We start from the raw sequence: 144,179 nt of genomic DNA, 5'->3' as shown, positions 1-144,179 counted from the left end.
CTAGTTGCTGTAAGTCTTTGACTATCTTCTAGAGTACTTATAAAGTTGCCTCTGACCATTTTTAACAAGCTTTTTCAATTTTTATGGGGAATAAGGGCCCCTAGAGTCCCCTACTCCACCTTTTTCAGTGATGCCACACATATTTTACTTTTTTAGAAAATGCCAAATTGTTTTTCAAAATTGATGTATCACTTAATATTTCTACTAACGGTGTTGAGAGTTTCAGTGTCTCCACATACTTCTTTGTCAATACTTGGTATGGTCAGTCTTTTTAAATTTTAGTCATTTATCATGATTTTGCCCCCATTCATCTAGTTGGTGAAGATGAGATTCCTACATAGTGTGTGATGACTGAAAACTCAATATCTGACACTGAATAGACAAGATTAATAGCAGTTTATTAGTCACATATACAACCCAGGTGAAGGGGATAATGTATATCCTGCAGGGCCACATAAGAGTTGCACTCAGGAGAAGAATGAAACAACAGGGTCTAGGAGAGGCAAGCTTTACAGTGACAAGAGGGTTAAGTGAACATTAGTTCCTGTGGGAGGAAGTGATTAGTTTATTTGAATAATTTTGTGAGCCAATAGGGAAATGAAAAGCATTAGGTTGAAGACCAGGTGGGATGTAGCTGTTCCCCTGATAGGAAACCATCTGGTTGGGAATCCTTCCATTCTGGCTGGCAGCATAACTGGCAGGGGAACTCTTGGTCTTTGGGGCCCTGTGGGGCTCAAAGATGTCAAGGAAGCACGTGGAATTCTGGGCCTTACAACATACCATGCTAACAGGGAATAGTGGCATCTCTTATTGGTTTTAACTTACATTTTCCTTATGACCAAAGTTACTGAGCATTTGTTTCTTTGCTTTTTTGCCATGTGTGTATTTTAGTGTGATATCTGATTAAATGGATCAACTTGGGGGAAATTGACATCTTAAAATTATTGAATCTTCCTATCAATGAACAAGGTATATCTTTCCATTTATTAAAATGTCACTCAGCAATGTATTGTTGTTTATAGTGTACATGTGCTATGCTTTCCCCAGTGCATTTATCAGGGTTACTGCTAATGTTAACCTTGATCATTTGGTTAAGGTGGTCTCTGCCAGCCTTCTCCATTAGAAAGCTACTACTTTCTCCTTTGTAATTAATAGGAATCTTATGGAGGAATATTTTGAGATTATGAATTTTTAGTATTCATTAATGGCTCTTACCTGCAATGCTTGTCATAGTTGTACTTTCCAAGTAGTGATTTTCTTTTTCCAACATTCTTTCTACATTATGAATTAGAATTCTATTATAAAATATTTTCTTTCTCCTCCACTTAATAATCTATTTAAATATGTATATCAATAAGGGTCCATGGCTACTTATTTTATCATACAGTTTAAAATCCATTATTTATTTTGTTGCTCAAATGTTCCCACATTTGGCCATTCTGGTTGACTCCTTCACCAGAGGACCATCTTTTGATTTATTGATTTCCTCTGCTGTGTATGTAATTTGCCATTTTATTGGTTTCTGCAGTCAGCAATGACCTCCTTTCCTTCTAATTTAAATTGTTCTTTTTTCTATTTTTTTTTCATATAATCCTTTAATTCCTTGAATTTCTTGTGGTAGCTGTCTAAAAACCAATTCCAGCATCTTTGTCATCTCTGGGACTTTCCATTATTTTTTATGTCTAATAATAATATGCTAGGCATTATTATGCAACATTATTGTGGGACGAGATTATGTGGTTTCATTTAAAAGTGCTGTGTTTTGTTTTCTTTTATGGTTATCTTATCTAAATATTTTACATTCAGTAACTTTCTAGTTTGGCTGTTTGGAACTGCAGTTTCTTCTAAAACTGACTTCAGGAATTTCAATTCAGCTCAGTCTCTAGGTAGCTTTTCTCTGCTTTGCCTCATAAGGTCTTATCTAAGCACTTCAATCTAACACTTGACCAAAGACTAAAGGGAACCACTATGCAGATTTCTAAGTGTCTTCTTTACACTATTCCGTCCTATATGTGATTGTGCTTCACAAATTCTAGCTGTTGCAGCACTCTAAACTGTAATCTCCATTTCTTCTACTCAATAAGACGAATGCATGATATTTCAAACATTTTGTTGTTTGAAAAGTGCCCCTAGGCAGAGAGCTGGAATGAAACCACATGTGTTTCTCTTCTCTTAAAATAATTTCTTTGTAGTATTTCTGAATATATTTTCCACAGTGTTATTGTTGTCTAAGACAGAAGGGTAAATCCAATACTTATTTCTCTGTCATGAAAGAATCTAAAAATCCTTATTCTTCTTTTTCCCATTAAATATAAATGAGTAATCAAGGATTATCATTTATATGAGAAAAGCTTTTTACATTAAGTCCAGAGAACAAAACTAATAAGTAAGCAAGTCAACAAATAACTTAAAAGAGTCAGAAAACATGCATGGAAAGGCATGGAAACCTAGTATTAATATCCCCAGAGAGACACCGAATCCTTGATCCAAGAACAGAATTTTATATTTTAAAATAATGTGAAACCATTCAGAAAAAATTGCTTTTAGACAATGGAAATATGATTCCAGAATACAAAGTTTAACAAAGAGATGGAAAATATGAGGGAAACAAATATTTAAAATTTATGACCCTTCCCAAGAAGTCTAACATGAAGAATAGAGTTTTCAGAGAGGATAAAGAATGCAAAAAAAAGACAGATATAATAACACAACAACAATCATTCTATAAGTAGCCCAGAAAAAAAAGCCTCTAGAACATCCAGAATGAAAAGAATATGCTCCTCATGATGAATGCTCTGCACAATAGAGGAAAATACACTAGCACCAAAGGGCATGAATATAAAACTTTAGCACACCAAAAAAAGCATGTATTTTAAAAGCTCCAGATAGAAAGGAAAAACAACAACAACAACAACAAAGAAACCAACAAAAAACAGGCTTCCTTAAAAATCATCAATGAGGGGCTGGGGTTGTAGCTCAGCAGTAGAGTGCTTGCCTAGCACATGAGAGGCACTGGGTTCCATCCTCGGCACCACATTAAAAATAAAATAAAAAATTGTGTCCACCTATAACTAAAAAAATTTTGAAAAAATAAATTAATAATAATAATAAAATAAACAAAGGTTTAAAAATCGTCAATGATAATGCTTCATATGTATCAATAGTATCTCTGGAAGAAAACAGACATCTTTAGAATAAGGGGAAAATATGCTTCCAACTTAGATATCTATATTCAAGAAAGCCACTAGCCACATATAAAGGTAGATTAAAGACATTTGAAGACACACAAGTTATCAAAATAATTATCTCATGCTTTTGACTTCTAGAAACTATTATAGAATGTGCTTGTAATATAAGGAAGAGACTCAGAAAAGAGACTCAGAATGCTTGGGGTTCAGGAAAAAGAGACCCTGACTTAGGAGAGAGGCAGAGGAGATCCCTGAAGTGATGGTGAAGGGAGGTCCGTGGGTGAAAGCCATATATCACAAGGGCTGCCCTTCCAGACTGGAACATATCAGGAACCTCTGGGAGAAGAGTTCATCGAGAAGCCACAAAGACATCTAATGTGTTTTTACACAATCCAAAGTACATTTATCTAATGGGGAAGGTTTGAGGATAAAATTAGTGATAAGTACTTACAGAAATAGATGATAGTCATTACCTCTAGTGCTAACAAAAAGCTGTTCTAGGAAAGGAAAAGTAATTATGGTACCACATGGTTCAGCTGTGAATAGCATTGACATAGTCACTCTGATATTATTCTTGAATAGCAATCTAACTAAAATGACAATAAAAGTGGAGAGATGAGGGATTAAAAGTGGATGTGGGGGAAAAAAAGTAGATGTGGGGGTTGGGGATGGAGGGGGAAGTAAAAAGCTATATTTTCATCTTACATTGTGGAAACACAACAAATGAATCTTAAAAGAAAACAGTCAAGACATAGCAATATAAGCATGCTGTTTAAAGACATGAAAGTTCATTCCAAAAGAATTGAATAGGAAATGAAGGGACTGCTGTTCTTGATATGATTCTTGCAGTTTCTTAAGTCTTTTCATTGTATGAATGCACAGCTTAATGAACAGTATTAAAATTAAAATGAGGAATACTGGGAAGAGCACTTCTAGGCAGAAAATTTAGGGTTTCTTTATGTTTATTTATTTTATTTTATTTTTGGTGCTGGGATTGAACTCAGGGCTTCATGCATGGTAGGCAAGTGCTCTACCATTGAGCTACATTCTCAGCCCTTTTTAAAAACTAGCATTTCCTTCAAAGAGTAGATTCCTGGAAGTGGAAGCATTGGGCCAATGGTAGACCCTTTTTAAAGTTTTTGCCACATTTGCATGCTTTTCTCTAAAAGGTTGCATCAACTCCATTCTATGAGCAATCTACTCTGATTTGGAGTTTCAAAGCACTTCTTGAATTTTGCACTGAGCTCTAGGAGACACTTAGCACTGAGCATCTCTGCTCCAAAGGCTGGGATGATTAAGGCAGAGGAATATTGCTTCCTGGGGTGCGCAGGCCAGATAGAGGAGGCAGAGCTCTGGTTAGTGTGCATATCGAAGACATGCTTCTGGCTGAGCCTTTTCTAATCTCTAAGAATGGGCTGAAACCAAGAAAGTCTCTTCCAGCTCTTCCATCCCCTGCCCTCCCCCCACCAAAAAAAAATTTAAGATAGCAAAACATTAGTAATATATAAAAGATTAAAAAAGTAAGCAATTCAAAAGCTAATTTGAATTAACTGTAGGACACATATGAAGGGCCGGGAAGAGACGGCCTTAAGGACAACTGGAATCAGTGATGGGAAAGCCAGCACTCCTCCCTTTGCTCTCCATTTCTTTCCAAATATGTGTTGGCTTCATTCACTTAGACACAAGTTACTCCTTGGGTGGAAAATGACAGCCTCAGCTTCAGGACCAAAGAGCAAGTGGCTTCTCTTCATAAGAACTTAAAAGAGCACCCAGTACCTGACTTGAGTGGAAGTCCTTCCACCCCTAAAAATCAATCCCTGTGACCAGGGGTGGACGCTAGTTAAGCCAGCAGGTATCGAGGACCTATTTCTCTGCCTGGTGGGTGCTGGCTCATAAGGATGTAGCTGAGCATAGTCCTATTTCAGAGCCTCTAAATTTGTAATTGGTCTTCCCTCTGGAAGTTTTTTTTTTTTTTTTTTTTTTTTTTTTTTTTTTTTACCTCAAATAGCTGCATTGCCTTCCCCTCTTGCTTCCTCCACATATCTGTTCAAATATCCCCTTCCTGAGACCCTCTGTGGCCTCCTTATAAAAGTTAGGCCCTTCACTGTTCACTAAGTCAGCCTTTTGTTTCTCCCTGGCAGTGACCACCATCTGGCTATCAAATTTTTTCTTGTGTTAAAAGATAAACTTAGGCACATCAAAATGGTAATGCGTTTATCTGAGCATTTAGCAATTCACAAATCAAGCATCTCCGGACCATAATGGTTTAGTACTGAGGTGGTTTGAGGGGAAAACTTTGGAAAGAGTTGGCAGAAAAAAAGAGAAATTATTTGAATGTGTTAAAGTGGGAAATCCCTAGTTAGAGATTAGCTTGCCATTTCTAATTGGTAAAGTCTGTAGTTAGGAGTTGTTTGACTCTATCTGATTGATAGAGTCCCTAGTTAGAGATTAGTTGGCAGTTTCCTGATTAGTCAAGGTTAAGCTTTATTTTCATGGGCTATCATTGTTCACTCTGAGTAGATTTACTATTTGATTACATGGGAAGCCAAAGCACTAGAGTTTCTCAGCTCAAATAGCCTCCCAATTAATAAGATGTTAACAAATCCTCCACTAGAACATAAGTTCCATGAAACCAGAGCATTTGTCTGGGTTAGTCACTACTGTTTCCGGAGTGTGCCTATATGGATGCCTAGTGCCTTGTACGTGGTTGGTAAACATTCAGATCATGTGACTGAGCAATGGGTAGAAGTGAATGTAGTTGAGGCAGTGATTAGGGATGGAGGCAAGCCACTTGTCTGGAGTCCTCAAAGCCCAAGCTTAGCCACAGCTATAGCATCTGGGCAGAGCACAGACCAGGCCATGGCGATTGTCCACAGAGCTCTTTGGCTCCTCAGGCTTCCTGGTGTGGAGACCCTGGTCACTATCACTAGAGGGCTGCAGATCCCATCCCAGGAGCCATCTTTTCCCAGAAGCCCAATCATGAACAACAGTTTTGATGAGGGGTACTCAATCTTGAGGCCCAGGAAAGGAATGTGGTTGGTAAAGTAATGGTCCCCAGATTTACTGAGGACCTGATCCCTGGACCTTAATAAAAATAAATACTGCTTTTGTGGCATAAAGGTACTTTGCAGACATGATTAAATTAAGGATCTTGAGATAGGGAGATTATCCTGGATCATCTAAGTAAATCCTAAATGCAATCACAAGTGTCCTTTAAGAAGGGGACAGAGGGAGATTATACAGAAGAGAAGGAGGTGATGTGACCACAGAAGTAAACATTGCAATGATGTGGCCATAAACCAGGGAATACCAACAGCCACAGGAACTAGAAGAGGCCAGGAATAGCTTCTCCCCTAGAGTCTCCAGAAGGGATCAGTCCTGCTGACACCTTAAGTCTAGCCTTTTGAAACTGACTTGGGACTTCTACCTCCATAACAGTAAGAGAATAAATTCATGTTGTTCTAAGTCACCAAGTTTGTAGTCATTTTTTCCATCACTCTGGGGAATTTCCTACTGGAAGCTATAAGCTAATGTCCTGGCTACTCTGTCAGCTAGTGGAAGGGTCTATGAGACACCTGGGGAGGAGTTATCTGGGAATTGATCCCAATGCCAACAGCTTCACAAACCTTCCTTCTCTCCTCCAGTTTGAAGCAATGTTTGTTAAGAGTTGTTGTCAGTTATCTGATAAGCTGGCACCACTCAAATAAACTTCAGAGCAGGTGCCTGCATGTTGGTAGAGATGGTTGCCAGGGGCACCTGCAGCCCAATTCCCTTGAGGGTCCCCTTTATATCCTATCCTGGCCTGATAAATTAATGATAAGCTTAGTCAAGCTTTAGAAGTGAGCTAGAAGTCACAAGCCTATGCTAAGCATCCTGTCCAACTCAAGATCCCACAACCAGGTATCTCCACAACCAGGCTCATGATATTTCACATTTCAAGGTCTCCACACTTGTCCCTAGACTGGGTCTCCCTTGAGTCAGAGATTTATTCCTTTCTGTAGCAGAAGGAGTGGAAATTGACTCTCATCATTACCAGCTCCCGCACAGGTCTGATGTATTAGTTCATTTTGTGTTGTTGTGACAGAATATCTGAGGCTTGGTACTTGATAAAGAAAAGAGGTTTATTTAGCTCATAGTTTTGGAGGTTAGGAAAAAAGTCCAAGATCAGATGGCCTTATCTGTTTGGATTCTGGTGACAGTCCACCTGGCTATGTTACAGTATGGCAGAGAAGCAGAAAGGGAAATAACTGCATGAAGAAGGGACCAATCATATGGGATGACCTTAGTTTATAACTACATACTCTCACAAGAACTAACTTACTCTGAGAGCCCAGCATTTACCTGTTCCAAGACAGTGTCCAGGTGACCTAATTACCTTCTACTAGACTCCTTCTCTTGGGTTACATTACCTCTCAACACTGCCACAGTAGGAGCCAAATTTCCAGCACGTAAACCTTTGGGGAGCACACTCAAACCATATCCAGATCGTAGCTTCGGGGCAGACAAGGCCTTGGAGCCTGTGGGCAAGAATACTTGCTGGCTGGTATGAAGACAAGGACTGCCTCCTCTTACCATTGAGAGCCCTGAAGGGTAAGGACAGGGCTGGGTCTGATCCAAATCCTGTACTCTATCTCCCAGATATGGGGGGTGAGTCTGCATGTTTGTCGTGTGGACAGTTCCAGCTTCATTCAGGATTACATCAGTGCCTTATTCCCAGTCTCTTTGTCCATCCTGACCCTTACTCCACTGCAGCCTCCTCTCCTTCCCACTACTGGCAACAAATCTGGGCATTAGCGGAGAGGAAGAAGCCTGGGTGTCTTTATTCTGTGAAGAATCCCTGGACCTCCCCTACCTCTTCTCCTTAGAGCCTCTGGTCCCGACCACAACTTCCTTCATATTTTTGGTTCGGTTTCCTGACTCTCCCTGCTCTTTTGCCCTTGCACATGTATCTCCAAGGCCACACTTGTGTCCACTTGGCCTCTGCATTTAGCTTCCTGTATGGATTCCCATGATTGTGCTCCATCAGGACATAATGATCTGGCCTCAAACTATTGGGCTTGAGCCCCACTGGACTCTTCCTGCCAGGGGTAGAAACCCAGTGAAAACTAAATCTAAGATGAAGGACCTGCATTGCTTGGGTTAGCTAAAATGACATGAGGTATTTAGATTCCAGGGTTGCCAGTCAGGAGGCTGTCCCTGTCCCTAGACCTGTGTCTCTCTGCTACTCTATTTGTCCCTGGGCTCTGCCATGCTCTGTGCTTGATTCACTCTTGGGCAAGTCCCAGCATTTTTGACTCCCTTGTGCCTGGCTTAATAAACCTACAGAAAATACCCCTTACAAAAGTAGCTGACTGGTGTCATTTCATGTTGGGTTGAACCCCTGCCCACCTCAGAAGCAATAACTCTGGCAGGGAATAGAGTTCTTTGAAGCCTTGGCCCTGTGCCTGGTCTAGGGTACTGGGAGGGGTGATCTTACAGCGGAACTCTATCCACTAAGAGTGGAGCAGGAAAGATCCCTCAGGGAAACCCACCTTAAGAGAGAGAGCAGAGGGCTGAAGATGTGGCTCAAGTGGTAGCACGCTCGCTTAGCATGTGTGAGGCACTGGGTTCGATTCTCAGCACCACATAAAAATAAAATAAAGATATTGTGTCCACCTAAAACTAAAAATAAATATTTTTTAAAAATAAATAAATAATTTTTTAAAAAGAGAGAGCTGATGCACGGTGGTGGATGCTTGGAAAGCAGAAAGATCAAATGCTTCATCAAAAGATGCCCAAATCTGCCATATCTCCTGCAGGTCTCCCCAGGCACACCCCACATTTCTACTGTCAACAACAGGATGTCCACATCTGGTAGTGGTGCTGTGCCTGGCCACTGAGCATGCTATTTGTCTCTAGTCTGTTTGCCCAGTTTGTCAGTGCCTTGGTTCTGTTCTGAGCTGATGTGAGGATGGGACTGAGCCAGCTGGGTCCTTCCATGGAGCCCTCCTCACCTTCCTCAGTGAGAAGAGGCAATGGGACAGCAGCAGAGTAGGGCAGGACTGCCATTAAAACCCTGGAGAATTAAGCACAGATGATCCTCAGCCTATGATAAGTTTATGTCCTAATAAACCCATTGTAAGTTGAGCATGCTTTGGATGCACCTATCCTACAGAACATCTTAGCTTAGTAACACCGTCTATGGTAGATTATCAGTTGTGTTCCCTCATGATTAGGGGGTTGACAGGAGCTATGGCTCGCTGCCACTGCCCAGTATCATGAGAGACTTATACTGCATATGGTTAGCCTGGGAAAAGATCCAAATTCAAAACTTCAAGTTCAAAACTATAGTTTCTACTGAATGTGCATTGTTTCACATCATCATAAAGTCGAAAAATTCTAAGTGAGCCATTGTGAGTGAAGGACCCTCCATAGTAAACTCTGACTTCGGTTTTCTCATACCTCCTGTGCCAGGGTGATGATAGCTATTGGAAGATGCTTGCATGCTAACAGGCCCTATTCAAATATGTGCTGGTCCATGGATCTCCTGGGCAATTCCCTGTAAGTGGCACTGAGCTTGGAAGACATGCCTTGGACCAAGGTCCTCTGATGAGCAGCTCCAGGCTAGATTCCTCCCTGTAGACCAGATGTCCACCTGTTAATTTTTAACAGGCTATGCCCTGGTACATGAAAGGCTTCCAGCAGAGGGTGCCCTGGAGCCTGAAGCTGAGGGGAGGGAGAGAGACTAGGGCTCCCAGCCTAGGAACAAGAGGCACCCGCTGAGCACAACAGTGCCCTCCATAGTCTTCTCAAACCCACTCTCTGGACAACACTTAAGAACCCTATGTTTGAGTACAGGCCTGGTCAAGGACCCCACTTGCAGAGTCCTCTCAGGAGGGGACAGCATTTGTAGCAACTTCTGTGGTAGATCAATATACCCCATTCAAGCTTTTAAATTCTGAATTTCAGGCCTAATTGACTCCCCAGGGAGCAATACTAGAGTGTATCTCTACTGGTTCCCAAACCCTTTCCTTAGCCATACACAAACCAGTGTGGTTGCTCTCATCTTCATCCCATCCAGAAAGCAGGAGGTTTCTGGGAAGATGCTCAGAGCTCAATGTGGTTCACCTTCTGTGTGTATAGGGTACAAGAGAGGTGATCACAGCAACCCCCAAGCACTGGACACTTGGCCAGACAAAAAGAGCAGATCCTACTCCCCACAAAGCACTGAATCCATGAATGAAGTTTGCATAAAGCTCCATGTTATTCATTCCTGGGGGATGGGATCACTGGGGAGGCTCCCCAGAGGAGGACTGAGGCTGAAGGGCAGTGGAAGGTGTGTGTGGGTGAGGCTCTGGTGGTGTTGGGGAGAGGGTGAGGCAACTTAGGCTGGGGCCAGTGATGAGTTTAGAATTCCCAAGGGCTTTCCAGAAGCCAGAGGGCCAGGGTGGAGTGGGTTGTCACTCCTGGCTTGTCCTCCAGCACCGGTCACTGCTGGGAAGCCCTGGGTGGGTGCTCATGGACAGCTGGTACACTCCACTTTGGCCGAGAGCTGAGGTGGGCTGGGAGAACTAGTAGGAGGGAGGAGAGGTATCCTAGGCCCGGGTGAGGCCTTGCCCTGTGTTGCACTCAAGATAAGAATCGAAGGAGCTGAGGGGAGATGGTGACTAAGGCAGCCACCCTGCCAGCTGTGGTGCAAGAAGAAAGGCATGCCTTGGTTCAAGTTCAGGTTGGAGGGGACTGTTTTTTGGTCACAGGTCAGCCTCAGCAGGTCCTCCCTTCCCTACTGGTCCACATGGTCTGAAGAGGAGAAGGGAGGGAAAACATTTCATATGGTAAGAGAAGAACGTTCCTCACCCCATTTTAAAGACAAGGAAATTGAGGTTCAGAGCATGACTACAGTATCAGAAGGGCCAGACCGGAGGGAACAGACGGGAAGTGACCCAGGATTGCTGCCCACTGACTTCGGACTTGATGAAGAAAGGGGTGGATGCGTCCATGTTGGGAGAGTCAGGAAGATCATGAGAGTTGGAGCAGTGAAGCTGCTACAATTTGTGTTTCCCAAAGTTCATGTGTAATCCCCAAGGCGACAGCGTTAAAAGGTGGGATCTGTGATAGGTGGTTAGGTCATGAAGGCTCTGCCCTCCTGAATGGATAATGTCATTATCATGGGAATAGATTTCATCATTTTGAGAATAGATTTGTTATGAAAATGAGTTTGGAACCTAGTGTGATGGTGCTGTAATCCCTGTGATTCTAGAAGCTGAGGCAAGAGGATCACTAGTTCAAGGCCACCCTGGGCAACTTAGTGATACTGTGTCTCAAAATAAAAAAAAATCAAAAGGGCTGGGGATGTAGCTCAGTGGTGGAGCAACCCTGTGTTTAATCCCAAGTACTAAAAAAAAAAAAGAGTTTGGCTTCCTTTTCCTTTTGCTTCTCTCTCCCCTCCACCCACCCCTTCCTCATCTTCTCTCTTTCCCATGCAGGCATAGGATCACTTGCTCTTCTCCCTTCAACTGTGGGATGAAATAGCCAGAAGCAAAAAGGCCCCACCATCTTGGACTTTCCAGCCTACAGAACTGTGACTCAAATACATTTCTGTTCATTATAAATTACTCACTCTGTGGTGTTCTACTATAGCAGCACAAAATGGGATAGAAGTTGAGTTGAGCTTAGACCAGGGTGGGACATAATATGAGCCACACTCTGGACTGAAGCAGAGCGCTGGAGTCAGGAACAAGGCATCAAAGCCATGGTCAGGGTATCCAGGAATACCTGGACTCTGCTTAGAGAACTTGGTTGTTTCCTGGTGCCATCCTCATTCCTCTGATATTTGAGGTCCTGTGTTCACATCCCCAACACTCTGCAGTCACACCCACAGCCCCCTTTAGCCAGGTCAGTCTCTTTCATCTCCTATAAGCACACTTCAGTCTCATCTTTCACTTTTATCCCTGCCTAAAATAGTCTAGACTTACACAAAGCCTGACCCTCCTTCTAGCTTTATCTCAGGAAGGCCCTTTAGGAAGCTCTTCCTGACCACTCCAACCAGAGGGACCTGGAATGTCTCTGGATCCTGGAACATGTTGACCAGTCACTCAACACTGGCATGAATACAAGGATATGGCACCAGCCATCCTGGAGAAAATATCATCTACTGTCTTCACTGCATGGAATTGACAGTGATGGGGGAGAGAAAGACAATAACCAGGGAGATGAACAAGTACACCATTGAGAAGTTTCCTTCCATTGAAGGAAATATGGTCCTTATGATGTCCTGGGAGATTGGTTCCAGGACCTACCATGGGGACCAAAATCCAAGGATGCTCAAGTCCCTTCTACAAAATGGTATAGTATTTGTATATAACTTACACACAATTCCCTATATACCTCAAATTATCTCTAGATGACTTATAATACTTAACACAATGTAAATGCTATGTAAACAGCTGTTATTCTATATTGTTTAGGGAATAATGACAAGGAAAAAATGTGTACATGTTCAGTGTAGCCACAAATTTTTTTGAAATATTTTTGATCTGTGGTTGGTTGAATTTTGATGTAGAACCTGCAGATATGGAGGGCCCACTGTACTCAGTGTACTGAGAAAGAGCAAACTTCTGGGTTTGGGGGCTGGGAAGGAGCCTACCACGGAGGTATGAGGACACACAGGAAATCCCAAGAATGAAAAGAGCCGACCTGGCTGGAATGCAAAAGGAAGGCTGGGGAGGCTGTTGCCAGGAAGAGGGGGAGTGGGCCAGGAGGTATGGGAGAAGTTGCTGGAATAGACATCTCATGGGCTAAAGACATGGTGACAGGTTTGGGCTTTATTCTAAGAGCAATAAGAAGCCACAGCTAGAGTCTTACATAGAAGCATATAGTAACATATTTACACTGGGGGATGTTACCTCTAACTGCTGTGAGCAGACTGAATTAGAGAGATTAATAATGGATTCTGAAGCCATGACGTTTGTTTGATTCAAGATAATGTTCCTGGATCAGAGTGGTGCAAGTGGAATGAGAATAGATGTATTTGGAGAGCAGAATCCAGAAGACTTGGAGGATAAAGAAGGGGAATGCCCAGGATTCTGACAGAAGCAACCAGGTACTGTGTGTAGTCCACTGAGGGGGGAAACTTAGCAGCAGACTTAGGTGCAATGGGGAGGAGACCATGAGTTCCTTGAAGACTCCCATTATTGCCATCTGCTATAAGCCAAGAGGTGATGCAGTCAAGAGGTGACCCACACTGAGCCTGCACTAAGTCATTTGGACTTTGAACCTCTAAAACTTCAAGATAGATAGCTTCCCAAATTTCCTATTTCTAGTATTTTGTTATAGTGACAGAAAGCTGACAAATGCACAGGAGAATATATGGCATCTGTCTGTCTGTGCCAGACTTATTTCACTTAACATAATGTGTCCCAGGTTCATCCATATTGATGCAATGATGAGATTTCAGGCATTTCTAATAAGTTTCCAGGTGCTGTTGCTTTTACTGGTTGGCCCTTAAAGCATAGTTAAAGACTGAGACTTTTCTAGAACCTTCCCACTATCCCCTCCACCTCCATAATCCTGAATCCTTTCCTTCCCTCCTACAAACCTGAGTTCAGGTGCCATTATCTCTAAACTGGATTATTTCAACCATATCCTTGACACATCTTCCTTTGGTTAATATTTCTGACAGGTGTTCCCAAGAGAATCAAATGTTCTATGATGGATATCACTTATCCAGTGGCCTTTCAACTTGGGGGTGTGGTGACTCCAGGCCTCCACCCTATGGCCAAAGGCAGCTCTTTTAAGGTCAAATTGCTCCTCACCCACAGATGGTGTACATGGGACTAAAGGATGCATACAGAGGTGGTGCTCTGGAAAGACAGCCAAGATCAAGACCAGAAAATGTACTCTAACAGAGGCCAACAATGGGCCTGAGGGCCCTGGGCCAAATTGAGGAAAGGCTAATGGCAGGGCCCTGCCATTCCAAAGAAGGAAAAGGGAGGGAAGCCCATAATCCTTTACTTGGTGCTATTAAATGGTTCTCAGATTTTTATAGGGTGGGCTAAAATCACTTGTTAAAGCACATATGCCCTACTGTACAAAATGGTAACTATAATGAAAAATAGCACATTGTACATTTCAAAATTGCTAATGGAGTAGATTTTAAATGTTTTCAGCCCCAAAAATTATAATTATGTGAGGTGATAGATCTATTAGTCTGATTTAATCATTTTGCATTATAAATCAAAGTATCACATCATATGCCATAAATAAATGCAATTATAACTCGACAATTTAAAAATGCACATGCTGTAGGGCCAACACCAAGAATTCTGATTCTGTATCCTTGGGGAAGCCATAATTTTAAAATAAAACAAAACAAACAAATAAAAATGATTCAGGAGCTGCAGATGCTCAATGTTTGAGTGCCGCTGCTCTTCCTCATTGGTGCCAATGGCTCCACCTAGTGGCCTTTTGCAGGAGTTACACCACCTTTCTAAAGGGAAATTAACTAGTACTTTTCCCGTGGTCACTTGCACATGGAATCTCTTCTAATTCTCCCAACAGCTTTGCAGAAGAGAGGCCACTGATGGGGAAAATGAGACTCAAAGAGTGAGGGGTGATCTTTCTAAAATCACACCTGAGAAGCAGAGGAGAATCTCAATCCAAGCCCTGTTTTCTGTGTCAATGGTTTATAAATCTCTGGTAGTCAAAATCATCCAGGAAGCCTTTTTGAGTTGGAGATGAGGCCTTCAAAATCACTCACATATATATGGCTCCTTACCCTCATAAGCAAGGGTGTATTAAAAGGCAGGAAGATATTTGCCACCCAGATCAGGGACTGGCCCTGTATTTGAAGTGGGCTCTGGAGGCCCTTCCCTACTGGGTTGTTGAAAGTGGGGGATGGAGTGTTTCACAGAAGGAACTGGGGCCATGGGGGACACTTGGGGCTCGCGAAATTTCTACTTACCAACCATATTCATGAGCATTTAACAATTAAGATGTGTGTTCACCTGGGAGATACACACACACACACACACACACACACACACAGAGTTTTTTTATACAGTTGACCCTCTAGGAATTTGTGGGTCTCACATCCATGGATTTAATCAACTGTGTATCAAAAATATTGGGTAAAAAAATTGCCTGAACATGTATAGACTTTTTTCTTGTCATTACTCCCTAAACTACATGTATGAAAACTATTTACATGGCATTTATATCATTTTAGGTATTATAAGTAATCCAGAGAGATTTTAAAGCATACAGGAGGATGTATACAGGATATACCAATACCATGCTATTTAGAAAAGGAACTGAGGATCCTCAGGTTTTAGTGTCCAACTAGAGTATCCCCCAGGAATACAGAGGGATGAAGGTACACACACACACACACACACACGCATGCATGGAGAAGAGAGAAGCGGAAACACCAGCAATTCAACTTTTGCAGCTGGAAAACAGAAGATACTTGAGTGGTAACAGACTTAGCTACACACACTTGTTCTCTAGTTGAGGGATGTTTTCCCAAGACCTTGAGAGGATGAGAGAAAAGGCATGTTGGTCCTCTGATTCCCTAACACATTATAAAGGGGGACATCAGGGGCTGGGATTGTGACTCAGTGGTAGAATGCTTGCTTAGCACAAGTGAGGCACTGGGTTTGATCCTCAGAACCACATTAAAATTAATTAAGGAATAAATTAATAGATATTATGTCCATCTACAACTAAAAAAAAGTTTTTAAAAAAGCAGGGGACATCAGCAGTTAAAAGTTTCCACAAAGGAGTAGGGAACAGGTGAACTGGGCTATGACAGTACCCTCAGACGTCCTCAAAATCCCAATGAAGAGGGAGTTTAGGCAGCCTACCCAGCTGCTTAGCAAGGCCCAACAGTCTCAAGCTAGGAGAAGGGTATCTGCCATCTGCAATCCCAGGGACAAAGTCAGCCCCATGCTAAGTGTGTGCCTGACTGAGTGTCAGTCAGGCAGTCCTACCTTCAATATTATGACTGTTTCTTCCATATAAATGTGAACGGAAGGATAAAAGCCAACTGACGCTTGCGGAAAAACAGTTTCCTGAAAGTGAAAGATCAAGAAAAAGACACTTAAACTATGATTCTCATGGACACAGGTCAATTCTGTAAAGAGAAAAGAAATTGCAAAGGAAAACTCTAATTAGAATCCTCAGAAAGATTACAGGTGAGGTTGCATATTTTATCATCAACTAAAAGATGTCTGCAACTTGCTTTTTTCTCTCAATACTGTTTTTGAGCTTTAGTCATCATAAATAAATCAAGTAGTTAATCTGTTCCACTTTCTCTGCGTGCATGTTATACAGTGTATTGAATGACAGTTGATTCTGGGTTCTCATTTTTGCTTTATTTATATTACAAATGATGCTCAACAGCCCTGTGATCTTGGGAAATTACTTTTTAACTTCATGGGGCTTCTGTGTATAGACACCTATTCTGTTTGTACATACTTACTTGTAAAATGAGGGTGACAGGAGAGCTTACCATATAGGTTTGAAATGAGGATTAAATGAATTCATAAAAGTAAACCCTTAAACAAGTGTGATGCTTCTCAACTAGGAATAATTTTTGTACGCTGAGAATAACTGGAAATGCCTGGAGACATTTTTGGTTGAAAAAACTGGTGGGGATGCTACTGGCATTTGACAGCTAGCGGCCAGGGATATTGCTAAACATCCCATAATGCACAGGGCAGCCCCCTCATAACAAAGACTTACCCAGTCCAAAACAGCAACAGTGCCAAGGGTGTATTGTCGGGTGCAAAATAAGTAGTCAATAAATATAAGTCCTTTTTTTAGAGCTGCAGTGAAATTTATTTTCCTTATTGTCTACATACAAGTCTAAGGGTCTTTAACAGAAATCATTACTCCTTTCAAATAAATAATCATGAAGCATTTACCAAAATTGTTTTACTCAGCCATAAAGAAATCTAAGTAAATTCTAAAACATAGGATTTGTTATCAAGCTGGGTTTTTTGTTTGTTTGTTTGGTTTGGTTTGGTTTGTCTTTTGGTATGGGAATTGAACCCAGGAGTGCTTTACTAGTGAGCTATATCCTCAGTCCTTTTTATTCCAGGCTGACCTTGAATTTGTGATCCTCCCATTTCAGTCCCTCAGGTTGCTGGGATTACAAGCATGCATCACAATGAGTACTGTCTTGTCTTTTTTTTTTTTTTTTTGGGGGGGGGGGTTACCGGAATTGAATTCAGGTGTACTTGACCAATAAGCCACATCCTCAGCCTCCCTTTTTTTTTTTTTTTTTTGTATTTTATTTAGAGACAGGGTCTCACTAAGTTGCTTAGTGCCTTGCCATTGCTGAAGCTGGCTTTGAACTCATGATCCTCCTGCCTCAGCCTCCTTAGTCACTGGATCACAGGCATTCGCCACCATGCCCACCCACCATGCCCGGCCTAAGAACTGTCTTATCATGAGGTAATAACTGAGAAAATAACTACAAAAAGGAGCTTCACCCTGTTTCACCTTTACCCTCCTGATGCTTTCCTAGAATTCTAAGACCATTCAGAATTTTTAAATTTCAGAAATATATGTTAAAGAAGAAACACAACATGAAATATTAATTCATAATATAATATTGATGAGAATATTTTTTTTTGATGAGAATATTATACCTTAAAAATTATTGAATACAAAATACAGACAAAAGAAAATGCAGGAAAAGGAGTCTCGTGGAATTTCATAAAATAATGGAAATTGAAAACAAAGGAAATAAGCATTCACTTCTACAAATAAAATAAACCAGACTTTAAATATTAAGAGAGTAGGAGGAGAAAATTAATGAAGATAAAAAATAAGTTAATGAAATACAAACCAACTGCAACCTTACCAAATGACTATTTTCTAAAATGCCAATAAAAATAAATAATAAAATGGATAAAACTCTGATTCAAAGTCTCACTTTAAGGAAAGGGAAAAGCTAGAAATAGAAATTAACAATATGAGGAATGACAAAAAGATATATATAGACCATTAAAAATTATAAGAAAGGTCTGGGGGTATAACTTAATGGGAGAGCATGTGCTTAGCATGTGCATGGTCCTGAGTTTAATCCCCAGCACCAAACAAAAAAATTAGAAGAAAAATATCTGCTTAAGATGGAGAATTGAGGGGCTGGGGTTATGGTTCAGCAGAAGAGTGCTTTCCTAGAATGTGTGAGGTCCTAGGTTTGATCCTCAGTACCACATATAAGTAAATAAATTAAATAAAGATATTGTGTCCAACCACAACTAAAAAATAAATTTTTTAAAAAGATGGAGAATTGATTACTGATATCGAGAAGATGGCGGTGGGAAGTGAGTAAGCCGCTCCGTGCTCTGCGCCGCCGCACCTGCAGCGTATGTTGCCACGTCTTAAAAGATGAAGTAAAGATCATTAAAGGAGATCTGTCGACAAAGACTCAGCACCGTGTCAAGAAAGGGGCCCTAGGTGGAGTGAATCCTCCACGACTCCAGCCAAGGCGGAGTGAGTCCATCACGACTTCAGCGCGAGCAGTAAGGCTGCAGCCCCCAAGCTGCCCGGCTCCCTCGGCCCCTTCTCCTTCTCCTCTCCGCCTTTCCACTTTGCTTCTCCCCCGCCGTCTCTCCTCCCACGCTCAGTCCCTAAATCTAGATCTCAATTTCTTTCCCCCACCCCGCCCGCTCTCCCGCGTGTCCAGTACCCGGCCCGCACGGGCCTGAGGCACTGCCTCCCCTCCCCCAGCCTGCACCCCCTCCCCGGGGGTCCCGAAGGCCACAGCTGGGCCGCCGCCGCCGCCGCCGCCACCGCCACTGCTGCCGATTCCCGCGGAGCACCATAGAGCAGACTCTTCACCGCGCGAGTGAGCTGCCAAGTTAAATGGAACAGCTGATGAGTGACAATTAAAAATCTAAGTGATCCAACATGGCGGCAGACGTGGAGAGATCAAGTCTCTAACCCCTTCAGCTGCGCGAGCATAGGGAGAAGTAAACTGTCAAAATACTGTTCGCTCAGGACCACTAGCCACTGTTGAGCTGAAGGGGATCCCGGGCGAACAGTCTGCCCCACTCAGAACACACTGAGCCCGGATTGGGCTGCATTCTAGTTCTGGTTCGCCTGCTTCTCGTGACTCAGCACTAATGATCCCGCTGAAACAACTAGTCGGCCCACCTGAACTCACAGAGGTAAAAGCCAACTGAGCACGATAGTCAGACCCAGGGTATCCCTCTGCTGACAACAGAGGTCCCTTGCACCAGCTACCAGGGGAGTTGCTACCTGAGGGCAAACAAATTCGTTGGAGGTCCTCAGCCCCAAGCCCTACAAACTTAGGGTCTGAGGGAGAAAAACAGAAAGGGTGTGCCCAGGCATCCATGGAAACAGGGATCCCAGGAGCAACAGACCCGGCGTGTAGCCAGTACTGTGGTGAGCGTCACAGGTGAGCGGGGCCTAGCTTGAGGAACCACAAGAGAAGGCCCTAGGCACTCAGGATTGGAGACCCGCACAGTCTGGGAAGAAGAGCTGAGGCACAGTGATTGGTTCCCACCCAGCAAGAAAAGAAGCCTGGCCCAGTTCCCACCTACTGGAAGAGAAGTTAATTGAGCTCTATGACTGCATTTATTATTATTATTTTTTTTAATGATTATTATTGGTATTTTTTTTTAATTTTATTTTCACTTTTTGTTGTTGATGTTGTTGTTGTTCTTCAACTTTCTTATTAATGGTTTCAATTTTTTAATTCTTTTTATTCTATTATTATTACTATTATTTTTTAAACTTTAATTTCCATTTGTTTATTATCATTATAATTTTTTTTGGTTTTAAATTTTTATTTTTTCGTTTTTTCTTTCTTTCTTTTCACTTTTTTTCTTTTGTCTTTTCATTTCTTTTCAATTTTCTTATTCCTCCTTTCTTGAATTCTACCTGCCTACACTCACTCTCTTTAGTGACTTCTTCCCTTCCCTTCTAATACCTCTCCTCCCAAGCATCAAATAAATTTATAAGAGTAAACAGTAACTCAGCAGTCAAACAGAACAAGAAGTATCATGAGCATAAAAAAGCAAGGAAGAAAAGGAGTAAAAACAATGAAGGACAGCCTAAATATTCAGGAGGACCTGGAGTCATCAGAAAAATGGCCATATAAATAACTCAAGGAACACCTTAGACAGATGGAAAGGAACCTTAAAGATCACATTGAAAATGAATTACATAAACAGATAAAAGAAGAAGTTAAGCATCTTTATCAGGAGATAGAGATTATAAAAAAAAAATCAAACAATAATTCTAGAAATGAAGGAAATGATAAACCAAATTAAAAACTCAATCAAGAGTATCACTAACAGAGTGGAGCAAGTAGAAGCCGGAACGTCAGATAATGAAGACAAAATATATCATCTTGAAAAGAGTCTAGCCAACTCAGATAGGCTGGTAAAAAATCACGAGAAAAACATCCAAGAGATTTGGGATAACTTAAAAAAACCAAACTTACGAGTCATTGGGATAGAGGCAGGCATAGAGATTCATGCCAAGGGAATGAGTAACTTGCTGAATGAAATAATTACAGAAAACTTTCCAGAAATAAAAAAGGAAACAGATATACAAATTGTAGATGCATACAGGACACCGAGCACACAAAATCACAGTAGACAAACGCCAAGACACATTGTTATGAAGATATCCAATATACAGAACAAAGAGAAAATATTAAAAGCTACAAGAGAAAAGAGGCAGATTACATTTAGGGGTAAACCAATAAGGTTAACAATGGATTTTTTATCACAGACGCTGAAAGCAAGAAGATCCTGGAACAACGTATTTCAAACACTGAAAGACAATGGATGCCAACCAAGAATTCTGTATCCAGCAAAATTAAGCTTCAGATATGACAACGAAATAAAAATCTTTCATGATAAACAAAAGCTAAAAGAATTTGTAGCCAGAAAACCAGCATTGCAAAGCGTCTTGAGCAAAACTCTACACGAGGAAGAAATGAAAAACAATAACCAAAACCATCAGCGGGAAGTGCCTCGGTAAAGACAGAGGATGGGGGGGAAAGCTAATCATGGAGAAACAAACTAAATTAGAAAAAAAAAGAGATAAATAATCAAACATGGCAGGAAGTACAAACCATATATCAATAGTAACTCTAAACGTAATGGCTTAAACTCTCCAATAAAGCGACATAGGCTGGTAACATGGATTAGAAAAACAAATCCAACAATATGCTGCCTCCAGGAGACACATCTGATTGGAAAAGACATACACAGGCTCAAGGTAAAAGGTTGGGAAAAAATATACCATGCACAGGGTCCTCGTAAGCAAGCAGGGGTGGCCATCCTCATATCGAATAAAATCGACTTCAAGACTAAGTTAATCAAAAGGGATAAGGAAGGACATTATATACTGTTAAAAGGAACCATTCACCAACAAGACATAACAATTATCAATATTTATGCACCAAATAATGGTGCTGCGACATTCATAAAACAAATTCTCCTCAAGTTCAAGAATCAAATAGACCACAACACAATAATTATGGGTGACTTCAACACACCTCTCTCACCATTGGATAGATCCTCCAAACAAAAGTTGAATAAAGAAACTATAGAACTCAATACCACAATCAATAACCTAGACTTAACTGACATATATAGAATATATCAACCATCATCAAGTGGATATACTTTTTTCTCAGCAGCACATGGATCCTTCTCAAAAATAGACCATATATTATGCCATAGGGCAACCCTCAGTAAATATAAAGGGGTGGAGATAATACCATGCACTTTATCAGATCATAATGGAATGAAACTGGAAATCAATGATAAAAGAAGGAAGGAAAAATCCTACATCACATGGACAATGAACAATACGTTACTGAATGATCAATGGGTTACAGAAGACATAAAGGAGGAAATCAAAAAATTCTTAGAGATAAATGAAAACACAGACACAACATATCGGAATCTATGGGACACAATGAAAGCAGTTTTAAGAGGGAAATTCATCGCCTGGAGGTCATTCCTCAAAAAAAGGAAAAACCAACAAATAAATGAGCTCACACTTCATCTCAAAGCCCTAGAAAAGGAAGAGCAAAACAACAGCAAATGTAGCAGAAGGCAAGAATTAATTAAAATCAGAGCAGAAATCAATGAAATTGAAACAAAAGAAACTATTGAAAAAATTAACAAAACAAAAAGTTGGTTCTTTGAAAAAATAAATAAGATCTACAGACCCCTAGCCATACTAACGAAGAGAAGAGAGAGAACTCAAATTACTAACATACGGGATGAAAAAGGCAATATTACAACAGACGCTTCAGAAATACAGAAGACAATTAGAAATTATTTTGAAAACCTATATTCCAATAAAATAGAAGATAGTGAAGACATCGATAAATTCCTTAAGTGATATGATTTGCCCAGACTGAGTCAGGAGGATACTCACAACTTAAACAGACCAATATCAATAGATGAAATAGAAGAAGCAATCAAAAGACTTCCAACCAAGAAAAGCCCAGGACCGGATGGGTATACAGCGGAGTTTTACAAAACCTTTAAAGAAGAATTAATACCAATACTTTTCAAGTTATTTCAGGAAATAGAAAAAGAGGGAGCTCTGCCAAATTCATTCTATGAGGCCAACATCACCCTGATTCCGAAACCAGACAAAGACACCTCAAAGAAAGAAAATTACAGACCAATATCTCTGATGAACCTAGATGCAAAAATCCTCAATAAAATTCTGGCGAATCGGATACAAAGGCACATCAAAAAAATTGTGCACCATGATCAAGTAGGATTCATCCCTGGGATGCAAGGATGGTTCAATATATGGAAATCAATAAATGTTATTCACCACATCAATAGACTTAAAGATAAGAACCATATGATCATCTCGATAGATGCAGAAAAAGCATTTGACAAAGTACAGCATCCCTTTATGTTCAAAACATTAGAAAAACTAGGGATAACAGGAACTTACCTCGACATTGTAAAAGCTATCTATGCTAAGCCTCAGGCTAGCATCATTCTGAATGGAGAAAAATTGAAGGCATTCCCTCTAAAATCTGGAACAAGACAGGGATGCCCCCTATCACCACTTCTACTCAATATAGTTCTCGAAACACTGGCCAGAGCAATTAGACAGACGAAAGAAATTAAAGGCATAAAAATAGGAAAAGAAGAACTTAAATTATCACTATTTGAGGATGACATGATTCTATACCTAGAAGACCCAAAAGGGTCTACAAAAAAACTACTAGAACTAATAAATGAATTCAGCAAAGTGGCAGGATATAAAATCAACACACATAAATCAAAGGCATTTCTGTATATCAGCAACAAAACTTCTGAAACGGAAATGAGGAAAAACACTCCATTCACAATATCCTCAAAGAAAATAAGATACTTGGGAATCAACCTAACAAAAGAGGTGAAAGACCTTTACAATGAAAACTACAGAACCCTAAAGAGAGAAATAGAAGACGATCTTAGAAGATGGAAAAATATACCTTGTTCATGGATAGGCAGAACTAACATCATCAAAATGGCGATATTACCAAAAGTTCTCTATAGGTTTAATGCAATGCCAATCAAAATCCCAATGGCATTTCTTGTAGAAATAGATAAAGCAATCATGAAATTCATTTGGAAAAATAAAAGACCCAGAATAGCAAAAACAATTCTAAGCAGGAAGTGTGAATCAGGTGGTATAGCGATACCAGATTTCAAACTATATTACAGAGCAATAGTAATAAAAACAGCATGGTACTGGTACCAGAACAGGCGGGTAGACCAATGGTACAGAATAGAGGACACAGAGACTAATCCACAAAGCTACAACTATCTTATATTTGATAAAGGAGCTAAAAACATGCAATGGAGAAAGGAGAGCATCTTCAACAAATGGTGTTGGGAAAACTGGAAATCCATATGCAACAAAATGAAACTGAATCCCCTCCTCTCGCCATGCACAAAAGTCAACTCAAAGTGGATCAAGGAGCTAGATATCAAATCAGAGACTCTTCGTCTGATAGAAGAAAAAGTAGGCTCTGATCTACAGATTGTGGGGTCGGGCTCAAAATTCCTTAATAGGACACCCATAGCACAAGAGTTAATAACAAGAATCAACAAATGGGACTTTCTTAAACTGAAAAGTTTTTTCTCAGCAAGAGAAACAATAAGAGAGGTAAATAGGGAGCCTACATCCTGGGAACAAATTTTTACTCCTCACACTTCAGATAGAGCCCTAATATCCAGAGTATACAAAGAACTCAAAAAATTAGACAATAAGAAAACAAATAACCCAATCAACAAATGGGCCAAGGACATGAACAAACACTTCACAGAGGAGGACATACAATCAATCAACAAGTACATGAAAAAATGCTCACCATCTCTAGCAGTCAAGGAAATGCAAATCAAAACCACCCTAAGATACCACCTCACCCCAGTAAGATTGGCAGCCATGATGAAGTCAAACAACGAGTGCTGGCGAGGATGTGGGGAAAAGGGTACTCTTGTACACTGCTGGTGGGACTGCAAATTGGTGCGGCCAATTTGGAAAGCAGTATGGAGATTCCTGGGAAAGCTGGGAATGGAACCACCATTTGACCCAGCTATTGCCCTTCTCGGACTATTTCCTGAAGACCTTAAAAAAGAGCATACTACAGGGATATTGCCACATCGATGTTCATAGCAGCACAATTCACAATTGCTAGACTGTGGAATCAACCCAGATGCCCTTCAATAGATGAAAGGATAAAAAAATGTGGCATTTATACACCATGGAGTATTACGCAGCACTAAAAAATGACAAAATCACGGAATTTGCAGGGAAATGGATGGCACTAGAGCAGATTATGCTTAGTGAAGCTAGCCAATCCCTAAAAAACAAATACCAAATGTCTTCTTTGATATAATGAGAGCAACTAAGAACAGATCAGGGAGGAAGAGCAGGAAGAAAAGATTAACATTAAACAGAGACATGAGGTGGGAGGAAAAGGGAGAAAAAAAGGGAAATCACATGGAAATGGAGGGAGACCCTCATTGTTATACAAAATTACATATAAGAGGTTATGAGGGGAATGGGATAACAAACATGGAGGGAAATGAAATTACAGTAGATGGGGTAGAGAGAGAAGATGGGAGGGGAGGGGAGGGGGGATAGTAGAGGATAGGAAAGGTAGCAGAATACAACAGTCACTAATATGGCAGTATGTAAAAATGTGATGTGTAACCGATGTGATTCTGCAATCTGTATTTGGGGTAAAAATGGGAGTTCATAACCCACTTGATTCTAATGTATGAAATATGATATGTCAAGAGCTTTGTAATGTTGTGAACAACCAATAAAAAAAAAAGATGGAGAATTGACTATACCCATCTAATTTCAATAATTCCCTGAAACCTATGAAAACTGTGGTAAAAGAATGAAGAAAGGCAGTAAACAACAAAATGAGAAGAAAAGAGAACAGGATACAATAACAAAAATTTGGAAGCTGAAAAACAGGTACTTGAGTCAGAGCTGACTTAGACTCCCAACATTTAAACTAATCCAGGCGGGAGGAAAACTGAGAAACAGGATTAAAGCCTCAAAATATGGGCCCTGCACTATAAGCTGGGACATCCAATCCAGCAGCATCGATACAGCAATGAAGTTCTGGGTCACCCCAGCTAGTATTCCACAGCCAGAGCCCTGACTCTGGTACTATCCACCTTCAGCAGCAGCAAAGCCTTAGAGTATCCCAGACCCTGCTCTATAATCAGGGCACTGGTGGACCTGCATTGGCAGCATAAGCAGAGTTCTGTGTATCTCTGCCCTCCACACAGTGACATAAGGAGACCCCAGGTTCTGTCCCTTCTTCCCCAAAAGGACAGCTAGCAACACCCCAAGCAAACTTGAGAGTGAGGCCTGCTACCATAGAAGGCACAAGAAGAAACAGTGAAAACCCCAATAGCACTAGAAGAACAAGGCAGACCAGAATAGGATTGCAAGACCAAAATATCATCAGAACTCAAGCTCACAAATGTAGACAGAACCTACATGCTAACCTGGATAACTGCCCGCTAAAATAGAAGATTTAAATAGGATTAAGGATCCCTTGCATAATAACCAAAATTTGAAGGGTGCAATGGAAAAATCACTCATCATGTCCAGAACCAGGAAAACCACATTTTGAATAAAGGAAAACAATCAAATGACACCAGTACTAAGATGAGTCAAATGTTGGACAAGGATTTGAAAGAAGCCATCACAAAAAATGCTTTAATGACTGATTACAAATCTTCTTGAAATAAGTGAAAAACTAAAAATCTCAGAAAATAAAAAAGAACCAAATGAAAATTACAGAACTGAAAAAAAAAAACCATACGAATCACAATTTAAAAGCTCTCTGGACAGACTCAAGAGAGGAGGGCCATGACAGAATAGAATTTGTGAACTTGAAGGCAGATTGATAGAATTTATTCAATCTGAACAACAGAGAAAAAATAGATTGAAACAATAATGAACAGACTCAGGGACCTAGGGTAATTCATTAGTTGTTCCTTGTCTGCTGTTTTACTTTCCACAGCTTCGGTTATACAGTCAACTGCAGCCTGAAAATATGAAATGGAAAATTCTAGAAATAAACAATCCATAGATTTTTAAATTGAACACTGTTCTAAGTAGCATGGTGAAGTCTCATACCATCCTGTTCTGTTCCACCCAGTCAAGAAACATTCCTTTGTCTAGTGTATCCATGCTGAACATGCTACCTGCCTGTTAGTCACTTAGTAGCCATCTCAATTAGCAGTGGTATTGCAGTGGTGGTAGTGGTATTACAGTGCTTCTGTTTAAGTAACTCTTATTTTACTTAATAATGGCCCCAAATGCAAACACTTTTTATAGCATATTATTATAACTGTCCTATATTATTAGTTATTATTTTATTTATCTCTTACTGTGCCTACTTTATAAATTAAACTTTACCATGCATATATTTGTGTAGGAAAAGTTTGGTGCTATCTGCAATTTTAGCATTTACTGGATAGTAATTCTTTTCTATCCAGTAGTTTCCTCTTATCCTCAGGAATTACTATCATTAGAGTTTCTGAAGGAGAGGACAAGAATGTGAATCCAAAAAGGTATTCAAAGAATCAATAGCTGAAAACTCCCCAAACTTGGCAAACGACATAAACCTAGAGATTCAATAATTAGAGAGAAACTCAAGTCCTTGAGAAAGTCCAAAGAAGTTCATACTAAGACACATAATAATTAAACTTCTTAAAAACAATAGAGAAACCTTTAAAATAGCTAAAGAGAAAGGAGGCATTATCTATTAAGAAATATATTTGTTCATTATCTATTAACAAATAGATAACAGCAGATTTCTCACCTGAAACCATGGGGCAGGAAGAAGTGGTACAACATATTTTTCAAGTTGCTGAAAAATATATCAACTCTAAGGCTCTATGATCTAGTAAAATTGTCCTTGGGGATGAATGGGAAAAGAACAATATCTTAAGGTGAAGGAAAACTAAGTGAATTTGTTGCAGCAGATCTACCTTTAAAGAAAGGATAAGGGAGACTCTCCAGAAACAAAGAAAATGATAACTGAAGAAAGTGGGGGGCCTTTCTCTGAAAGGAAAGAACAATGAATGGGTGAATAGAATTAAACATAATAGACCATCCTTCACCTCACGGGTTTTATTTATTTTTTAAAATATTTTTTTTAGTTGTAGATGGACACAATACCTTTATTTATTTTTATGTGGTGCTGGGGATTGAACTCGGTGCCTCACACATGCTAGGCAGGCACTCTACCACTGTGCTACGGCCCCAGCCCCTCATGGGTTTTATTAATCACATTTTATGGTTGAAGTAAAAGTAGCACTGCCTCACATGATGCTCAATGTATGTAGAACAATGACTTAAGAAAACTATAATTTTAAAGTGGGTAGGGGCTTAGGGTGTAGTTCAGGGTAGAGTATTTACTTAGCATACACTAGGCTCTGAGTTCTATCTCCAGTGTTGCAAAATAAATATAAATAAAGTGGGGCAGGTAAAAAGACCAAAATGGTAAAATGACACTAGTAGGTTGTGATGTTACTTATATATATGGTAATACCTAGAACTACTTCTCAGAAAAAAAAAAGATACACTACTGCAACTTTATAAAAATAACAAGTAGAGCTGAAAAATATCCCAGCAACCAGGAAGAAGGCAAGAAAAAAAATAAGAAAAATCAGAGGCACACTAAACAGAGGGAACAAGAAGAAAACAAAACATAAAATGGCAGACTTGCTCTAACAAATCAACAGTTGCTTTAAATGTAAATAGTCTGAATGCACCAATCAAAAGAGACTAGAACAGTGAATAAGAAATCATAGCCCAATTATGTTTTCTACAAGGAACTGACATCAAACATAATGACATAGATAACTGAAAGTAAAAGGATGGAAAAATAAAGGATCTCCAAGTCAAGATAGTTTCACTGAAGCATATCACCAAATATAAAATCTGTTTCTCAAAATTGAAGAGGGACACTTCCCAACTCATTTTATGGGCTTATTTTACTCTGATACCAAAACCAGACATAATAAAAATGAAAACTACAATGGACAAAAATACTCAAGAAAATTTTAAGAGAATCAAATTAAAAAATGCTTTTTAAAAACGTACCAAGTGGAATTTATTCCAGGTATGAAAGGCGAAAAGTCAAAATCTGGGTGTGAGGGTACACACCAATTATTCTAGCAACTTGGGAGGCTGAGGCAGGAGGATCACGAGTTTGAGGACATCCTCAGCAACTTAGTGAGATCCTGACTCAAAATATCATTTAAAAAAAATGACTCTGAATGTAGCTCAGTAATAAAGCACCCCTGAGTTCAATCCCCAGTTTCCTCCACCCCTGAAAAAAATAATTGAAAAAAGAAGTCATATAATTGTATCAATTTAAGGCAGGAAAAAGATTTGACTAGATGCAGCAGCCACTTATGATAAAACATTTATGATAAAATTCTTAGCACAACTAGAAAAAAGGGTAACTTCCCCAACCTTATAAAAAACATACAAAAACCTTTAGCTAGCAATGTACTTCGTGGTGAAGACCAAATGCTTTCCTCTGAGATTGGTGACAAGATAAGGTTGTCTACTCTTTCCACTTTCATTCAACACAGTACTGAAAGTTCTAACAACTGCAAGAAAGCAAGAAAAATCAAATGAAAGCAGAGATCCCAAAGGAAAATATAAACTTTAAAATATCTTGTGATCTTCACCTCAATAAAAAGAAAATAAAGAAAAAAAGAATTGGAGAGAAAAATTCTTCCTAACAATTGTGAAGGATATGAAAATATCTGGCTATAGTTTCCACTGGTGATAGTTAGAGATACTGCTCATCCTACTGGAATCTGTTACCTCTATAGTCCCCTCTCTGTTGCTAATAATAGTATCACAGACTGATTAAGTCATAAAGAAAAGAGGTTTATTTCAGCTTATGGTTCTGGTCCAAGTTTGAGGGGTTGCATCTAGTAATGGCTATCTTGCTGGCAGAGTATCAAGATGGCCAGGGCATCATATGGTTTTATAGTTTGGATCTGGAATGTCCCCCAAAGGCTCATATATTGAAGGTTTGGGCCTCTGTCTATGGAGTTATTGGGAGGTAGTGGAATCTTTAGGAGGTGAGGCGTAGTGAGAGGAAGTTAGGTCATTAGTGCATACCTTTCAAAGGGGTATTGGAACTCCAGCACCTTTCTATCTGTCTCTCTGTTTCCCAGCTACAATGAGTTGAACAACTTCATTTACCATACATTTCCACCATGATATACTACTGCCTTGCTGCAAACACAAAGAATACAGCCAAGTGACCATGAACTGAAACCTTGAAACTGTCAACCCAAATAAACTTTTCCTTCTTACAATTTGATTATTTCAGCTATTTTGTTACAGTAATAGAAAGCTGACTTATACACAGAGCAAGTGATGAGGGATAGGGAGTATGCAAGAGATCTAGCCAAACTGGCTGTTATATAGCAGAACTATGCTAAGATAACCCATTAACCATTTAATCTATTAATCACATGAATGGATTTATGCATCTACTAGGGTAGAGTCCTAATCATCTCTTAAAGGTCCTACCTGTTCCCACCTCTTATCATAATGGGGATTAAATTTCATTAAGAGTTTTGGAGGGGAAAAACCATATTCAAACCATAGCATCATCTATTACTAAAAATGGCAGGAAATGCTAAATTTCTTCCCATCCTGCCTGGTTCACAGAACCATTTCCTGAATCCCATTCATATAGCTCTTGGTACATGAACTGCAGAATAAGAAGGCCTACCATAGGACCATAAGTTGGAAGGGACCTAGGTCCCTGAATCACTATAATGAGGAAAATTACCTGGTGACTAGGAACACTTCAATGGAGTGTTATCAAGAATAAATCATCAGTGTTTTAAGCCACAGAATTTTCAGAGGCACTGTTCTGATATCTCATTTAATCTTCAGATGACCCTGTAAGTATCATGACCTCCAGTTTACAAATGAGGAAACCAAGCCACCATGAAGTTCAGCAACTTGAGGGGATGCAGATGATGGGAGTGGAACCAGGATCTGAATGTTTACTTCATCTGTTCATTGGAGTGCCTAGCTTTACATTGAGCTAATGAATTCCCATTCCTGCTTAAATTACTTGCAATTAGGTATCTATTCTAGAAACTGAATGAGTTCTAATAAAATTCAGACTGTGGCCCATCAATAAGGTTATGCATGAGGAAACCTGAATGTCTGTCACCTGGTCCCCTGGATAGATGAAGTCCCTATGGCCCCTACCAAATTCTCTGTATTTCTTCAGATTTTTGCTTTTAGCTCCTCTTAGGTCCCCCGTAGAGACCCCTCAGAGATTCTGGACCAATCCACTGCCCAAGGAGGCAGAGGAGTAGCCCATAGGGCCATCAGTTTACTGTAGAGGAATATTGTGAGTGTCTTCAGAGTGAACATCATTCCTTAGCTGGCTTACTATGGCTTCCCAGAGGGCCTGGAAAATTAGGCTGACAAGGTCAGTTTTTAGAGAAACTTAACAGGCCTCATGTTAAATTCACCTGCCATGAACATAATCACCTTTTGCTAAACTCTTTTAGGCCAGTATCTGTAATAAACATCTTTCAATATCCCTCCCTAGTTCAGCCTCCAACACCTCAACATTCCATAATAAGTAGTAATAATAAGTAAGGTAGCTCAAAATGTTTTTCACCCAAGGGAGTATCAGTGATTAATCTGCTTGTAGGCACTGGCATCTTGCAATATCTGAGAGGGAGGAACTGCCAGGCTTTCATTAGAACTCACAATGCCAAAACAGAGTTCCACCCATTGCCTTGAACGTCAGAGCTGACGTCAGCTGCTCAGACCAAATGCCTGAAGGACATCCTTTACTCTCCGTCTCTCACTCCACACATCCAAACCATCAGAAAACCATGGAAGGGTACAATAAATATAAAGCAGTGTCCAAAACTGTCTGGAGTTGTTTGGTTCTTTTATGTTTTTTCCCCAGATTGGACAATTGGACCCATTTGTTTAAATTTAGAGCTTCTGAAACGGTGTCTGTTGGTTGAAGAAAAACACTTGGGCATATTATTTGAAATATTACTAACATACTGTTTAAAAACAAAGTTGTTCTGTTTCTAGATGTTTCAGGCACACTTATTAAGCCTTAAGTCAAACAACATGTTATAGCCATGCCTAATTGGACTTCTAGTCCTGAGAGTAAGTATACTTACCTAGTATGGGTGATTGAGCCTCAGATGTTTTGTTTTGTTATTTGAGTCCAAAGCATTGTGATCAATTCAAATGGGGAGTGTGGCTGGGGTGGGGATAGGAATAAATACTTTCTTCGTGCCTTTTGCTTTTTTTAAAATTTTTTAAAACCATGGCTACAATTGTTTTTTTTTAAACAATGGAAAATGAATGTTAATCTTTTAAAAAGTGTCATATACTTAGAAACAGACTTGCTGCCTTTTCCCCTTTCCATCAATTCTCTAAGGTGAATCTTCAGGGAGCATATCTGAGCTCTGAATGTAAGCCGTCTCTCTTCCACATACTAGGGCATTGAGGTGACTTCTCCTAACTTCACATAATGGCAGTGAAACCAGGACAAGACAGTTACCTGGAAAAGCAGCTGGCAGGAAGCCTGTTCATGTGCAGGTAGAGTCTTGATAGAATGGACCTCAGGCCTGTGCCTCTTCCTGCCTTTCTGCTTCTGTTCTGCTTTCTTACAAAAACATCTCCAATTTTTCTCTGCCTCTCCCTAACCCTTTGCATATATGCTTTGGGTGAAGTTGAAGACTATTGAACTCCAGGAGGGGGCATTCAACTTCTTCCTGGCCACGGTATGACAGTCTTCTGAATGTGTTCGGTTCATCGTTGGAAATGAAAGTCAGGCCCAGGATATTTGTTCAGCTGTCGAGGGGGAGCTCTGGGCTTGAACCTAATAGAAGCAGACATCCATTTTGATTCAATATGGCACCTGATGTTAAAGTCACTATGGAGGTAGGAAGATCTGAGTGGCTTTAGCCCCTAGATTAAGCTACACCTAAAGCTAGTAGTATGCTTTTTCTGATCTTTCAAAGCTATTTGAGCCAACTAATTCCTTTTCTTTTTTCTTAAGAAAAAAGAAAAGGAATTAGATGATTGGATTTCCAATCATCTTAAGACTAATATAGTAGACCCAGAGACAAAGAGTAATATGAAAAAGATAAGATTAGGACCTGAAAATTTGTCAATTATACTAGGCCCCATCTGAGGAAAACTGCAGCTTGGAGGCCTTGAGTCCCCAAAAAGAAAAGTAGATAGCTAGAATGTGTCATGTCCTTGGCACTGCACAGGGGTGAATCTTTTAGTTCTAAAGAGATGTCAGACTATTAAAACTAAATAGTGTGTATATTTGAGGTTCATCAGGAAATCTCTATTTTGGCTTGGCCTTGTTTGTGCTCTTCTACTGGAAAAAGATTCATGGATCTTCTACCATAAGCATCTGGTCTCACAGCAGTTCAGTTGTCTTGCAAATCAACCTGGGACCTGCTACATTTGGCAGTCTCTTGTGAATTTTCATTGTTATAGTCAATCTGCTTAACAATGCCTGTTTCAGGGAACCCTGGCATTTTGTGGAGGTAGTCTACTTATGTGGCTTCAAATAACTCCATCATTCCATGTATGTACATGCAGCTCCTCCCTGGCTTATATCCTCTCCTCTTGAATTTAGATTAGACTTGTGATTGTTTTCATGGACAGAATACAGGGGAAGTGACATTCTTCATAAGGCCTGGCAACTTCTACTTCCTTCCTCTTGGAACCCTGGGTTGCCATGTGAAAAAGGACAGCCAGAAAAGTGAGAGAATGAGGTACTACACAGAGATGCCTGGTTGGGGAACACTGAGGTGCCAGACATCCAACATTGAGCCCCCCTGAGGCACAGGCATGAGAAAGCACAAGTGAGACCAATATAACTGTCCAGCTGAGCATGTGAATCATGAGATATAATCAAATTATTGCTTTATGCTGCCAAGATTTTGTTATGCAACTAGACTTCCCCTCCTCCATACACACTATGCCAATCACAAAAAAAGCAACTCCTTCTGGACACATGAATTACAAAAAGGCCCCTCTTTCTCTACACTAGAGCACAGGTGGCCAGAGCACAGGAGGAGAGAACCAGCTGGATATCTGTTCCACTGGCCCCTCAGGCTGGTACTTTATGTATAGCTACACAACTCCAGTAGTCTGGGGGCTAGAGGTTGTGTAGAAGGATGTCTAAGTAATTAGTCAGCCTGCACTTGTTCCCATTAATCCCTTACCTGTGCTGAACTTTTGCATTGCTTTGCCCTTGACCCGTGTCTTGTGGAACTAGAGGCTTAGGCTGTCACTGCTGTCATGGCAAATAGAAGGCAATGATCAGCTCAAGCCAATGCTGAGGAGAAGCAAGTACAGAACTCTTGTTCTGAATAGATCATTTGGATCTTTGAATAGTTTTTGTCCCTTAATCCTTTTCTCATCCTGCCAACTCTTCTCTGTCCCAGGCAACAGTTATCCATTTTGCACATTCTTAAGCAATTCTTTGTGAGAGCCAAATGATATTGGTTGCTATCATTCGTTCCTGCAACCCATTTCACTCTCATTTCTTCAGGGTTGATGTTTCAGGAAGGAGCAAGTAGCCCATGTTAGATTGCCATGCAGGTGCGTGGTCAGTTATATTCTTCAACATAGTCTCTAGTGCAATTTAACAGTCTGCTGGGTGTTACTCTTCCCTAGACTTACTCAGAACAGGGTGGGGTCTGATTCATCTCTGTGCCCAGACTATCAGTTGACTATTGCTTACTGATGCAAGCATCACGAATCAGATTACTCCTTCTCTACTCACCTTCAATCACTACAGTTTGTCCTGAACAGAACAGCCTGATCTTTGAACACAGCTGTGGTCAATAACTCAAGCGAGGGCCGCAAAACTGTCCATTAATTTATCAGACTGAACTACCATTAGTGGACAGAAATGGGCCATTAATTTGTTTTCTGCAAAACTGAAACAGGAAGAATTATTCGACTTGTTAAAGACTGAGTATTTGGTCTTTAGGCAGATTAAGACACTGGCTGAGGTTAAAAGTCTGCAAGCTGATCTGTGTTCCCAAGCGATTGACAGGCGAAGGCCTGAGAAGAAATCGCGAGAAGCAAAATAAAAGAAAAAAGTGAAGAGATAAAAGTGAACCACCAGAGACAACAAAGGAGATGAAACAAGGGAGGACCGTTAGGAAGAAGAGAAAAATAGAAGCAACGGTGCAGGAAAGGAGTGAGGAGAGCGGGAACAGAGGGTTGGAGGGCGGTCCCTGCAGCGCGCCGGGCCGGCTCAATGCTCCCCAAAACAGGGAAGAGGGGGCGGGGCTTCGGGCGTTTGAAGAGCGACCCCCCCCTAACCGGACGCAGGATGGTTGCATCTGGACGCAGCGACCAATGGGCTGCCGGGATGTTGGAGCGGCGGCGGCGGTCGGGGCGCTAGCTGGCTGGGGGACGGCGGCCGCCGCCATGATGCTTGTTTGCTTTCAATGAAAAAGAGGGGGGCGCGAAGGAGGAGGCGTCGGCGTCGGTGGCGGCGGCGTCGGCGGCGCGGAGGAGAAGGCGGCGGTGGGCGCAGCGACGAGGGCGAGCCAGGGGGCCGAGAGGGCGGGAGGGCGTAGTGGTGGCCCGTCGGGGCGGCTGAGGCGGGCAACTGAAGCGGTAGCTCTCGGAGTGGAAACAAAGACCGGCGGCTGAGGCGACAGAGGAGCGGCGGTGGCGGCGCTGCAGCAGCGGGCGGGACTGGTATGGTGGTTCCACAGGTCAGACCCCGCTGCACTCAAAGGGAGGAGGCGGTGGCAGCGGCGGAGGAAGGCGGCGCACCTCGAGAGGTGAGCGAGACGGGCCCGAGGCCCGACCCGGGCTGCTCCCCGACTAGCCGCGCACGGCCCTTCAGGTCGGTCGTGCCGCTTGTAGCCGGAGCACGCCGGGATAGGTTGCGGGCAACTTTAGTTTTATGAGTGGCAGTCACACTCGCTCTGCCAAGCTGGCGGCTGTTGGGGGCGCCCTCTCGACGCGACCGCCTTTCCGGGGCCGCGCCCCCGTGCCGAGTCTGGAGGACGTTGATTGACGGTGGTGGAGGCGGCGCTCAAGGGGCGGGGGCGGGCGCCCTAGCTCTGGGACCCAGGCTCCGGTCACCCTCAGCAGCCGGTATCCCTGTTTCGTGTCCTGGACGGGTGGCAACTTTGGAAGTGACTCTGGGAGTGCGCGCTGTGGAGTGTGGAACTTCGCACTCCGTAGCCGCAGTTACCGCCAAGCGGGAAACCAACCGCTCCCCCCTCTCCCCGAATTTTTTAAATTCAGTTTAACTCAGATATTTTTTTGGGGAAGCGGTGAATTACATGCTTGAAAAAGCACTAAGCACCAGATAAAAAGAGATTTATAGTATGGTTTTGTTGAGGTCACGGAGATAGTACTAATTACTTAAGCAATTTTCTCCAGTAACGCAGATTAAATCTTGGCTTTTCATTTTTCAGCACCAGTCATTTACTATGGGAACCTTTTTTTCCCTTTGACTCTTAACACCGCTCGTTCCCTGAGAGAGCTTGCTAATAGACACCTGTAACCTTTTTTTCTTTAACTGTTAACCAAACGACAACATTGTGAATGGTCGTCTTGCTTGATCTTGGATTTGCTGTTACTGTGTTAAGCTGACGTTGTTGAAATAATCTGCTTAAATTTGAGTTCTTATATTTACCTGTTTTCCAGGTGAATTGTCTCATCATTGCTAGTACTGAATATTCTTGCTTACTTGCGCCTTGGAATTTAACTTTGGAGAGGAAGAAAGTAAATATGAATAAGACAAAAATAAAATGGTGTGTAATGGCACTTTGTATTTTTCATAGTACACTAAAATTTATCACCACTTCAGAACAGTTTTGAAGGGCTTAGGAGCTGTTGTTGCTACTGATCAAAAGGTTTTGAAGACTTTCTTTTTTGGTAATTGTTGCTAAGATAGTTACCACAGTCCTTAATGTGTGTGAAGACTTTTAAAATTCAGAATAAAAGTTACTTAATGTCTTTAGTTCAGCTATCTAGTCCAGTCATATTGCTGTAAACAAAATATTTGAACTGCTGCTCATGAGAAAACTGAGACCTAGAAAGGTTAAATTGACTTGTCTTAAGATATAACAGTTATGTGGAGGGCATGAAAGTGTGATGAGAGTGTGTAATTGTTGATGATTTGTTCCCTTGGGAAAGAAGGGTTTTTTTTTTTTTTAATGGATAGAAATTATTTAAGGTAGTTACGGCTGGTTAATTCTCAGTAGAGGAACAGGATGGTTACTGAAATGGTCAAAAGAGACTGTGTGATAAAGATACTTTTTTTTTTTTTTTTGAGACTGAAGTTTCTCCCTGAAAGTCAATCCTTGCATAATTTCAGATGATAAGTGGTGACATAGCTAAAGAAGCCTCCTTTTGAATACCTGTTCAATCTGTAGGCATTTTCATGTTTCTTAAGTCTTGTTGGCAAAGTAAAACTGCAGTTGTTGGAAAATTTCAGACTCCTTCATTTGAACAGACATGAGCTTGGTCCTGACTACAAATAAAGACATTGTAGGAATTTGTAAGTATGTATTTTGATTAATGCTTAGATATTCCACTATACCCCTATTAGTCTTTGTATATTCTTTAATGCATACACCTTTTTTATATATAATGCAACCAAAAAGGGTAATGTATATAAGGCATATTGAAATAAATAGGTAAGGCAGCTCGCAGGTGAGGGGTCAGTATCTTCAGCATGTTTGTAACTCGTTCCCATATGCAAGGTCCACTGGTTGGGAAGCTCTGGTTTAAAGCATTTTTCACTTTGAAAAATTTCCAAATAGGTTCAGGTAAGAATGTGTTTTACTGGAGAAGGTACTTTTGTTTGTGGGTATGTCATGCTTTCTACAAGTTTGTTGTGTGACTGGAACTTAATGTATTATTTAGAAAAGAAAGTTCCCCAACTTTAATTTTCTAATTTTCTAGTTGTACAAAATCTTCTGATGTAGTTTTTTCTAGAGGTAGCCATCTTAAATGAAATGTGAGTAATAAAACACTGTATATGAAGTTAAGAGATCCTGAGTAAGCTAAATTGTAATTATACTATACACATATGTGCATTAGGGTACAAAGGAATGTGCCAGATTTTGGTATTTGAACAAGTAGTTAATGAGGAACAGAATAATTATTTGGATCTGGGATTGGGGTGGTCTTGGCTGCCTTAACTTTACCCTCTCTGGGCTCTTTCTCTTCCTTATCTGTTTATATTTTTTCAAAACTTAAATAACATGTCAAGGAATAGCATATGCTAGCCATAGTGTTGGACACTGAGAATTAAAAAATGAATATACTTAAATTTTGCTATATTTTGCTATATAGGCTTAATATATACTTAAATTTTGCTATATAGGCTTAATAGATGCTGTGGAAGAACAGAAGAATGATTAAACTTATGGAAGGTCTGGAACTGGTTTATAACACTAACACTGAATAGGAGCTTGTCAAACTTGGGAGGGAGTCCTTTCAAACAGAAGGTTTGTACTGAGGTGTCAGATGTTGGAGTAAGGCTAGTGGTAAGGTGTTATTGAAACAGTGGGAGTGACTTGAGAGGAACTCGAGGTGTGTCTGACCTAGATTTTGAAAGACCATGCTTGGGAAGATAGAAATGAAGTTTATTCCTTTCTCAGCAAAGTAGGGAGTCAAAATACTTTAAACAGGAGAGCAAAGTGATTTAGGTATCAATTTTGCATCAGTGTGGAGAGTAGAGTGGAGCCAACACAAGTTAAAATCAAATCGTTAGAGATGTTACTGACAGTTTCTTCTTTTTCACTTGGATGTGGTGGTGTCTCTTGTCTGTGGTCCCTTGTAGTGGGCTTGAGGGCTCTGCTCAATTACTGTAGAAGAGAGGGTCACTTAAAATAAAAATGTCAGTATTTTGGGGAGAGATGTTAAAAGCAGCCAAAAAATGAAAGCCCTACATGAAAGTTCAGGTTTGAGAACTTTCTTTCTGAGTTAGGCTTAGGCAGACTAGAGAACTTAGCTGGAAAAATTAACCTTATGCTCACCAGACTTCAAAGCCACCAAGTTAAGGTTATGACTGTCCCAATGGTTTGTTAGGATTTGGTCTGTAAATGTGTTGTGAAATTTTGGGAAAAGACAGAGTTTTCTCCTTGGTAAATTAATGAAATTGGAATATTGAAACTATATAAAGCCAAAGAACTCATAAAGCTGTTAATTTATAGTCAGTTCTGCTGTAAAGCAATATATAGACTCCTTAGAGTCACTGTGCTGTGCAAAATTGTACTGGAGAAACCACAGGTCCTATGGGAAAGAATGAGATTAGGATATAGCACTTAAAAACTTTGGCAGTGACACATTAAAAAAAAAAACTAAAAAATTGGTTGGAGCTTTTTATACATGTTAAATAGTTACGATGTAAATACACAACAAATGTGGTAATTTAAGGTGAAAAATATCTAATTTGCTTGTACAAATGGACCTCAGAAGGGTTGTTGCTTATGAATTATTGTGAATTGGTGGAAGGAGAGTTACCTGAAATCAGATAAAAAATTGTTCACCCCAGAAATGAACGGTCACTCATAACACAAGGTAAACTGACTTAGCTAGTGAGTGTTTAAATGTGTTTTATGTATTTCTCTTCATCTTATTTCAATTGGGTGCAGTTTTCTACTTTTACTTAGTGTTGTTTGCAGACAAAATTGCACATAAGCAAATGAGAAATTTGCATTATATTCATATTGTTCCCTAATATATCATTCATGTTGGAAAAAATTCACATTTTCAAAACAATTGTTTTATAGCATAACTGATTATACTTGAATATAGCACTTGAAAATAGTACTATAAGCTGGATGTGGTGGTGCAGCCTGTAATCCCAGCAACTGGGGAGACTGAGGCAGGAGAATTGTAAGTTCAGGGTCAGCCTTGGCAAAGTGAGACCCTGTCTTAAAAAAAGAAAGAGCTGTGTACCGTGTCATAAGCCTGTAATCCCAGCCACTCTAGAGGCTGAGACAGAAGGATTGGAGGCTGAGACAGGAGGATCTTAGGCTGAGAAAGGAGGATCGTGAGTTCAAAGCCAGCCTCAGTAATGGCGAGGTGCTAAAGCAACTCAGTGAGACCCTTTCTCTAAATAAAATAGAAAAAATAGGCTGGGGGATGTAGCTTGGTAATTGAGTGCCCCTGAGTTCAATCCCTGACACATCTGCCTCCCCCCACCCTCGGTCAAAAAAAAGAAAAAAGGGCTGGGGGATGTACCTTAGTGGATATCAATTCAATTACCTGGATTCAATTCCCAGTACAAAACAAAAAGCAAAACAAACCAATAATAATAGTACTATAACTCAGTTCCAAAAATACTTAATGAGCAACCCTTGTGTCCCAGGTACTGTTTAGACACTACCTTTGTGGGGGTTATGGTCTTGTTTATAATGGTGTGAACAGAAAGACAAAAAGCACTCATCAGGTTATATCAGTTAGGAATATATAAACCATTTTGGGCATGCTTAGAAAGGAAAAATTTAATTCTTCTCGGGAAACTTGAGGGAGTGACCTCAGATGTCTTTGAGCTGGATCTTGAGGAATAAATAGGGATTTGTCAGGCTGAGTAGGATATTTTAGGGAAAAGAAATAGCATGTCCAAAATCAAATTTACAGCTTGGGTTATGGAACATAGGATACAAAGATGAAAGGAATAAGAAGAGGTCAGAAACAGCTTGTAAATAGTGTTAGGTGTTTTCTTAAAGTGTTAGAACTTCTATCTGTATAGAATGGGAATCCACTGAGAGTTTTGGTAGATAGGGTGGAGAAATGGTGTATATGACATCATATATTTTCATGGGGTACATAGTAAAAATGTGGAAGCTGGATTAATGGGGTTAAGATACTGGAATTAGAGAATATCATGTAAATACTGCATGATAACATTTACATGTAGAGTGATAGTTCATTTAGATCTTCCTAAGAAATCAAAGTCATAAGAGATAGGAAAGTATATAATAACTTTGATATTAGAATTAGAGATAGACAAGCAGTGAACTATAAAAATAGGAAAGGTATGATTCAGAAATTTTTTACCTTGGGAAACTTGGTAGGATTTAACTTGGGAAATAGAGGAAGAAGAGCAGATTTGGACAAGCAAAGTGGTAGAGTTTGAATAGTTTTTCTTAACTCTTGAATATTTAGATGAGTATGTCTAACAGGTATGTAGATTGTATGTTGGTGGAAGATTTGATAGATTTGATTATTATGTCTTTGGCATTGGAAGTTAGGCTTTTGTAGCAGAAGTAAAATATTGAGAATTATGGACACTGCTGGAAGAGTGTAAGTATGCAAATAAATAGCTGTGAAACTTAATATAGAACAGGAAGAGGAGAGGGCAGGGGGACCTCTTAAGGAACAGGTAGCATTTAGTTTTTGGCAGAATTGAAGTAAAGTGGTTAAGGAGATAAAAGCAGAACAGGAAGTAGCAACATTACAGAGGCCAAAATTGATAAGAGTGCTGAGAAAGAGGAAGTTTTCAGTGGTAATAACTGGTCTCCTAGTTTAGGGGAGGATGAAGTCTGAAAATGGGTGGATAGGATTTGCCAGGTAGGTGAATATAAGCAGAGAAAAATTTTATGGGACCAATATAGATTGTGGATTGGGCACATGGGAGGTTATGATGAAGACTCTTGTTTGAAAATGAGAGGAAAAGAGTAGTAGTTCAAAGAGGAGGCCAAAGTAGAAAGAAGTAGACATCTGTGTTAGTTGTCAATTTTTTGATTCCTTAAGGTCAAAACTTAGGAAGTACATTTCTAATGTATATTTACTTACCTATTTTTCAAACTTTTCCTTGATAGTTTGGCTGGAATAATTGAATTTTTATTTGGTCATATGCATTTTTTTTTGGTGGAATTGATTTCAAAAACAAAGTTATTCCTCATTAGAGGTGGAGTTTATCTGGTGTGAAATCATAATAGTAGAATTTTCAGTCTTCACTTACTAGAAGATGTAGGATTTATTTACATGTTCCTTGTGATAGGTTTGTACTTGAGCTCCATAGCCCAAAGTTCATTTGAATTTTTGGTGCAGGTTTTTTTGGCCGGGATGGGGGGTTACTAGGGATTGAACCTAAGGGTGCTTTACCACTGAACTACATTTCCAGCCCTTTTTATTTTTTATTTTGAGATGGGCCTTGCTAAGTTGCTGAGGCTGTCCTTGAACCTACGGTCCTCCTGCCTCAACCTCCCAAATTACTAGGATTATACATATGTGCCACTAGTCTTAAATATGGAATGAGAGCAAATGGGGAATCATTAGATAATTTTTCCCCCTGAAGTTACTTGTTACAAACTTGGAGACCTAATGAATTAGGCAGTGGGTCTGCTTCAATCTATGTATATTCATTGATTGTATATAGATTTTTATTCGGTAGATTTTGAGTATGGAGTGATAGTTGTATTAGGAGGCCCAGCTCATTAAAGACCAAACAGAAAAGAAGATATGACACTCTAAAATTAAATAAAAAATGACTTGAGTTCAGCTTATTTGAAGGTAAAATATTTTCTTTCATAATATTATGTGTAGTTGTAAGTAACCCACAGTGTCATAAAGCAGTATCTGATGAAGCTAACTTCTGTGTTTTAGACTGATAATTTCCTTTATTACAATCTAAAATTTTTTGGAAATGAAAACTATTTTGGACATCTAAAGAATTGTCATTTGTTTCACAGTTTTAGGGAAATTATTATAGGAAATCCAAAGATTTAGGGTTTGTAGTCATAGAAAGAAAAAAGATTTTTATCTGAATGTGGATAATGTAATGAGCACTGTGTTTTACATGTGTTATTTAACTCTCTCACCAAAATTGTGAACAGATAGTACTGTTTTATAAGTGAAGATATTTAAGCCTTAAAGATGAAGGTAAACACATTGCAGAATTAGGACTTCTCTAATAGATCTGTCTGAGGTCAGTTTGTATTCTTACTGACATTGTGTTGTACTCTTCCCTTTTCTGCTGAACACACTGTCATGTTGTTGTGGCTTGGAATGGACTTTTGTTGTAGATTTGATTGTATAGGGAGACCCACTTGCCCAAATTTATGACCATTTGCACTGGTGGCTAATCATGTTGACACACAGTTACTAATTGGCAGACTCTTAATACTTTTTGATTATGGATCAAAAACCTCACTGGAGTCCACATAAGAATATTTGTCATGTTGGTAAAATATATACACCATATATCTAGTCTGAAAGCATTCTGGGAAGTGTTTTGTTATTTTGGAAATGGCAGTCCCAAAGCAGTGTGTAGCAGATCTTCACTAGAACACACGTGTTTTAGGTGTGTTTTCAAATTTTTTGAAACCTTATCAGTGACTTTTGAGTAAGATTCCAGTGTTATTGATGCTTTGTAAGGTCAGCATTTCATGGAAAATATTCTTTGTTAGTTTTAGGGGGGGAAATGACTGGATCAAAATTGATTCCTTGTATATTAAGAACTTCCCAAATGAATATTTGAATGTTGATAATGTGATGAGTACTGTGTTTTACCTGTGTTATTTAGCAGCTAGAATAAGTGTGGAACGCTGACAGAGACCAATTCCCTCTAGGTACTGGTAACTAGAATATTATGATTTGTTGTAGAAAGAGGGTACCAAGTAGAATTGAAAAATCTTGCAAAAGGTAAGAAAAATGAAAGGATTTATGTTGATGCCTATCATTTGGTGCTGAAGCTAGGGACTAGGTGATCTAGATGCTTGTCTCATGCTAAGGGAACAGATTTAGGTTTGATAGCCTCCTGCTCCTTACCTTTTAGTCTTGGTGAAAATCTTACCACACAAATCATAGTTTTGTTTTTGTGCTGTGCATGTTAGTGGACAGACATAAAAGATATTTGCAAAAATATAAAACTGTTGCCCTTCTCAGTAAATTTTTACTTGTTTTTTAAAAAGTTACTTTTCATAGCAGGGTCATTTGTTAATATGATAAATTGTTATTTTTGAGTTTATAAATATTTTTAAGTTTCTCAGTTCTAATTTGATTGGTTCTTGATAGCTACAACTCACATAAAGGAGAGCTGCTTGAGGTACCAGTTAATTTTAAAGTGTAAAAGGATCCAGAGATGATGGGTTTGAGATCTCTTTAGAGAGAGATCAGGAGTTGAGAATATAGTGATAAGGTTAGCTTGGGAAAGATGATAAGCCTGAGACATAAATAGGGGCTCATGGTTCCTGAAACATTGTATAATGGAAAATTGTATTTAGAGAATGAACTTGTTGGTTGATAGATAGAATCCTATAGAGTAGTTTGAGGCAGTGATGAAATAGAGAGGCTTTGGATCTAGACTGTTCTAGCTTGACATCTCAGCTCTGTTGTTTATTAAGAATATAAGACTGGAGGGAGATTAATATTTAAAATCAGAAACAGTTTCCTTATCTATAAACATAAAATGAGGATGGCTTCTATCTCATGGGTTGCTGTGAGAATTATATTAAGATAATAAGGTCATTATTGCATAGTAGTTGAAAGCACAGACTTAGATGGGTTGAAATAAATTACTCATTCTCTGAATCTTACTTTCTTAATATAAAATGACTAATAGGGTGTACTTACAAGATTATTTGAGGGTTAAATGATATAACATGTGAAGTGCCTAATAGATCTGACAGGTGGTAAGTGCTCAAAAAAAAAAAAAAAACAGTTAAATGTTGTATACTTAGTGTAGTACATAGCAGATAGGTGCTTAACACATTTTTTGCCATTACCTGCATCTGTTTATACTTGTATTTGGCCATAACATGTTACTGAGATTAAAGTTTATATAGTTTGTTCCCTTGCTTCTTATCCCAGGCTATCCTAGAACCAATGTTCTCCGTTTCCTTGTATACTAGGAAGGTTCTTTCTGTTTGGTTTCTCTGGATTTTGTCTTCAACATTAGAAACCAAGTTATCAGTGTTTCATATTCTTGGTAAGATAGTCACAACTTCTTTTACTTCTCTTAGCACTCTTGTAAAATGGTTGCTTTTTTTTTTTTTTTTTTTAAATTTAACTACCACCACTTCCTTCCTTGAATTCATGTAAACATTCACTGAGTACCTACTGTCTGCCAGGCTAGAGAGATGTAAATATACAAATTTTATGGAGCCTATGTTTTTGTAGGGTGAGTTAGATATATTCAAAAAATTAAGGTGGTATTAATGAATACAGCTGTAGACATATTTTCAAGGTTGAGAATAGTTCAAAACAGGAAACAGTATACTGTTTGGGAGGGACAGGGAAGAAGGTTGTAATGGACCTTTTGAAATTAGATATTCATGTTAGCGTTTGAAGGATAACTAGGGATCTTTTGATATCTGGGGCATTTCAGGCAGAAAGAATACCATATGCAAAGACATAGATTTATGAGAGGTAAATAGAAATTGGGGAGATCTATTATGAGGCTAGAGGCACACAGGGGCAGGCAGGTCACAAGCACACATTATTTTGTGATTGAGTATGAGTTTCCTCTGGTATTTTAGTTTAACATAGTGTTAGCCCTCCATATTTTCGAACTCAACCAACTACTGAAAATATTGGAGGGAATATTGGATCTGTACTGAACATACACAATTTTTTTTTTATTTCCTAAGCAATACAATCTAACAGCTGTTACACAGATAGTACTTACATTGTTTTAGGCATTATAAGTAATCTAAAGATGATTTAAAATATATGGGAGGATGTGCATAGTCATATGCAAATACTGTGCTCCTTTATATAAAGGCTTTGGAGCATCCTCAAATTTTGCTATCCACTGAAAATCTTGGAACCAGTCGTCCTAGGACCGGTTGCAGTTACCATGTGATGACTGTATTTACTGTATTTGATCTTTTGTATTAGGTGCAGTGCCAGATTCAAAGGGTACTAAGATGAATAAGATGTAGTTTTAGGACCAAGAATGGTATCTAGGATGAATTATGATGATGGAATAGCTCATGTAAATACTTCAGGAATTAAGGCGGATTCAGTGAGAGATTTAGGAGTTGAAATGGGCTGGAACTGGAGACTGTCATACTCATTTTTGTTTTGAAAACTGGGTGGGGATCATAAGAAGAAGGCAGATTTGAAGATCAAGGTGATAATTTCATTTTTTGGTACGAACTTTTTGATAACCTTGTTTTTTTTTCCCACTAACTGCTTTTTCTGTTCCTCCTAAGGCTATTCAGGTACTTTGTTTCTGAGACATTATCATGGGTTGTTAGATACCTGCCATGGTATTTTCAGCTATTTAAAATAGCAATCTCAAAACCCAGCTAGGACTTAAGCTTTGCGTTTTAGACAACCCATCTTTTTCAGAAGAGTTGTTATTTTGTAGTTTTGTTTTCTGACAGGACACTAATGGTACTTATTTTGCCACTAAGGACACTTGCTAAATAAGGTTTATTATTGTGTAAACTCTTTTACTAGTCAATATATGAAACCTAGCTAAAAGGAGAAAAGGAGTGTCATAACTTTGAGAGGCAGGATGATTTAGGTTTCCAGTGACAATAGAAGTACCTAAGTTGAATTGAAGTTATAAAAAAAGGATTAGGACTGTAGTCCAAGGGAGCCAACTGGTTTTATCTATACTAGATTCAGACTCTAATGGTTTAGATATGTGCTATCCCCCAAAAGCTCATATGTGAAACAATGCAAGAAGATTTAGAGGTGAAATGGTTGGATAATCCAATCAGTCAATTAATCCCCTCATAAGGATTAACTAAGTGAGAACTTGTCTTAAAAAAGTTAATATCTGGGGGTGTAAATCAGTAGTAAAGTATTGATGGGTTCAATTCCCAGTAGCACCAAAAAAGAAAAATGTGTGTTATGGGCCTGCCATCTCAGCCATAAAATAATCATATTTATCAATATATTGTGTTTACATAACATTTAAAATGTCTTAGATACTGATGGAAATGTTCCACATCCTTATGGAAACAGAATATTTATTATATTCTCTTAGTGTATATTATATTCTGTTAGTGTTACACCTAAAATATTTTAAGGTATCTGTGAATGAGTTGTCATTTGTGGTATATTTTAAAAGAGAGTGAACTGGGGAGGGGTTCAAAGTACAGGCCTAATGGCTTTTTTATTTTTTATGAAATGAAAAATACCAAAGTTGTTTTTATGTTCAACTTCCTTTTTTGACTATTTCTTTTTCCATTTTAATTATATCACTGTTTTCCTACTTCTCTTTCCATTGAAAGCATGGTTTGGATTTCATTTCTGTTCCTCTTTTGAAATTTGTGCACTTTTCATTGAGTTCTCTTTTCACTGTAATGTATGGAAATAATGGACTGTAATAAATTTGGCATGGGATTGCTATAAACACAAGTTTTGTATTTTGGCCTACTTCTGAAAGCAAGAATGTTTTTTGAAGGACATTCAACAAAATTCTGTTATTGTTTTGTCTAATCTTAGTTTGTGGACAGCATTCATGGTTGCTTTGTTATGGAAAAACAGCTTGTGCCATTTATGATTGTGGAGCGTAACTGAAGAATGGCAGTAATTCTGCTGATTACATCAGAAGGTACAGAGAGACATTGGAATAAAGGTCTGGAAAGGTAGAGCATTTTGAATTCAGAACTGTAGAGTTTGAATTTATTTTCTCTTAAAGCAATAGAGATCTTAAAAGGGAGTAGAAGAGATGACAGATTCATAGTTTCAAAGCTTTTATAGGACCAGAAGTCAGTCTAGTTAAATCTTCCATCCTTTGTGGCTCTTTTTACTGAATTTTGCAGTGTAATTAGAATTCAGTCTTAGGAAGAATAATTTGAGTGTGGTATATAGGTTAGTTGTAATTTTAAAAGCATGAGTACCAATTATAAGAACTTGATTACACTGTTGTAAGATTTTTGTTTGCCCCTTCATAGATTAAACTTAAGAATTTATTTATTCTTTATTTCTAGCACCTAGCAGAGTGCTTAGCACTAAGTGCTCAGTAAATAACTTGGTGAATGAATAATTTTGTAAAGAAAACACGTATGGAATGCACAAAAGAGTGTACTGAACTTTTGTCTTTAGGAAGGGCTAGAAGATGTAATAAGAGTTATTTGAAGTGTGAGTAGGAGTTTAGGTCTTTGGTAAAGGAATTCAAATTTGTTGAAAGACTGTGACTTAAAAGTAGGGTTGCTCTAATTTAGGACTATTAGTGAGGGGGATGTATAGAAGTGGCTGAAGGATGGGAGAATAGCTAATTTCAGTGCAAAAGACTTGGGAGACCAGGTATGATGATGCTCACCTATAATCCAAGCTGCTCAGGATGCTGAGGCAAGAGGATTGCAAATTTGAGGCCATTTTGGGTGACTTAGGAAAACCCTGTTTCAAAAATAAAAAAGCTGGGAGGTGTAATTGAGTGGTAAACTGCTTGGCTAAGGGGTCCTGGGTTCAATCCCCAGTACTGCAAAGGAAGAAAAAAAATTGCTTTTATTCATTTATTTTTTAAGTTTGCACTTTATTTAGGTAGCCAGGAAGAGCCATTTTACATTTTTAATAAGGAGAGTGCCGTGAGCAGGCATGTATTAGGAAGATGATTATAGTACTCAAAGAGGGATTGTGTAATAGTTGAAGTTGAAAAATACGTAAGATCTATATTAACTTCAGTGGCAGTGAAAATGGAGAATACAGATTAAGAGCTCCTCAGTAGGTAAAAGTAATTAGAATTTAGTGAAAAATTGGTTGAGACATTGTTAAAAATGCATTGGAAGAAGTAAATTGGCATTGAGATTAGTTTTTTTCACTACCTCTTCAGGTCATTTCAGCTCTAGCCTCTCCTCTCAGGCCTGAGAGGAGTCTTGAGTCATACATAGGGGCTTTCCACACTTGAGTTTCTTTCTTTCTGTTTCTCTCTCTTCCTTTCTTGTCTTTCTTCCTTTTTTCCTCTGTGATGATTGGAAAAGAAATAAAGCTTGAGGATGGAGAAGGAGAGATGGGCACAGTGGTGCACACCTGTAATCCTAGCAGCTCTGGAGGCTGAGACATGAGGATCTCCAATTCAAAGCCAGCCACAGCAACAGCAAGGCACTAAGCAAGTCAGTGAGACCCTGTCTTTAAATAAAATACAAAGTAGAACTGGAATGTGGCTCAGTGGTTGAGTGCCCCCTGAGTTCAATTCCCAGTTCAATTTCCCACCCCTCGCTCAATAAATAAATAAAGAATGGAGACAAAAGAAAATGTAGAAAATGTCTAAAAGAAAAGAAAGATTGCAAATTTAGTATTTTCTTTATCATATCAAATGAGACTGGCTGTAACTCAGACTCATTTTTCCTTTGAAGAAAATCTGGCCAACTAAATAAGTTAACTTCAGAAAGCCTTTAACAAAAACACATTTTGTACCTTGTCAAAATACACATTTATCACATAATTTTAAAAAAATTTAATATGAACTAGTTTTTTAAAAAATTTTATTTGTTCTTTTTAGTTACACATGACAGTAGAATGAATTTTAACATACATACATGGAGTATAATTTCCCATTTTTGTGGTTATACATGATGTGGAGTTACACTGATTGGGTATTCATATGTGAACATAGGAAAGTTATGTCCCATTCATTCTACTATCTTTCCTATTCCCATCCCCCTTCCTTTCCTTCATTCCACTTTGTCTAATCCAGAGAACTTCTACCACCCTCCTTATTGTGAGTTAGCACACACATATCAGAGAGAACAGTTGGCCTTTGGTTTTTTTAGGATTGGCTTATTTCACTTAGCATGATAATCTCCAGTTCCACTCATTTACTGGCAAATGCCATAATTTCATTCTTCTTTAAGGCTGAGTCATATTCCATTGTGTGTATATTACCACATTTTCTTTATCCATTCATCTGTTGATGGGCACTTAGCTTAGCTATGGTGAATTGAGCTGCTATGACATTGATGTGGCCATGTTACTATATTATGCTGATTTTAATTCCTTGGATATATCCTGAAAAGTGAGATAACGGCCAAATTTTGATTCCATTCTAAGTTTTCTGAAGAATTTCCATACTGCTTTCCTTAGTAGTTGCACTAATTTGCAGTGTTACCAGCAATGTGAGTACCTTTTTCCTTACATCCTCACCAGCATTTATTGTTGCTTGTATACCTGATCATTGCCATTTCAACTGGAGAGAGATGGAATCTCAGTGTAGTTTTAATTTGTATTTCTCAAATTGTTATGGATGTTGAACACTTTTCATATATTTGTTGACCATTCATATTTCTTTTTCTGTGAAGTGCCTGTTCAATTCCTTAGCCCATTTATTGATTGTGTTATTTGTTTTTTTTTAGTATTAAGTTTTTAAAGTTCTCTATATTTTCTGGAGATTAAAGCTCTGAGGTGCAGGTGGCAAAGATTTTCTCCCATTCTGTACGGTCTTTCTTCGTGTTCATGATTGTTTCCTTTGCTGTAAAGAAGCTTTTTAGTTTGATACCATCCCAATGATTGATTCTTGATTTTACTTCTTATGCTTTAGGAGTCTTGTTGAGAAAGTCAGGTCCTAATCTGACATGATAGAGAACTGGGCACACATTTTCTTCTAGTAGGCACAGAGTCTCTGGTCTAATGCCTAGGCCTGTGATCACCTTTGAATTGAGTTTTGTGCAGGGTGAGAGAGGTTTAATTTAATTTTCCTACATTTGGATTTTGTTTTCCTAGCACCATTTGTTGAAGAGGTAATTTTTTCTCCATTGTATGTTTATGGTGCTTTGTCAAGTATGAGATAACTATTTATGTGGGTTTGTCTCTGTGTATTCTATTCTCTATCATTGGTGTTCATGACTGTTTTGGTGCCAATGCCACGCCGTTTTTATTACTATAGTTCTAGTGTAATTTAAGGTCTGATATTGTGCTTCACTTTCCTCACTAAGGATTGTGTTGGCTATTCTGGGTCTTTTATTTTTCCAAATAAATTTTATGATTGCGTTTTCTATTTCTATGAAGAATGTCATTGGGATTTTATTGGGAATTGCATTAAATCTGTTTAGTGCTTTTGGAGGTATGGCCATTTTAATTATATTATTTCTGCCTGTCCAAGAACATGAGAGATGTTTCTGTCTTCTAAGACCTTCTTTAAGTTTTCTGTAGGGTTCTGTAGTTTTCATTGTAGAAGTCTTTCACCTCTCTTTTTGGATTGAGTCTCAAATATTTTCTTTGAGGCTGTTGTCAATGGGATAGTTTTCCTAATTTCTCTTTCAGTTGATTGATCACTAATGTATATGAACACAATTGATTAAAGGGAGTTAATTTTATATCCTGCTACTTAATTTATTTATGAGTACCAAAAGTTTTCTGGTGGAGTTTTTTGGGTCTTCTAAATATAGAATCATGTCGTAGGCAAATAGGAATAGTTTGAGCTCTTCTTTTCCTTTTCATATCCTTTAATTTCTTTCTTTTGTATAATTGCTCTGGCTAGAGTTTCCAGGCATATGTTGAAGGGAAGTGGTGACAAGGACATCGTTGTCTTGTTCCAGTTTTTAGAGGGAATGCTTTCAGTTTTACTCCATTTCGAATGATGTTAACCTTGGATTTAGCATATATAGTTTTTATAAAGTTAAAGTGTGTTCCTACTATCTCTGGTTTTTCTAGCATTTTGAGTGTGAGTGGATGCTGTATTTTGCAAGTGCTTTTTCTCCATCTGTTGAGATAATCATTTGATTTTTGTCTTTAAATTTATTGATGTGATGAATTACATTGATTGATTTACATATTTTGAACCAACCTTGCTTGATCATGGTGCACTATCTTCTCTTTTTTTTAATATATACATCTTTTTTTTTTAGTTATAGAGGGATGCCAATACCTTTATTTACTTATTTTTATGTGGTGCTGAGGATCAAATCCAATGCCTAATAAATGAGAGGTGAGTACTCTGCCACTGAGCCACAATCCCTGTCCCTGCACTGTCTTTTTAATAAGTTTTGTATGCAGTTTGCCAGAATTTTGTTAAGAATTTTTACATGTATGTTCATCAGGCAAATTGGTCTGAATTTTTTCTTTCCTTAATGTATCTTTGTCTGGTTTTAGAGTCAGGGTGATACTAGCTAGCTTCAAAGAATGAGTTTGGAAGGGTTCCCTCCTTTTCTATTTCATGGAGTAATTTGAGGAGGATTGGTGTTCTTTGAAAATCTGGTGGAATTGAGCTGAAAATCCATCTGGTACTGGGCTTTTCTTTTTGGTAGGATTTTGATGGTGTATTCAATTTCATTGCTTGAAATTGGTCTGTTTAAATTTTCTATGTCCTCCTGATTCAATTTGGATAGGTCATATGTTGTTAGAAATTTGTCAGGGTTTTCTATTAGAGTATAAATTTTCAAAATAGTTTCTGATTATTGTCTGAATTTTAGTAGTGTCCATTGTAATATTCTTTTTTCATCATGAATTTTAGTAATTTAAGTTTTCTTTCTCTTCGTCAACTTGGCTTAAGGGTTTATCAGCTTTATTGATCCCTCTTCCCCCAAGAATCAACTTTTTTGTTTTGTCAGTTTTTTTGTTTGTTTCAATTTCATTAATTTCAGCTCTGATTTTAATTATTTCTGGTCTTCTGCTTTGGTGTTGATTCCCCCAACCCCGCGCCCTAGGGCTTTGAGATGTAATGTTAGGGTATTTATTTGGTGACTCTCTATTTCCTTAATGAATGAACTCAATGCAGTGAACTTTCCTCTTTGAACTGCCTTCATAGTGTCCAAGAGATTTTGATATGTTGCATTACTATTCTCATTTACCTCAAGTATTTTTTTTTAATTTCATCCCTGATTTCTTCAGCTATCCATTGTTTGTTCAGTAGCATATTATTTAGTCTCCAGGTGTTAGAATAGCTTGTATTTTTTAATTTTATCCTTGATTTCTAATTTAATTCCATTATGATCTGATAGAATATAAGATATCATCTTTCCTTTTTTTTAGTTTCCTAAGAGTTGCTTTTTGGCAACTCTTTATTGAGAGAAGGATCTGTGTGCTGCTGAGAAGAAAGTGTATTCAGTCATTGATGGATGAAATATTCTATATATATATATATATATCTGTTAAGTAAATTATTAATTGTATTTCTTAGTTCTATAGCTTCTTTATGTACTTTTTAAAATCTTTTATTTTAATTTGTTATATATGACTCAGAAATGCATTATAATTCATACTACACAAATAGAGCACAATTTTTCATATCTCTGGTTATATATAAAGTATATTCACACCATTTGTGTCTTCATACATGTACTTACGGTAATGCTATCCATCACATTCCACCATCTTTTTTACTCCCATGCCCCCTCCCACCCCTTCGCTGTATCTAGAGTTCATCTAAACCTCCTATGCTCCCCCTCCCAACCCCACTATGAATCAGCCTCCTTATATCAGAGAAAACATTTGGCATTTGGGTTTTTTTGGGATTGAATATTGATTTAGAATAATGTTGGCCTGGGGCTTAGCATATATAGCTTTTATGATGTTGAGATATATTCTTATTATTTCCAATTTTTTTAGTGTTTTGAACATGTATGGGTGCTGTATTTTGTTGAGTACTTTTTCTGTATTAATTGAGATGACCATATGATTCTTTAAGTCTATTGGTGTGATGAATTACATTCATTGATTTTTGTATGTTGTACCAATCTTGCATCACTGGGATGAACCCCATTTGATCTTGGTGCACTATATTTGTGATATGTTTTTGTATTCAATTTGCCAGAGTTTAATTGAGAATTTTTTGCATCTATGTTCTTAGAGATATTGGTCTACAGTTTTTTCTTTCTTTGATGTGTCTTTGCCTGATTTGGGAATCAGGGTGATATTGGCCTCAGAATGAGTTTGGAAGTGCTCCTTCTTTTTCTATTTCATGAAATAATTTTAGAGTATTAATTCTTTAGTATCCATCTGGCCTGGGCTTTTTTTGGTTGGTAGGCTTCTGATGGCATCCTCTGTTTCCTTGCTTGAAATTGATTTGTTTAAATTGTGTATATCATTCTGATTCAATTTGGGTAACCCATATGCCTCTAGAAATTTGTTGATGCCTTTGATATTCTGTATTTTATTAGAGTACAGGTTTTCAAAATAATTTCTATTTATGTAGATGCTCTCCATTGTTTGGGGTATATTTAATTGTTATGTCTTATTTTTTTATTATTGGTTGTTCAAAACATTACAAAGCTCTTGGCATATCATATTTTATTATGTCTTGTTGATACATAATTCCCTTAGCCAATATGAAATGTGCTCCTTTGTCTCTTCTGATTAACTTTGGCTTGAAGTCTACTTTATCTGATATGAAGAAAGAAACCCCTTTGTTTTATGAGATCCATGTGAATAATATTTTTCCCATCCACTTACCTTCAGTCTGTGGATGTCTTTGCACCTGAGGTGAGTCTCTTGGAGACAGCATATTGTTAGTCTTTGTTTTTTAATCCAATCTGTCAGTCTGTATCTTTTAATTGATGATTTTAGGCCATTTATAATCAGTGTTATTAAGAAATGATTTTTATTCCCTGTCATTTTTACTTATTTCTGGTTTTTAATTTGAATTAGTTTCTCCTTTGATTGACTATTCTTCTAATGTAGTTTCTCCCTTTATTGGTTTTCACTTTTATTTTTCACATCCTCTTCATGAAGTATCACATTGGGTATGTTTGGTAGTGCAGGCTTTCTAGTTGTGAATTCTTTTAACTTTTGTTTATCATGGAGGGTTTTTATTCATTGTAAATTTTAAAGTTTAATTTTGCTGGGTATAATATTCTTGGCTGGCATCAATTTTCTTTTAGATCTTGGTATATATTATTTCAAGACCTCCTTGCTTTGAGAGTCTTTGAGGGTCTGGGTTAAGAAATCAGCTGAGATTTGGATTGTTTTCCATCTAAATGTTACCTGTCATTTTTCTGTGGAAGTTTTAAAACTATCCTTATTCCATATATTAGGCATTTTCATAATAATGTGCTTTGGTGTGGCTCTGATGTAATTTTATATATTGAGGGTCCTGTAAGCCTCTGGAATTTGATTTTCCATTTCATTCATCAGTTTTGGGAAATTTTATAATACTAGTTCATCAAAAAGATTGTGCATTCCTTTTGTTTGTATATCCAAGCTTTCATCTATCCCGATTAATCTTACACTTGTTCCTTTCAACTTAGCCCATATTTCTTGGAAGTTCTATTCATGGTCTCTTAACATCTTTACTGTACAACTTTATTTTCAAGATTCTATATTTTGTTTTCATTGCTGGAAACACTTGTCTTCCAAGTGATCTAGTCTGTTGATTATGCTTTCCATTGACTTTTTAATTCCTTCATTTTAAGGATTTCTGCTTGATTTTGTTTTTCAGAATATCTGTCTTTATTGGAGTGATCTTTCATTTCCAATATTTTCTAATTTCACTGCTTACATCGTCCTTATCTTGCAGATTAGTTTACCTATGTACATTTTAAATTTGTCTGACATTTTAAACTTCTCTGACATGACTTCTACTGTGTTATTGATGGATTTTGGTATTGGAGTATCTTGAGTTTATTTGGAGTGATTTGTTCCCTTGCTTTTTCATGTTGTTTGCATGTCTATCCACCTAACAATATGGGCCTGAGGCAGAAGATTTTCTATCCTGTAGACTTATAGTGTCTCTGAAGGTTTCCAGTACCTCACCATTTAGGGGGGAGACATATAATAACAACAATCAATGCAAATAATAAACAACATTAAACCAAATAGTTCCTGCTGTGGCATCTACAGTGTTAGTTGTCACAAGAAACAAATGATTTGATCAGTTTTTGCCTATAATAAAAACATTAAATTTGCAAAAGGGTTTACAATTTCAAATGGTGGACAGGAAGAAAACAGAAATAATATAGGATGTGATGATTATGAGGGAGTAGGAGCGATGATTGAAGTTACAATTAAAGGAAGAGTGAAAGAACAATAGAAATTGGCTGTCAGCAGAAGATGAGAGAAAGAATCAGGGGAAACTGTGTGAGAAAAAATATATAAAGTAAAAATTTTAAAAATTAAAGGAATATAAAACAAAGCTGAAATAGACTAATCAAACATCCTAGTCATCAAAAAACTGATCCATGAAAAATAACTGCCTTCAAAAATGCTAGAAATGAGAATATAAGTATATATAAATGTCCATGAATCATTAAAGTCACAATAAAACAGAAAAGAAAAAAAGAGAAAAAGCAATCGATAAAAAGTTAAAGAATTATTTCTGTTGGAGTTCAAAAGATTTTCAGCTTCTCAAAGTGTTAGGTGGGGCCTTCTTGAGCATGATGTCCCACTCTCTGGGTGGATTGTTGGAATGAGAGAGGTAATCCTGTAGGTGGAACTCCTGGAGGTGGGGTTTAGGTCTAGGTAGGCCCCAGGCTTTTCACTGAATACCATTTGGTCTGGAGATTTTACATCAGCATACTTCCAGCAGTTGCTGGTCCACACTGGAAGACTGCATCCCAAGGATCTCTTGAATTCCACATGTGTGGTAGAGGAGCCAATTCTTAGTACACTACATAACCTATGGACCCCATATTTACTGGTCTTGTGTTCAGTTTCCAAACTCGCCCCTGTCCCCACCCTTTCGAATTCCTGTCCTGGTGTGTCTCTCCTAAAAGCAGCTGGATTGGGGGCGCGGGCGGGGGATGAACCAGGTGGAAACCCGGCCAGTATTCCCTGTACAAACCTCTCTCCTCTTTTGATTTTTTTCCCAGTCGCTTAGGCACACTCTATGTCATTCAGTGTGGGTTTACCAGGCCTGCATTTTGGGCCAAACTCAGGTTTGCCAGGAATTGGCTCCTACAGCTCCTGGCTCCTACACCACAGCTGCAAAATGGTTTCTTCCTTTGTCCTCCTCATGCAGCCAGGAGATATGGGGCTTCTTTTTTGCACAAGGATATTGTGCAGCACACCTTTTAGTTTAGTGAGGTGTGGTGTCTTTGATCTCTAAACTCTCTGAGACATGCTTCAGGTCTCCTAAAAGTGTGGGTTCCTTTAATTTTTTTATTCCTCTATTTTGCTCATGGAGAGGCTGCTCTGCCTGGGTCCTCCAGCCACAGTATCAGCTGTGGGCACTGCAGATTTCTTCCTTATTATGTCCAACCTCCTAGACTCCGATCTGCTTTGAATGTCCAGTATTAAATTCCAGTAACATCCTCCTTTTTTTCCTCTCAGCTTGCTGAGAAGCTGCCTATTTGTTTCCTTGGTTTCACACCAGAGCAGCCAGGAAAGTGACCTTCTCTATACTGCCGTCTTGAAACCTCAGCTTAACTAGTTATTAAATATTTTCTCTGTTCACAAATTGTTCTTTAATTTTGGTTTATGAATCCAGTGTAGGAACCATGCATTACATTGGAATATGTCCCTTAATTTTCTTCAAATTTAGAATATTCTTGATACCAGCTTGTTGAAGACAGCATAAAGGTCTACCTGCAAAAAGTCCCACATCCTCATTTTGTCTCATTGTTCTTTTGGTGTCGGCTGGCCAGTTCTTCTAGTTTTTAATCAAGGCATGAGCATTGATGACCCAGTATCTGGTTTTCCCAACAGTAGTGTTGATAACATTGACGAAGTGTAACAGTTTATTCTTCCATTAAACATTGTCAATAAATTTGTAGCCTGTGTGGTAATGTTACTTTAGCCTTACTGGCAGTGCCAATGTTTAATCCAGTTTATATTTCTTACCTGACTAATGTTCATTAGGAATTACAAAATGATTGTACATCATAAGATTGCTTTTGTTTTTTAATTCTTTCATACTTAATTTACTAGGTATCATTCATTAATAAAGTAAGACTCCTTCAACTTGGCTGTTTTGATTACTCAGAATACAGTTCCCTTCTGAAAAGATAATCACTTGAATCTTACTAATTTTTAGTTTATTCTCTATTTCAAATGGTGTGTGCATATTCTTTCCCTCTTCACCTTGCCTTTATTACCATAGTAGTTTTCTGTGCTAATAATTCATCATTTATATCACTGCCAGACCCTTTTCTGCACCATAGATAGGATCATATTTTCCCTCCTTTGTATTGACTTTCTTTTTTTGAGGTGCTCATAAATTTTCATTAAGTGTATTTCAGTTTATTATAATTGGGATTCTTTTTGCTCAAATTGTCATAACTTTGGCCAGTAAGGAGGATCCCTTCTAGCAATTCTTGTTTTATGCTGACATGATGACCCTATTTGACTTAGCTTTTTGGCACTGAGAGATGCCCCAGGGTGATTTCATACATTTCCTGTCCCACACTTATAATTGGTTATTTTATATAGAACTTTGCTTTCTTGATACAGTAATCCCCCCTACCCCCACCCCCGCCCCATCACAATTTCTCTTTCTGAGGCTTCTTTTATCCATAGTCAACCATGGTCCCAAAATAGTAAATGGAAAATTCCTTAAATAAAGAAATAAAGTTTTTAATTGTACTCTGTCCTGATGGCATGATGAAATCTTATGCCATCCTATGCCCAGAAAGTGAATCATTTTTTTATCTGGTGTATTCATTCTATATGTGCTACTTACTCATTACCATCTGGAATATCAGATTGACTATCAGTACCACAGAGCTAGTGCTCCATTAACTTTTATTTTACTTAATAATGTTCTTACAGTTTAAGAGTAGTGGTGTTGGCAATTTAGATATGCCAAAGAGGTTGTAAAGTGTTTCCTTTAAGGGAAAAGATGAAAGCTCTCAGGAAAGACAAAAACAAAATTTTTGAATGCTGAGGTTACTAAGATCTAAGGTAAGAGTGAATCTTCTTTACTTGAACTTATGAATAAAGAAAAAGAAATTTGTGCTATTAAACCTCAAAACTGCAAAAGTCACAGCCAATCTAAGAAACTCCTTAGTATATTAGTTTATTATAATAGTTCATTGTGTATTATTGTATTAGTTTATGCAAATAAAGTGATTGGAACTGTTCACCTGGTGATCAGAAGTTTGGAACTTTTAGCCCTGCCCACTGACTTCTGGAAAGGGGAGTAAAGAGCTGGAGATGGAGCTATGTTAACAACTATTGAACAATAATCTTTGAATGAGCTTCTTGGAGGTCTTAGGAAATTGGCCTGCCTGGATAGGACATGGGAACTTCTCTGTCTTTCCTCCATATGACCCTGTGATACCTCTTCATCTGGCTGTTCATCTGTATCCTTTATAAAATCCTTTGTAATAAACCAGTGAACTTAAGTAAAATGTTTTCCTGATTCTGTGAGCTATCCTAGCAAATTAATTGAACTCAAGGAGGAAGTAGTGGGAACTCCAGTTCATAGCTGGTTGTTGGTCAGCAGTATAGGTGACAGTCTGCTACTTAATATTGCATATGAAGGATGGGTACTATGGGAATGACCCCTTAAACTGTGGGGTCTTATTTTTAACTCCAGATAATGGCAGGAGTGGGTTGGATTATAGGACAGTCAATTGATGTCCACTGAAGAATTGCTTGGTGTGAGGAAAAACTTTCATACCCCAATTCACAGAAGTGTTTATGTGAAATATGAGAGTAGAGAGAAAAAATGGTTAGACCTTTCTTTTATGGTGGGTTCTTAGCACTTCTATTTTCCCTGTAGAGATTTGTTTTGAAGGCTGGGTTTTTTCTTTTTGTTCATAGAGGTAGGGAGAGGCAAGGCTGTGGCATGCCTTTTGACTAGGGTCAACCATGATTAGTGGGTTCAGCTCTTGTTTTTATGTATGGGGAAAGCTCCAATATTTGATTGTCCCCAATTTTGGTTGAGCATAAGTTTGATTCCTGGTTTAAAACCAAAAAAGACCTGAGACTGTTTACTCTCCTTTTTGATATTCCTATATTCAGCAGATATTTCTTTTCACTTGCCTCTGAGCTAGAGGAAATTAAAATATGTAGCACTTAATTTCAGGGCTCTAATTAGGGAACTGTTAATCTTATAGGGATCTATAGGGGACTGAACTAACAAGGTGAAACTTTTTATACTTGTCTTTTTTGTCTGTATTGTACTCTACTCCCCGCCCCTTTTTTCTTTTAGTCAGCTTTTTTGCTACTGTGACAAAAAGATCCAATAAGAATAATTGTAAAGGAGGAAAAGTTTATCTGGGGGCTCATGGTTTCAAAGGTCTCAGTCCTTAGGCAACAGCAGGCTCTATTCCTTGTAGCTTGAATTGAGGCTAAATATCATAGTGGAAGAGTGTGACAGAAGGAAGCAGTTTACATGATGATCATGAATTAGAGAGAACTCTATTCACCAGATACAAAATATATACCCTAAAGCCACGCCCCAATGACCCATCTCCTCTAACCACACCTTACCCACCTATAGTAACCACCCAGTTAATCCCATCAAGGGATTAATTCATCATTTGGGTTAAGGCCCTCCTAACAGTCATTTCTCCTCTAAACCTTCTTACGCTGTCTCACACATGAGCCTTTGGGGAAACACATCCAAACCATAACATGAGCCATCCTTAATTTAAATGCCACAGAATAGTCTTTTTTATCTGTTGTGTTATGGTTTCTGTACTGTGCTCTACTGATTTTTCTCAGGATGGTTGTAGATGAGTCTTTAAGCTGCTTCATAAATATTTAGTTATGAAAGCATGTCTTTCTAGTAACTATGATACTTAATATTATTTGTTTTTCTTAATGAAATAATTATTCCAAGACAATGAAAAAAAATATTACTCTGAGGTCTAGATCAGGGATTGATTTTATGTTGCCAGGATCAATAGTGTTGTCTAGTAATGGATTGGTAGAGTAGGAGATTCAGTAATTAGGTGCTATGTATCTGCTGACTCTGGCCTGCCTATTCTTTGTGTGTGTGTGTGTGTGTGTGTGTGTGTGTGTGTGTTGCGGGGGACCAGGATTAAACTCAGGGCACTCAACCACTGATCCACATCCCCAGCCCTATTTTGTATTTCATTTAGAGACCAGGTCTCACTGAGTTGCTTAGTACCTTGCAGTTGCTAAGGCTGGTTAGCTGATCCTCCTGCCTCAGCCTCCCAAGCCATTGGGATTACAGGCATGCACTCAAATGCCTGGGTGGCCTATCTATTTTTAAAAAATATTCTTTGGTAATTCTTTTTGAAAGTTTTCAAGTCTTTTTTGAGGGGGAGGACTTATTATTTTTAAATTGTAATCTTCAGTGACATACTGTGCTTTATATATATATATATTAGTTGTAGGTGGGTGGACACCATACCTTTATTTTATTTATTTATATGTGGTGTTGAGGATCGAAACCAGGGCCTCACACGCATTAGGCGAGTGCTCTACTGCTGAGCCATAACCCCAGCCCCATACTGTGCTTATTAGAGGATAAGTTTGTTGATTTCAAAACCTTGGGGAAAATCCTCAAAATTTTATGTATCCATATATTGTTTTCTCTACCTAATCTCAATGCTGTACTTTGTTGGATTCCCAGGAAAATGAATAACATGGTTGAATGGGCAGATGTGCTCTTGCTGTTCCTTCTTGCAGGAGCTTGATTGTTCAGTGTGCTATAACTTTTTAAATTTTATTATATTTTTTTTTCACTCTTTAATCCTCAATTTCAGGGATTTGAGAAATAGAGATGTCCTTACTGCTTTGGAGTTTAGATTAATGGGTGTCTCAGATTTTCAGATAACCATTCTCACATGAAAAAACAAGAGAGTGACTGCTACCTTGGCAGAAATTATGACTGATGGAATTGAATGATCACAGGTCCAGGCCCTGGTTTTCAGATCTTTTTAGTTCAGCAACACTTCTCTAAAGTGTGATCAAACATGGGGATTGATTCACACTAAAGTCACATAAGATTGGTAATCAGACTTCTGAACTTTCACTGAGAAAGAAGTCCAGTACATAATAGGACCAAAATATTCAACTGTTTAGAATAAATTTTTACAATTTCTTGATTTTATTTGGAAAGCTAATGAAGATTAAATGATTGTTTTGTAAATAGAATTTGATCAGAATCATGGCATTTCAGTGTTATCCTCAAGCTCCGGTAGCACTTATACAGCATTTTATATTTTCTAGGTTATTAGTTGTATATTGATGTCATTCAGAAAGGGCACTTTAACAGATTCTCCTCTATACAGAACCAAATCACTTTTTGTATTGGATTTTAAAAATCAGTCTAAAAATTTTAGTTATTTTTTCTTCTACACACACAAAAAAACTTCCATGTAAGAGAACAGTTTTGTTTTATCAGTATATAGCAAAACCATGTTTTAGATGTGCTGTTGTTTCTTGTGCAGTCTCACCATTTATATTCTTCATTATTTCAGACAGCTTTTAAAAAAGGATTGTTTACCTTTCTGTGCATTGACTAAACAAAATCCATTACGGTGCTTGAAAAAAATAGTTCTGTTTCCCATCAACAGGGAGACAACATAATATAATTTTAACTTTTAGTCAGACACACAAAGCTTGGCTTTCTAACAGTGGGGAAATTTCTTAAACCTTTTTGGGCTTCTGTTTTCTGTTGGTAAAATGGAGATAATTTCAACCCTGCAAGGAGAATTAGCAAAATGCTAAATCTAGAGAAGTGGAAAGGGAAACTAAGAGAAATGATATCCTGGGAGCCAAATGAAATGTGTCTAGGAAGGAGTGATTACATCAGATGCTGATCATAAAACAAGTAAAAACACTGATAAATGGTCTTTGGTTTCTTTTTATAGGCATGCCCAAAGAAAAATACGACTCTCCTGACCCTCGGAGGATGTACACAATTATGTCCTCTGAGGAAGCAGCAAATGGAAAGAAATCACATTGGGCAGAGCTTGAAATAAGCGGTAAGACATGGAAGCATGAACTTATGGTATGGAAATTAAGATATGATAGAAAATTAAGTTTTATAATGCCAGTACACAAAAGAAACAATAATTATGGTTTATATCTATTAATTTCTGTTAGAAACAGGAAAGTTCAGTGGAATGACCATGGTTGAGTCAAAGTTCAAACCCCATTTGCTATTTATTCTCAATATATTATTCTTTTATAAAATCAAGATGATAATATCAAAGATGAAATGATGATAATTTGGGGAGTGTTTAGTGTCCAAAAGTTTGTTCTGATGGGAAATGGCTATTCTGTATAGGTTTGGGGATAGATTTATTTCTCCTTACTCATTTGCATTTCAGTCTCTCAGGACAGCTTTATTCAAAAACAAAAATCTTAATAATTTACAGCAGATAAGTTTCATTCTGTTTTTAGTGCAACTTGGATATATTCAAAGAAATATATGTGCCTGTGGACCCACTAAGAATATTTGCCGGATTTCTGTTCTCGAGACTAAAAGGCTCAGGGATTACTCCAGGGAAATTGGGCTGACTGGGCTGTGCAAAATAACCACACAAGAGACACAGATACCTTTTTCTTTGGGGTGGCTGTGACAGCTTCTCTGACCTTAAGGGTCCGAAGGAAGAGAGAGAGAGAGAGAGAGAGAGAGAGAGAGAGAGAGAGAGAACGCACTGACCCCTTTTATTGAGGAGAAGCTATTCAAATGAGGCACGGGGTCAGGTTTCAGGGGACTGAGTCTGTCTTCATGATGTTCACTGTCAGCAGGTTGACTGACATCTAGGTAGACCCACACCCTAGGGCACAGTAAGAGAAGGGGACATACACAAGGCACTTCCATGGAACCATTCTATCCTAAACAGGGCAAGGGGTTATATTACAAAGGAACAGGTGAGCATAGCTCCACCCATGGGGCTGTAAGAAGACATGCCCAGGCACGAAGACAGTCACTCGAACCCTAGAAGAGCAGGGCAGTCTAGCAGCATGGGTGCCTGATGCCACATCGCCCAGCAGGGGAGTTAACTCAGTCAGATGCAAGGTTGGTCTCCCACAAATATTCTTTCCCCAGTGCCCCTACTCATGGGTATACAGCCTCTTTAAATATTTCAAGGTAGTAAAGGGACATTGTTACTTCTCAGGGCAACCACGCTAAAGAAGTTCTGTGTCCTAATATGCTTCCCTATATTTTCTTTCAAGGATGCCTGATTTTTATCTGATAAAAAGTACAGAATATTCTCTTCTTTTGACTGACCTCTCTTGTTTATTTTAATTTAATGCAGCAGATATACTGAGTAGATGTTGTGTATGAAAATTTTTTACCTGGCACTGTGTAGATGGAAAAAAACAAAAGTCCCTGTGTTTATGAGCTTATGACATATTAGGAAATGAGAGGAAGGGAAGATAAAACTATAAATAATAAACAAAATATAATTATCAAATCTAAATGTAATAGTGCTATACCTGAAGGAAAAAGAAAGTAATGATGATAATAATTCTTTGTGAGCTCAAAATTTCTGATTTATCTATTGAGTAAACTTAAATACCCTCATCTGCTGCCTTGTTGGAGATTGATACCACCGATGTCTCTGGTTTTCTCTCTTTTGATATCTAGAATGCTGTACCTAATTAAACCAAGTTCACTTTGGGAAAACTCTGATCGGATTCAGGTTTAAGCTCTTTGATAGGCAGCTGTTTTACAGGTGGTGGCCTGTAGGTGATATTGTATTTTTTCTTTATCACACATGGGATCTGAACGCCGCCTTTTCTATTTCTGTGTTTTGCCCATCACCATTAATTCTTTGAGGGCTGCAAATAGTGATATTCTAATTCTAGCATTTCTTTAGCAGAGATATTTTATAGAGACTTCCCTTCCTTTACTATTTGATGTTCAATTTTTATAGGAAAGAATACTTGTTTTTTTCCTTTTATTTACTAGTCTTCAGGATAAACTGTCATCCTTTGAGGATGACCAGTTAGGTTTTTTTAAGTATTAGAATTAAGTAGTGTATTTAATTTCAAACTTATTTGGTAAGTTGCAATTATAATAAAATTGTTACTTAAATTGTCCTGTTGTTGGCTAAGGGAGAACCTCTATAACTGAGTTCTTGATATAAGTCTTGTTCTTTGGTAGTTTCCTTTCTGTCTTGTGTGACAAGATTTTCTTGGCTCATCTTGTGTATTTTTTTTTTTAATCTCAAACCTAAAATAAGCCATTTTTCCAGGACATTTTTTTTAAGTTGGAAATGTTATTTCAGGATCATAAGCTAGGAGATAGGATACCTGCCTTTTCATATGTATACACACACACATGTTCGTATACATTTATGAATAAAAAATGTGATATGTAAGTAATATATACATGTTTATATATATGACAAAAATATTTTGAGGTACAGTTATATTTAAGGTTAATATGAAAACATACTGATACTTTGGATTCAAATTTAGGATAACAAGGTTTAAAAACTTTTCTGTAATTATTATTTATTTATATCTCCGTACATCCTGGGGTCCTGGTTCTCAGGTATATGGGATGATAGAATTTGAATATCCCATATTACTTTGTTATCCCATATTATATACACAAGTCTCAGAATAACAGTGTTAATCATACTATCACTACCTGGTGCCCTCAAAAAAATAAAATAAATATTTGGGTAATCAATCTAAAAAAAGAGGTGAAAGACCTCTACAGTGGAAACTATAGCACACTAAAGGAAGAAATAGAAGAAGACTTTAAGATGGAAAGATCTCCCATGCTCTTGGATAGGCAGAATTAACATTGTCAAAATGGCCCTACTACCCAAAGTGTTTTTATTTAATGCAATTCCTATTAAAATCCCAATGACATTCTGCATAGAAATACAAAAAACTGTCTTGAGATTCGTTTGGAAAAATAAGAGACCCAGAATACCAAAGAAATCCTTAGCAAGAAAAGAAATAGGAAGTATCACAATACCAGACCTTAAATATACTACAGAGCCATAGTAACAAAAACAGTATGGTATTGGCCCCAAACGGATATGTATAGACTTAGGGGTACAGAATAGAAGAAACAGAGACAACCCCACATAAATACAGTTATTTCATACTTGACAAAGGTGCCAAAAACATATACATTGGAGAAAAGATAGACTGTAAAACAAATGGTGCTGGGAAAACTGGAAATCCATATGTAGTGAAATGAAATTAAACCCCTCTCTCTCACCCACACAAAAATCAACTCAAAGTGGATTAAAGACTTAGGCACTAGAACAGGGATCCTGCACTTAATAGAAGAAAATTAGACTCAAGTCAGCAAGATAACAAGATTCCTAAAGTGAAAGAAGTAGTATCTAGAATCAATAAATGGTATGTAATCAAACTAAAAAGTTTCTTCACAGCAAAGGAAACAATCAATGTGAAGAGAGAGCCTACATAATAGGAGAAAATCTTTACCACTTGTACCTCAGAGCATTAATATATATATTAATATATATATATTTTTGAGTTCTTTATATATCTCAAGGATATATAAAGAACTCAAAAAACTCAACACTAAAAAAACAAATAGTACAATTAATAAATGGGCTAAGGAACTGAACAGATACTTCACAGAAGAAGAAATACAATGGATGAACAGATACATGAAAAAAATGTTCAACATCTCTAGCAATCAGAGAAATGCAAATTAAAATTACACTGAGATTCCATCTCTCCAGTCAGAATGGTAATAATCAGGAATATAAGCAACATTAAATGTTGGTGAGGATGTGGGGGAAAAGGTAACTCATACATTGCTGGTGGGACTGCAAGTTGGTGCAGCCACTGTGGAAAGCAGTATGGAGATTCTTCAGAAATCTTGGAATGGAACCACCATTTTGCCCAGTTATCCCACTTCTCAAAGGACATAAAATTAGCTTAGATAGTGACACAGCCACATCAATGTTTATAGCAGCTCAGTTCACAACAGCTAAGCTATGGAACTAACCTAGGTATCCTTCAGCAGATGAATGGATTAAGAAAATGTGTATGTACATAATGGAACATGACTCAACCTTAAAGAAGAATGAAATTATGGCATTTGTCAGTAAATGGATGGAACTGGAGAATATTATGCAAAGGGAAATAAGCCTATCCCTACAAACTGATATGTAGATGCTAATTCACAAAGAGGGAGGGAGAATAGAGGTACTTTAGATTAGACAAAGAGGAGGGAAGGGAGGGAAGGAACATGGGGGTAGGAATGATAGTAGAATGAGTTGGACGTTATTACCCTATGTGCATATATGATTACCATGACCTGTGTAACTATATATCATGTACAACCAGAAGAATGAGAAGTTGTACTCCATTTATGTATGATGTGTCAGAATGCAGTCTACTGTCATGCATAACTAATTAGAACAAATTTTTAAAAAATTAAAAAAAAACCATCACCAGAGTGATTACTCAGAGTAGATAAATCTTTGCATTTTATTATATATACTAAGTGGCCCCAGGAGCTCATATGTCTAATCATTTTCAATGTCAGCTTGTTCTTTAAGTCTTTAGAAAGAGTTCATGGGAGGGCTAGGAATATAGCTCAGTTGGTAAAGCGCTTGTCTAGCATGTGTGAAGCCCTGTGTTTAATCCCCAGCACCACAAAAAAAAGAAAAAAAGAAAGTGTTCATGGTAATAGTATTCCTTAAGTTTCTTACATGTTAATAAGTTTGTGCTCTTTATATTTAAAAGTCAGTTTTACTGAATTTAGAATTTTTTTTTTTTTTTTTTGAGAGAGAGAGAAATTTTTTAATATTTATTTTTTAGTTTTCGGTGGACACAACATCTTTGTATGTGGTGTTGAGGATCGAACCCGGGCCGCACGCATGCCAGGCAAGCACGCTACCGCTTGAGCCCTGAATATAGAATTCTTGCTTATTCATTTCTTAAGTATCTTAAATATGTTTGACTTATTTTTTTCCCCTTTTTAACATGACACAAAGGAGTCTAATGTAATTAGATGGCAGTCTAATTTTCTTGCCCTTGTTATTTGCTTATATTGCCTAGAGCCCAGAGGTTTTTTTTCCAGCCATAAAATCAGTAATTTTATATATCCTGATGTTGTTTTTATATTGTATTCTCAGGTATATTGTTTTCTTTTAATGTTTAGTTGATTTTTTCTTTAATGCAGGAAAGTTTCCTTGAATTATAATTTTTAGTAGTTGTTCTGATCCCTTGGTTTTCAGAGTTCTGTTCTCAGTGTTGCATATTTCCTACAAGTCTTAAAAATTTTTTTCTTAAAAAGAAATTAGAGTATAAATTACATATAGTAAAACTCACTGTTATACAATTCTTTTCCAAATATGCATTGTTTAACCACCAACCACCACCACAGTTATAATATGGAGGAGCATTGTCATTATTTCCCAAAATTTCCCTGTGTTACTTTGTTGTCAGACATTTCCCCCTACTCTCAACTCTCACAACCACTAGTTTTAATTTTATTTTTTTGGAGAAGCAGTTTTACTTTCATAGTAAAATTGAGGGGCAAGTATAGAGTTTCCATAAACCCCTTACCTCCACACTGGTCTCTCCCACTGTATGTGTACCAGTGATACATTTGTTACAGCTGATGAACCTACATTGACACATCATCATCCAAAATCCATACTTTTTGTTAGGGTACCTTTTGTGTTCGGCATTCTGTGAGTTTTAACAAGTCTATAACTGCATGGATCCATCATTATATAGTACACAGTAATTAATTTCTCTGCCCTAAAAATTCCTTTTGTTCCCACTATTTATTTTTCCTGTTCCCAAGCCCCTGGCAAACACTGATATTTTTACTGATTCCCTAGTTTTGCCTTTTCCAAAATGTGGTATAGTTGGAATCGTTTCAGTTAATAATATACATTTAAGGTTTCCTTGTGTTTTTCCATGGCCTAATAGCCCATTTCTTTTTAGCACTGAATAATACCCTAACGTCTGGATATACCAGTTTATTGCTTACTTACTTACTGAAGAACTTATGTTATTTAAAAGTTTTGACAGTTTTGAGTAAAAAGCTGCCATCAACATCCTTGTGTAGATTTCTGTGTACATGTAAGTTTTCAACTCTTTTAAGCAAGTACTAAGCAGGCATGATGGCTGGATCTTATGCTGAGAGTTATGTTTAGTTTTATCAGAAACTGTCAAACTTTCTTCTGAAGTGGATATATGCCATTTTGTATTCCCAGCGGCAGCGAATGAGAGTTTCTCTTGCTCCACAGTCTCCTGATAATTTGGTGGTGTTGTGTTTTTTGCCATCCTGATAGGGTATAGGAATTCCGGGAGCTGAAACTCCAAATCTTGGTTCTTATGTTTCAATGAAAAAGTTTAAAGGTATATACCAAAAGTCATGTAAGAGAACTTTATTATAAGTTTAAGTAAAGTAAAAGCAAAGTGAGGCTTACGCAGAAAGAGAGAGAGAGAGAGAGAGAGAGAGAGAGAGAACACGTGCACGCGAGAGTGCTGTTCCTGAATAGAGAATAACAAAGGAGACAATGATGTCTCCAAGTTTATTGCTGTTTGATGTTTACCAAGAGAACTGGGGATCACCTTCTGTACACTTTGCCAATCAGATGTTCACCTCCTCCTTCACTTGAGGTTATGGAGTTTTTGACCTTAGTTGGTTTTCTCTGGAACTGTCATGGTGACCATCGTATTTGGCGGGGTGGGGGGGGGCTTCATCTACAAGTCAACCCCAGGTTAATGTGGGCACTGGGGTCAGTAGCTGGTCAGAAGTTATCTTAATGCACCTGTCATACTAAAGGAATCTTCCTTCCCAGACAAATGGAACACTTATAGCTATACACTTATAGCTCACTGGACCCTCTCAAGAGTTAGTCCATTAATCCTTTTCTCTTAACATATTCCCAACAACTCCCTTGCTTCTGTTTATTTTCTACAAATTAACTACCACTGTTTGCTTTCTTGTCTACTTTGGAAGTAGTTTAAAGAAAATCCTAAAGTAATTTAAAGAACACTTGTGACCTTGCTTGTATTTTCACTGCTAATTGCTAGCTATTACCTAACTGTGTGATACTTCTTTGTTTTTAACTTATAGTTGACTAATGACATTGCATATGCTAATTTACTATTAATATATCTTCTTTGATGGGGCATCTTTTCAGATTTTTTTTGTCATTTTTATTTTTTTATTGTTGAGTTTTAAGAGATCTCTGAATATTTTGGCTAATAGTTCTTTTTCAGATATGTCTTTTAGTTTTTTATTTTTCCCAATGGTGCTAGGGATTGGATTCTGTAAAGCATCCCCTGGTCCTGATGTGTTCCTTTGCAAATATTTTCTCCTGGTCTTTGGCTTGTCTTCTCATTCTCTTGACAGTGCTGGGGAGAAATTTTTAATTTAAATGGGATTTTGATTAGGATTACATTGAATCTATTAAATGTTGGGAAGAAATGACATCTTGACAATGTTGAGTTTTCTTGAATACAATCTAGTGTCCTCATATATCTTGTAGCTGTAGCTTGACAGCTTATATCTTTGAGTAGTTTAAAGATATCCCTTATGCTTCTAATCCCAACAGCTCAGGAGGCTGAGGCAGGAGGATCAAGTTCAAAGGCAGCCTAAGCAAAAGCGAGGTACTGAGCAACTCAGTGAGATTCTGTTTCTAAATTAAAAAGTACAAAATAGGGCTGGGGATGTGGCTCAGTGGTCCAGTGTCCCTGAGTTAATCCCTGGTTACCCGCCTGCCCAACACACACAAAGAAAGATATTCCTTTGCTGTCTTTTGTTTACATTGATTCTATTACTGTCAGTACTTATTCCTATCCCTGTTTCTTTTTATGTATGCCCATTTTCTGAAGTTAATCAGTGTAAGTATGGTATGTCTTTGGCGTAGGGTTTATTTTTTCATTTGTAGGTTGGTATTGCATCATTTTTCTCTTTTTCATTGTATACCTGGTGATTTTTATTTGGACATAGTACATTGTGAGTACTCATATCTTTATGAGTGCTGGATAATTTTTATATTCTTCAACATATTTGTGAACTTTGTTCTCAGATACAGTTAAGTTATTGGGAAACAGTATGATTCACTTAAAGCTTATTAGGATCTTCCTGAAGACCCTGAGTTAAAAGTTTTTCCACTCTGATATAAATGCAGACAATTCCTTGCGATCCCCAAGGATTGTTTCCTCTACTCTTCTCAGTTTGTCCATGCTTCCCCATCCCTAGCCTCAGGTTATTCCTCATATGCATTTGCTGGATACTGAGTCTCAGCCAAAGTGGGGTGGGGAGGAGTCTTTTTCAGATTTTTCTTTGTCTTCTGCACTCTGTCCTGTAAACTCCAATTACCTTGACCTCTCCAGACGCTCAGTTTTATTCCCTCAATTTCTGTGGACCACCAGCCTGCATGGGTTCTGTACCTTGGCACATTTTCATGAAATAGTTAGCTGAAACAGTGATAAGGGCTCATTTCCCCCCCATCAGTAATTGATGTCCTGTGTTGCCTAGTGTCTAATGTCTGAAAATGATTTTTAAAATACATTTTGTCTTAATTTTTTTTAAAGTTGTTTTAGGTGTGAGTAAATCTGATCCTGCTTCTCTCTTGACTGAAAATAAGACATGTCATAGTTTTTTAAAAGACTGGTGACTTCAGTATCATATTTTCCTTTGGGTTTTGTCTGTTGTTTCTCTTTTTCTTCTGGCTTTTCGTCCTTCAGTTTGGTCATTTTATGGAGTGTTGGCATTCTCTTCCTTAAGGAGTAAATTTACTTATGCGTTTTCCAGGTAGTTGTTGTAGGGATGGTTGACCTTACTCCAGTCAGGATTCATGTGATTTGAACCAGGTTGTGAGCATTATCTTATTGCTGGATCACCCGTTTGATAGCTGCCAACTGAAATCTTGTTGTTTAACAGTGTTTTTTCTTCCAGGTTATATATGACAACTAAAAGTTCTGGTCTCTCAGTCCCTGCTTTTAGCTGTTATTTATGATTCTGTATCTTTAGAGGTAAAGTCTTGGGAAGTATCCCACTTAATATTACCTCTCTGTGTTTCCCTTCTCTACAGGTTCTTCGTTTATCATGTCTTTATTGTCTTTGTAGTTCTCCCGTGCTTTCAAACTTGTGTTTTTGTGTTTTTTTAATACACTTTTTCTTTCTCCCAGTGAGATGGTTGGTCAGCAACAGACAGCTCTTGTTTTGGTAATCTGAAACAGATGCGTGCACTTTAAAATTCTGCCTGAAGATATGAAGATACCAAATAACTCTTATGTTCCTTTTTTTTTAAAAAAAAATTTTTTAGTTTTAGGTGGACCCAGTATCTTTATTTTATTTTTATGTGGTGTTGAGGATCAAATCCAGCGCCCTGCGCATGTCAGCCAAGTGCGCTGCTGCTTGAGCCACATCCCCAACCCTTATGTTCCTTTTAAAAAATATTTATTTATTTATTTTAGTTGTAGTTGGACACAATACCTTTATTTTATTTATTTATTTTTTATGTGGTGCTGAAGATCGAACCCAGCACCTTGTGTGTGCTAGGCGAGTTGTCTACCGCTGAGCCACAACCCCAGCCCCTTATGTTCTTTTTCTTTTGTTTAGTTGTGTGGGGCCTCACTGTGGTTGCTCTCAAGGGCTATACTTGTTCTAGGCCTTTGCAGTGGCAGCCTATGGCAGGGAGAAATGTACTAACTCAGGAAGCTTCAAGAAACTGGGGCTGAACATCTAAAAGATCGTTGGTGTTTTTTTCTTTTTGTTCTTTGTGGTACTGGGGATTGAACTCAGTGGTGCTCTACTGCTGAGCTACGCCTGTAAGATTTTTGAACCAGATGCCTATGCTGTATGCCATACATTAGCTTTTGTACTTCGTGACATTCTCCAACATTTTGAAGACTTGAGCTTACTGAGAAAGTTAGTTCTATTCAGACTCATTTTTCTCTGGAGATTGATAGACCGTGTCTCTCAAATTCTAGATCAAAGTTTTCTGGTTTTTTTTTTTTTTTTCAAGAAAATATTAGCCAGGGATGGTGGTACATACCTGCAATCCCAGTGAATCAGGAGGATCCCAAGTTTTGTACAACTTGGCAAAACTCTGTCTCAAAATAAGAAGGATTGGGGATGTAGCTCAGTGGCAAATTGCTCCTGGATTCAACCCTAGTACTGCTTTAAAAAAAAAAAAAGATTGATTATATGGCCAGGCATAGTAGCACACTCCTGCAAATCCCAGTGATTTAGGAGTCTGAGCAGGAAGGTCTCAAGTTCAAGGCCAGAGTCCACAATTTAGCAAGACTGTGGCTCACATTTTAAAAAGGACTAGCAATGTAGCCAAAGGTAAAGTGGCCCCAAGATCAATCCCTCATATCACAAAGAAAATACTGTAGGTAGCTCATTTTGATAATTAAGATAAGTATAATTCAAGAATCAGGTAGCTTTCATGATGTTACCAGTTTGTGCAGCTGCCTGTACTCTGTCTAATAACTGATTTATGGAAATTCAAAGTGGGGATAGGTGACTGGAGGAAACCCGGGTATAGGCAGCAGATACTGAATGGGAGTTCTGAAGCCATCACTTACTCATTCATTTGTATATTCTGAAATTGCTGATGCAGTAAGTGATAAAACAAAGATTTCAAGAATCTTACAGATTGTAGGAGGAGATTCTTATACAAAGGTATTTATACAACTATGACAAGTACAGAACAGAAATGTTTGGACTATTACCTTTTTCTTAAGAAGGTCTTAATCAGCCTGCTAGGATCAGGGAAAGCATCCTAGAATAGCTCACTACTGAGATAATGATATTAGCCAAGTGAATAAAACTATGACAAATACAGAACAGAAATGTTTGGACTGTTACCTTTTTCTTAAGAAGGTCTTAATCAGCCTGCTGGGATCAGGGAAAGCATCCTAGAATAGCTCACTACTGAGATAATGATATTAGCCAAGTGAAACTGAGGTTAAGGGCATTTCAGGATATGGATACGTGAAAATATAAAAAGAATATGCCTCTCAGCATACATGTGCATGTGTATATGCGTACATATAATTTTTAAGGGTTTTTTTGCATCCCTTCAGAGTTCCTTTGTGCAAGCACAAATGCAAATGTAAATTCCACATCTCATTTTTAGTGTAAAATTAGTATATTTATGTACTTTTATACTCTTTTTTCACTTTACATTATTTTAGATTAATTTCAGTGATACTTTTTGATTATCATTCTGACAGGCAGTGCTTTAGTAGATTATTTGTATCTTTCCTATATGGGTCAAAGGGAGTGTGCATTTGTAATTTTGACATGTTATATTTGGCTGGTTTTTATATATAATGAAATTCAGAATTTAGTGCTTGCCATTATGATGATCATGTTAGTTTATAAATTAAGATGATTTGTCCATTTTTTCTTTTTAAAAAATCCCTCAATCTAATATGTTTATTACATGTAATTATATGTATCCATAGGAATTATACCCCTTTGTGTTGTTATATTTTAAATAAGGTATGTTTTTTCCTCTTCAGTACTGGGGGTTAAATCTATTTTTTCTTACACATGCTACGCAAACACTTTACCACTTAACTATATCCCTAGCCTTTTGGTTTTGATATAGGGTCTCCTAAATTGCCCAGTCTGCCTTTGAACTTGGGTTCCTCTTGCCTGTTCCTTCCTAAATGCTAGTACTACATCCGGGGACTCCACCATACCTTACCGTTATGCTCATTTACTTTGAACATAATATTTTCTTTTGTCTTTATCCTAATACTCTTAGTCTGTTTTCTGTTGCTGTAACAAAATATCTCAGAACTATATAATTTATAAGGAAAAGGTTTTTTGACTTATAGTTCTCTAGGCTGAGTCGTCCAAGAATGTGGTACCGGCATCTGCTTGGCTTCTGGTCATGGCCTTCCTGCTGCATTGTATCATGACATAGGCCTTCATACATATGAAGCCATCAGTCCTATTATGGAAGCCCCACCCTAATGATTATAATCCTAATTACTTCCCAAAGACCCCACCTTCAAATAGCATCATTATATAGATTTGAGGATTAAGTTTTCAACCTTTAAAATTTGGGGACACAGAAAACATAGCACTTAAATTTACTGTTTCCATTCTCAAGTTCTAGGATTATTTTTACTTCTAAATTTTCCTTACTTAAATCAGATGTGTTCAATTTGAACAATCTGTACCCTTGTATTGAAGTTAGAACAGTTCCTTCTCACCTTAGTTCCTTTAGGATCGAAACTTCCATTTATTAACTCATATGCTTTGGTGCATTCATTAAGTGTGTTTCTTTCTTCATTGACTTTACTGTTTTTAATTTAGGCATTATTCTGGTATTTACTTTGTCAGATGTTCTCTCCAGTGCCCTGTATGTAATTTAATCTGGTCTCTTTTTTCCTCTTAATCTAATTTGCAAATCTCATGACACAAGTCTTCCTTTCATGAGGTTGCAGTTTCCATTGCTTGTAGCAGTTGTGACTTAGGAGAAGTTCAAATTGTCATCTTTCCCAGTTATAGTTCATTCTCCCTTTTTTTTTTTTGCAAGTAATTATGTTATATAAAGTTACTGTGAATACTGAATGAGTGAAAAATGAACCATTACTCCCAGTGGAAATATGGGGTTTAAGTTCCTGTGAGTCAGTGGTCATATTAACTGATCAATACTATACTTATTTTGTTTCTTTTATGTTTACAGGCCCCTTTTTGATAGATATTAATAGATTTATTAGTATTAAACTTAGCAGCCAATAGCAGTGTCATTCATCTGAACAAAGTTTATTTAACACCTGTATTTTCTCAGTAAGTTATATCATAACCCTCTTGTGCTTTTGAACCTTAACAGTTCACCACTCTGCTTGGGGGTATTTTTTTTTTTTAATATTTATTTTTTAGTTCTCGGCGGACACAACATCTTTGTTGGTATGTGGTGCTGAGGATTGAACCCAGGTCGCACGCATGCCAGGCGAGTGCGCTACCGCTTGAGCCACATCCCCAGCCCTTGGGGGTATTTTAAATAGCAAAATTACCACTAAAAAATATAAAATGCAAAAAAAAAAAAGCATTTATTACACTACAGAAAGGACACTTGTTTGCAGTACAAGACTTGAAATGAGGAACTGTCAACTGGTTAAACCTCATCTGGGAACATGTGCATTGGACAACGGGTTTTTTTTTTTTTTTTTTTTTTTAATCTCTGAATGACTGATTTGGAAGTTACAAATATATTTGAAGGAGTAGTATGGTTTTCAAGTATAGAATTGGCACATAATCAGCTGTGATTCTTCTGTTTCTTCCAAAATGTCACTGCTTTAGATGTCTAGATATTTTTTCTTTTTTTCTAAATCTATAAATGTATATATTAGTTACTGTGATTTCTTGGTAGGCACACTAATTAAACCTTTTAGGGTTTGCTAATCACCGTCTGATTTCAAGAAACACTAATTAGATTCTTCTTGTCTCTTTGGTGTTTAACATTAAAGGATTCTGGAAACTTTAGAATGAAATCACTTATTAATATAGGGCTCTTAATGTAAGCTAGGATAATCTCAGTCTTTCTGAAGTCCCTAAACTGTTAAAAAGCGAATGCAGGGCTGAGGTTGTGGCTCAGTGGTGCATGTGGGAGGCGCTGGATTCAATCCTCAGCACCACATAAAAATAAATAAATAAAGGTATAAGAAATTATATATATAAAAAAGTGAATGCAAATTTTTGGGTGCTTAGGAATATAGTCATGTGCCCTTTAAGGACATTTTGGACACCATATATGATGAAGGCTCCATAAGATTGTATTGCCTAGTGATATCATAGCCTTCTTACTTTGTATAAGTATAATCTGTGATGTTTATACAAAGACAAAACCACGTAACAATAAATTTCTCAAAACATTCCCATTTTAAGCAACACATGGCTGTATGTGCACTTTTATGGGGAAGAAATCAATGGATAGCATCAGATTATAAAAAGACTTTTGCTTATTGTCTTTCCCAGGAAATTAGGAAACTTAATTTCTTAGTTCGGTCAGTAGAGATTTATCTTTCTCTGTTACATTCTTTTACTTTTGTACCTTGATCTTTTAAGTTATGATATCATTTTACTGGAGTACTATGTTTTAAAATTTTTATTTTGCTTCTCTTATTGTGAGTATCTTTCACATTGATACACATAACTATGTCATTCTAAAAGATAATGGCTACAGAATATTGTATAAATGTTTCATAAATAGGTCTTATTACTGATCATTTATATAATTCCTAATTTTCCCCTCTACCAGAAGCAACTTGAGCAAGTATTTTCGTAAGGTAAATCACAATGTAACAGTCATTTACATTTTATTAGGTATTACAAAGTAATCTAGAGACAATTTAAATTAGAAGGGAGGATGTTCCTACGTTATATGCAAATATTGTGCTGTTTTGTATAAGGGACTTAAGATATCCACGGATTTTGGTATCTGCAAGAGTCTCCAAGAACACTGAAGGATGACATTTACTGTTTGAATCCTTGCCTCTTTTATTTCTGAAAATGCATGTTTTTTTTTCATTTGCCTTGCCCTGTGTCTTCCTTCCTGCTTGCCTTTCCATAATGAATATGTCTTTTTCTTCCTTAGTCTTTTCATTATTACTTATAGTCTTTTTATTTTGCTATTTGCATAAGTAGAAATGAGTTTTTTTGTGGTTCTTCTGTTACTAAATTTTGAATGCCTTCTATTACATTACAGTACTAGGGATTGAACCCATGGCCTCACACATGCAGGGCACATATTCTGTCACTGAGCTCCAACCCACCCTTTCTTTTACTTAAGTTGCTTACCAGTTATTACTTGTTGTTTATCTTCTAGTTGCTGCGTTATTTATTTTCTTTTATCCTTCATTATAGAGCTCACAAAAAATCATGAGGACAGAGACATTGTTACCATTCTGTCCCAACACCAGTATGGTAAATACTGAAAAGTTAATTGAATTAATGAATGTTATCTTCTTGGCTTCCACATATGTTGATATGTCTATCATATAGAAGTTTTAAATTTTAATGATTTCAAACTGATAATTATTTTCATTTTGGATCGTGGGATTTGAGTTACACTTAGAAATATTCTCTTTCATTAGTTATCTGTTTTGGTGTTTAGACTTATTCCAGATTTTTCCCCCGTGTTGGATCTGAGTCCTCCCTTGTTTCTTTCTTCTATCCCATGTATAATTTACTTATTTACATATGAAATCTGACATTTTTTTGTTTGTTTGCCACCCCCTACCCCACCCCATCTTTCTAGTTCCTTTCTGGTTATCTTCTAGCTTTTTTTTTTTTTTTTTAGTTTTGCTTTTTATTTATTTATTTTTTAAATTTACATGTATGATTTTACTTCAACATTCAAGGTAATCCTCTCCATAAACCCAGTCCATAACTCAGAATTCAACCTAACACTACCCATATCCATGAGGCTTTTACAAAGAAATTATAATTATCACTTTGAATACCCATGTATATTTTTACACATATATTCCTATATATGTTTATATATATTCATACACACACACACACACACACACACACACACACACCCTCTCTTGGTAACCAAAATACTACATGTAAATTTTCATACATTTTTAGTTACATATTTATAACCTATATCTAAATCAAATTGTAAACATCCATCTCAACACAAAACTAACTATATACAATTCCAGATACATATAAATAAATATTTTAACGTACATTTTACATATATATCCATATTTATATATTGATATAAACGTTCAAACCCTAACTCTAACCTTAACACTTTGTCACAACATAGTCCTGTCCCTACAACTGTAGCTCAACAGAAACGTCTACACATATAGACCAGATCACTTTACATGAATATACCTATATATTTGGGGATATAAATTTTTAAATTCTAACATAAAATCATTTCCATAGGCAAACCCCAAATTTAACACATAACATAAAAATACTGCGTAACTTTAAAATATCCATAGGTAAAATTATGTATATTTATAAACTTTCATATGTAATTTTAATTCTGTATTCATATTTATATGCATATATATTGGTATATGTATTCCAGTGGTAAACCTCACCGTCAACCTAGTCCCTAACTCAAAACTAAACCTAACCTACCCATAACTATCAGTCTTCCATGTAAAAATTATAATTATTACTTTGAATACCCATATATATTCCTTTATGTTTATGAAATGTATATGTATGTTCCCTAATGCTAACCAAAAATCCTACCTATAAGTTTTCATATATATTCAGTTACATATTCATAAAATACATCTAAACAACAATGTAAACATCCATCTCAAAAAATTAACTATATACAAATCCCTATACATTTAAATATTTTCTCTTATATATTTATACTGTATTCATATATTTGGATAATAAAATTCAAAACCTAAACTAATGTTATCTTTCTACACTTACTCTCATACCTACCAATATACTTCACAGAAAACTTTATACATATAAACCATAAAGTTTACATGACCGTACCTATATATCTTCTGCCTTTTTTGTGGAGATGTCATTTTGTCATTCTGGCAAATAGAATTGCCCTGTGTAGGAAAACAATATACAAATTTATAGGTTTTTAAAATGAGCCTCCATAAATCCATAGAAGTTGTGTTTCTGTGTAGAGCCTTTGTTTGCTTCTGAAGTTATACTCTTGCCCTCTCTTTAAGTGTAAAGGACTAATGCATACCAAACATGGTAGGTACTCAGTAAATCATTTGTTAAAATATTAAATGCTTTACTCATATAAAATACTAGTTTACCTCCAAGTATATGAACTGAAAATAAAGTGAATAAAGTTTGTTTTATAAATAGTCTATGCTGTAGTTTCCACTGTAATTATAAGGTATTGGGAGGAAATATATTTTTGTGTCAAGGCAGATTTTACTATACAGCTTTACTGAGATATAGCTGACTTGCAAAAATCAACATACATGTAAATGAATAATGTGAAATATTTTGATCTATGCATACACCGGTGAAACCATCACCACAATCAAGAATGAACATCATTACTGAAAGTTTGGGGTCCTTCTCACTTCTCCCCCATTTTGTTCAATCTCCTTCCCCATTCCTATGCTACCATTTTGTTTTCTAAGTAGATTTGTTTGCATTTTGTAGAATTTTAACATAAATGACATCGTATACTATGGACTGACTTATTTTTTAGTCTGCTCTTATTCTATATACTTACTTTGAAGTCATCTATATTGTTGGTTTTCAGTAGTTCATTCTATTTTTTCTTTTTTGGGGGGTGGTTCTGGGGGGTTACTGGGGATTGAACTCAGGGCTACTCAACCACTGAGCCACATCCCCAGCCCTAACTTTTTGTATTTGAGAAGGGACTCACTGAATTGCTTAGCACCTCACTTTTGCTGAGGCTGACTTTGAACTCAAGATCCTCCTGCCTCAGCCTTCTGAGCCGCTGGGATTATAGGCATGTGCCACCATGTCTTGGCAGTAGTTCATTCTTTTTCTTGCTGAGTAATGTTATAGTGTATGGATATGCCAGCATTTGGTTATCCATTCACCTGTTAAATGCATTTGGGTTATTCACTGTATTTGATTATCACCAATGAAACTACTGTGAAGAATCTTTGGACACATGTTTTATTTCTTGGATAAATATCTAAGAATGGAGTTGGCCATATGGTAAGTATATGGTTAACTTTTTAAAAAACACTGTGAAACTATGGCAAAAAGGTCCTGTTTTACATTCCTACTAGATATCTTTGTTCTGTACCCTCATCAATTTCTGGCATGGTGAGTCTTAAATTTGGCTACTCCTTTGGGTATATAGCGCTTATTGTGATTTTAATTTGAATCTCCCTAATGACCTGTGATGTTGAACATTTTTTTGTGTCTTTGAAGAAGTATCGATTCAAATTTGTCTTATTTTGGAAGTTGTTGTTTTTCTCATACTAAATTTTGAGAGTTCTTTATTGTTTTAGTCCTTTTTACATTGTTTAATAACGCAGAATGGGTAATTTTTCAAAAAAAAAAAAAAAAAGAAAATTATGTGGCTTATGGTTCTAGAGGCCGGATTAAAGGGCTGTACCTGGTAAGGACTTTGTCCCTGTACTTAACATGGTGGAACACATCACCTAGTAAAAGGGAATGTGCTCTTGAGAGAGGAAAAAAGTGTTCCATACTCCCTTTTATAAATCCACTCCCATGTTCAGAACATAAATCTACTATGACCTAACACCTTCCATTAGCCCCTCATCTCAACACTATTGCCTCAGGGATTAAATTTATAAGATGAACTTTGGGGGACACATCCAGACCGTTAGTATTTATCATATTAAATCCTGAAATAATGTAGTAATAGCCCTCCAGTTTTATTCTTTTTTTAAAGTTGTTTTGGTGTTTCTGAGTTCTTTTCATTTCCATATGATTGTGTGTGTACTTTGCTGGGTTTGAACTCAAGGCCATCCTCGTGCCAGATGTGCATTTTACTACTGAACTGTACCCCTAGGCCCTCCGTATGACTTTTACAGTCAGTTTATCAATTTCAAAATAGCTGGTATTTTGATTGGGATTGTGTTGACATTGTAAATCATTTGTGAAAATCGAATGCCTTAGCAGTATTGAGTTTTCTGATCTATGATTGCTATACATTTCTTCACTTACAAAGGACTTGAATTTTTCTTAGATTGTTTGTAGTTTTCAGTGTGCAGGCCAGATTTATCACTGTTTTGTATGTAATTTTTTAAAAAAGATATATTGTTTTTGGTTGTAGTTGGACACAATATCTTTATTTTATTTACTTATTTTTATGTGGTGCTGAGGATCGAACCCATGTGCTAGGTAAGTGCTACCACTGAGCCAGAACCCCAGCCCACTATTTCGTAATTTTGATGCTGTCATAGATGATATCATTTGAAATTTCAATTTCTTGATCATTGCTAATATTCAAAATACAACACATTTTTTCATATTGATCTTCTACATGCAACCTTGCAAAACTCACTTATTGATGGCTTTTTTTATATCTACCATAGAATTTTTACATAAATAATTACATGATTAGCAGATACAGTTTTACTTCAGCCTTCTAAGTCGTTTATTTTTCTTGCCTTATTAAACTGGCTGGAACCTCCAGCATAATGTTGAATGGGAGTGGAGAGAGTGAACATTCTTGCTTTGGTTTTGAGTTTAAGGGGGAACCATTAATTCCTTTACCACTGAGCTTTTTATAAATGTTCTTTATCATGCTAAGGAAGTTCTGTTCTTAATTTAGTGAGTTTTTTTTTTTAATCAAGTGTGGATTTTGCATTTTGTGAAATGCTTTTTAAATTGCAGCCATCAGATGATCATAAAATTTTCTTTTAGCCTTGTAAAAATTATGAATTTACACTAATTTTGGAATACTCAACAAACCTGGAATTAATAGCATAAACCTTACTTGTTCATTATTTTTTTTAATTGTTGAATTTGATTTGACATTATTTCATCCTTAAATGTTTGGTAGTATTCGCCAGTGAATCTATCTGGTTCTAATGTTTTCTTTGTGGAAAGCTTCAGTATAAATTAAATTTCTGTAGTACACAGTGGTCTGTTAAAGCTGTTTTTTTTCTGAATGTGCTCTGATACTGTCTTTGCATTGTCCATTCCATCTAGTTTGTTGAATTGACTGGCATAATGTTGTTCAAAATATTCCTCCATTATCTTTTTTTATAGATTTTTTTAGTTATGGGTGTATGCAATATCTTTATTTATTTTTATGTGGTGCTGAGGATTGCACCTAGTGTCTCACATGTGTGAAGCATTCATTCTGCCACTGAGCCACAACCCCAGCCCCTCCCTCATTATCTTTTTATAATTTATTAGGGAATGAATTATCTACAGTAAATTTCACATTTTATATTGTGTGTACTTCTATGTGTTTTGACAAACATACACAGTTTAGCTACCATTAAAATCAGGATACAGAATAGTTTTGTTACCCACCCAAAATCCCAGTGACTAGTCAACTCTCCACTCATAGTCTTTGGTAGCCACTGATAACTTTTTCTGTTACTGATTTTTTGTTTTTGCAAGTACATAAAATACTCTCATCCCTCAGTATGGCAGTAGTGTCTCTTAGGGATTCTAAAATCTGCATATGCTCAAGTTTCATATATAAAAAGGCATAATATTTGCATATATCCTATAGACACATAACTTTCAGTATACTTTAAACCATCTCTAGTTACTTTTAATACCTAATACTATGTAAATGTTATGTAATAACTGTTATACTTTGTTGTTTTAGAATAATGACCAATAAAAAGATTGTACACGTTCAGTACACATGCAGTTTTTTACTAGATATTTTCAACCTACTGTTGGTTGAATTTATGGATCCCAAACCACAGCTACAGAGAACCAACTGTATATAGAATGTAGCTTTTTGTATTTCATAAGGTTGTGTGAATGAGATTTCATCATGCAGTAGAATTCCTGTATCTGTGTACATCTTATCCTAGGTGAAGAACATTCCATTTGGGGAAATTTTGAATAAAGCCCTGTAAACATTTTATGATCCATTATCTTTTTAATACATGTAGAATATGTAGTAATGTTTACATTTCTTTCAGATAGTAGTAATTTGTATCTTTTCTTTTTTTCCTGATCATTCTGACTAGAGGTTTATGACTTTTTCTATTTCTCAAAGAACCAACTTTTGGTTCATTGCTTTAGTCTGTTTTTTCCTTGTTAACATTTCCTTGACCTTTGCTCTTAGATTTCACTCCCTTTATTTGCTTGCTTTGGATTTCTTATTTTCTAGTTATTAAGGTAAAGCCAAAGATATTTATTGACTTGAAACTTTATTTCTTTACTAATATGGGGATTAGTACTACAAACTTTCTTTTTTAAAAAATATTTATTTTTTAGTTGTAGTTGGACACAATACCTCTATTTTTATTTATTTATTTAGTTTTATGTGGTGTTGAGGATCCAGCCCAGGGCTCCCCATGTGTGAAGTAAGCACTCTACTTCTGAGCCACAATTCCAGCCCCTATAAACTTTCTTTTAAGTATTGCTTTAGCTTCATTCCACAAAGGTTGATATGTTAAGTTTTCATTTTCATTCAGTATAAGATGCTTTCTAACTATCCTCTTGAATTGCTTCTGACTAGAAGCCATTGAGTTGATATTCAAAGGGATTGATACTTGGGATTTTTTTGAATAACTATTGATTTCTAACTTAATTCCAACATAATTTTATCAGAAAGCATCCTTTTATTTTAATCCTTTTTAATTTATTGAGATTTGTTTTATGATCTAGTACAGAATTTGTCTTGATAAATATTTCTTTTGCACTTGAATGTGAACTCTGCTGTTACTAGGTAGAATATTCTATAAATACTAATTTGGTCAGGTTTGTTGACAGTATTGTTCACATCATCTATATTCTTTCACATTTATTTCTTGTAAATTTAGGGAAAGGTTCTGAAATCTCTTATGGATTTGTCTCCTCTGAAGTTCTGTCAGGTTTTGCTCAAGAATTTTGTCATTTGTTGCACAAACATCTACCATTGACATAACCACGCCAGCTTTGTTTTTATTAGTGTTAGCATTAATATTTTTATTATATTTTTCATTGCCTTTTTCCCATATGCCTTTATATTTAAAATGTATTTCTTATATGTAGCATATGTAAGTTGGGCTTGCTTTTTAAAAATGCAAATCAGCTATTCTTTTCAGGGTATTTAAGACATTTAATTTTAAATTGACTGTCTTTATGACTTTTTTTATTCATCCCAGTTATTCTTCTGTATTCCCCCGCCTCCGCCTTCTTTTGAAATAATTACAGGTTTTTAAGTGTCTTAACCCATCATAGAATACCTTTTAGTAATACTATCTCAATCCTACCAAATGTGAGTACCTTAACAGCAATACACTTTTATATTTCCCCCACCCATCTTTTATTCTTTTATTGTTAATTCTGCTTTAAATTATCAATTGTCTTTTAAAGATATTTAAAATATTTTCAAAGTATGTTATATTTATCTATATATTCATTGCAGGTTGAGCATCCCTAATCTAAAAACCAAAATGCTCTGAAGTCCAAAACTTTCTGAGTGCCCACATTCAAAAAGTTGTAGACCTTCAGATTTAGAATGCTTAGCTGCTAAAGTCCATATGCAAATATTTTAAAATAAAAAACCTATGAAATCTGAAATGCTTCTGGTTCTAAGCATTTGGGATAAGGTACTGAACCTTTATTCTTTCATTCTCCATTCCTGCGTGTTAATGCAGATTTTCATTTGATATTGTATTTCTGGTTCCTAGAGAATTTTCTTTTATTTCTTATTGTGTTATTGCTAGCAGTGAACTCTTTCAGCTTTTCTATATCTGAGAAAGTAGTGAGCTTTTAAAAGATATTTGTGCTGGATTGCTGGGATATTTTCTTTACCAATAAATAAATAAATAAACCTTGTTAATGCAGGAATATACATAGGTGAAATGGTCAGATCATGAGAACTGTAATGTAATCAGCCCATACTAGTTGGAATGGACTTGACTAGATGATAACTATAGGGGAGGGGTAAGTCATTGGGAATGTGTCTTGGCAGGATTTCTCTACCCTATACCCCACCCCACCTTCCTGACTCTTCCATGAGCTGAGCAGCTTTTCTCCTCTGGGCCCTTCCTCTATGATGTGCTTGTATTACCTTAGGCTCAGAGCAATGGAGTTGGCCTTTGGCCCTCTGAAACTATGAGCCCCAAATAAACTTTTTCTCTTCTAAGTTGTTGTCGGGTTTTTTAGTCACACAGCACAAAAGCTGGCTAAAATACTTATCTTCTCTTGTTTGATTTGTAGCTAGAATTCTCCTGACATTTTATCTTGCTTCTTCTGTATGAAATGGACTTTTATTTTTTCCTTTCAATCATCTCCCCCCCCCCCATTTTGGGAATTGACCCTAGGGCTTCATACATGCTTGAGCAAGTGCTTCACCACTTAGTTACACCTCAGCCCCCCTTTTATGGAATTTTCATATGTTTGGGTTCATTGAGCTTTTTGTATCTGTGGGTTTATAGTTTTCATCAGATATGGAAAATTTTCCCCCTACCTGAATCTTTTAACAGCTTGAAATACAATTCACCCAATTAAAGTGCACTTTCAGTGACTTTTAATTTTTACAGTGTTGTATAACATTTACCGCAATCAATTGATAATATTTTCATCAGCCCCAAAAGGAACCTTGTGCTGTTAGCAGACATTCATTCCCCTTGACATCCTACAACTCAGTAACCATTAATCTGCTGTCTTGGTGGTTTTTTGACTATCCTGGACATTTTGTAGTAGATGGTATATAATACCTGTTATTTTATGACTACCTTCTTTGATTTATAAATGTTTTTGAGGTTTATCCATGTTGTGGTATGTATTAGTACTTCATATAATATTGTTATGTGGAAATACCATATTTGTTTATCCATTCACCAACTGATGGACATTTGGATTGTTTCCAGTTTGGTCTCTTAAAACAATGTTTCCATGAACTTTTTTGTGGATGTGTGTTTTCATTTCTCTTGTGTATATACATAAGAGTGAATTGCTAGCCCATATGCTAAGTCTGTATTTGACTTTTTAAGGAACTGTCATACTATTTTCCAAAGTGTCTGCATCACTTTTTTTTTTTTTAATTTCCACTGCAGCATTACAAGGGTTCTAGTTTCTCTGCTCATTGCCCATACTTATCATCTGTCTTTTTCATTATGTACATTCCAGTGTGTTTGAAGTAGTATATCATTGTGGTTTTGGTTGCATTTCCCTGACATTGAGCATCTTTTCATGTGCTTTTTAGTCATTTGTGTAACTTCTTTGGAGAAATTCAGATTTTTTTTGATCATTTTTAAATTGAATTGTCTTTTTTTTAGTTATAAAAATTTTATTTTAAATATATATTCTAGATCTGTCTTATCAGATTTATGGCTTGCAAATATTGTTTCCCACTCTGTGGATTCTCTTTTCCCTTTTGATATCCTTTGAAGCACAAAAGATTTTTAATTTTGATGAATGTGGTTTTATCTAATTTTTCTTTTATTGCTTGTGCTGTTAGTGTCACATCTAATAAATCATTGTGTAATCCAAGGCCACAGAAGTTATGTGTGTTTTCTTCCAAGAGTTTTCTGAGTTTTATATGAGGTAAGGCCCATCTTCATTCTTTTACATGTGAATTTTTTTTTGTCCTTGCCTTTATTTCTTAAACTTCTTTTTTCTCCCCACCTCAATCCTGTTTCAGGTGCTACTAAACTGGACTGTTTAAACTTGTCCTAGACTTCATTAATGTACTTTTCATCGTTTTCCTTCTTTAATTTTATATAGTTTCTCTTGCTATGTCTTTAAATTAACTAATTTTCTTCACTGTCTATGTGCTATTAATCTCATTCTGGCTGTTTTCATTTTAGATCTTGGATGCAACTTTAGAAATTCATTTTATGTGTCTTGGCTACCTGTCATTTCTATTTCTACTTAACATAATTGGCTAGCTTTTTGACATATGGAGTATAACTGTTTAATATCTACAAATGTTATTATTATCTTTTGACTGGTTTATTAGGTTGATTTTTTTTCTTCATTATGGATTTTGTTTTCCTGTTTGTTTATCTGCTTGGTTTTTTTTTTTTAATGAAGTGCTAGATATGAATTTTTATTGGATGATACATATTTTGTGTTCCTATTACTAGTCTTGGGGTGCAGTTAAATTACTTAAAAACAGTTTGATTTTTCAGAGGCTTAATCCTAAACTTTCCTATGTGAGACCAGAGCAGCCATTAGTGTAATGCTAATTTTGTACCACTAATAAGGCCCAGTGCTTTGTGAATTAAGAGATTTCTCCCTTTGACCCTTGGGAACACAGTCTAGCCTTGGTTCTATGTGAACCTGATTGTTGCCTTACAATCCTTTTGAGTGTTTTTTCCTCTCTGGCTCTGGCAGTTTCTCTCATTCATGTGATAATCAGTGCTTCAAGGGAGCCTTCTTGAAAACTTGTGGGAGGGGGCTTCTTCACATCAACAGACTTTTGTTCATTTCTCTCTAGTACACTGCCTTCTTGAATTCTAAGTCACCTTGGTTTCCCTGGACCTTTTCTCCAGAACTGGGGAGATCACTGTGCTCTAGCTGGAATCCCCCTCCCTGCTCTGCTTCTTCCTGTTATAATAAGAAGTTAACTGAGACTACTATAGGGCCTACCTAGTTTGTTTCCCTGCCTTTGAGGGATAACTCTCCTACACCAGTAGGTTTCTAATGTAAATTTTGCAGGTGGGATGGTATATGTTGTCCCTGTTATTCCACCTTGATTAGAAATCTCAAAGTTGCTTTTTAAGGCATCAGAGGATTAGTCAGTTCTCAAAAGCTCTATTTCTGTCACATCTGTTTGTTTCATTCACATTAGAATTTGAACCATTAAGGAGATTATAGAGAAAGTTATCAAGTTGTACAAACTGTTGACCTCTTAATCAAGAAATGCCAAAGTACGGATTTAATATTGCATTAAAAGATGTTGTCATTCTATTTTTAGTTAAATCCTATGTCTGCTAGATTCTGTAGTTAAACTTAGTATCTGAAGTATTTCTGGACAAGTATATTTGTTTTTACATAGTACAAATTTTGTTTACTTAAAGGATTCTTGAAGTAATCTTTGCTTGGACACTCTGATTTTAAACTCATCTAGACTGAGAATATTTTGTTTTCCTTTTTGTTTTGAGGCAAATTATTTTCTGAAGTACAGATAAGAACAGCTTCTGAGATACTAGAAATTGATTTTCCATAAATCTAAATCAATCATGATCAGATGTTGAATTTATCATAAATTATTCATATATTTCACTCATCTGAGATCATTTTAAAGGCAAATTCTTGACCATTGTATTTGAAAAACATACAGTCTAGCTGGATGTGGTGGCGCATGCCTGTAATCCCAGCAGTTTGAGAGGTCAAGGCATGAGGAATGGCAAGTTCAAAGCCAGCCTCAGCAGTTTAGCAAGGCCCTAAGTACTTTGTCTCAAACAAACAAACAAACAAAAAAATTAAAAAGGGCTGGGCATGTGGCTCAGTGGCTCAGCACCCCAAGTTCAATTCCTGGTACCCAAAAAGATAAAATAATAAATAAATAAATAAATTGATACAATACTTTTAAAGTTTTTGTTTTCATCTGCTAAGTAGAGAGCTTATAACTTAATGATAACAGTGAATTGTTCTAGAGTAATTAAGATTTCCTGTTAACCCCTTTCCACAATTTCTTGGATAATAATTTAAATTGATCAAAATATGTATTTAATCCACAGATTAAATTATAAAGACTACTATATAATCCTTGACTTTTTTTTTCTCTTACAGGAAAAGTAAGAAGCTTAAGCTCATCTTTGTGGTCACTAACTCACTTGACAGCTTTGCATCTGAGTGACAATTCCCTGTCCCGCATTCCTTCAGACATTGCCAAGCTTCACAATCTGGTGTATCTGGACCTGTCCTCTAATAAAATCCGTAGTTTACCCGCAGAACTCGGAAACATGGTATCACTCAGGTATGCAGACGAATTTTAGTACACATTAACTATATACCTCCTAAAACAAAATATAGCATTTGTTTTGTTAGGAAACAAGATTGTCCATTTGATGGTGTTTCAATAAAAGTAAACATTAACTGTATTCTTTATTAATTAAAGTTTTTTGAGAAAATTAAATACTGGCTAATAGTTCAGCAGATCCATTGCTTGAAAATTTTTTTATTGCTGTTTTGAGTAATGTGCTTTATATTTTAACAAAAAAAAATATTATTATTTTTTTTCCACAAAGTGAGGTTAGTAACCATAAGGCACTTGTATTTTCTCATATCATCCTTAACACTGGGTCTGGGTAACATTGACAATTAGACCTTTTTTGCCACCCCAGGGCTTTTATGTAAAGTCTGGACATGAAAGAAGCTAGAATTAGTTTTTCAGTTTGAAGTCCTTACAGTATGGTAGATAGGATTTGGAGTCAGAATTCAGGTTTGAATCTTGACTTTGCCATTTACAGGCACGAGTCTTAAACTGAGATAAGGTTTATCTGAGATAATGAGTAAAAAGCTACTAACACCCTGCCTACACCAGCTTTTAACATACGGTAATTGCTATTTTTCATTACCTTTTTAAAATAAGGTATATCAGATCTACCCAAGTTAAATATAAAGCCACATTCCAACTATTGTGTTAATTCCTATGTACCTCCCCTTTTTTCCCTGGCTTTTTTACTGCTTTCTAGTAAAGAGAAATGAAGAGTTTGTGGAAGTTTATTTGCCTCTAAATTGCTCTTAGTCCAGAAAAAAATGTCAAGGATTATATAGTAGTCTCTATAATTTAATCTGTGGATTAAATACATGTTTTGATCAATAAATTATTATCCAAGAAATTGTGGAAAGGGGTTAACAGGAAATCTTATCTCTTCTAGAACAATTCACTGCTGGCATTTTTCTAGGCTTAATTATTGAATTTTATGCTGTAACACATTAACTTACAGGAACTCTTTTCCCATGTAATGTATTTGGAAATAAACAGGAATCAATTGTTCAGAACTAGTTTTTCTTGTTGAATTTATGGCTTCACAGACCTCTGGTTTACCAGTGTGTAACCAAGGTTCATTTAAATTTCAGCAAGGATTGTAAAAGTAGTTCTCTTCACACTTAAAATGTGACAAATAAAACTCAATATAGGAAATCATCAGTATCTCAGTATTGGGTCTCTGGTTGTTTTCTTCCCTTTTAAAGATTCCTATGATATTTATATTGTGGTTTTCTATGCAAAACAAATCATTAAACTAGTCATTAGCTGCTTTTATTTCTAAAGTGAAACTTCAGTAAATTTAGAAAACTAATAACCATAAACTTGTTATTCTCATTTGAATAGGCACTGCATGATCATTTTAGTTCTCTTGTAACAATGCACATGTTAGGCTTAATCATTTCCACTGTCTTAAACTTGCTTAGTAGACCACACATGTGCTAGACTATTCACTATAGTCTGTGGACTTGGGTAAGTTTGTAAGCTGTGCGTTTCCGGTCTGCAATGAGATAAATACTGTGATTGAGAGGAATTTTTTTATACATCTGTCCTTTTTTCCTTAATTTTTCTAGTAATTCATTGTTTTCTGTAGTTTACAAATTTGGTTCGTGGTAATTTTTTTTTTAAACCTCATATGGCTGGAGAAGCCCAATGCTAGATATTTAGAATATAATATAAAACTTTTGTTGTTCTTAGATACTTAGTTTCCTAGAAATTACATTGTTAATCTTAACTGTTAAAGGTAAAATATGTCTTCTGACTTCCTGGAATTTTTACATCAACAGGGAGCTCCATTTAAATAACAACCTGTTACGAGTTCTACCTTTTGAGCTGGGAAAACTGTTTCAGTTGCAGACTTTAGGCCTAAAAGGTATGACTTCCATATTTGTGCTTCTTTTAGAAGAGGTCTAGTAACTTTGCCATTTTTTTTTCCATGATGTAATCCAGTTTCTTTGAGTGATATTCTGCTACCTCACAGGCTAGCATACTTCAACTTAAATACTTCCTTTTTTTTTTTTTATTGGTTGTTCAAGACATTACAAAGCTCATGATATATCATCTTTCATACATTTGACTCAATTGGGTTATGAACTCCCATTTTTACCCCAAATACAAATTGCAGAATCGCATCAGTTACACACTCACATTTTTACATAATGGCATATTAGTGACTGTTGTATTCTGCTACCTTTCCTATTCCCTACTATCCCCCCGCCCCTCCCATCATCCCTCTCTACCTCATCTGCTGTTGTTCAGTTCTCTCCCTTGTTTCCCTCCCCCCCTCCCCTCCATCCTCTTCTATGTAATTTTGTGTAACATTGAGGGTCTCCTACCATTTCCATATGCTTTCCCTTCTCTCTCCCTTTCTCTCCCCCCACTTGTCTTTGTTTAATGTTAATCTTTTCCTCATGCTCTTCCTCCCTGTTCTGTTCTTAGTTGCTCTCTTTATATCAAAGAAGACATTTGGCATTTGTTTTTTAAGGATTGGCTAGCTTTGCTTAGCATAATCTGCTCTAATGCCATCCATTTCCCTGCAAATTCTATGATTTTGTCATTTTTTATTGCTGTGTAGTACTCCATTGTGTATAGATGCCACATTTTTTTTTATCCATTCATCTATTGAAGGGCATCTAGGTTGGTTCCACAGTCTAGCTATTGTGAATTCTGCCGCTATGATCATTGATGTGGCAGTATCCCTATAGTACGCTCTTTTAAGATCCTCAGGGAATAGTCCGAGGAGGGCGATAGCTGGGTCAAATGGTGGATCCATTCCCAGCTTTCCCAGGTATCTCCATACTGCTTTCCAAATTGGCCTTACCAATTTGCAGTCCCACCAGCAGTGTACAAGTGTACCCTTTTCCCCACATCCTCACCAACACTTATTGTTGTTTGACTTCATAATGGTGGTTTTGATTTGCATTTCTCTGACTGCTAGAGATGGTGAACATTTTTTCATTTACTTGTTGATTGGTTGTATATCCTCCTCTGTGAAGTGTCTGTTCAGGTCCTTGGCCCATTTGTTGATTGGGTTATTTGTTATCTTATTGTTTAATTTTTTGAGTTCTTTGTATACTCTGGATATTAGGGCTCAATCTGAAGTGTGAGAGGTAAAAATTTGTTCCCAGGATGTAGGCTCCCTATTTACCTCTCTTATTGTTTCTCTTGCTGAGAAAAAACTTTTTAGTTTAAGTAAGTCCCAGTTATTTATTCTTGTTATTAACTCTTGGGCTATGGGCGTCCTATTAAGGAATTTGGAGCCCGACCCCACAGTTGTAGATCGTAGCCAACTTTTTCTTCTATCAGACGCAGTGTCTCTGATTTGATATCTAGCTCTGTGATCCATTTTGAGTTAACTTTAGTGCATGGCGAGAGAAAGGGATTCAGTTTCATTTTGTTGCATATGGATTTCCAATTTTCCCAGCACCATTTGTTGAAGATGCTATCCTTCCTCCATTGCATGCTTTTAGCCCCTTTATCAAATATAAGAAAGTTGTAATTTTGTGGATTGGTTTCTGTGTCCTCTATTCTGTACCATTGGTCCACCCGCCTGTTTTGGTACCAGTACCACACTGTTTTTGTTACTATTGCTTTGTAGTACAGTTTGAACTCTGGTATCGCTATACCTCCAGATTCACACTCCCTGCTTAGAATTGTTTTTGCTATTCTGGGTCTTTTGTTTTTCCATATGAATTTCATGATTGCTTTATCTATTTCTACAAGAAATGCCGTTGGGATTTTAATTGGCATCGCATTAAACCTGTAGAGAACCTTGGGTAATATCGCCATTTTGATGATGTTAGTTCTGCCTATCCATGAACAGGGTACATTTTTCCATCTTCTAAGATCTTCTTCTATCTCTCTCTTTAGGGTTCTGTAGTTTTCATTGTATAAATCTTTCACCTCTTTTGTTAGGTTGATCCCAAGTATTTTATTTTCTTTAAGGATATTGTGAATGGAGTGTTTTTCCTCATTTCCGTTTCAGAAGTTTTGTTGCTAATATACAGGAATGCCTTTGATTTATGTGTGTTGATTTTATATCCTGCCACTTTGCTGAATTCATTTATTAACTCTAGCAGTTTCTTTGTAGACCCTTTTGGGTCTGTTAAATATATTATCATGTCATCCGCAAATAGCGATAATTTTAAGTTCTTCTTTTCCTATTTTTATGCCTTTAATTTCTTTTGTCTGTCTAATTGCTATGGCTAGTATTTCAAGAACTAAATTGAATTGGAGTCGTGATAGAGGGCATCCCTGTCTTGTTCCAGATTTTAGAGGGAATGCCTTCAATTTTTCTCCATTTAGGATGATGCTAGCCTGAGGTTTAGCATATATAGCTTTTACAGTGTTGAGGTAAGTTCCTGTTATCCCTAGTTTTTCTAGTGTTTTGAACATAAAGGGATGCTGTACTTTGTCAAATGCTTTTTCTGCATCTATCGAGATGATCATATGGTTCTTGTCTTTAAGTCTATTGATGTGGTGAATAGTATTTATTGATTTCCATATATTGAACCAGCCTTGCATCCCAGGGATGAATCCTGCTTGATCACGGTGCACAATTTTTTTGATATGCTTTTGTATTCGATTCGCCAGGATTTTATTGAGAATTTTTGCATCCAAGTTCATTAGAGATATTGGTCTGTAGTTTTCTTTCTTTGAAGTGTCTTTGTCTGGTTTCGGCATCAGGGTGATGTTGGCCTCATAGAATGAATTTGGAAGAGCTCCTTCTTTTTGTATTTCTTGAAATAGCTTGAAAAGTATTGGTATTAATTCTTCTTTGAAGGTTTTGTAAAACTCCGCTGTATACCCATCTGGTCCTGGGCTTTTTTTGGTTGGTAGTCTTTTGATGGCTTCTTGAATTTCTTCCTTTGTTATTGGTCTGTTTAAATTGTGTGTGTCTTCCTGACTCAATCTTGGCAGATCGTATGACTTAAGAAATTTATGGATATCTTCACTATCTTCTATTTTATTGGAATATAGGGTTTCAAAATACTTTCTAATTATCTTCTGTATTTCTGTAGTGTCTGTTGTGATATTGCCTTTTTCATCCCGTATGTTAGTAATTTGAGTTCTCTCTCTTCTTCTCTTCGTTAGCATGGCTTAGGGCCTGTCGATCTTATTTATTTTTTCAAAGAACCAACTTTTAGTTTTTTCAATTTTTTCAGTGGTTTTTTTTTGTTTTCATTTTGTTGATTTCTGCTCTAATTTTAATTATTTCTTGCCTTCTACTACATTTGCTGTTGTTTTGCTCTTACTTTTCTAGGTTTTTGAGGTGTAGTGTGAGTTCATTTATTTGTTGTTTTTTTCTTTTTTTGAGGAAAGAACTCCAAGAAATGAATTTCCCTCTTAAAACTGCTTTCATTGTGTCCCATAGATTCCGGTATGTTGTGTCTGTATTGTCATTTGTCTCTATGAATTTTTTTTATCTCCTCCTTTATGTCTTCTGTAACCCATTGATCATTCAATAACATATTGTTCATTTTCCATGTGATGTAGGATTTTTCCTTCCTCCTTTTATCATTGATTTCTAGTTTCATTCCATTATGATCAGATATGGTGCATGGTATTATCTCCACGCCTTTATATTTACTAAGAGTTGCCCTATGGCATAATATATGGTCTATCTTTGAGTAGGATCCATGTGCTGCTGAGAAGAACATGTATCCACTTGATGATGGTTGATATATTCTATATATGTCGGTTAAGTCTAGGTTATTGATTGTGCTATTGAGTTCAATAGTTTCTTTTTTTTTTTTTTTTGCTGGAAATGGAAAACTTCTTCATCTGGAGGAGATCAGGCAAGGCCCCTCCCACACTGAAAATTAAAAGGCAAAAGAAGGGCGGCAGGGGCTTGGCCCAGCGCTACTGCATTTACGGAGGCCCTGGGTCGGATCTCCAGCCTGGCTTCCAGAACTTCTTGGTGGTCATCCAGTCCCTCTCTTCCTCCTCTGAGACCGTCTTGTCCTCCGAATCCTCCTGGTCCATAGGCTCACCCACCCACTGCAGGCCATAGTCGTTGAGGAACCGCCTAGTTCTGCTGCAGGCGCTGCACCAGGTCCTCCAGGGCCAGGATCTTCTGATCCTTGGATACCATCTCATCACTCTGGGCTTTCACCTGCTGCTCCAGTTCTTACATCTTCCTCGCCATATCTGAGTCATGGTATGGGGGACCACGCAGGGCGGGTGAGCCGTCCCGGCGCCGCCATCTTGTTGTCACGCGGTTTCCCCTCAATAGTTTCTTTATTCAGCTTTTGTCTAGAGGATGTGTCTAATATTGAGAGCGGTGTGTTGAAGTCACCCATAATTATTGTGTTGTAGTCTATTTGACTCTTGAACTTGAGGAGAGTTTGTTTTATGAACGTTGCAGCTCCATTGTTTGGTGCATACAAATTGATAATTGTTATGTCTTGTTGGTGGATGGTTCCTTTTAACAGTATATAGTGTCCTTCTTCATCCCTTTTGATTAACTTAGGTTTGAAGTTGATTTTATTCGATACGAGTATGGCCACTCCTGCTTGCTTCTGAGGGCCATGTGAGTGATATGATTTTTCCCAACCTTTTACCTTCAGCCTGTGTATGTCTTTTCCTATCATATGAGTCTCCTGAAGGCAGCATATTGTTGGATTTGTTTTTTTGATCCAGGTTACTAGCCTATGTCTCTTGATTGGTGAGTTTAGGCCATTAACATTTAAGGTTACAATTGAAATGATTTGTACTTCCAGTCATGTTTATTTATTTATTTATTTTAGTTTGGCTAGTTTTTACTTTTTGGTTATTTTCCTCCCCCTTTACTGAGATACCTCCTGCTGTTAGTTTTGGGCTCTATTTTTCAATTCCTCTTCTTGTAGTATTTTGCTCAAAATGCTTTGCAGTGCTGGTTTTCTGGCTACGAATTCTTTTAGCTTTTGTTTATCATGAAAGATTTTAATTTCATTGTCAAATCTGAAGCTTAATTTTGCTGGATACAGTATTCTTGGTTGGAATCCATTATTTTTCAGCGTTTGAAATACATTGTTCCAGGATCTTCTCGCTTTCAAAGTCTGTGATGAAAAATCAGTCGTTAACCTAATTGGTTTACCCCTGAATGTAATCTGCCTCCTTTCTCTCATAGCTTTTAATATTCTCTTCTTGTTCTGTATGTTGGCTAACTTCATAATTATATGTCTTGGAGTTGGTCTATTATGGTTTTGAATGTTTGGGGTCCTGTAGGCTTCCAGGATTTAGGAATCCATTCCATCTTTCATCTCTGGGAAGTTTTCTAGAATTATTTCATTTAATAGGTTGTCCATTCCTTTTTTGATTCTCTGTGCCTTCTTCTATCCTGATGACTCTCAAATTTGTTTTTTTTATGACATCCCATATCTCTTGAATAGATTGCTCGTGGGATTTAAGCATCTTTTCTGTGTTGACTATATTCTTTTCAAGTTGATAAACCTTGTCTTCATTATCTGATGTTCTGACTTCTACTTGATCAAGTCTATTTGTAATATTCTCGTTTGAGTTTTTAATTTGGTTTATAGTTTCCTGCATTTCTAGGATTACTGTTTGATTTTTTTTTTAAGATCTGTATCTCCTGGTAAAGCTCGTTCTTTGCCATTTGAATTTGTTTGTTTAATTCATTTTCAAAATATACTTTTATTGCTTGGACTTGCTTTCTCATGTCTTCTCTAATATTCCTTTCCATCTGAGTTAGGTATGCCTTGAGTTCTTTCCCTATCCCTGTTTCTGATGCTTCTAGGTCCTCCTGTAGATTTAAGTTGTCCTGCATTGTTTGTACTCCTTTTTTCCCTTGTTTTTTCATGATGTTCACGCTACTTTCCAGCTCTATTTGATTGCTGTGTTTCTGCTCTCTTCTATACATTTGTTTTGTTTTTTTATATCTCTGTTGTCTCTCCTTTGTGTTGGTAGACTATGCTTGCTAAAGTGGATTCCGCTGGGAAGGAATTCCGACGGCCGAGCTCCAGTGACGTCACCTCTCTGCTGTGGCGGGCCCCAGGCTCCTTACTGGGGTGTCCAAATGGAGGGGTGGGACTGGACTGTCTCTGGTTGGTTTCAGCTCCCGGACGCCGGCGGCCAGGCGGTCTCTAGCCGCCTAGTCACAGGGGCAGCGGTCTGGCTGTCGCTGGCGGGCGGGCGATCTCTAGCCGCCCAGTTGCGCGGTCAGTCGCTGGCGGGCGTGCATGCGTTCTCCAGCCGCCCAGTTGCGAGGGCCTGGCCTCTAGTCCCCTGGTTTCTCCTGCTCGTCCTGGTTTCTCCTGCTAGACCAGATTTCCCCTGATTGATGCCTCTCGGCAGTTCAAACTGTACTCTGGGCCTGCCATTTGTTGGGCGTGGAGGGTGGCTATTGAGAACCACTCCCCCCCCCCCCCCCGCACTCTATTGTTTTGATTTTTTCCACTTGCCCCTCCCCCCGCGCTGGCAATACAGGTTTTGTTTTCCCAGCGTCTTTATGCAGGCTTGCTCTGATAATCCCTCCCCCGGAGAGCCTAGGAGAGATTTTATTCGAATTCCCCACTGTATGGGAGATGAGCTGAGTAACACGCACCTGTTTTATTGTTGCAATCTGTCAGAGAGTGGCGGTGGTTACTTCAGCTCTCCAAGATGGTGGCCACTGGTTTCCTTGGTGGGGTTTCCGTTGTGGGGGATAGAACTGTCCCGCTTCCTTCCCCGTCTGAAATCCCGAACTCAGCCCGGGGCTCCGTGAGTGCTCAGGCGGTAGGATTCCACAGAATCTGCAGCAATCTCCCTGCTTGCTGGTCACTTCTCGGCGGCTCCCCGCCGTCTGTAGCCCCGGGGCTGGCCACGCGGATCAGTCAGCCCAGATCTCAGGTCGCACAGTTGGCCCGTGTATGAGACTCAATTACCGGACCTCGGTGCTGGAAATCCTTCCTCTAGGTTTCGGTGCACCCCCATTTTGCTGTAAGTTCCTAACAAGATAGATTTTTGTCGTTCTAACTCGTTATTCACACGGGGTGTGATACACTCTATTCGCGGCCATCTTGGGAATCCCACCTTAAATACTTCTAATACTTACCAGTGTCATCTGAATTAGTCTTTCCTGTTAGATCCTATCCATTTGTCCCCATTCTGCCTTCTGATTCTAGTATTCACAAGAGAATGGATGAAAAGCCACTTTTTTTTCTGTGGGCTGTGATGATTCTGATATAAGTATCCTTTCATTTTTCTTTGCTTGATGTAGTTAATAGTTAAGATCATTGATAATTTTATCTGGTGTCTTCAGTCTAGACTTTCTAGTCTGTGTTATGTGAGCTGTGGCTCCAAAATAACACATGCTACCTGTGTAGCATGAATAGGAACTTGGCTGATTGAAACACTGCACTGTGCTATAGTTCTCATTTGTACATAAGAAGTTATTCTGAGAGGATTTGCAGCTCTTGAAGTTACTTTTAAGTCATTTTGTTTGTTTTTATTTTTGGCATTTGCATAATAGTTGTTGAATTTACAAATGGCTCATGGCCCTGGCCCCAGATATTTTCCCATTCCTTAGTAGGTTAGGTTTTAAAGCAATCTGCCCCATCTTGTTACTTAGTTCAGTAGGGTTTTTAAAAACTTTGTACAGTACTTGTATTTGCGATTAAGATGTTTTCTTGAAACCAACAGTTTATGGCATTTTTGAATTTTGATTTCTTTAATTTGTGATAGTAGTTGTCATCTTTCCCTTCTCTGTTCCTTCTTCCCAACCTGTACCATTCACTTTAGATCATTGTAACCATCTCTGTTACTGAAAGTGTTGATGAGGCAGGGTCAGGTCCAGAGCGTTATTAAAACAATTCTATTTTATTTTAAAATTTTTGGTACTGGGGATTGAATCTAGGGGTGTTTTACCACTAAACTACATCCTCAGCCTCTTTATTTTTTGACACAAGGTCTCACCAAGTTGTTGAGGCTGTCTTTAAACTTAGGATCCTCCTCCCTTAGCCTCCTGATTAACAGGGATTACAGGTATAGGCCACTGGGCCCCGTGTCAAGCAATTCCAGATTAGCATCAAATCATTAATAATAAAAATTTTTTTAGTACCTCTGTAGAACATGGTAGAAATTTTTATTTTCACATCAAAACCTGAAAAAACGATCTTTTCTATAGTTTGGTAAGTTACTAGTAACAATAATATCAGATAATTTTGAAATATTTTTATACTTATCTTGGTTTTGTTTACATATTCAGGAAATCCACTTACCCAAGATATATTGAACCTCTATCAGGAACCAGATGGAACAAAAAGGCTACTGAATTATTTGCTTGATAATTTGTCAGGTACTGCAAAAAGAAGTAAGTGGTCACTTGTTTCAACCTTTTTTTAGGAAGACATTTAAGAATATTGCTTGATTTCATATTTTTTATATTCAACTAGTTTCAACAGAACAACCACCTCCAAGATCTTGGATTATGTTGCAAGAACCAGATAGAACAAGGCCAACTGGTTGGTATCCTTATTTCTTATCTCTTTTTATTTGTCTCTATAAACCTAACAGTATTTTGGGCATGCGTTAGATTATGGGTAGTGTTAAGTCAGAACTTTTTTTGATTTGGTTTGAGGGGTAATAATAAAGACTTAATAACCAAGATAATAGCCAAGATAGAGATTTAATTCTTATTTATCTGGCCTCTCTGTATATAAGCTATAATAAATATACTGCCATGCAGTACTTCTCAAATGGGGGCAATTTCATTTTCCAAGGGCACATTTAGCAATGCCTGGGGACAATTTTGATTAGCAAAATTAGGGTAAGTGCTACTGGTTTCTAGTGGGTAGAAAAAACCAGGGATACTGCTAAACATCCTTTGGTGCATAGCCCAGTCCCTCGCCCATAATTTTAGTAGTGCCATTATTAAGATACAAAGTATCAATTAAATTAATTGTAATAACCACACAAAAATATTTCTGTATTGGAAATTTACACATCCTAATATGTTCCAATATATGTGACATTGTAATATTATAAGATAAGTAAATACTTAAAGAATTTAGGCAGCTCCCATGGCATGTCTAATAGGATTTGGTTTATGATACTCCTCCTCTTTTGTATTAATCAGTACTGGCATACCTCATTTCATTGTACTTTGTTTTATTGTGCTTCACAGATACACTGCATTTTTTTTTAAACAAATTAAAGGTTGTGGCAACTCCTTGTCAAGTCTATCATTGCCATTTTTCCAGTAGCTTAGATATTTATTAGCAATAAAATTTCTTTATTATGTGCAGTGTTGTTTTTAGACATAATGCTATTGCACTCTTAATAGACTACAGTGTAAACAGCTTTTATGTGCACTGGGAAACTTGAAATTTCTCTGAGGGGGCTACATTTGCTTTTTGGAAGAAAACTAGACATTTAAGGAAACTGCCTGTCAAGTTTCCACTTTCTTCATTAATAATTAATGGTGTGGAAGGAGTATAAAATTAAGGAATCTTGGTTTAGAGGTTGAAGGGCTCATGATCTTAGTCTTTTAGTTTTCAAACTTTCTGTGTATACCTCTGTAGAAAATAACACACACATTGTATTCAGACTTGTTCACATATCTGTCCTTTCATTGTCCATTCTTTATACCCCCCTACCACCATATCTGTATGGCTTTTTAATGAATATAGATTGAGTGAATAAAATCAAACTTAAATGTTAAATGTAAACTATTACTGAAATTAATTCTGTTTTTTTTTTTCTGCCACGTGTGTGAATAAGTAAAGTTATCTTTCCTACAGCCTTGTTTTCTGTCATGTGCTATAATGTTCTTTGTGATAAATATGCGACCCGGCAGTTATACGGCTACTGTCCATCATGGGCACTAAATTGGGACTACAGGAAAAAGGCCATTATTCAAGAAATCTTGAGCTGCAATGCTGATATTATAAGTCTTCAGGTAAGTCATACAGAAGAGTGTTTAAATTTCATTAATCTCCCAGCATTGACAACAAAAGGAGCAATTACAGTGGAATAAATTAAACTGACACATTTGAAATCCTGGCTTTAGTGGTTTTAAAATATTGCCGTTTATCATGAATAATAATTCAGTCCTAGTGGGAAAAGGATTGAATCTTATATACACTAACTTTGGCTTCTCAGTTCAGCCCTTATAATAACAATCTTAGGCAAGTTACTTGAGTCTCATGAGTCTGAAATTGAGATCTGTGAAGTTCTTCTATTTCTCCGATTCTTGTTCATATGCATAGGAGTATGCATTTTCCCATTTGTTACTCCTAAACAACGAAGAATTGATCTTGGCATTTGGTACTTATAAAATGTGTTCTGGTTGATTTCAGGTAAATTACATTGGAAAAATGTTTTACTCTTTAATCTGCATCTCAATCCTTTGAAAAAATTACTTTAGGATTTCAAACTGTGACTACAGAGCTAATATGTAGAACTAATTTTGTCTTGTGAAGTAACTTTACTGTTTACAATTTTTTAGGAGGTTGAAACAGAACAATATTACAGTTTTTTTCTGGTAGAACTGAAAGAACGTGGTTATAATGGATTCTTTAGTCCTAAATCTCGAGCTAGGACAATGTCAGAACAAGAAAGAAAACATGTTGATGGCTGTGCAATATTCTTCAAGACTGAAAAGTAAGTCCATCTTTTTTTTTTTTTTTTTTACGAAAATGTTCACAATATTTGCAGGGTGGGAGCTAAGGGTGCAGAAATTAATTGGCAAATAAAAGATTAAAACACATTCATTATTGCTCAGAGAACGATATTCACTTGGGGTTTTGTTTTTAATCATCAAAATTAATCTTGTTTTGGAAACATATTTAAAATACTGTTGTTTCTTCAGGTGTTTACTAGGGATTTAACTCCAATTGTTAATTGAAGCACTGTGTAGTTAACATTCCCTCTAAGATACAAGAGGGATTATTAAATCCATACTTTGCAAAATAGTTTTAAAAATTAAAAACTAGAATATTCCAACCTGAAACCTAAACAAAAGTTGACTTCATTAATTTGTAAAGGTATTCAAAGTATTATATGTATCAGTAACAGACTGAAAAACAACTTTAAATGGATTTGGGAATCTGGTGCTAAATGTATGGAAGATTTTCCATCGTGATTTAAGTGCTGTCATTTCTCCTAAGGAAGTTTGGGAGAACTACATTTCCCACAAAGCTGATATCTTGATACTCCCAATTCTATGTTTGATTGTGTGTTTTTGTTTTTGTTTTAGATTTACTTTGGTTCAGAAACACACTGTTGAATTTAATCAGCTAGCAATGGCAAATTCAGAAGGGTCTGAAGCTATGCTGAACAGAGTCATGACAAAAGATAACATTGGAGTTGCAGTACTGCTAGAACTTCGAAAGGAATTGATTGAAATGTCATGTGAGTGACCTTTTTCACTTCCTGTAAAATTGACCTTCAAAATATAATAGAGCTGATTAGACATCTTTCAAAGGAATTATAGCAGAAATCATATTATTTATTAATGATCTTTTTTAACACCTGAAGAAACTCAGTGAGAATTTGTCTTTTCTAAATACTTTATATCTTTACCACAAAGTTTAAGATGAAAAAGCATTGCCCAGAAAAGTTATTACAAACTTTGAAAAGACATAAAGTCAAAAAAATATTCTTTGCTCCCAAGAATTTGTCATATAAAAGAAATAACTGCTCAGGGATAAGAATTTATAATTTCTTATCAGCAAGGAAGTTCTGTAACCTAAACTTCTCTTCCTGGCCTACTTATAATAATTATGTTAAAGGTCTTGAGTTCTGGGAAATGGGCCACTTACTTCAAATTAAAAGTATATTGAGAAGGGCTGGGGCTGTGTCTCAGTGGTAGTGCACTTGCCTGGCGTGAGTTAGGCACTGAGTTTAATTCTCAGCACCACATGTAAATAAGTAAAATAAAAATCTATGAACAACTAAAAAAAAAATTTTTTTTTAAGTATATTTAGAGTAATCGTCCTGTTGAAAACTAAAGCTTCTGTCACTTGAACAATTAGAACTGGGATATTTAATGGGAAGGATAGCACATATGAAAGACCTTAATGGGTGTCTCAAAACATACTCAAGAAAGAGCATTTACATTTAATTTTGAGAGGCTTAATTTAGGACATATAAACTAAAACCAAATATTTCAAGGAGGAAAAACCTATTTAAAAATCAAGCTATCCCAGATAGAATGGCTTATTTTTGTACAGATAGTGAATTTACACTGTGTTGGATGAATGGGTTATTTGTGTATAGTGAATTTACACTGTGTTGGAAGTATCAGCCCTGAAGCTTAGATAATCTATTTCTAAGGTTTGTTGAATGGCATAGTTACTGATCAAGTGGGAAATTATTAGATATATTTGAGGGTTCTTTTCTATTCTGAGACTCTTGAGATTTATCACTTGCTTTTAGATTCTAAGAATCTGTGGGCTGATGGGAGGGTTTTGTCTGGTTTTTTTTTTTTTTCTTTTTATCTAATGTAGCTGGAAAGCCACATCTTGGAACAGAAAAACAACTTATTCTTGTGGCTAATGCTCATATGCATTGGGACCCTGAATACTCTGATGTAAAGTTGGTACAAACTATGATGTTCCTCTCAGAAGTAAAGAACATTATTGATAAAGCTTCTCGAAGTCTCAAATCCAATGCATTGGGAGAATTTGGAACTATTCCACTTGTGTTATGTGCAGATCTTAATTCTTTGCCTGACTCTGGTAAGAATGTTATTTTATGTAGAATGAATTTTTTTGATTTAAAATGTTTTTATAATGTATTGTTTCTAACAATTCCAAGTTAGAAATCCAAATGAAATTTCAGTTTGTGGTGGCATCCATGAGGAGGTATTAAATTTTGTATGTGTGTAGTGGGAAATCATTTTGGGGGAAGAAAAAGGTAGTATTTGGGGAAACCTAAAGAGGGAGGACATTAATCATCTTTGATGAATAAGTGATATAGGTTGAGCATCCCTCATCCAAAAATATGAAATGCCACAGAATCCAAAATTTTGAGCTCTGACATGATGCCACAAGAGGAAAATTCTACATCATGAAACCTTGTTTTATGCTCACAGTTATTTAAAATATTAGAAAAATAACCTTCAGGTGTACATGAAATAGAAGTGAATTTTATGTTTAGATTTGGGTCCCATTCTCAGGATCATTATGTATATGTGGATATCCAGAATCTTAAATTTAAAACACTCTGGTTCTAAGCATTTTAGGTAAGGTATACTCAACTTGTTATTTTTAAATTATATCACTTCAGGTGGAAATTGAGATCCTTTATTTACAGTCAATTAATCTTAATAAAAAAGAGCAAGGATCTTTATCCTAAAGTAGATGAGTACAGAAAGCCTGATCTTGAATAAATAGTTTACCTGAAGATGGTAAAGAGAATAAACCATAGCCTTTAGAATAGCAAACTATATTGTTGTTGTTCTTTGTGTTTCAGCTCCTTGTTTATACTATCATACAATATACACGTTTACATAAATTTTTAGCACATTATTGCCATCACAAAAGAGCCGCAAAGAAGAAAGAAACAATATTTGTTTTCTAAGATCTGTAATTCTTAGTCCATCTCATCAGGCTCTCAGGATACTGCTTTTGAAGCGGTTGAGGATTGTTTTCTGGCAATTTCTCTACATGTTTCTGCCTTCTGTAATAGCTACAAAATATCTGAGAAGCAAGAAGAGAAAAGTACAGTGTTTCAAAAGCAAAGATGTGGGAAAATTACATAATTACATGAAAATTAAAATATATTTGCAGAGTGCATTTTATATTTAGTAAATTGGAAAAATAGTATCTAGGATGGTGAAGTAACTCAGTAATTAACTGGTGGCATTCTCTTTCATAATTGACAGGATCATAAAATGACACACAAAATCCCAAGATTAGGATTAACTATTTTGGAAGTAGGTTAGCATAAGCAAAACCTATGTACTAAGATGTTGATCGTGGTGTTATCTTTCTTTCTAAATAGTGCCAATAACCTGGATTTTGAAAAACAAGGAACTAGTTTAGACTCCAACCCTTTTTTTTGGCAGGGGTGGGTGGGTTGTAGGTGGACACAATACCTTTATTTTATTTATTTATTTTTATATGGTGCTGAGGATCGAACCCAGTGCCTCTCACATGTCAGATGAACACTCTACCATGGAGCCACAACCTCAGCCCCAACCCAATTGTTTTTCTTACAGCCTTTAAAGGTAATTAGGAGGCACATCTGTTTGTGAGCTAGTTATAAATGAATAAAACAAAGTACAAAATGTTGGTACTATGATTACAACTACATAAAAATGGATTAGGACAAGTTATGGCAAATGAAAAAAATGGAAAGTGGGAATGTGAGTGGTTTTTAAAATTTTTTACTATTGCATTTTTTGTTCATTATAGTTATACATAATATTAGGGTCCATTTTGACATAATTTTACAAGCATGGAATATAATTTGCTCCAATTCTGCCACTAGTACTTCCCTTTTTCATCCCCATCTTCTTCCCTCTGTTCCCCTTCCTCTACTATACTGCACTATTTCATTTTTATAGCTTTTTTTAAAAATTAGCACATTATGGACATACATAAAGGTAAAATTCATTGTGGTATATTCATATATGTACATAGGAAAGTTTGATCAGATTCATTCCACCATTTTTCCCTTTTCTTATCCCTTCTTTCTTCTCCTCAATTCCCTTACTCTGCTCCACTGATTTCTGTTTTCTGCATGGTCTTTTTAAATTATATTTTGCTCACTGTATGTTATACTTGACAATAATGAAACCTTGTTTGTCTTCATTTTAGGTGTTGTAGAATATTTGAGCACTGGTGGAGTAGAAACAAATCATAAAGACTTTAAGGAACTGAGATATAATGAAAGTCTTATAAACTTCAGCTGCAATGGGAAGAATGGAATGACCAACGGAAGGATCACTCATGGTTTCAAGTTAAAGAGTGCCTATGAGAGTGGCCTGATGCCTTACACAAATTACACATTTGATTTCAAGGTGTGTCTTAAGATTCATAAGCTTTTAAAAACCTCACTTTTACCAGCAAGTCTTGTCATTTCAGTTAAGTTTTAAAATGTAGGTATGTGTTCAAACTGGAATTAAGCAAATTCTTTGAAAGCAATATACTTTTAATTGCTCTTCTGTAGAATTCCTTATATGATTAATGTCTCATCGTTATTTTCTCAGTACTGTTAAAATATTTCCCAACATGAGAAGTCACATGAAATAATGGTAGTAAATCAATTCCTGAGTTATCTTTTACCTTTCGGGAATAATTATGTTTCTTACTTGTTCATTACTAATAGCTGTATATGCAGTATTATAATACTGCTATCAAGTAAGATGAGGCATCCTTTTATAGTCTATTTTAAATGAAACTGTAATTCTTTGGATGCCATAATATGGTTTATATTAGCCAATTTTAAGTGTTTCTAAAATATATTTGTGTCTCTTACACAATTAACAGCTTATAGTAGTGGAGCATCTCTCTTACATTTTTGAGATCATTGATTGTTTAGAGCTATGTCACTTTGTTCAGTTGCCATTTTTAGTTATTTTCTGCATTTCTGTTTTCCTACATCCCAGTTTCCATTTTTGTCTATTAGAATATAAACCAGAGTTTAGGCAGAGTCTTAGGAGCTCTTGCACCTTAAAATGTGGAAATTATGACTTCTGTTGTCCTTAAGAGCTCCTTCCTTTTAGATTCTTAGGCAGACGATTGAAGAAAGACAAGAGTAATAATCAAAGGGTAGGAGACAGTATAGATTTGTTTGTTTCCCCACTCACCCTCCCTCTTATTTCTGTTCCTAGTATAGAGATAGGAAGAAGGCATTTGTATGCTTCAGTGCTTTTGGCCAAAAGCAGGTAGAGAAGGGGCTGAAGTTATGGGAAGAGAAGGGCAAAAACAGCAGATCCATAACTATGTGCTAAATACTATAGAGACAGGTCTTATATTAGTCAACTTCCTGTAAATACCTGAGATAATTTTATAAAGTTTTATTTTGGTTCACAGTTTTGGAGGCTCCTAGTACATGATTGAGTAGCCCCATGGCTTTGGAATCTTTGGTGAGGCAGCGGCAAGCACATCATGGTGGGAGGGGATGGCAGAGCAAACTGATTCCCTCAAAAACCAGGAAGCAAAATCAGAGAAAAAGAAAGAAGAGGGATACCGATCACATAATTCCTTCAAGGCATGCCTTCAGTGACCTATGGACCTCTCATAAGACCCTACCTCTTACAGGTCTATAGGATCACCCCCAATAGAATTTCACTCTAGAGACCAAGCCTTTAAACACATGGACCTTTGGGGGACAGTCAACATGAGGACTGTAGTAGGTTTCAGTCACACAAAAGAAGTTGTAATTACAACTTGGGATGATCATTAGCAAGGGAAGAAAATTAATGGGTCAAAGTATTGAGTGGGAGCAGGATTTAGGAAGATCTTTGGAAAATGAACCTAACATTTGAAGAATAAGAGTAACTAACCAGATGACAAATAAAAGAAAGTGTTTGGGGCAGAAGAGATAGCATGTATGTAATCCCTGGGACAGGAAAAAATTTAGCATCTACAAGATACTTTCTTCCTCCACCCACCCAAAAGGTTTCTATGGTAGTAGAGTAATGAGCAAGGGGAAGTTAACAAAGCGAAGCAGAGGTAGTATCACAAAGATTCAGTATCACGAAGTTTCAATAGTATATTTGGTAAAGATCCAGATAAAAAGAATGTTTTGTGGTGCTAAATTTGACATTCTTGGGACCATGTGGTTTCTATAATACTACCTCTTCCCATAAGCTAGTAAATTTGTTTTGTTTACCAAACATGTAAATGTAAGGGTATGTCTTGAAAACATTCAGTATTTCAGCGTTATCTTACGTGGGGTCTTGTCTTTTTTTTATTATTTTTTTTCTTGTTTCTTGTTTTTCAGGGTATAATTGACTACATCTTCTATTCTAAACCTCAACTGAACACTTTAGGCATCCTGGGACCTCTGGACCACCATTGGCTAATTGAGAATAATATCAGTGGCTGCCCACACCCACTTATCCCCTCAGACCACTTCTCACTTTTTGCACAACTGGAGCTCTTACTGCCTTTCCTGCCCCAAGTTAATGGCATTCACCTTCCTGGCAGGAGGTAGTCAAGTACCTACAGAGGATAACCTCAGTTTTATTTGTAAACTTGTGAAAAATCTGAATATAGGGAAGTGAGGTATTGCCACTAGGGATTTTTCTTAATGATGATTTGAATTTTCAATCTGATTATTTGAAATAAGGATAAAGTATGAAAGCCAGGTGCTAACAACAGACAAATTCTGAGCCCAATATGCTTTATATTACTGCTAGACAGGGATTGGTGTGTTTGCACCTATCTTTAATTTGTTACAAGTAATTTTCCTGTTTCTTCTATCCAGTATAATATTTTCATGCCTTGAAATAGGAAAATGTTTGAACAGCATATTCTCTTTGCACAGAAATCTGTAGCACTACTTTTTTGAGGCCAGTAGTAACATCCAGAGACCATTCTTCCAAACTTCCTCCTTTTTCAGACTTGTTTGTAAAATATAGAATTTAGCCTTGATGATTGTATATGATCCACAGAAGACCTGATTTATGAAATTTTTATACTTAAAAAAATCAGATTTGAAAATGATTGTATTGTAAACTAAGGCTAAATTGTTTTTTTTTTTTTTTTTTTTTTTTTAAATCCTGTTTCCTGTGTTCTTAAGGCCAGCTTGTAAAAGAGTTGCAACAGACTTTCTCTGCAATGATTTGCACTGTTAGGGTTTTGTTAGCCCTTTTGTACTACTTTATTTTTAAATTGAGAACAATTGTTCTTTAAATCTAAGTCTGCTTTAAACCTTAGGACGTTTTCTTGGACCAGCAGCAACTTATTCATGAATTCCTGAATTTTTTCAAAAACTCTCTCTCTACCAGGACAGATAAGCTGAACAGTGATCTGTAGGCATTTATGGACTGAATGTGATGGTTGATTATATGTACATTCTGATATTTTTAAACCTTTAACTGTTTTTAAGTTATAAACTTATAGCTGCTTAGGTACAGCTTCTTAACTCCTCTTTGAGACACTTCCTGTCCTATCTCCACTGTGCCTGCCTAAATTTGTTCTCACCAAGCACTGCCTGTGCATGCAGAGAAAAATCTGTGCATCCTCTTTTATATTTTTTAAATACTGTTTAACATTTGTGAGAATTTTATGAAAATGCTTTTGTATGAGCTGTGGCTTTTTTCTCATTGTGAAGCATTGAATATCATATTTTGGAATATGTTCATAGGGTGGGTCCCTGGGTCTTTGTACACCAGACCCAAGCACTGCTTCTAGGTGTCATTACACAGTGCTGTTTGTCACCCAGAATACTACTATCATGTGAATTATTTTTGGTTATCTATGTATTCCTTATGTATGTTTTTTAATCATTCCTTTTTTAAGAAAAAGTAATTTTCCATTCATGAAGCAGTATGAATTAGATGTGTTTTCAAAACAGGTCCCTAAGGCAATTCTTCAGATCATTTTTAAAGTGACTAAGTCATTTTAGTGTCAACCAAGATAAAAGTTATATGTACCCTGTGTTTTGCCCATAGTGCCATTAGTAGATTTGAGATTAAAGCCAGCTTTAACTGTGCAAAGTTAAATTGTATATGTTCTGTTCTCATTCATTCATCTCTCAAAAATCAAATGAATTCAGAGGGAGCTAACTGCTTTTGTTTCAACTGCAGGCAGGGGAGCAAAAGGACACCATGTGAGCATTAAGAAAAAAATTGTTGAGTGTTATTAACAATTTTTATACAGAGAATGAGTCATTTTGGATAATGACTTAAAATTTTATGAAAAACATTCAGCACTTAAATGTGCTTATTCTGTTTTTTAAGAGAAAAATAAAATTATATACTGTTTAAATAAATGATTTTTTCTTTTTCTTTTTTTTTTTTTCCTGAAGAAATTCTTCAAAAGGTTTTGATCTTGAATCTTTTGTCTTGGACCTGGCTTTTCCTTTAAGTTTTATGTTTTGTTTTATTTTTTTTTTTAAAGATTTTGTTGTGATGGTCTTTCTTTCTTTCTTTCTTTCTTTCTTTCTTTCTTTCTTTCTTTCTTTTTTTAAGTTTTAGTGACACGAACATATCCAGTTTATAATCAGTACATTGGAAAACATGTAGAACCAGTACATAACTTTTTATGGTATGTTAGTTTTGGTTTGGTTTGGTTTCTTTTTTCTTTTTTTTTTTTTTTCTAAGTGTGAATAAAGGTATGTTTACTTATTTTTCCTAAACACTGTGTTGGTAACGTGTGCATCATGAGAATTTCCAGTTTTCCAGTGAGGGTGAGCTGGAGCTGGTTGGACTGATGAGACCAAGGAAGCCGCTTTTCCTATGACCTGCATTATGTAATCACGGGTCCAGAGAGCTTTGTGGAAAGGGAGTGGAGGAGCACTTAACTCATTTTATATGTGTTAATGAAATATGTATTCTTTTCATAGATGCTGGAACTAGAGTGCACTTGTTAGATGCTAAAGGTTTGAGCTTTACACATAATGTTTTCATCTGTATTTGTTATTGTCTACAATATATTTGAATTTGGGGACAGCATATTAAGATATAATGGCCTGTTATGTCTTGAAAATACTTGGTTTTGCCTCTTTCAGGCATACCACATTCTGTGGGTCAGCTTGAACAGCCTCTGTGTAGATAGTGATAAATTGAACCAAGAGTGTTGTAGATTTACAACTATAACCTTCAAAAGAGAAAGAAAATATTTTGAGTCTATAGAGAATAAACAATCGCACCAAAATAGATTATACTTTTGTTAAGCAAGGTCTTATGTTTTAATGTTTTCTGTGTCCCAAATAATTTCCAGTAATCTATACTTACTAAAATGCAATAAAACTAGTCTGTTTTCACAATGTAGATTATTTTTCAGAAATTCTGTCAGGAACATACTTAATGTTTTGCCATAATGTAATTTCAGTGTTCCTGTAGGATAAATCCAAATTAGGAATGTTTTACAGAAAATATGGGCCGTGTTTTCTGTTTTAAAGATGAGAAATTTGGAGGCACTCAATTCCTGTTGTAAATCTCTTGAAGTACAGTTTACCATATTTGTGGTGATTATTTATGCTTTGAGAATTTAAAATAATGTTCATCAAGATTAATTTATGGTGTAATTTAAACTACAGTTATAGAAATAAATTGATTGCAACTTTAATAGTCCCAGAAGATAAGCAAAGAACATCTCCAAGAAATGTGTTTTTGTTTGTATTTTTATTTGATTTGGTAACAACCAGTAAAACATTTTTAGGGTTAGCACTTTTGAAACCTAAGGACATCATTAAATTTGGTAAAATGCACTTCTGAATATTGAAATTGTAATTTCAAAGCTCTTCTAAGATTCAGATTTTCAAAAATAACATTCAAATTTTAGAGTTCCACATTTTTACTATTTAAACTTATGGAATTAATTTCCATCATGATAAGAGGGTTGGGGGCCATGTCATATAAGGACAAAAGCCAATCTAGGCAAAGTAGTCTTTAATGATTCATTCAGAATATTCAGTACATACACTGCAGATAATTCATAGAACACCTTAAGCAAGTTTTTCTCCCCCAATCAAAAGCAGTATATTTTAAGATGTTTGCTTTGCTCTTCTTTTTGGTTACATAAATTTTAAAAACTGGTATGTTGATGTGGTGTCTAAAATAGAGTATCTAGTCATTTTACTCACAGTACATTATATTGTGTAATGCACTGGACTATCTCTTGTTTACCATTCATATATCAAAACCCAGCACATTATCTGCACTAAGCTCTAAGAATGTCACATTTGCCTAGGCAGCTCTTTGATAAGGGTAATGGGAAACTGAATTTATACCATATGGACTGGTGGTAACAAGGGCTTTTACTGTTCTTTTCAGTGGAACCTATTTGGTCAAATTGTAACTAGCTAGTATTATATTTATATACAGGGTCTCTTTTCTTTACTGATGTATTTTCCTACTCATAGCCAACCAATAAATTCAATATCTGTTTCAAATATTTTAAAAGTGTAATTTGTATAGTTGTAGTACTTAGGTTTGAGAAAAATAACTGTTAATCAGCAGACCACATATTTAAAATTTTCAGTCATCTGGGACAGGGTTATAACTCACCCTTTCAAAGGGATGAGTAAATGGGGACAGGGCCACGATATGGGGAAATGGTGTAAACATATGTATTTCCTTATTGGCTGTCTTATTCTGTGTAACACTCATATATTTGCCAAAGTTCAATGTTATATTTAGGCACCTGATGATCTTTTTGAATTTAGGATTTTTGTTGTTGCCATATACCTCATAATATAAGAAATGGACTGATGTGTCTTACATCTTTTGGAAGGAGGTTGACATATTTTAAATAAATGCGTTTAAATACAGTAGCAAACATTGTGTTGGGATTATACTAATTTATTAAATGTTTACATGGTACATGTTTATTTTGTTGTATGTGTAACCTTTAAAAATGTGTGACTTTCTAAGTCTTCAGATGTGGGGATAATTATAATTGAGAAAACATTGATTTGCTTTTTAGGAACTAGTTCTCTAACAGTAAATGTAAATTTCATGTGGGTGCTGGATTAAAAAAAAATCATTTAGAATCAGGAGGCAGTTTAGAGAAAATAAATGTTTGCTGAGATGTCCCATTCTTACTACTAGTTTTGCCATATAATTGTGCAAAAACAAGTATAAAAAAGATAACGAAAGTATGGGTGCCATGTTATTTTATAAATTCTAATCAGTATTCTTTTTAGAGGAATAAGTACCTAAAGAAACGTGAATTGAAATATATTCAGAATAACATCAGGTTTGGGGTAACGGTGTGACCTTGTATATACAAAGATTTCTTTTTGGCTAATATTTACTTATTTTAAATTTCGGTCAATTTTAAAATAAGTTTGCACAAATATTGGAAAGATAATTTTATCATAACAGGATACTTTGCAAAAATTTAGTAAAAGATGACTTTTGTTAGAATTCAGGATGATTTGAAGAATATTTTATAAGTAAATTTGCCCTGAATAATAGCCATAAGTCAGAATATTATTAAGTTCTTTAAGTTTAGAGTCTAGCCACTCTATAGCTAAGAATTTAGAAAAGTGCTGGATTATAGGGTAGATTAAAAGCCAGTTTCTGTGGTTTCCTTAACATATGTAACATTTCCACATAAATAAGATATTTTGTTTTGTTTTAGCTGCAAACTTCCAATCTCTCTAGTCTGTCCAAATTATTTTGGATCTAACTCAAGAAACTTTTGCTTATTTACTCTATGAATGTGACCTGATATGGGCTTCAAGAATTCTTATTGTCTGGTACTTTCCAGCTTCATTAGCAAAGTGAATCTAAGCTGCTAGGTACAGATTCAGTGGGTGAAAGGACTACATATCATTGGTCCATTGGTGAATCATGATGGTTAATGTCAAACCACTTTTGTTGTTCATATACTCATGCAAGACTCAATTGTAATTGAGAATTACATAACATTTGGAATTGTAGATGTTATGCTTAGTTTGGAAGTAGATATTTACAGGTACAATCTTTGTGCCTCGTTGATCATTATAATCTAATGCAATAAATGCTACAGATACACCATTTATGTAGGGAGCAACAATCTACACAAGCCTGGAAAATCTCTCAGAGGTAATCTCTGAGCTGTATTTTGAAGGACCAAGAGCTTCTTTCCAGGATGAATAATGGAAACTCCTAATAAAGGCCTTTTGGAATATCTTTAACTATAAATGGAATGGATTTTGAGCATAATGTGTGCCAATGAGTACAAAATACACCAGTGAAGTGACTGGACTGGAACATGATGAGTAAAGTCGGAGGTGCCTTTAGAACATGACCAACATGTCAAAAGTTTGAACTTCATCCAGTAGGTGATGTAAAGAGCCACACAGGTTTTAAATGGGAGTAGCATTGCTAGATTTTTGTTTTAGGAAGATACCACCAAGCAATACTGTATTGAATGGATGAAAAAAATAAGACTAATTGGTGTCAGACTAAGCTGGCTTCTGGTGTGGTTCAGTTGACATATTTTAAACTGATGAGGGCTTGCAGAGAAGAATAAAAAGAAGGGGAATTTGAAATAGAATTAATGAGAACCTCAATTTCTACCTTGCAGGTGGGTGAAGAGACATAAGACTCATTGTTTTCATTAGAGTAAACCCTGATTCAGTATGTGCTGTGTTCTTGGCCCTCCACTTTCATTTATTGATTTGACAAAGGTATTTAGTCAAAAGATTTTTTTCATTTGTTACACCATTTCATGTTACTTTTAATTCAGATTTTAGTCTGAATTAAATTCAGATTTAGCCCTTACTAAATAACTAATTACAGAAAGTAAATTGTTTTTAAAAGCTTATTTTTTAAGGCTTTTTATATTACTGAAAATGGTTTTAGGTATAAACTGCCTTCCAGAGAGGTTACTGGTAAGACTAAGCATTAGAAGGTATATAAATAGAGCAATACTTAACAGATCAAAGGGATCCAAGAATTCTAAACACATTTTTTTTTCTTGTGTGAAGGATTAACTCTGTTCGTTAGCAGACCTGAACCATGAGAGACTTTTGAACACTTGAATTATGAGTAGTGTGACTGGCACAGTAAAATATTTCTTTGTTAAATGAAACTTGATTATAGGACCATTTTTACCTGTTATATCGTATAAGATAATCGTTTCATTACTTGTTCATATTATACATAAACTAATAGCCAGTTGATGTCAAAGAATGGATTTGATTGTAACCAACATTTACTAATGATCAGTAACATTATATGGTATTTATTTATCTGAGTATTTTATGGAGACAGCTGGGGTTGCTATACTATATATATCCTAATTCAGACCTAAATTGAAGATTGAAATTATACAGAGTATATTCTCCAGTCATTGAGACAAAGTTAGATACAAAGTTGGGAACTTCAGAATTATAGGGAAGGTAAAGCATTCCTAAATAAACAGTGGGTCAAAGAAAAAGGAAATTGGAGCATTCTCTGAAATAAGTGAAAAGATAACATACCAAAACATGGTATGCATCAAAATGATGTTTAAAGGGAAAACTATAGTTGTAAAGACTTATGTTAAAGAGAATTCAAAGAACATTTCATCATAAGATAAACAGCCAACCAAATCTAAACCAAGCAAGTGTTAAGAAGGAAATAACAAGGATTAAGGATTAGAGCAGAGATTCATAGAATAAAAAAGAATAACATGGAAAAATCAAAATCTAAAAATTAGGTTTTTTTGGAAAGATCAGCAAAATTTGTGAGCCTTTAAGCTGAACAGGAAAAATACCACAACTGCACACATGAAGGGGAGGACATTACTATTAACATTAGATATCAATTTTAAATTCTTAAAAATAGAGAAGGAAAACTTAACCCATCCTGAGTCCAGTATCACTACACTGATATCAAAACCAGACAGATCTAAGACTAACTGCTTCAAAGGTGTTATATACTTTTATTAGGTGTATGTTGTGTGTATTATCTTTCTGTGGTATTAGCAACCTTATCAACGTCCCTATATCCATTGATTTACTACAGGTTGAAAAGTGGCTGCCTTTTTTTATCATTCCTTTGTTTACATTTTGTGAAACAAAAAAAATAATCAAATGTTGGTGACCTGTGGCACAGATTATCAGTTTTCAAAGTAATGAATTGGTTTCCCTGTGTCCTCCAAAGGTAACGAAATAAGCAGGTTCTTCCCTCTATCAAATATGTGTGCATTTATAACACTGGATGAATTTTGTCTGGTGCAGCCATTACCATTACTAGTGTTCTAAATTAACTCATCTTCAGCTGATGGGAGCTTTATTCAGATTGGCTTCTTGGGTCTTTTGGGTAAATCCTGATAATCTTGGTAGCAGCCTCCTCTTATGAGAAATTCTTTTTTGTTTCCTGCTCCAGACCTGGAATCAGCCATTGATCCAACGATTCCTGGTTCCTAAAGTGGGAAGTAATATCTAGAGACCAAAATCTAGATGCAAGAATTCTGTCTTCTACTAATGAGTCAATTTCTAGTCTAGAGTCTTTTAGGGAATAGAGATGAGAACCTGTCCCCCAAGATAAAATGGGTCAGTTCTGATCTTGAGCCCTACTTTTTTTTAACACTAAATATTGTTGTATGTTGCTGCTAGTACATATAAAATAATTACCCTGTGAAGTAGAAATGCATGAAATTCAGAGGTAGATGTTAAGGGCTGACAAAAATAGAAGTTTATACCATGGTACATGTATCATAGGGAGCTTTTGTACAGGTTTCAGATTTAGCTCTCTTGATTGGCTGATAAACAGTGGTTTGGGAAACCTCTAAAAGATTCATTTGACTACGGAAAGAACAGACACTCCCCCCCCCCCCCCCCCCCGGGAATCTGAAGGGATTTGTCCTTGAAGATACTCTAGTCTATGTGGGATCATATTGAGCTTTCTGCAGATAGCATTGTTTAAAAATCTGCTGCTTTCTTGGAAGCCATGCTGTTGAGCCTAGCCTCTTTTCTTCATATCTGTAACCTCTCCAGACATGGAGCACTCGTCTCTTAACGTTTTTACTTAACCTTAATGATATTAAATTAGTATCTCCTTTTAGCTGTTCCAGAAATCTCAGGTATCAGTGGCATTCACATAGTATATGATTCATAACAACACGTAAAGAATGGGGCTGGGATAGCATCCCCCATGATGTATAGTACTGTATTTTCACATTACTTGAAATAGATGCTCTGTAGTGCTTCTGCCACTAAAAGAAACTTAAGTTTCTTGTTTTTATTTCAACTTTATAGAGGTTGCCTTTTAAAAGATTTTGGTCTTTTGTAGCAATGTAGAATATTTACATGGTTATAATGTCAATTTTGCAGAATGTTTAAAGAAAAATTTCCCAGTTTCCACACCCAATTTAACTGAATTCCAGTCACCTTTAATTTCTGGCTGGCTTTCTTCCCCTTTCTTTCTCTCTCCCTCATCTTCTCCCCAGCTTCTCTTTCCCTCCCTCCTTCCTTCTCACAAACACCCTACCTACCTACCTAATCTGGAGTATTAGGTGTTCTTGGTCCCCTATGGGGATTGACTTTCAGAAGGAAAAAAAAAAAAAAAAAAACAAACAACTGCGAAACTGCTCTTAGCCAGATTTATTAAGGAAGATAAAGGATGTGGCCGTTTTCAGGACCAGCGGCTGGATTTCTAGCCCTTGCCAGTGGGCAGCAGCTTGTTCTCAGGTAGAGTTACTCCTGCCTTGGCTCAACCAAAGAATGTCAGTGCCCCCTGGAAAAGAGAAAACAAGTTTGAGTGTGCCCCTTCCGCTTCACTGCTACCAGGAAGAGCTGACATGAGGCCCTAGGCACCTGAGGCTACTCAAGTCATGAAGGCATGCACAGCTGCTGGCACCAGGACAAAGTGCCACAGCCCACTGGCAGCCTCCTTGTGAGATCCTTACTGTGCCCTACTTGGGCCCTTTGCAGCCCCCATAGCTCACATATGGTCAACCTGGTTCACACCCAAGGTCACAGCACTCCAGGAGTATGGCTTGTTGGAGCAGGACAAGAAGCACGGTCTCCCTAACAGAACTGGATGCCTCTTAAACAATTTTGAGAAACCAGGGAGGGACAGCAACACAGGAAGGGGTTCCTAGGTTGCCTTTGTTACCAGCAGTGTCTTCACAGCCCCCACGGCCTCGGGGCCCAGCTCAGTGACACACTTCCTGGAACCCTCAATGAGGTGCTCCACTGGGATGCCCAGGCTGGCCAGCATGATCTTCAGGGGGTTGAAGTAGGTGAATGGGAGTTTGGGCACAGCCCCAGCCACAGTTTCCACAGCAGGAGCTACAGCAGCTACAGGTTGGGCTACAGGCTTAACCACCGAGTCCACGAAGAAACTGTCACCTGTCAACACATAGGAAGAACTCAACACCTGTACACAGTGGATTCCGAGGACCCTAGCTGAGGACCTTTCTTTGAGAGGACACTTTCAAAGGGAAGTTTCAAAGCTTGCCCAGACCATCTCCCTATTTCCTCACAGATGGTTGCCTTGTGCCAAGTCTGCGAGACAGGCGGAAATAGGGAGAAGTGGCCACGTAAATAGGAGATGGCTGCAAAGAGATCTATGGGAAGTGGTCTGGAGGTGGAGAAAGAAGTGATCTCTGCATAGGCTAGAGGGCAGGCTTTCCAGGGGGAGAGTACATTCATACTGTGCCTTGGAGGTTGAGGGGACATTCACCAGACAGAACAGATGGTTGTTCCTAAATCAGGGCTGACACTTGGACTAGTCCAAGACTGGAGAAAGCCTGATGTTGGTGGGTGAAATGAGTAACCTAGTCAGGCAGTGTGGTGAGAGAAAGCCTAAGGTCTCTTTCAGGCATGGCTGACCCTGGAAGGTTTCTAAGGCCACAGGAAGGAAAAAGACAGGAAACCCTGGAAGGAACAGCCAGAGCACCAGAGGCAAAGCAGAAAGGACCAATATGAGTAGCCTTGTGCACTACAGAGGCAGCAGCGTCAGGACTGTCTGGAGTAGGGGCCAGGGAAGAGCAGACGTCTGTGGCAGGTCCATCCTATGCCAAGGCCCCAAGGCCACTCACCATAGTTGAGTAGGGACAGGTAGAACACCAGGAAGGTGATGATGAGCTTCATGGCAGAGTAGGACTTAGTGGATGCCTTCGGGACCTTAAACAAGAGCCAGGCCCTGAGGGCTTCATATACCCAGAGTTGGGGCCTCACCCCATCTTCTTGAGATGCATTGTTTGCTCAGCTAATAGGCAGAGGTGCAGCCAACTTCCTGCTCTGGCTGATGGGTCCTGAGAAGATCATGCCCCCTCAATTCCTGACTCCATTTTATGTCTTAGGAATTTCCTCTTGGCATGGTCTCCTAGGCCACAGTGTGTGTTTTGTCTCCACAAGGCCCACCCAGGCTGGCACCCTTACTTTGTGGTCTGACCCCACCTTGCCCTCACCACAGTATAAGCACTAGGGCACAGGCCCAGGTGGAGAAGAGACTTCCCACACAGGCAAGAGGCTGGGTGATATGCGTAGGTTGGGAGCTTGCAGAGCACATTGTGAAACAGCTGATCTGTGACCCAAATCTTGCTTCAATTAAGTGACATGGTATGGGTCCCTGATCCCATACCATGGAAATGTTATGCACTGGGGCTCCTCATGTCCTGGGGAAGCCAGAATAGTTGAGTCAGGAAAGAGGAAAGTTCATGTAACCTCCCCAGATGATCAGGCCTTACTCCTGGCCACCTCTTTGGTTGGGCCATAGTCACTGATGCTTTGAAACCTGTAGATTTCTCTGAAATATTCCTTAATCATCTGTCACCTGCAGAAATGACAGATGGAGGAAAAACATTGATACCCCTGAAACAGGCTCATCAGTGGGAGGAGCTAACTTTGGGGGAGTATCTTAGAATACCCCTACCATGACACAGAAGCATGCCTTGACTTTTGTGGCAGGGATAGCTTGCCAGCCACCCCTGTGCTGCCATGGCAATAAGTCTCACACTGGTCAAATCTCACCTGCAGACAGCCTGTGGTTTCTTCATAGCTGACTAGTGTGTGCACTCTCTCTGCTGTTTCTAACAATTTTAATCGACTATTTGGTCTGGGAAACTTTGCATTATAAGCTAGGACTTTGATGTTTATGTTTTGTTGGTCATTGGAGAAATAATTCCAATGGAAAATACATTTTTAAAGGTAGTGATTATTCATCAGCTTGCAAGGGGTTTTCTGGAATGAATATTGCTTATGAGATAAGAGAAAAGCCACCTTTGTTACTATGAACATAGTGGTCTTTGTGGCCACACCCAGAGGGCCTGAGCCTTGTTTTCTCAAGGGGGCATTTGCTACTCATGGGCCACCTACCCTCCTGAAAAGCCAAGACCTACTGATCTAATTACCATAGTCCCGCCTTATCCATGGCTTTGCTCTATGTGGTCAACTTTGATTTAAACAATAATAAATGGAAAATATCAGAAATAAATCATAATTTTTAAATTGCATGCCAGTCTCAGTAATGTGATAAAATGTGGTGCCTTTCCACTCCATCCCACCCAGGTTGTAAATCATCCATTTGTTTAAGGCATCCACATTGTATGAGCTACCCACCTGTCAGTAACACAGCTGTGTGATTGACTTGCAGTATTGCAGTGCTTGTATTCAAATAACATGTGTTTTACTTAAGAATGGTCCCAAACCACAAGACTGGTAATGAAAAGGAGGCACCGGGGCCTAAAACATGGAAGATAACTCTGGCACTCTGTGGCAACCAGTAGGACATATTGGGGGAAACAGTTTGGCATTATTTGAGGTTTCATGTATTCCCTGGAAATCTTGGATTGTATTCCTCAGATATGGGTAGACTGCTGTACCATCTTCCACTGGTCAGGGTAAGTGCCTTGCCCACAAGCAGAGGGCTCTGGAAAGAGAGCAATAACAAGGATGCTTCTCCATGACAACCATGTGGAAGCCTGTGGGCTTTCCAGAGTGGAGCCTGGTTTCCAAGTGAATGAACAACAAAACGTGGAGAATAAAAGCAGACATACCTGAGAGGGTTCTCCCAGTTTGAAACCAGTGAGATGTAGTGAAAGACAAATAACAGCCACCTACATCTGCAGGTTCTGTATTCATGGATTCAACCAACTACAAATCAAAAATATGGAGAAAACAGTGCGTCTGCAGCAAATGTGTACTGATGTTTCATGGTATGACAATATATTATAACAACTGCTTCCATAGCATTTGCTTTGCATTAGGGATCATGTTGTCTAGAGGTGATTTAAAGTATATGGGAGGAAGTGTGGAGGTTATATGCAAATACTACAGTGTTTTATAGAGGGAACTTGAATATTCACAGATTTTGGTATCTGAAGAGGATCCCCCATGCATACTGAGGGATGACTGTTCTCTATGAAAAATCTAAAAAAGGTGAACTCATAGAAATGGAGAGTTGAATAGTGGTTACCAGGGACCGGGGGCAGGTGGTAGGAATTGGAGATGTTGGTGATGGGGTATAACATTTCAATTACACTGGAAGAATGTAGTTTGTTGTTTGGTGCTAGGGATTGAACCCAGGGGTGCTTAACTACTGAGATACATCCCTATCCCTTTTTATATTTTGAGATGGTCTAAGTTGCTTAGGCCTTGCTAAGTGTTGAGGGTGGCTTTGAACTCACGATCCTCCTGCCTCAGGCTCCCAAACTGCTGGGATTACAGGCAAGCACCACCACACCCAGTTTATTTTTATTTTTAAATTGTATTTATTTATTTGGTACTGGGAATTGAACTCAGGGGTATTAATCACAGAGTGATATCCTCAGCCTTTTTATTTTTAGTTGCTTAGGGTCTCACTAAAATTACTGAGGCTGATTTTGAATTTATTATCCTCCTGCCTCAACCTCCCAAACCACTGGGATTACAGGTGTGCACCACTTTGCCTGGCTTAAGGTTATTTTTTTTAATTAACAAAGAATATATATATATATATATATATATATATATATATATATATATATACACATACACATATATACATCATGGTTACAGCATGATGTTTTAAAATTGTGTAATAGCCAAATTCAACCAATTAATATATTAAATCCACCATTTCCTTAAGTTTTTTTTTGGGGGTGTGTGTGTGTGTGTGTGTGTGTGTGTTCAGAATACTTAAAATCTGCTCTTCATTATTTTCAAGTATATAATACATTAAATGTAGCCATCACATTGAACAGTATATCTCCTGAACTTATTTGTAACTTTGTGTCTGTTGATCACACCATCTCTATGATCCTTTTTGAAATCTATTGTGAAACTACAGTTAATAATTACATATTGAATATAGTATTTTAAAATTGCTGGGGCCAGGGTTATGGCTCAGTGGTAGAGCGCCTGCCTAGCATGCATGAGGCACTGAGTTTGATCCCCAGCACCACATAAAAAAAAAATTAAAAACCGAATAAAATAAAGGTGTTGTGTCCATCTACAACTGGAAAAAAAAGTTCTCACTACAAAAAAAAAGTGAGGTGATAGGTATGTTAATTAGCCTGATTTGATCGTTGTAAAATATATATATCAAAATATCACATTATGCCCCATAACTATATGTAATAATTATTTTTCAATAAAAAGGTAGATTTTGCTTTTCTTTATTCCCTCCCTCTGTGTACTCTACTTCCCCATGTTTGCAAGGGTGTAAAGTTTCTTTGAAAAAGCATTCACCTATTGTTTTTTGTAGTGCTATGGATTAAAACCAGAGCCTCACACACACTAGGCAAGCAGTCTACCAACTGAGCTACATCCTCAGTTAGGTTTGAAGTTTCTTCAGGTGAACCCAGTAGGTGGGTCTTGCCTGCACAGTTCCCTTCCTGGAGTATCACCTCTGCTTGAGATGATGGCAGGTGCTTTGGTAAGAAGCTGCTGTGCAACTGAGAATCCTCTAGGAAAGTTTTCTGTTCTTTCCCTCTCATATATGTGTGTATATGTGTATGTTGGAGCTGGAATGTTCTTATATGCCCTTCTGTTTCTTTGTTGCTTAAAGACATGTGCTGCTATATAGTTTAGGTCTTGCATGTCCCTCAAAGTCCCATGTGTTAAAGTCTTAGTCCCCAGCTTACAGTGTTATTTGGAGGTTGTGGAACATTTAGGAGGTGGGGCCCAGTGGGAGAAAATTAGGGATGGGACCTTGAAGAGAATATTTAGACTTCAGAGAGGGCTCCCTCCTTCCCTCCCCACCCCTCTGTTCTCTCCCCTCTTTTCTATTTTCTAGCCATCCTGAATGGGCCTCCACCATGTGCTCCCTTCATGACATACCATGCCACCACAGGTCCATGGCAATAGAACCAATTGACCATGAACTGAAAATTCTGAACCCATGAGCCAAAGTAAACCTTTCCTTCTTATAAGCTGATTCTATCAGGCATTTTTTCACAGTGATGGAAAGCTGACTAAGGTGCATCTCACAAGAGTACGGCTTGGTTCATCAAGGCTTAGCAGAGGGGAGAAGTTAGCCAGTACCAGGGCCAGCTGCTCAGACCTAGTGACAGTTGAAGGACCACAGACTACTCAATGCTTACGGGTACTGGGTAGGGAGGATTCTGTTTTTTTGTTTTGTTTTGTTTTGTTTTTTTCTGGCTGAGGTGGAGCCAACTAAGAAGACAGGAGGATTGAAGGTTTAGATTACAATTCTCTGTGGGGACTTATTTTGTTGTTTAAAAATTGTAGAGATTTTTGATGAGACTGCATTCTTCATCCTACATTTCCATTGCTCAAATATGGTGTGTTGGATTCATCACAGCCCAACTTGCAGAGCGTGGACAATATTACTAAGCCTATTTCCCAGTCAAAACTGGAACAGGGCAAGATTCTTGATGAGTGTTTCCTTAGAGTCAACTTTATCACTGACCTATTTAATGGTTCTTAGAAGCATTCCTCAGGGGACTATATCTGGGTATGAAAGAAACATAGCCCTGCCATAACAACAGAGATCTGGAGCAGTGACATGGCCTGTGCCTAGTTGACTACGCCCTTAACAGTGCAATTATAGAAGGAAGGAAAAGATGGAAGCAAGTTACCCTGTAGGGAAGGAATTCTGGTTCTCTGCTTCCTTCCCACCAACACACTGCTTCTCCCAGCTGGATAACTCTTGCCCACCAGTTTCAAGCCTTGGGCTCTTAAAGGGAGGGCCTTGTTCACTGACAGATCTACCTCATCTTCCTCTTTTGTCCAACTGTTGTGACCTGTTCAACTTGATCCAGTACAGGCCTTCTCTGTCCCTTTTATGTTTTTCTTTGTACTGAGGATTGAACCCAGGGGTGCTTGCTAACTGGGCTACTTCCCCATCTGTTTTAATTTTTTATTTTGAGACAGGATTCACTAAGTTGACCAGGCTGGCCTTGGACTTGCAATCCTCCTGCCTCAGCCTCCCAAATTGATGGATTAAGATTGTACCACTAGTAGGACCACCTTTGCCGACCTGCATGGGAGCCCAGGCCCAGATTTGGCCGACCTACAGACCCATGCTGGAGATCAGGACCCAGCTCAGAACTGCGTCCCCCAACCTGCCTACCTTTGGGTCCAGGCCCAGGCCTAGGACCTACCCTGCCACCCATGTGGTAGCCCAGGCCCTGGCACAGGACCACCTCCACTGACCAGCAGGTCCACTCCAGAGCCCAGGCCTAGGTCTGCCCCCACCACTCATAGGGGAACTCAGACCCAAGTTAGGTCCAGGACTGCCCCCACCAACTGGCTGACCCATGCAGGAGCTTAGGTCCAGGTCAGGCCCAGCACCACCCTCTGGGCCCACCTGGGAGCTCAGGCCTAGCCCACCTCCATCTTGGGACACAGCAACCATGGCCCTCCCCACACAGTACCCTTCACCTTACAACAGTCAGGGCCTAGAAGCAGCTGTATCTTGGAACAGGCAGCCCAAAGCCATTGTAAGGTCCAGCCTTTCAGCCCCATCTCTGAAAGTGGTTGCATCTATCTTGGGACACCCCCACTGCTATCTTGAGTTAACTCTGCTATTGCAACCACCACCTTTAGTTGCAGTAGCATGCATTACGGGACACTGGCAGGGTCTGGAAGGCCAACATCAAGGTGAGGTACAGATAATCTGCATGGACACTACAAGATTATAGGGTAGAAACTGTAGTACCTCAGATCCATACTATAAGAAAGGAAGACATATAGACAACATGAGAAAAACAAGGGAGGAAACCCCCCAAACAAACCAGGATACTACAATAACAGAATCCATGAACAGCACAGTTGATTAACTGTCAGAGAAGGAGTTCAGAATGTACATAATTAAGATGATCTGTGAATTAAAGAATGACCTAAATGAGCAAATACAGGTAACCATTGATGACACCAACCAAGAGCTAAGGGAGCAAATATAGGTAGCAAAAGAGTACTTCAAGAAAGAGATGGAGATTTGGGGGGCAGGGGAGGGGACTAGAAATACTTGAAATAAAGGAAACAATAAACCAAATAGAAAACATCACCAACAGACTAAATCACTTGGAAGACAAAATGTTACATAATGAAGACAAAGTATACAATCTTGAAAATAAAGTTGACCACACAGTGAAGATGGTAAGAAACCATGAGCAGAACATCCAAGAATTATGGGATAGCATCAAAAGACCAAATCTAAGAGCTATTGGGATAGAGGAAGGCACAGAAATTCCAAAGGAATGCACACTCTCTTCAATGAAATAGTATCAGACAATTTCTCCAAAATGAAGAATGAATTGGAAAATCAAATACAAGAGGCTTACAGGACACCAAATGTCAAAATTACAACAGATCTATACCAAGGCACATTACAATGAAAATGCCTAGCATGCAGAATAAGGATAGAATCTTACAGGCTGCAAGAGAGAGGAATTAGATCACATATAAGGGAGACCAATTTAGATATCAGCAGATTTTTCAACCCAGACCTTCAAAGCCTGGAACAAAATATGCCAAACTTTGAAAGAAAATGGATGCCAAATCCAAATCCAGCAAAATTAAGCTTCAGATTTGATGACAAAATAAAAACCTCATGGTAAAAAAAATTACAGCAAGAAAGCCTGCACTATAGTGCATCCTCAGCAAAATATTCTAGGAGGAGAAAATGAAAAACAGCAATGAAAACCAGCAAAGGGAGGAACTACATTAAAGGAAAGGCTAGTTAAAGGAGAAACCAAATCAAGTTAAAAACCAAAAATAAACCAAAATGTCCAGGAATACAAATCATATTTCAATAATAATCCTGAATGTGCATGACCTAAACTCATCAATTAAAAGACATAGACTGACTAACAGATTGTATAAAAAAAAGGCCCAACAATATGTAGCCTTAAAGAGACTCATCTCACAGGAAAAGACATCCAGGTGAAAGGGTGGGAAAAAAGTACCACTCACATAGACCATGTAAATGAGAAGGGGCTTCCATCCTCATATCAAATAAAGTGGACTTCAAACCAAACCTCATGGAAAGGGATAAAGAAGGACATTTCATACTGCTTAAGGGATTCATACATCAACAAGACATAAATATCTATGCCCTAAATAATGGGGCATCTATGTTGTCAAACAAACTCTTCTCAAACGCAAGAACCAAAGAGACCACAACATAATAATACTGGGTGACTTTAATACACTTCTCTCATCACTAGATAGATCTTCCAGACAAAAACTAAACAAACTATGGAACTCAATAATACAATCAATAATTGAACTTAACACACATATATAGAATATTCCATCCATCAATGAGGAATACACTTCTCTGCAGCACATGGATCCTTCTCCAAAATAGGCCATATGTCATGCTACAATGCAAGTCTTAGCAAATTTTTTTTTAAAAATAGAGATATTACCCTGCATTCTATCAGATCATAATGGAATGAAATTAGAAATCAATGATAAAATTAAAAATAGAAGCTACTCCAACACCTGGAGATAAACAATACACTATTGAATGACACACGGGTAACAGAAGACATAAAGGAGGTGGTAAAAAAGAAAAATCTTAGAGGTAAATGAGAACTCCAACACAACTTATCAAAATCTCTGGGACACACTGAAAACAGTGCTAAGAGGAAAGTTAACTGCATTAAGCTCATTCATTAAAAGAAGAAAAAGTCAACAAATAAATGACCTGACATTATACCTCAAAGTCCTAGAAAAAGAAAAACCAACACCAAAAGTAGTAGAAAACAGGAAATAATTAAAATCAGGGCAGAGATAAATGAAATTGAGACAAAAGAAATAATTCCCAAAAAATTGACAAAAAGCTGGTTCTTTGAAACAATAAATAAAATTGACAAGGAGGAAGAAAACTCAAATTTTTGATGAAGAGGAAATATCATGACAGATACTATTGAAATACAGAAGACAATTAGAAACTATTTTGAAAAGTTATGCTCCAGTAAAACAAAACCTCAAAGACATCAACAAATTTCTAGAGGCATATGATCAACCCAAACTGAGTCAAGAGGACATACACAATTTAAAAAGATCAATTTCAAACAGTGAAATAGAAGATGCCATCAAAAGCCTATACCAACCAAAAAAAGCCTGGGAACAGACTGATTCAGAGCTGACTGCTACAAGACCTACAAAGAAGAATTAATACCCATACCCCTCAAATTATTCCATGAAATAGAAAAGGAAGGAACCCTTCCAAACTCATTATATGAAGCTAGTATCATCCTGATACCAAAACCAGGCATAGACACATCAAGCAAAGAAAATTTTAGACCAATATCCCTGATGAACATTGATGCAAAAATTCTCAATAAAATTCTGGCAAAATGCATACAAAAACATATTAAAAAAACAGTGCACCATGATCAAGCAGGGTTCATTCCAGGGATGCAAAGTTGGTTCAACATATAGGAATCAATAAATATAATTCATCACCTCAATTGACTTAAGATGAGAATCATGATTACATCAATTGATGCAGAGAGCATTTGACAAAATACAGCAACCTTTCATGTTCAAAAACTAGAAAAACTAGGGATAGGAAGAACATACCTCAACATTGTAAAAGTTATCTATGCTAAACCAAGGCCAACATCATTCTAAATGGAGAAAAATTGGAAGCATTCTCTCTAAAAACTGGAACAAGACAGGGATGCCCTCTTTCATTACTTCTATTCAACATAGTCCTTGAAACTCTAGCTAGATCAATTAGACAAAAGAAATTAAAGGGATACAAATAGGAAAAGAAGAACTCAAACTATCATTATTTGCTGATGACATGATTCTATACTTAGAGGATCCAAGAAACTACCAGAAAACTTCTAGAATTAATTAATGAATTCAGCAAAGCAGCAGAATATAAAATCAATACCCATAAGTCAAATGCATTTCTACACATCAGTGATGAATACTCTGAAGGAGAAATTAGGAAAACTACTGCATTCACAACAGCCTCAAAAACAAAAACAAAAACAAAAACTTGAGAATCAACAAAAGAGGTGAAATAACTTTAAAATGAAAACTAAAGAAAAAAAATTGAAGAAGACCTTAGAAGATGGAAAGATCCCTATGCTCTTGGATAGGCAAAATTAATACTGTCAAAATGTCTATACTACCCAAAGCGCTAACAGATTCAATGTGATTCCAATTAAAATCCCATCATCATTCTTTATAGAAATAAAAAGCAATCATGAAATTCATTTGGAAAAATAAGAGACCCAGAATAACCAAAGCAATCCTTAATAAGAAGAGTGAAGCAGGAATACCAGACCTTAAACTATACTACAGAGCTATAGTACCAAAATTGGCATGGTATTGGCACCAAGATAAACATGTAGACCAATAGTACAGAATAGAAGACACAAAGAAAAAAACCACATAAATACAGTTATCTCATACTAGACAAAGGTGCCAAAAACATACATTGGAGAAAAGATAGCGTCTTCAACAAATGATGCTGGGAGAACTGGAAATCCATATGCAGCAAAATGAAAATAAACCCCTATCTCTCACCATGCACAAAACTCAAAAGTGGATCAAGGACCTAGGAATTAGACCATTTTCCTAATAGAGGAAAAATTAGGCCCAAATCACATCAGATTAAGCCCAGACTTCCTTAAGAAGTCTCCTAAAGTGCAAGAAAAAAAGTCAAGAATTAAGGAATGGGGTGGACTCAAAATGAAAAGGTTCTTCTCAACAAAAGAAATAATTAATGAGGTGAAGAGAGAGCCTATGTTTTGGGAGCAAATTTTTACTTCGTGAACATTAGATAGAGCACTAGTCACTAATCTCCAGGATATAAATAACTCAAAAAACTTATCACAGAAAAACACCAATCAATAAATGGGCTAAGGTGCTGAACAGACACTTCTCAGAAGAAGATATACAACAAATATATGAAAAAACGTTCAATATCTCTAGTAATTAGAGAAATGCAAATCAAAACTAAGATTTCATCTCACACCAGTCAGAATGGCAGTTTTCAAGAATAGAGACAACAATAAATGTTGGTGAGGATGTAGGTAAAAAGGTATCATTGCTGGGGGGACTGCAAATTGATGCCACCAATCTAGAAAGCAGTATGGAGATTCCTTAGAAAACTTGGAATGGAACCACCATTTGGCCCAGCTATCCCACTCCTCAGTCTATACCCAAAGGACTCAAAATCAGCATACTACAGGGACACAGCCACATCAATGTTTATAGCAGTTCAATTCACAATTGCTAAACTGTGGAAGCAATGTAGATGCCCTTCAGCTGATGATTGGTTCACAGCGGCCCCAGCAACATCTAGCTGATTGGCTCCTCTGTGGTGATGTTCATTGGGCTGTTTCCCTGCCCTTTCAGACCACGGAGCTGCTCATTGGGGGACTTCTTTGGCTCTGCCCATGCGACACAGCCAATCGGCCTCAAGAGCAGGAGGATTGTGGGAGGTGGTGAGGCTTGTGTGGGTGAGAGGCTTGTGGGAAGCCGGTGGTGGCAGTTGGGCTCTGAGGGTTTTTTCCTGAGGAGCTGTTTTGTTTGGTGTTTGTAGTTCTAAAAATAAAGTTTGTTTCTTTTGACAAGTGGCTCCTGAATTGTGCCCAGCCAGACTGCGGCACCAATTAAAATAATTAATTACAAAAATAAATAAATATAAAAAAAGATTGTACCACTGCACCTAGCCCTTTGACTCTTTTCTCTCTCCCTCAAGTACTGGGTCAGCAAAGTAGCCCCTCAGGGTAATAATCAAGGCTCTGAGCTTGGGTCCACTGTATTAACCCTCAGTGGGTTCAAGGCACAAAATACTCTCATAAGTTTGCTTTTTGCCATTGCACCTTTGAAGGTCCCAAAGGGATGCCTGAAGTTAGGCAGGATTCCTTGGGTATCTCTGGACAAAATCTAAAGACAGGCATCTGAAACTCAACATCAACTTTAATGTGAAAAGATTGCTTTTCCTAGTTTATCTGACTTTCTTAGGACTCTTGTATTCATAAAATAAAGGTCAAAGACCAACCAGAGCAGATGGTCAAAGAGTTGATCAGGAATTCCAGAGCCAGGCAGAGCACATAGAGATTTGACTTCCTCACCGAAACAGCCAAACTACCATCACTGTGTCACCAGTTGACTTTCTCCTTGCCTCTGATGCTCAGGCCAGACACCCCTATACATATTGCATCCATTTGAGAAAAAAGAAGGACAAAAAGAAATATTTAATTAGGTTAAAGTTTCAGAATTATTTTCTTATTTGTAAACCAGTATTTTTTTCTGATGTTAAACATAAGTGCTTTGTCCTTGCATTTGCTAAGTTGTATCTGCAGCTTTTTGCTGATTCTTCCTGAACTGGACCAAAATGCTTCCCTAGGGCCCTCTACCAAGTATAGAATTTTAAGGAGACACCTCTATCAAGTCCCTGGTGAGGGGATCCTGGGCACTTCCCCCACCCAGGTATTCCCTTTGCTTCCTCCTGAGTTGTATTTGTCCCCATTTTCTCAGGGTGTCAACCTCAGACTCCAGGCAAGCTGGGGGAGGTGACCACTTGTCTGTATAGGATGAGGAGGGGACCTGGGCCTTCAAATGCTCCTCCCTGAAGAACTGACAATGGATCAGATGTTTTCCGGCTCTCACCTTGCAAAGGGCCTGCAATATATTTTTTTGGTTTTGCCTCTCAGCATTACCAAGCCTCCTATTCTTTCTCCCACCTCCCCAAAGTGATTGGGCTTTCTTGGTTGTTGCTATTTGTTTATATAATGAAGTTTTAAAATTTATTGTTGATGCCAGGAACAGTGGTACACTCCTATAATCTTAGCTACTTGGGAGTCCCAGTCAGGAGGATGGCAAGGTTGAGGCTAGCCTTAGCAACTTAGTGAGAACCTGTCTCAAAATAAAAAATAAAAAGAGCTGAGGATGTGTCTCAGGAATAAAATGACTTTAGGTTCAATCCTAAGTACTGCCTGTATATGTGTGTGTACACACACACACACACACACACACACACACACACACATATATATATATTATATTTATTCATTTATGTATTTTTATATGCATGCTTTATATAAAGTATATATTATATAATATATATTTCACTTGGGGGCTGGGGTTTTAGCTCAGTGGTAGAGTGCTTGCCTACCGTGTGCCAGGTACTGGGTTCGATCCTCAACACCACATAAAAGTAAATAAATAAAATAAAGGTATTGAATCCATCTACAACTAAAATTATTTTAAAAAATGTATTTAGATAATATATATAAAATTTGAAATTAATACAACAGAAAATTAGCCATTTCAAAGCAAATACCCCAAAAGGAAACTTCACATATATTAGTCTGTGCCTCCCAATTCCTGCCTCTCCCTGCAGATCCTGGCAACCATTAATCTATGTTGTGTCTCCTGTATTTGTCAATTCTGGATACTTCAGATAAATTGGATTACATGTTACTTTTGTGTCTGATTTTTTTCACTTTATGAAATGCTGTAGCCAGCATCAGTATTTTCTTCTTATATATTTTTTAAATTATTTCTTTTATTCTTTTATTTTTTAATTTTTTATTTTTTTCATTTTCCTAAGAGGTGTTTATTTATTTATTTTTTTAAATATGATTTTTAATTGGTTTTTCACAACATTACAAAGCTCTTGACATATCATATTTCATACATTAGATTCAAGTGGATTATGAACTCCCAATTTTTACCCCAAATGCAGATTGCAGAATCACGTCGGTTACACATCCACAATTTTACATAATGCCCTATTAGTATCTGTTGTATTCTGATACCTTTCCTATCCTCTACTATCCCCCCTCCCCTTCCCTCCCATCTTCTCTCTCTACCCCATTTACTGTAATTCATTTCTCTCCTTGTTTATTTTCCCATTCCCTTCACAACCTCTTATATGTAATTTTGTATAGCAATGAGGGTCTCCCTTCAATTCCATGCAATTTCCCTTTTCTCTCTCTTTCCCTCCCATCACATGTCTCTGCTTAATGTTAATCTTTTCTTCCTGCTCTTCCTCCCTGCTCTGTTCATAGTTGCTCTCATTATATCAAAGAAGACATTTGGTATTTGTTTTTTAGGGATTGGCTAGCTTCACTAAGAATAATCTGCTCTAGTGCCATCCATTTCCCTGCAAATTCCATTATATTGTCATTTTTTAGTGCTGCGTAATACTCCATGGTGTATAGATGCCACATTTTTTTATCCATTCATCTATTGAAGGGCATCTGGGTTGGTTCCACAGTCTAGCTATTGTGAATTGTGCTGCTATGAACATCGATGTGGCAGTATCCCTGTAGCATGCTCTTTTAAGGTCTTCAGGGAATAGTCTGAGAAGAGCAATAGCAGGGTCAAATGGTGGTTCCATTCCCATCTTTCCCAGGAATCTCCAAACTGCTCTCCAAATTGGCTGCACCAATTTGCAGTCCCACCAGCAATGTACAAGTGTACCCTTGTCTCCACATCCTCGCCAGCACTTGTTGTTGTTTGACCTCATAGTGGCTGCCAATCTTTCTGGAGTGAGATGGTATCTTAGGGTGGTTTTGATTTGCATTTCTCTGACTGCTAGAGATGGTGAGCATTTTTTCATGTACTTGTTGATTGGTTGTATATCCTCCTCTGAGAAGTGTCTGTTCAGGTCCTTGGCCCATTTGTTGATTGGGTTATTTGTTATCTTTTGTCTAATTTTTTGAGTTCTTTGTATACTCTGGATATTAGGGCTCTATCTGAAGTGTGAGGAGTAAAAATGTGTTCCCATGATGTAGGCTCCCTATTTACCTCTCTTATTGTTTCTCTTTCTGAGAAAAAACTTTTAAGTTTAAGTAAGTCCCATTTGTTTATTCTTGTTATTAACTCTTGTGCTATGGGTGTCCTATTAAGGAATTTGGAGCCCGACCCCACAATATGTAGATGGGAGCCAACTTTTTCTTCTATCAGACGCAGAGTCTCTGATTTGATATCAAGCTCCTTGATCCATTTTGAGTTAACTTTTGTGCATGGCGAGAGAAAGGGATTCAGTTTCATTTTGTTGCATATGGATTTCCAGTTTTCCCAACACCATTTGTTGAAGATGCTATCCTTCTTCCATTGCATGCTTTTAGCCCCTTTATCAAATATAAGATAGTTGTAACTTTGTGAATTAGTCTCTGTGTCCTCTATTCTGTACCATTGGTCCACCCGCCTGTTTTGGTACCAGTACCATGCTGTTTTTGTCACTATTGCTCTGTAATATAGTTTGAAATCTGGTATCGCTATACCACCTGATTCACACTTCCTGCTTAGAATTGTTTTTGCTATTCTGGGTCTTTTATTTTTCCAAATGAATTTCATGATTGCTTCATCTATTTCTACAAGAAAAGCCATTGGGATTTTGATTGGCATTGCATTAAACCTATAGAGAACTTTGGGTAATATCGCCATTTTGATAATGTTAGTTCTGCCTATCCATGAACAGGGTATATTTTTCCATCTTCTAAGATCTTCTTCTATTTCTCTCTTTAGGGTTCTGTAGTTTTCATTGTATAAATCTTTCACCTCTTTTGTTAGGTTGGTTCCCAAGTATTTTATTTTTTTGGAGGATATTGTGAATGGAGTGTTTTTCCTCATTTCCGTTTCAGAAGTTTTGTTGCTGATATACAGAAATGCCTTTGATTTATGTGTGTTGATTTTATATCCTGCCACTTTGCTGAATTCATTTATTAGTTCTAGTAGTTTCTTTGTAGACCCTTTTGGGTCTTCTAGGTATAGAATCATATCATCTGCAAATAGTGATAATTTAACTTCTTCTTTTCCTATATTTATGCCTTTAATTTCTTTCGTCTAATTGCTCTGGCCAGTGTTTTGAGAACTATATTGAGTAGAAGTGGTGATAGAGGGCATCCCTGTCTTGTTCCAGATTTTAGAGGGAATGCCTTCAATTTTTCTCCATTCAGAATGATGCTAGCCTGAGGCTTAGCATAAATAGCTTTTACAATGTCGAGGTAAGTTCCTGTTATCCCTAGTTTTTCTAATGTTTTGAACATAAAGGGATGCTGTACTTTGTCAAATGCTTTTTCTGCGTCTATCGAGATGATCATATGGTTCTTATCTTTAAGTCTATTGATGTGGTGAATAACATTTATTGATTTCCGTATATTGAACCAGCCTTGCATCCCAGGGATGAATCCTACTTGATCATGGTACACAATTTTTTTGATGTGTTTTTGTATTCGATTCGCCAGAATTTTATTGAGGATTTTTGCATCTGGGTTCATTAGAGATATTGGTCTGTAGTTTTCTTTCTTTGAGGTGTCTTTGTCTGGTTTCGGAATCAGGGTGATGTTGGCCTCATAGAATGAATTTGGAAGAGCTCCCTCTTTTTCTATTTCCTGAAATAACTTGAAAAGTATTGGTATTAATTCTTCTTTAAAGGTTTTGTAAAACTCCGCTGTATAACCATCCGGTCCTGGGCTTTTCTTGGTTGGTAGTCTTTTGATTGCTTCTTCTATTTCATCCATTGATATTGGTCTGTTCAAATTGTGTGTATCCTCCTGACTCAGTCTGGGCAAATCATATGACTTAAGAAATTTATCGATGTCTTCACTATCTTCTATTTTATTGGAATATAGTTTTTCAAAATAATTTCTAATTGTCTTCTGTATTTCTGTAGCATCTGTTGTGATATTGCCTTTTTCATCCCGTATGTTAGTAATTTGAGTTCTCTCTCTTCTTCTCTTCATTAGCATGGCTAAAGGTCTGTCGATCTTATTTAATTTTTCGAAGAACCAACTTTTAGTTTTGTTAATTTTTTCAATAGTTTCTTTTGTTTCAATTTCATTGATTTTTGCTCTGATTTTAATTATTTCTTGCCTTCTGCTACATTTGCTGTTGTTGTGCTCTTCCTTTTCTAGGGCTTTGAGATGAAGTGTGAGCTCATTTATTTGTTGTTTTTTTTCTTTTTTTTGAGGAATGACCTCCAGGTGATGAATTTCCCTCTTAAAACTGCTTTCATTATGTCCCATAGATTCTGATATGTTGTGTCTGTATTTTCATTTATCTCTAAGAATTTTTTTATTTCCTCCTTTATGTCTTCTGTAACCCATTGATCATTCAGTAACATATTGTTCATTTTCCATGTGATGTAGGATTTTCCTTCCTTCTTTTGTCATTGATTTCCAGTTTCATTCCATTGTGATCAGATAAAATGCATGGTATTATCTCCACCCCTTTATGTTTACTGAGGGTTGCCCTATGGCATAATATATGGTCTATTTTTGAGAAGGATCCATGTGCTGCTGAGAAAAAAGTATATCCACTTGATGATGGTTGATATATTCTATATATGTCAGTTAAGTCTAGGTTATTGATTGTGGTATTGAGTTCTATAGTTTCTTTATTCAACTTTTGTTTGGAGGATCTGTCCAATGGTGAGAGAGGTGTGTTGAAGTCACCCATAATTATTGTGTTGTGGTCTATTTGATTCTTGAACTTGAGGAGAATTTGTTTTATGAATGTCGCAGCACCATTATTTGGTGCATAAATATTGATAATTGTTATGTCTTGTTGGTGAATGGTTCCTTTTAACAGTATATAATGTCCTTCCTTATCCCTTTTGATTAACTTAGTATTGAAGTCGATTTTATTCGATATGAGGATGGCCACCCCTGCTTGCTTACGAGGACCGTGTGCGTGGTATATTTTTTCCCATCCTTTCACCTTCAGCCTGTGTATGTCTTTTCCAATCAGATGTGTCTCCTGGAGGCAGCATATTGTTGGATTTGTTTTTTTAATCCATGATACCAGCCTATGTCGCTTTATTGGAGAGTTTAAGCCATTAACATTTAGAGTTATTATTGATATATGGTTTGTACTTCCAGCCATGTTTGATTATTTATCCTTTTTTTTAATTTAGTTTGTTTCTCCATGATTATCTTTCCCCCCTCCCTCTGTCTTTACCGAGGCACTCCCCACTGATGGTTTTGGTTATTGTTTTTCATTTCTTCCTCGTGTATTGTTTTGCTCAAGATGCTTTGCAATGCTGGTTTTCTGGCTGCAAATTCTTTTAACTTTTGTTTATCATGAAAGATTTTTATTTCGTTGTCATACCTGAAGCTTAATTTTGCTGGATACAGAATTCTTGGTTGGCATCCATTGTCTTTCAGTGTTTGAAATACATTGTTCCAGGACCTTCTTGCTTTCAGCGTCTGTGATGAAAAATCCATTGTTAACCTTATGGGTTTACCCCTGAATGTAATCTGCCTCCTTTCTCTTGTAGCTTTTAATATTTTCTCTTTGCTCTGTATATTGGATATCTTCATAACAATGTGTCTTGGCGTTGGTCTACTGTAATTTTGTATGCTCGGTGTCCTGTATGCATCTACAATTTGTATATCTGTTTCCTTTTTTATTTCTGGAAAGTTTTCTGTAATTATTTCATTCAGCAGGTTACTCATTCCCTTGGTTTGAATCTCTATACCTTCCTTTATCCCAATGACTCTTAAATTTGTTTTTTTATGTTATCCCATAACTCTTGGATGTTTTTCTCGTGATTTTTTACCAGCATTTCTGAGTTGGCTAGACTCTTTTCAAGATGATATATTTTGTCTTCATTATCTGACGTTCTGGCTTCTACTTGCTCCACTGTGTTAGTGATACTCTCAAGTGAGTTTTTAATTTGGTTTATCGTTTCCTTCATTTCTAGAATTATTGTTTGATTATTTTTTATAATCTCTATCTCCTGATAAAGATGCTTAACTTCTTCTTTTATCTGTTTATGTAATTCATTCTCAATGTGTTCTTTCGCTGCTTGAATTTGCTGTCTCGTATCCTCTTTAAGGTTCCATTCCATCTGTCTAAGGTATTCCTTAAGTTCTTTATATGACCATTTTTCTGATGACTCTATGTCCTTCTGAATATTTAGGCTGTCCTGCATTGTTTGTACTCCTCTTCTTCCTTGCTTTTTCATGCTGCACATGTTACTTCTTTTTCTGTTTGACTGCTGAGTTACTGTTTACTCCTATAAATTTATTTGATGCTTGGGAGGAAAGGTATTAGAAGGGAAGGGAAGAAGTCACTAAAGAGAATGAGAGTAAGCAGGTAGAATTCAAGGAAGGGGGGATAAGATAATTGAAAATAAATGAAAAGACAAAAGAAGAAAGAAAAATAGGAAATAAAGAAAGAAAAAAAATTTTAAAAATAATAATAAAAAAAAATTAAAATTAAAATTAGAAAAAAAATTAAAAAAAAATTTTAAAAATTTAAAAAACAACAAGAAAGAAAAATGAAAATGAAAGAAAAAAAACCCAAATTAAAAAAAAAAACACTAATAAATGCAGTCTTAGAGTTTGATTAACTTCTCTTCCAGTAGGTGGCGCTGTGCCCACCAGTCCAAGCTTCTCCTGTCAATATGTGGGAACCAATCACTGTGCAGCAGCTCCTCCTCCCAGACTGGGCGAGTCTCCAATCCTGAGTGCCTAGGGCCTCCTCTTGTGTCTAGTCACTTCCCCACTTTTCCTCTAGCCACGCCCGTCTCACCCGTGATGCTCACCACAATACTGGCTGCACGCCAGGTCTGCTGCTCCCAGGAGCCCTGTTTTCATGAATGACTGGGCACACTCTCCCTGTTTGCCATTCCCTCAGACCCTAAGTTTGTAGAGCTTGGGGCTGAGAATCCTCAGGGAATTTTACTTGCCCTCCGGTAGCCACGCCCCCGGTAGCTTGTGCAAGAGACCTTAGTTGTCAGCACTGGTGGGAGCGGTAGCCGGGATTTCCATGCCGCGGGTCCCGCGCCACTCCTGATTCCCTTGGTCTGGCTATCCCGCTCACGGGAGAGCTGGGAGGGGCCCTTAAGTTTTCCCGGATGTGTGGAGAAGGAAGGCTAGGGGATTACACACCTGTAGCCGCTGGTTTCAATGAAGTTATCTCCTCCACCGCAGTCTGGTGACGTCAGTTCTCTGCCATGGTGGTGTCTCTTGCAAATGGCAACAATTCATTTCCCTTTGCCAGGTGACCAATGCAATGGATGGGTCCTGACTGTCTCTCCTAAGCCCCGTTTCAATCCTGTGGCCACTGCCTATGAAGGCTCAGTTGGCATTTACCTCTGTAGGATCAGAAGGGCCGACCAGTTGTTTCAGCAGGGTCCTTTAGTGCTGAGTCACAGCAGTTTGTCTGCGAGAAGCAGGCGAACCGGAGCTTGAATTCAGCCAATCCAGGCTTGGTGGGTGTTCTGAGAGGCCCAGACTGTTCGCCCCAGATCCACGTCAGCTCAGCATTGCCTAGTGATCCTGAGCAAACAGCATTTAGACTGTTTACGACTCCCTATTCCCAGCACGGCTGAAGAGGTCAGAGACTTGATCTCTCCGTGCCCACCGCCATGTTGGATCCCCTAAGAGGTATTTAAAAGCAAGCTGTGTACGGTGGCGCATGCCTGTAATCCCAGTGGCTTGGGAGGCTGAGACAGGTGGATGACAAGTTCAAAGCCAGCTTGAGCAAAAGTAAGGTACTAAGCAATTCAGTGAGACCCTGTCAGCATGTCATAATTGTAGTTCAGCTTCTCCTCTTTTCAATCTTCCTTCCTTTACTTTGTCACAAGTGTTGATCTTGAAGGTGCTCTCCAACAATTTTTGAGCATACACATCTATATATCAGAGTCTGTCTCATGGTGTGTGACCCTGATAGTACCAGGAACCTAGTTGGCCTACAGCTGAATTTAGGCCAGATCTCTGAGTGGCTCCTGACTCAAAACGCGGTAACCTTGTGTGAGAGCGGTTAAGGCCAAAATGGAGAAATAGAGTTCAAGTTCGGGCCCACATTCCAGGATGAGGAGCGTGAAGAGACAACTGAGGCCGGAGCGAGGGAGCCACGTCCCCCCCCCCCCCCTTATGCTAGCAAAGCGAGCAGCCTAGAGCAGCCGCAAGCTCGGAGCACTCAGTGGGTGGCAGTATTTTCTTCTTATAGCTGAGTAATATTCAATTGCAAGTATATACCACGTTTTGTTTATCCATTCATCCACTGATGGACATTTACTCACTTCACTTTTTGGCTATTGTAACATGTGACTGTATGTATCAATACCTGTTTTCACCTCTTTTTGAGTATAACCTGGAGTGTAATTGCTAGTTCATATGGTAATTCTGTGTTTTACTTACTGAGGAACCACAAAACTGTTTTCCACAGTATCTACACCATTTTTATATTCACACTAGCAATGTATAAGAGTTGAAGCTGGTTGGATGCAGTGGCGCATGCCTGAAATCCCAGTGGCTTTGGAGGCCAAGGCCGGAAAATCATGAGTTCAAAGCCAGCCTCAGCAAAGGCAAGGAGCTATGCAACTCAGTGAGACCCTGTCTCTAAATAAAATAAAAATAGGACTGGGGATGTGGCTCGGTGATTGAGTTCCCCTGAGTTCAATCCCCAGTATCACTCCCCCACCAAAAAAATAAATAAAAAAGAGTTCCAACCAGGCACGGTGATATACACCTGTGATCCCAGTAATTCCGGAGTCTGAGGGAGGAGGATCACAAGTTCAAAGCCAGCCTCAGCAACTTAGTAAGACCCTAAGCAACTTAGAGAGACTCTGTCTCTAAATTTAAAAAGAATAAAAAGGGCTGGTGATGTGGCTCAGTGGTTGAGTGCCACTGGGTTTTAATCACTGGTACCAAAACAAACAAAAAAACAAACCTAATCAGCTTTTGTTATTTTGTTTTATTATTTTTCTTATTACTGCCATCCTAGAAGGTGTGAGGTAGTAATTATTGTGGTTTTTATTTGCACTTTTCTAATTACTAATGATATTCATCATCTTTTCATATGATTTTTGCTTTTATTCTTTGAAGAAATATCTATGCAGTCCTTTTACCAATTTTTTTAGTCTTTTTTATTCTGTGTTGTAAGAGTTCTTGATATATTCTGAATACAACATCCTTATAAAATATGCACCTCCTTTGTGGCAGTCTTTGTCTTTAAAACTTCCTTGGCTTGGAGTATAGCTCAGTGGGGAAGCATTTGCTTCTCATGACCTAGGAGGCTCTATGTTTGATCTTCAGCACTGCAACAAAAACCTCAACCCCCTTTACATTTCTGGCTCATAGTGGTTTGAGTGGATCTGTTCCTGTATTCCCATGAGCCTGTGGTGTGACCACAGACCTCTTTCTCATGCCTCCAAGATTTCCAGTTCCCCCAGCCACTCATCAAAGTATGCCATCTTGTCCCTGTTTCACCACTGAGGAAGCTGCTCCCATCTCCCAAGTTGTAAAGGTCAAGACCAAGACTTGTCCCAGGCTGGTATAACCCTTTACCCCACACTGGCTCCCTTGTGAAACCATCCATGGCAGTGGGCAGTGGGAACTGCTGGGGTCTGCCTCTATGGTGGGGCCAGGAGAGGCCTCCAAATTCATTTCCTAATTAACTGCTATAACCAATCGCTGCCTACCTGGTGTCTAAAAACAACACCACTTTTATTTGCTCACAGTTCTGGAGACTAGAAATCCCATCTCACTGGGGCACAGCAAGGTATTGGCAGGGCTGCATTCTCTCCAGAATCTGTGGGCGAATGCATTTCTGGCCTCTTCCAGCTTCTCGTGGCTGCCAGCATTCTTTGACTTGTGGCCACATCACTTGAGTCTCTGACTCAGGGTCACACCACCTCTTTCTTGTATGAAAATGTGTGTGTGTGTGTGTGTGTGTGTGTGTGTGTGTGTGAGAGAGAGAGAGAGAGAGAGAGAGAGAGAGAGAGAGAGAGAATCTCTCTGCCTCCCCTCTAATAGGGTTACATGTGATTGCATTTGGCTAGCTTGGATAATCCAGAAGAATTTCCTTATCTCAGAATAATTAATCACAATTCCAAGACTCTTTTTCCCATATAAAGTAATATCAAAAGGCTCCATAAATTGAAGCCTGGATGGATTTTCGGGCATGACCCACCCTCTAATTTCTGCATTGTTTCCTTGGAGGCCAGGCCCGTTGAGGGTCTCCAGTATGGGTTCCAGAGGCTGCCTGAGAGGGTGCAGAGAGAGAGAGAGAGAGAAGGTGCAGGGATGGGCTATGGTTGTCAGCATCCAGGCTGGGCCTTCCCCACTGCTCCTGAGTGCCTGTCTCCTGCTGGCAGAGGGCTGACTGGGACACAGAAAATACTTGGCACCTTCTTTTGATGACATGGTCAGCCTGTCCCAGGAAATGTTTGCAGGACATCCTTTGGGCCAAAATAAACATTTGCACCTCACCTTATCCTCTGGGAATCAGGAAGTGCTGGAGGTAAATGACTTCAGCAGCCCTGGATAGGGGCCAAACATCAAATTTGGGACTATGGAAGGACCATGAAGGCCTCCAAGCCTGGTGCTCAACTAATGGGATGCTGTACCCTGGGGAGACATAATTGTTGTAACTCAGGCAGCAAAGCAAGCAAGTGCTCAGGACATATCCTTGGCCAACTGTAGTGGATTTGTTTGATCCCTTTCCTTGTGTCCAAAGACACCCCCATCCCTGCATGCCCAAGTACTCCATGCTTGGATTCCTATCCCAGCCTGGTCTAGGGCCAGCATGGCCCAGCCCAAGGTCCCTCCATCCCATGTATAACCACTTTGGGCCTAAAATGTGGCTGCCATGGGTGTGTGGAGATGGAGCTCAGACATGCAGAGTGGGCCACCCTGCAGAAGCTCCCTAACACCATAAGAGTCCCTGGAGGGGACTCTTACTCTTCTCTTTCCCTTTTTGTCAAACCAGCACCTCAATTTCTGAGACTTGCCACCTGGGAGCCTTCTCTGATACCTGGTCTATGGAAATGGTTAAGCAAACTGGGAGTTCATAACCCACTTCAATCTAATGTATGAAATATGATATGTCAAGAGCTTTGTAATGTTGTGAACAACCAATAAAAAAAAGAGAATATATTCACAGAAAAAAAAAACTGGAGCAGACTGTGGACTCCAATTCCATCTCTCAGTGAGGAATACAGCAGTTCTAGGCAGCCTTCTGGCCCTTCAAACCATGTTTTTTTTTTTTTTTTTTTTTTTTGCACCAGGGATTGAACTCAGGGGCACTCAACCATGGAGCCACATCCCTGGCCCTATTTTGTATTTACTTGGAGACAGGGTCTCACTGAGTTGCTTAGCACCTCACTGTTGCTGAGGCTGGCTTTGAATCCCTGATCCTCCTGCCTCAGCCACTGGGATTACAGGTGTGTGCCACTGTGCCTGGCTTAAACCATGCATCTTGGTTAATGTGCATGAGAACTGTCTCAGGGCGTCCTTGATGCCGGTCTTCTATCATAACTCACTGTCCTGTAGCCTTGCTGTGGCCAGTTAGCTTGAGGACTAGTTAGATCAGCCCTTCATGGTGCAATAATTTCATACTGTTGGAAGTATTTGCAATGCTGTTCATGTATGAAATGTGTTGTTTTTTTCCTCTCTCTCTAAATCCAATGCACACACAAGCACGGAAGGGGGCCTTCCTTTTTCTTTCTGAGTTCCTTTCCCAGTGGGAGGTTGAATGGATGGACAGCCCTGGGAGGGTTCTGCTAGTACCCTGCTCCCTCCCAAGATTCCAGGCCCTCCTCAGGGGACAATAGAGGCTCATGGCTATAGCCTGCTCTTGAAGGTGCCTGGCCAATATAGCCATCCTATCCTTTCCTAGGGAAATCCTCCAGAGCCAGGGCCATAGCACTGGCCAAGGAACAGATCCCTCTCTCTTTCCTGCCCTGCATAGTCACCACAAGGACAGGTGGGCACATATGGGGCTCTGCTGGAAGCTGAGATGAGCCATCCCCTCAGGTACTCAGTGGCTTGAAGAAGACAAGTTAGATCTGGTGAAACCATGATTCCCTAGGCCACCTGCTAGGCTCACAAAGGCGTGCTGTCCTGCTCAGGGGTCACCCCATTAATCCCTAAGGGCCAGTACTCCCTTCTCAGCCTCCTTCCTTCTTCCTCATAGCATAGCCATCTGGGCTGTGGGACTCTGGGCAGTGTCACCAGTGCATACTGTTCTTACTTCTGTGGATGGCTTCATCTTGGTCAATATTGATTTGGTTCTCTCAAGTACTTCCTTTTGTCCCTTCCTTTTCCAGAGCTCTCCTCCCTGCAGGAAGGACCCTGTAGTAGAGAGGGTGAAAAGATAAGGTCAACATGGTTCTTGCTGTGCAGGCGCAGCATCAGTGAAAGTGGCAGAAAAACTGATGTACATGGCTAAAGCAAAGACTGAAATTCCAAGTACTGTCTTCAGGCAAAGCTTGATGGAGGCTCAAATGATATCAGCAGGACCTTGCTTTTCTCAGCTGCCTCTCAGCTCTTGTTTTTTAGTTAGTTGTCCTCTTGGGTGAAAAGCTGGAAGCTGGCAATGACAAACTTTAGATGCTGATTCAGGCTTAGGGAAATGAGCCATGCTGCTGTCCCAGGGCCTTCCCATAAGGTTTCAGTGGGTTCCCACTGCTCTAAAAGTCTATCTGACCCCATATATGGTGGTGGCCAAAGAAACATTGTATATAATCAGGTCCAGCTTACCTGCTTCTGTCTGGGTTAGGGTGGAGCCCTATCAAGTTCATGACCAAAGGGACCCAGTAATGTTTCCCTAAATGGAAAGATACTTAGGGTGGGGAGGGGTGGATCATATTAATCCATAAGCCATCTCAGAGGACATACAAGTTACGTATGTTATGTATTGCCTCCTGAACAGGTCCTGAATAGGTGTTCAGCTCATTTCATGCCCACTGCCCTCACGGGACTGGCAGCTCCCCCACTGACCAGTGCTCTGTGATGCCTCTGTTCACCAGACCCGCAGGCCTGCCAGGTGAGGGGTGGGAATCAGTGGATTAGACCTGTAAGGTCCCATCCCAGCCTCTGGACCAGAGTCCCACTCAACTTGCTGCTCCCCAGAAGCACCCTGTTCATTCTGCTGTGAATGGATGGAAAAGAGGAAGGTGATTTATTTGGATTTGCTATTAACAAATGACTCTAGATTTGGTTTAAACAACACATTTATTTTTCACAGTTCTAGAAGCTGAGAAATACAAAATTAAGGCACCAGTAGATCGATCCAGTTTCTGATGTGGGCTCATTTCCTGATTTGTGGAAAGCTGACTTCTCACTCTTTAAGGTGGAACAGGGTGAAGGGGTTTACTGGCTTTTTCTGATAAGGGCACTAATTCCATTCATGAGGTCTCTATCATTATGACTTTATTACCCCCCTGATGCCCCACCTCCTAATACATTATCTGGCATTAGGGGCTCAGCAAATGAATGTTGGAGGTACACAAATATTCAGCCCTTTGCAGATGAGTGGGACATGGTAATATGATGACAGGGGGAGGTCAGGATATCACTATGGTTTTGAC

At 37.7% G+C, this 144,179-nt stretch overlaps 2 protein-coding genes across 5 annotated transcripts; one reads left to right on the top strand and one right to left on the bottom strand.

Annotated features, from left to right (window-relative positions):
• The first annotated feature begins 34,953 nt into the window (after positions 1-34,953).
• On the top strand, positions 34,954-112,348 carry CNOT6 (CCR4-NOT transcription complex subunit 6). 4 transcript variants are annotated; one of them, XM_081281662.1, is made up of 12 exons: positions 34,954-35,575; positions 62,327-62,440; positions 88,756-88,942; positions 90,742-90,827; positions 99,141-99,245; positions 99,328-99,396; positions 100,675-100,832; positions 101,382-101,536; positions 102,132-102,286; positions 103,384-103,614; positions 105,700-105,902; positions 107,831-112,348. In XM_081281662.1, the coding sequence occupies exons 2-12, from the start codon at positions 62,329-62,331 to the stop codon at positions 108,041-108,043; spliced, it is 1,674 nt and encodes a 557-aa protein (XP_081137788.1). In that variant the 5' UTR covers positions 34,954-35,575; positions 62,327-62,328; the 3' UTR covers positions 108,044-112,348. The 4 variants fall into 4 exon arrangements, with proteins under 4 accessions (XP_081137788.1, XP_081137789.1, XP_081137787.1 ...); XM_081281663.1 differs by lacking the exon at positions 34,954-35,575 and adding an exon at positions 51,551-51,591 and having other exon boundaries at positions 99,141-99,230; XM_081281661.1 differs by lacking the exon at positions 34,954-35,575 and adding an exon at positions 51,552-51,591.
• Positions 112,349-117,185: 4,837 nt separating this feature from the next.
• SCGB3A1 (secretoglobin family 3A member 1) lies at positions 117,186-118,570 on the bottom strand (the record flags this gene model as incomplete). The annotated part of the gene is made up of 3 exons (XM_081308459.1): positions 117,186-117,209; positions 117,591-117,826; positions 118,519-118,570. The coding sequence occupies 3 exons, from the start codon at positions 118,568-118,570 to the stop codon at positions 117,186-117,188; spliced, it is 312 nt and encodes a 103-aa protein (XP_081164585.1).
• Between the last annotated feature and the right edge of the window lie 25,609 nt (positions 118,571-144,179).

Source organism: Spermophilus citellus (assembly GCF_964194105.1).
Source record: "Spermophilus citellus genome assembly, chromosome: 1".
Classification (NCBI taxonomy): domain Eukaryota; kingdom Metazoa; phylum Chordata; class Mammalia; order Rodentia; family Sciuridae; genus Spermophilus; species Spermophilus citellus.
The sequence above is the reverse complement of the archived record's forward strand: the minus strand, read 5'-3'. Positions and strand labels throughout refer to the sequence as shown.

Bases quoted from the DNA above. Each gene is read 5' to 3' on its own strand.
- CNOT6 (XM_081281661.1), top strand. The intron at 101,537-102,131 runs GTAAGTCCATCT...TTTTTGTTTTAG, and splicing joins ATATTCTTCAAGACTGAAAA to ATTTACTTTGGTTCAGAAAC. The intron at 102,287-103,383 runs GTGAGTGACCTT...TATCTAATGTAG, and splicing joins GGAATTGATTGAAATGTCAT to CTGGAAAGCCACATCTTGGA.